General features: G+C 41.8%; 2 protein-coding genes across 2 annotated transcripts; one reads left to right on the forward strand and one right to left on the reverse strand.

Moving 5' to 3' along the window:
- Positions 1-3235: 3235 nt before the first annotated feature.
- Positions 3236-45715, reverse strand: OVA6 (Class II aaRS and biotin synthetases superfamily protein). The gene is made up of 11 exons (XM_087378572.1): positions 45167-45715; positions 44997-45053; positions 44788-44898; positions 34820-34906; positions 34627-34740; positions 32587-32793; positions 19355-19492; positions 18937-19098; positions 18506-18705; positions 18278-18361; positions 3236-3612 (listed from the first exon to the last, which is right to left on the reverse strand). The coding sequence occupies exons 1-11, from the start codon at positions 45536-45538 to the stop codon at positions 3471-3473; spliced, it is 1674 nt and encodes a 557-aa protein (XP_087234698.1). The 5' UTR covers positions 45539-45715; the 3' UTR covers positions 3236-3470.
- Positions 45716-66313: 20598 nt separating this feature from the next.
- On the forward strand, positions 66314-67332 carry LOC147899110 (uncharacterized). Its single transcript, XM_087378696.1, has 3 exons — positions 66314-66483; positions 66597-66950; positions 67042-67332. Exons 1-3 carry the CDS (start codon positions 66397-66399, stop codon positions 67108-67110), a joined length of 510 nt encoding a protein of 169 aa, XP_087234822.1. The 5' UTR covers positions 66314-66396; the 3' UTR covers positions 67111-67332.
- Positions 67333-144179: the final 76847 nt, after the last annotated feature.

A 144179-nucleotide genomic window follows, 5' to 3' on the forward strand; every position in this document is an offset into this window, starting at 1 on the left:
AGCAAATGTACTTTCATGGTAGAAGAGGTTGAAAATTTGGGGAACATTATGTGTAGAGATGGTTTTTATGTAGATCTTGCAAAAGGTGAAATTCAAAAGGGAATGCTATAGCCACAAAATCCCACCCAGCTGAGAGGTTTTTTGGATCTTGCCTCCTTCTACAAGAGATTTATTCAAAAATTTGCCAAAAGGGCAGCTCTTCTCACTGACCTTTCGAAGAAGGATGCCTTTCTATGGTCAAAAGAAGTACAACACAGTTTTCAAGACCTAAAATTTGACTTGAGTCATGCTCAGCCCTCCCCTCTCTACCTCACTCCCCCCCCCCGCCCCCTCATATACCTACTGAGAGCGACGGCGACAAAAGTTCTCAAATCAACGCTTCTGGACATCACATAAATGTTTGCAGGCTTAAGTTAATCGCGCAAATTTTATTGCTTGCATGCTTAGGTTAATCCCCCCCCCCCCCAAAGATATTATTTCATAGCCAGTTTTATATTGCTGGGGGGGCCTATTTGGGTGGTTGTGGTGCAACAACAGAATTTACCTAGTGCCAGACTCACAATATAAGGGGCCGGTCTTGCAAGAAATGCATTCCTCTCCTATGTTTGGACATAGAGATGTCACCAAGACTTATGAGAGAGTCAGACAGAGCTTCTTTTGGGAAGGCATGTGGCAAGATGTTTTCCAATTGTTGCTAAATGTTTGCCTTGCCAATAGAATAAAGCACACAACAAACTACCACCTAGTCTTTTGCAATCATTACCCATTCCGAAGGGCAAATGGGCACATATAGCAATGGATTTCATCACAGGCTTGCCTTCTATAGAGAGGGCGTGGCACAGCATTTATGTCATGATGGACAGATTAACAAAACAAGCCCAAATGCCATGAATGTTCATCCTCTGGAAGTCCTTTCCATCTGATGAGGTACTCAATGTATACCCTATTGTAGAGTACTTTATCTTTAAAACCCACAATGTGCTCGGAGACATGAATGATATGGCCCTCATCAATAGGTGGTAGCTTTGAGAGTATGTGCACATGCTAGCCTACATGTGGTTTCAGCAAAGACACATGAGACACATTGTGAATCTTGGAGGTGCTTGGTAGCTCAAGCTTGTAGATGATTCTAAAAGGGCCATAATACTGATGAGCAATCTTTGTGTTGGTATTACCTCTCAATGAAGCATAACAATTTTTGTGTAGACGTAAATGTATGTAATCCCCTTCCTTGAAAACCAAGTATCTCCTACGTTCATCTGCACATTTCTTATGCTTGACTTGGGCATCTTGCATATTCTTATTAGCCAATTGTGGAAGAGCTTCCATTGTCTCCAAGACATTTTGGGCTTGTTGATTTTTCATAGCCAAGTCTGCAACCGAGGAAGGCATTCCCACTGTGCAACCATACATTGCCTCAAATGGGCTCATGCCAATAGAGAGATGCTTAGTGTTGTAGCAAAATTGAGTACAAGCCACTTATCCCACGACCTTTGGGTGTCATGACAAAAGTGCCTTAAGCATTCCTCCACCCATTTGTTCGCCCATTCAAACTAACCATCAATCTCAGGATGGTATGTAGTGCTAGGTGTAAGTAAAGTACGCACTGCTGTAAATAGTTCTTGCCAAAAGTGACCCATAAATTTTTCATCCTTGTCGCTAACAATTTCATGGGGAAGGCCATGGTGCTTAAACACATGATCAATAGACTGCCAAGCAACCCTATGATGTTGAATATCAGGTCTTAATGGGTATGAAATCCAGGATTACTATTATCAAAGTTTGCTTCAACATTGTCTCTTACAAGTTCTTCCATATGAAAAGAAATACAATTGATAGCATTTGATAATTACAAATTCAAACTGCAAAGCCTGATTGATAGAACCACATGCCTCAAATTTACTTGCATGAGAAAGAACCTAGTTAAAATTCTTTGTTCCTATAAATAGCGCACTTTCTAAATAATACATGTATTTGATTGAGGGTTTAGTAACTTCTAAGAACCCTTTCCATTCTTGTTGCATACATTAGAGCCTCAACCAAGATGTGGCCTTTTCCTTTGAATGTAATTTGTTTTGAAAGTATAGCATACATGTCTTTGGTTTTTTTTCTTTTTTTTGGGTGTATCCTTTACTTTCTATAATATTTGTATTTGTGGGAGCTTTTAGTAACTTTAAAGATCCTGCTTTTGTTTTCCAAATAAGAAAGAAAAGTTGCATCTCTTATGAGGGATAAAGATCAATGACGTGATGGAATTCCTCTTCGAACGTTGTTAATTGTTTTTTGTATGAACTTTACAAGGCTTCATAGCAATTTTTTGGTGAAAGGTGAAAGAGAGAAAGCCTCACATATCCTAGCCTAGGTCATGATGCTTATAGCTATAGCCTAGGTCATGATGCTTAAGCGTGTGAAAACTTTGGAGGCCATAAATACTTTTGGGTTCATGCTCTCATATGTGAGTCAATGAAGTAGATGGGAGTAGAGCTTCCTTGCACTTCCAATTCGGCCAAGTTTAACATTGTTGCTGTGTGAGATTTAGAAGATCTATTTACTAGCCTTTTGGTTTGATTTGATTTCAAAGTGGCTTGTGTATGAATATTCCATTTATGTGTGCACGCTACTTGCATTATGTTGGAACACAAAATCTAATTTATTGTCTCTTTCCATCAACACCCTACATGTACAGTCAAACAATGACACTGAATGATTTGGGACCCCTCGCATAATCTCAACATAGGGTCCTTATATTTACATGTAAATCTATACTTGAAGAAAAGGGATAGGGGGAAGATCAAAGAAGGGCTAGAAGTGCAGAAGGGAGAGAGAGTGAGGGGGAGAAGGAAGGAGAGGTAGGTGAGGGAGAGAAAGAGATGGGAAGGAAGGAGAGAGAAGGAGAGAGAGAGAGAGAGTAGGTTGCAAGTAGTAGGAAGGAGGGAAAGTAGATAGGATTGGATGTCACATCAAAAGTTTACAATGAGTGATGGATGGTTACGTATATAGTCCCTCCACATTTCCTACTAACTCTAACTAAATGAATACTTAAGTAGCCCTTTTCCCCTCTTTACATCCATCCCTTTCCATAGAATTTCGCCCTCAAAATTACATGTTTCGGTTTTCACACCAATGTGGTGAGATAGCAAAGTGATGTTGATCAGCCTAACAATACAAGCTCATAAAATCTTTGTGATGAAGATCTAGGCAACACGATGCCAGACTTCCGACCAATTCCAATTAAAAGGGCTGTCACAAATGAAGTGGTCCATTTTTTTGCTCATTACATTTATGTTCGCCGAGAAAAAAGGGGACAACTCACATCTCTGATGCACATTATTCTTTTAATCTGAAACTCGTAAGTAAAGAATCGTTATTCATCTTCATAGTTCAATCACTACACATAGACATAGACAAACAATACATTGGTCATCATACATTGGTCATCGGATTCAATAAAGTTAGTTACCAAACTTAATCTAATAGGACTTTGCAAAGATTGCAACCTCTGCAGCTTCTTTCCCAGTCATAAAGCATTTTCCACAGTGGCTTGGTTGCTCAAATGGAAAGCACCTGATTGTTGCTCCAGTCTCTTCCTTTACTTTCCCTTCATCAAGATCACTAGGAAAACAGCACAAAGACGGCTGAGTATTCACAAGCATGATATCTACTAGCATTAAATGTTTTCAAAAATACCCAACATGATTCTGACGCTTGTTAAGTATACACCATACTAACCCAAACTTGATTGCAAGCCTAAAATCCTTATTAAGCAATGTCTACATTTGAGAATATTTTGTATCCTTGTATTTTGTTAATAACTATACCTGTTTATACCATATAGCCAGAAGCAAACACTCTTTTGTACACCGATAACTAAAGCGAGGACGAACTGTCTCCTTTCGATGGGCCACTTTGCCAAGTCGGATTAACCATGTCATCGAGTTTTATTTATGATTGAGCTTTTGCTTATGCTAGTGTAAATTTGTGCCACTTCAAGCTTTCTTTACAGTCCATTTAAATTTGAGCTGATTCAAGGGAGACTTTCACATTGCATTTAGGTATTGCAGCTCTCCCCTTCAGGTGCACATCAACACTATGCGTGCGTGCGTGCGTGCGTGCGTGTGTGTGTGTGTGTGTGTGTGAAGCTGGTTGGCACCCTGCGAGCTCCCTATGAAGTTCAATCTTTACGGAGACCATTGCCTGTGGATTTCAACAGAGGGCTTCATTGATACACCTGGATATAGACGGATCCACCTCTCCCACTCCTTGAGGATTTATATTGGGTAGTTTTGTGTTTCATCATATCAAATTCGCATTGAGAGTGGATGGGCGGAGGGCATACCCAAAGAGGGTTGCATCTGCACCCATGTCATCATCAAGAGATTGAGTCAGAGGAGCATTTCGCTTCAGACGCCCTATCTACTATGGGATCATAGGTCGCTATCAAAGATGGTTTCGAACCCCTTCTAGTTTCCTATCCTACCCAAATCAAAGATGCCTAGAGGCTTTCCTCCATGAGACCGCCCGACACAGGGAGCATTTGCTCAGGGCACATAGGCGAGATCAGGACGTACATGCAGATTCCACTCAGAGCATGATCACTGAGTTTTTCTAGCTAGACAGCACTGACCAGCAGGGCTCAGGGAGACGCCGGATCCGAGGACTAGAGCAAGAGACACACAAACTCGCCAACGGGTTTAGGCACAGATAAGACTAGAGGACCTTCCCTCCATGCTTACCAGCTCGGAGGCACGGCTAAGTGGCAATTGTCCATCTCGCACGCCCATAACTACGAGACCACAACGAGCATCAACACCCATGACAAATACCAAAAAACCATACTCATAGCGATACCAATAGATAGAGAGAAAGGCAACACCCCTTAGCTCATTGTATCAGGTTTCTCTCTCTCTCTCTCCTCAACCCAAAACTAGCTAAAAATCCCCACAATCCACCTCAAAAGAAGGTTCATGAAGGGGAAAATGGAAGGGGCTTTTCAAAATCCCCTTCTGCATTCAGGATGCAGTGGAACCCACAACAGAAATGTCCCCAGGGGCGGCAACATCTTTGGCGGAATTCTGTTGATGGAACCTGATGGAATCAAAAGATGGAAGCTGTGGATTTCTGTACACAATCAATGATGATCCTCCGTCAATAAAACGAGATAAATGCATAGTTTCATCTTCTAGGCAGTTGGTTGTTTGGATTCTGAACTGAAGGGGTAGGTCCCGAAGATGATGAAGTGGATACAGTGGATGTGTCCTCATCGGACCCGCTCTTAATGATTACTCTATCCGATCCTCTTCCTACGTTAACCGCATCTGTACGGTTTGTGCCCTTGAGCTGGGCTGTAACCATTTTGTTCCTCTGGGCCTGCATGCAGAATTTTTTGCTTAAAGCTCTAGCCTGGGACCTGGTTATTACGTTTAGGGATACCAAAAAAACTTGCCCCTTTTCGACTCAGCAGATTGATAGAATCTGTGGCCGTTGTAGGGGTCCAACGCATTGGGCAATCACAACAACGTTATACATTGCAAGCATAACTCAAGGCATTACTAGTCAAATGGGGCACAAATAGCAAAGCCATAGTGACACTCCTAGCCAATGGCATAACTCCGTGGTTGTGTAACAAGCCTCCTTATCCTGTACTTCAACTTCAAGCCCGTAGTTCTTTCGGGTTGGATTCGGAGGATCAATACTTACTTGGCACATGAGTCAATGGGCGAAGATGAACTTCGTGACTGACTCTCTTGATGGTTCAGCCATTCTTTGGCTGCAAGCCAGCAAGTGCACAAAGGAATAAAAACATGGGAAGAGTGCAAATAACAAATCCATAATCAGTTTCTTCAGCATAATCTCAAACGTGTATGCTCATCAATTGGGACATGTTGCACCAAATGATTGAAGAATAGTGTCAGATATACACATCAGCATCAGGCAACCTTGCTCAAGACTTCCTATTAGAAGTCACCTCGCAATGAACTAAAGCTGGAGGCCACAAGATAGACCACTGGGCGTTCTGGCAAAGGTCATGATGGACTAGAGGTCCATTAAGAAAAGAGGTTTCAATCCACAAGTCCTAGTGCAGAAGACCTATATATTTATGCACTACATTTATAGATTATTCACGGATACTTCATTTCCATTTATTTGGTTTTCTATGCACATTAACAGTTTGCACAATGGGCTATTGTGGTACAGTGGTAGAATATTTTTGGTTGAGGATTCTGTTTATAAGCTGTTGGTACTGCAGGAGTTGCACTCATCTCCTATGGCTGGTCATATAGGATTATTCAAGACATGAAAGGCAAGCAAAGCTTTTATTGGAAGGGTCTTTGGAGGGATGTTTATGCTTATGTGCAAGGTTGCAAGCCTTGTCAACAGAACAGGGAGTTGAATCTAAGCCCTGCTGGGCTTTTACAACCATTACCCATCCCTGAAGGAAAGTGGACCCATATAACTATGGATTTTATTACTGGTTTGCCAGTAACTTCCAAGGGTTGGAGCAGCATATTAGTGGTGGTTGACAGGTTGACTAAGGCAGACCATTTTATACCCACAAAGACTTAATACTCTGCTTCTATGGTGGCTCAACAGTTGGTGGAAAATGTGTTCAAGCTGCATGGTTTGCCTCAAGAAATTGTAAGTGATCGTGATGCCAAGACCATGGGCTATTTTTGGCAGGAATAATTCAGCTCCATGGGTACACACCTTGCTCCCAGCACAGCAGACCATCCACAAACTGATGGGCAGACTGAGAGAGTTAATAGGTGGCTGGAGGAATACTTAAGGCATTTTGTTTTGACACACAGTCTACATGGGACAAGTGGCTTCATTTGGCAGAGTTTTGCTATTATACTACAAAGCACACTACCATTGGCATGAGTCCTTACGAGGCTATGTTTGGTTGCAAAGCCCATGTATCATCCACCATTAATGACAAGTCCTTTACCAACCAGCAAGCTAAAGATGACCTGAACCCATGACTGTCCGTTACAGCAGTGTTAAGGACAACATGATGAAGGCTCAAGCCAGGATCAAGGAGAATGTTGACCATCATAGGAGGGATACCCATTCTGAGGAGGGGGACTTTGTTTTCCTTAGACTCCACAAATCTCGTATGCATCTCTGAAAGGGAATACTAATGTCAAGCTTGCTCATAGATACTATGGTCCCTACAGGGTGCTGAAGAAAATTGGTGAAGTGGCTTATCAATTGGAGCTTCCACCTTCTACTCGAATGCATAATATTTTCCATGTATCTTTACTCAAGAAATATCAGAGCAAGTTTTAGAGGAGTTACCTCCCATGGATGAGTCTGGATTCATTGAGTATATTCCTGAAAGGATCCTTGGTTTCAGGGATCATGAGCTCAAGAACAAAGTCATATGTGGAGTATTACATCAAGTGGAAGGGCCTCCCTGATGAAGAAAATCCTTGGCAGCCAGCATCTATTGTTGAGCAGTACCCTTATCTCCTCAGTTGATACAGACATTGATTTACTTTTTGGGCTTGGAAATAACCGGTGCCATCTATTCTTGTCACTATCTTCTTTCCTTGTTTCAGTTCATCTTGCAAATTTGAGGAAATTTTTATTTTAGGAGAGAAGGACTGTAATAAAGGCAGTTTCCTGAGTTAGCTACTGGTTTAGTTAGCCTCTTTAATGGCTTGTCAATAAAAATTTATTTTAATAAGGGGAGCCATAAGTTGCCACGTGGCATCATAGGCTGGCCATCCCATAAGCAGACTTGTAATTGATGCCAGGTCCACACCTATAAAAGGGGGCTCTGCTGTACTTGACCATTCATGATCTTTGGAATAAACAATTGCTTTGCTGTTCAAATAGCTGAGCTACTCGATGTGCATAACCAAACAAGGAATGTTCCTGTCCTGTCCCTGTACAGCCCACTACAGGCTCCTGTGTAAGTCCAGCCCATGACTTACCACTCCTACTCTTCCCCTAACTCATAAGGTACTACCCTGGCAGATCATCCAAGCAACCTTCAAAGACAAGTCACTAAGCTTCTCGAAGGGATTGGTTGGTATTTATTTCTCTCCAACCTCAAGGAGGGAAGGATTACAATTTCATCACAAGTATACCATAAAACTCGAGACAAATGATTAAAGGTTTGGCTTCTTTTGAAAGCTCTTGATTTGGCAAATCTACCAAAATTAGCCATGACTCAACGATCTAACATTCATGTCAGGGTAATTGAAACAGGTTCCAATGGTGGTCCAAGAACTTGCACGCACAAATATGCACCAGTAGGCTATCCCCATGTTTTATGATCTTGCAAAGAGGAAGCAGTTTTTAATGTTTCTACTCAATCTGTGCAGGTGATGAAGGTGGGTGAGGAGGGAGAAAGTTTTTGTAGGAAATGGCTCGTAGATTAGCAAGGGTATGGGTTGTGAAATGTGTGGAAAATAAGTCTCGTTCACGAATGTAAGACATGATACCTTTGGAGTCAGACCTGTTCGTCAAGAAACAATACATAAATGCTTTGTCAGAGGGAACCGAGGACCAGGAATTGGAATGCCACGTCTTACATCACATGTCGTCGTATGACATAAAACTATATATACCTAGATGAGTCCAAGAACATGCCCAAACTCATCCTCTAAAAACACAATATAGTGCAGTTTCAATCTCATGATAGTGACTCATAAGGTTGAAAACCATAAACTGCATCACGCATGGTAGGAACTAGCTACTATGACATCTCCACTGACGTCATCAGCGCCCAACAATGGGTGTAGACGATAGTATAAACACATGCTCTCACACATACAAATACACACACCCACACATACTTGAGCATCCATTTATACAAAGTCTTTGTACTGAGTTTCTGTCGGCTCTCCCGAGGTGAAGGGAAGACTTAGCCATGATGAAGGCTAGCACTAAAGGAGAATGCTAATCAAAAGGTAGTGCAAAATCTCCTCATTCAAGCTGCTTGTGAAGACTAAATGATTTCATTTTAGTCTCTCCCAGACAGCATCTAAATCTAGCTGATAGGGCAACACACCACTTAAGATAGGGCAACGCACCACTTAAGATAGAAAGAATGACCGCAACACCACAAGACCGCAACATGCATGAGAACTTCACAAGGTGAAGTTTGCAAGTCCGCTATGATGGCAAAAGCATATACCTAGATGAGTCCAGGAACATGCCCAAACTCATCCTCTAAAAACACAATATAGTGCAGTTTCAATCTCATGATAGTCACTCATAAGGTTAAAAACCATAAACTCCATCACGTATAGCAAGGACTAGCTACTATGACATCCCCACTCACGTCATCAGCGCCCAACAGTGGGTGTGGACCACAGTATAAACATATGCTCTCACACATACAAATCCACACACCAAAGGAGAAGGCTAATTAAAAGGTAGTCCAAAATCTCTTCATTCAAGCTACAACTACTTGTGAAGACTAAATTATTTCATTTTAGTCTCTCCGAGACGAGCATCTAAATCTAGCTGAAAGGGCAACGCACCACTTAAGATAGAAAGAATTATCGCAAACCAGCATGGACGAAAACTTCATGCCGCTAATACGGCAAAAGCATATACCTAGATGAGTCCAAGAACATACCCAAACATATCCTCTAAAAACACATATAGTGTAGTTTCAATCTCATGATAGTCACTCATAAGTTTGAAAACCATAAATTCCATCACGCATAGCAGGGACTAGCTACTATGACATCCCCACTCACATCATCAGCGCCCAACGGTGGGTGTAGACTGCCATAGTATAAACATATGCTCTCACACATACTTGAGAATCCATTTATACAAAGGCTTTGTACTGAGTTTATGTCAGCACTCTGGAGGTGAAGGGCAGACTCAGCCATGACGAAGGCTAGCACTAAAGGAGAAGGCTAATCAAAAGGTAGTCCAAAATCTCTTCATTCAAGCTAAAACTGCTTGTAAAGACTAAATGATTTCATTTTAGTCTATCCCAAACGAGCATCTAAATCTAGCTAATAGAACAACGCACCACTTAAGATAGTAAGAATTATCGCAAAACTAGCACACCGCAACTGGACGAAGACTTCACAAGGTGAAGTTTGCATGTCCGCTAATATGGTAGAAGCATATACCTAGATGAGTCCAAGGACATGCCCAAACACATCCTCTAAAAACACAATATAGTGCAGTTTCAATCTCATGATAGTCACTCATAAGGTTGAAAACCATAAACTCCATCACGCATAGCAGGGACAAGCTACTATGACGTCCCCACTCACGTCATCAGTGCCCAACAGTGGGTATAGACCATAGTATAAACATATGCTCTCACACATACAAATCCACACACCAACACATACTTCAGAATCCATTTATACAAAGGCTTTGAACTCAGTTTCTGTCGGCACTCCGGAGATGAAGGGCAGACTCAGCCATGACGAAGGCTAGCACTAAAGAAGAAGGCTAATCAAAAGGCAATCCAAAATCTCTTCATTCAAGCTAAAACTGCTTGTTAAGACTGAATGATTTCGTTTTAGTCCTATCCTAGACGAGCATCTAAATCTAGCTGATAGGGCAACGCACCACTTAAGATAGAAAGAATTATCGCTAAACCAACAGGCCCCAACATGGACGAAAAAGCTGAAGTTTGCATGTCCGCTAATATGGCAGTAGTATATACCTAGATGAGTCCAAGAACATGCCCAAACTCATCCTCTTAAAACACAATATAGTGCAGTTTCAATCTCATGATAGTCACTCATAAGGTTGAAGACCATAAACTCCATCATGCATAGCAGGGACTAGCTACTATGACATCCCTACTCACGTCATCAACGCCCAACAGTGGGTGTAGACCATAGTATAAACATATGCTCTCACACATACAAATCCACAAATCCACACATACTTGAGCATCCATTTATACAAAGTCTTCGTACTGAGTTTATGTCGGCACTCCGAATGTGAAGGGCAGACTCATCCATGACGAAGGCTAGCACTAAAGGAGATGGCTAATCAAAAGGTAGTCCAAAATCTATTCATTCAAGCTACAACTGCTTGTGAAGACTCCCAGACAACATCTAAATCTAGCTGATAGGGCAACGCACCACTTAAGATAGAAAGAATTATCGCAAAACCAGGAGACCGCAACATGGACGAAACCTTCACAAGGTGAAGTTTGCATGTTCGCTAATACGGCAAAAGCATATACCTAGATGAGTCTAGGAACATGCCCAAACTCATCCTCTAAAAACACAATATAGTGCAGTTTCAATCTCATGATAATCACTCATAAGGTTGAAAACCATAAACTCCATCACGCATAGCAGGGACTAGCTACTATGACATCCCCACTCACGTCATCAGCGCCCAACGGTGGGTGTAGACGATAGTATAAACCTATGCTCTCACACATACAAATCCACACACCCACACATACTTGAGCATCCATTTATACAAAGTCTTCGTACTGTGTTTTTATCGGCACTTCGGAGGTGAAGGAAAGACTCAACCATGAAGAAGGCTAGCACAAAAGGAGAAGGCTAATCAAAAGGTAGTCCAAAATCTCCTCATTCAAGCTACAACTGCTTGTTAAGACTAAATGATTTCATTTTAGTCTCTCCCAGACGAGCATATAAATCTAGCTGATAGGGCAACGCACCACTTAAGGTAGAAAGAATTATCACAAAACCAGTAGGCTGCAACATAGATGAAAACTTCACAAGGTGAAGTTTGCATGTCCGCTAATACGGCAAAAGCATATACCTAGATGAATCCAAGAACATGCCCAAACTCATCCTCTAAAAAGACAATATAGTGCAGTTTCAATCTCATGATAGTCACTCATAAGGTTGAAAACCATAAACTCCATCACGCATAGCAGGGACTAGCTAGTATGACATCCCCACTCACGTCATCAACGCCCAACAATGGGTGTAGACCATAGTATAAAATATGCTCTCACACATACAAATCCACACACCCACACATACTTGAGCATCCATTTTTACAAAGTCTTCGTGCTGAGTTTCTGTCGGCACTCTGGAGGTGAAGGGAAGACTCGGCCATGATGAAGGCTAGCACTAAAGGAGAAGGCTAATCAAAAGGTAGTCCAAAATCTCTTCATTCAAGCTACAACTACTTGTGAAGACTAAATGATTTCATTTTAGTCTCTCCCAGACGAGCATCTAAATCTAGCTGATACGGCAACACACCACTTAAGATAGAAAGAATTATCGCAAAACCAACAGGCCGCAACATGGACGAAAACTTCACAAGGTGAAGTTTGCATGGCTGCTAATACGGCAGAAGCATATACCTAGACATAAAACTATGCTAGTGAGAGGGAAAGAATGAGGGAGAAGTACAACGGGGAGAGAGTGAGAGAGAGGGGTGACACAAAAGATGTGGGTGTGAAGTGATGAGCCACACCACAAACTCATAGGTTTTATTAGGATTAGGTTGTTTCACCCTATGACTGTCTTAAGACAGTCATAGGTGTCATATCTTTAATAAAGGGGTGGTAATGTGCCTTTACCCCAACAACCTCCCACCTAAAGGCCAATGTGCCTAAAGGGGAGAAAAGAATAAAAAAAATTACAGCAATATACAGTTACTGTATACAAGACCATAAAATAAGAATGGTCTCATCCTAATCCCATGATGTGGCGGCAATGTGCAAACCGCTCTGTAGGCAAGCTCTTAGTGAGCAAATCTGCAGGATTATCATCAGTATGCACCTTCACAAGCTCAAGTCGCTTGTCTTCCAGTACCTCCCTGATGAAATGATATTTCACATCTATGTGCTTGGTCTTCTGATGAAAGACCGGATTCTTTGCCAACATGATAGCACTCTGACTATCACAATGCAAAACTGGCATATCTCCTGTAATGCCCAAATCTCCCACTAGCCGAGTAAGCCATATTGCTTCCTTGCAAGCCTCAGTGGCTGCAACATATTCAGCTTCAGTGGTTGACAGTGCAATGCATTTCTGCAACCGAGACACCCATGATATAGCACCTCCTGCAAAAGTGAAAATATAACCGGTAGTAGATTTCCGGTTATCTGCATTCCCTGCATAGTCTGAATCTGTAAAACCATGCACCAATGCATCCTGCCTACCACCAATGCATCATGCCTACCACCAATGCATCCTGCCTACCATAGCATATGCACAAGTCTTTGGTACCCTTGAGATACCTCAAGACACCTTTCACTGCTTCCCAGTGCCGCTTGCCTAGATTTGCCATATACCTGCTGATGACTCCCACCGCAAAAGCAATATCCGGACGAGTGGCAACCATGGCATACATCAAAGAACCAACTGCAGATGCATACGGAACCTTGGCCATTTCAGCCTTATCATCATCTGATCTGGGGCTGTCCTTACTGCTGAGTTTTAAATGTGGAGGCAACGGGGTACTAATAGACTTCCCCCCCTCCATTTTAAACCTCTGCAGTACTTTGTCAATGTACTCCTTCTGTGACAGAAACAAAAGTCCCTTGGACCTGTCACGAGTAATCCGCATGCCAAGAATATGGTTTGCATTACCCAAGTCTTTCATGTCAAAAGACTTATGCAGTTGTTTCTTCAAAGCACTAATCTCCTGCTGAGATTTACTGGCAATTAGCATGTCATCCACATATAGAATGAGTAGCATCAAACTGCCATCCTTTGCCCGTTTGGTGTACAAGCAATGATCGGTCTCACACCTATGATACCCTTGGGACTGCATGAAGGCATCAAACTTCTTGTACCATTCTCTTGGCGCCTGCTTGAGTCCATACAAGCTCCTCTTGAGCTTACACACAAGCTGCTCTTTCCCTTTAACAGCATATCCCTCTGGCTGACTCATGTAGATCTCATCATGGAGATCTCCGTGAAGAAAAGCAGTCTTCACATCCATCTGACATAAATCGCAGCATAAGACAACATACATCGAACCTTCTCCTGAATAGTTCGATTCATCCGCTCACTCACACCATTTTGAGATGCATTATGAGGAGCTGTGAGTTCCTGTTTAATGCCCTTAGCTTCGCAAAACTGTACAAAAGCATGTGACACATACTCACCCCCATTATCGGATCTAAGGCATTTCAGCCTGCGACCTGTCCGATTCTCAACCTGAGCGACAAACTTCTTGAAAGCATCTAAGGCATCGCTCTTATGCTTCAAGAAATTGACCCACACTTTGCGTGTGGCATCATCAATAAAAGTAATGAAATACTTTGCACCCCCTAGTGATAGCTGTGGCATTTCACACAAATCAGTGTGCACTAGATCAAGCGGTGCTCTATTTTGGGGAGTTCTCCTCTTATGAGGAGTCATAGAATGCTTGCCAAATATGCAATGATCACAAGTAGGCAAATTTGAAAATGAAAGAGACGGCAGATAACCCAATCGTGACAGTTCTTGCATTCCTTTAACGGACATGTGTCCCAACCGGCTATGCCACAATGAAACCTTTGGCAGCTCGGTTATGGCAACAACATGATTACCTACACTGGAAACATAAAGAGGGTACAAGGTATCACTCTTATAACCCTCAGCCACTATAACCTGGCCATCAGTAATCACCCATTTGGAATCCCCAAATGTGGTGTGGTAACCACTCTCATCCAACAAGCCAGTGCTAATCAGATTTTTCTTGATTTGCGGCACATGGCGAACACCATCAAGCATAAATATGCGTCCATCAGGGAATACTATCTGTATACTGCCAATCCCTGCAATCTGACATGCATAGTTGTTCCCAAGGTGAACAACTCCATGAGTACCTGTGTAGGAAGTAAACCACTCCCTATGAGGAGTAACATGAAAAGAAGCACCTGAATCCAAGAGCCAGGTGTGCATGTCATGGCCACCAATAACCAAAGTATGTGCAATTACAGCAGAAGAGCATAAAACATCATGCCTGTCACTTTCACTGTCTTCTGCTGCAACATTCACTGCATCCAAGTCATCTGCCTTGGCCTTGCCTTTGCCTTTGCTTCCAATGCCTGCATCCTTTGCCTCAGCCTTCTTGGCTTTCTGATCCCGTATAAACTTGAAGCACTTAGACTTCACATGTCCCTTCTTGCCACAATAAAAGCATTCAATATCCTTTTTGCCACGGGACTGACTGCGGGATTTGGACTTACTAGCAGATCTCCCCTTCTGCTGAGTCCTGCCTCTTTCCTGTACCTGCAAAGCATTTGAAGACTTGCTGCCCGCATTATTCTTCCTGCTCATCTCCTCCATAAGGAGAGAGCTCTCTACATCAGCATATATAAGAGTGACATTTGAATTAGACAGGGTGGTCTTGAAAGTGTCCCAACTCTCAGGGAGGGTACACAACAAGAAAGTAGCCTTGAACTCCTCATCAAGGTTCAACCCCTGTGCAATCAGCTGTGTAAAGATGGCATTGAACTCACTCAAGTGTGAGGTCATAGCTGTACCTTCCTTCATGCGAAGATCAACCAGCTTCTTCAACCAATAAACCTTACTGGCTGAACTCTTTTGGGCATACAACTCTGTTAGCCTCTGCCATAGGCCATAAGAGGTCTTTTCAGCCTGAACATTGAACACAAGAGAATCACTGAGAGTAAGCATGATAGCAGCCCTCGCGGACAAATCTAGCTCCTCCCACTCATCATCTGACATCCCAGATGGCTTGACACCCTTCACCCTTATGGGCTTAGAAATCTTCTTCAGCAGAAGTACATTCAAACACTGTTCTGCCCATAATGCATAATTGTGTGCCCCTTCCAATTTCTTTATGTTCAGAATTAATGATTCACTTCCCCCTGATGCCATATCAGATAAGGAAAGTACCTGACTCCCTGTAAGTCAAAAAATAACTGAATAAAATTCTGATTTCTCAGAAAAACCTGCTCTATCAAGAGCCAGGAGCACTCACAATAGTGCTGTTTTTACTGTCAAAAAATCTGCAGCAAAACAGAAAATTTCCCTCCAGTTACTGTACCTTCTGACACACTGTACCGTGCTCAAATAGGCATAAAACAGTAATTTCAGAATGCTGCAGCTGTTCCACAAGTGCTTTATCAGTGCATCATCAGCTGACGAAGCACAAAACACTGCTATCCTGGACACTTCTCCCACCTCAGATGAGGTATTGCACTGATTTTATATGCATAAACCACTTGTCATACACTGTTTTGTTCACTGAAAAGAGGCTCCAGACACTTCAGCTTGTCACAAACCTGCAACAGAAAATGGGACAAATCCCAAGCAATCACCCTTCTGCCAAGGGGATAAAAGGCATCTGAAGGTCTCAAACAGTAACTTAAGTGCTCTCAAGCAAAATCTGGGCAAAAGCCCCTTGATTTGACACCTGTACCAAGTGAAAAACACCTCAACACTGAGGTAGCATACAAAAATACAGCGCTCTCCTGGCACTTTCACCTGACAATGCAATGCATAAACAGCCCTGTGTACACAATAACAACACAGATCCCAACGTACAAACACTGAAGAGAAAATCTTTTGAGCACTGTCAACGATGGACAGTTAGGGACCGAGTAAACTCGATGCGCCCTGGCCAAACGTGGCTCAACTGAGATTTTCAAGGTGTCGTACACAAAATGTGACCTGCAAAAAATGTCACTGAATACACTGCGGAAACAAGACCAATGTGGGCTCCCTGGCTCCACACTGCCTCAAGGCATACACTGCATAAACTTCCAGGCAAAAGCCCTTAGAGAATGTCACCCAAAAGCTGAGATTTGCACTCAGCAAAAGCATAAAAGCCCTCTGCAAAATCAAGGCATTTGACCTTCCCGAAAACAAGATAACTGTGCAACCACCACACACTGTGGTACTAGTCACCTCAAGCACGAGGGACACGAGGGTACTTGCTGTACCTTCAACACACAGTTGTGAGAACTGAACAACCGAGAATGTGGAGCAGAGTGCTCTCTTTTTCTTCTTCCCCCAAAAAAAAAAATGCCTGCTGTACCTACTGTACCTGCGCAGGGTACGAAATCCCAGAACAGAGAAAAAAAAAATTCGCAAGGTACCTGTACGGCTTCCGTACGGACAGTACGGATTCCGTACGTCCGGTACGGATGGCTGTACGGGACGCTCCCGTACGGCTGCCCCGTGTGCTGCCTGGGTGCGCGCCGGTGCTGCGCACTGGCTGCGCCCGCTTGGTGGCGGGTAGCAGCTAGCAGCAGCTAGCTGCTGCTGTTGCAGCTGCTGGCGCTGCTCCGTGCCGCCCTGCTCTGCCCGCACGCGCGCTGCCCCGCGCTGCTGCCCGCGCTACCCCGCGCTGCTGCGCGTTTCCCTGCTGCTGCCCGCACGCTGCCTGCGCGCTGCCCTGCTCAATGCCGAGCTCGCTGCTGAGGCTGCTGAGGGCACAAGGCCCGAGGGGGAAAGAGGGAGGGGTAGAGGGAGGGGTAGAGGAAGAGGCTCTGATACCAGTTGAGAGGGAAAGAATGAGGGAGAAGTACAACGGGGAGAGAGTGAGAGAGAGGGGTGACACAAAAGATGTGGGTGTGAAGTGATGAGCCACACCACAAACTCATAGGTTTTATTAGGATTAGGTTGTTTCACCCTATGACTGTCTTAAGACAGTCATAGATGTCATATCTTTAATAAAGGGGTGGCAATGTGCCTTTACCCCAACAGCTAGAAAATGGAAGAAACTAACATTTTACAGCTTTAAACTTTCTATATAAGCTCTAAAATACCCATTTGAAACTTTCAAAGAGCCTTTCTTTTTTGGGACTTCTAGGGCACGTTTCAGTTCCGCTTTGCTTCCCCGAACGGCATTCAGACGTTCCGGATGTCTGAATGCCGTTCCGTAGTAACTATTCCCAAGCAAAGCAATGGAGGTTACAAACACTACTGGATTCCGAGGGAGGCGGGGACATATCAAAGGCATTTCAAGGTGGAAGGGGCACCGGGATCCCAAGGGATGCAAGAATCTGTAAATCTGGCCCACAAGGGGGAGAGAAAATGAGCAGCACGTGCTCCTACAGTGTCAAGCCTATGCACAATGGAACAACCAGCAAAAAAGCTTGGGGGCTACCTAAAAAAAGTTTTCGGACACCGCAACCCAGTCCTTGGGCTAGCACACCATTTAGCTAGGCAAATACTCAATCATAGCAAGCTTTGTAAAGATATTTGGATATAAAAAACCACTAATAGTAAGTCACATAGAGGGTCTCAAGCGGGCTTTGATACAATCATATATCATATCATGTCATATCATCTCTCTCTCTCTCTCTCTCTCTCTCTCTCCCCGCATACAAAAGGTATGCCAAAAACAAGGATTTTAAATAGTCTCAAGCATTGGGTCCTACCTGCCAGCCCAAGGGCCTCTCACCCATTTTCCTCTGCTTATGGCCTCTTTCAGCTGTTGATATGATCCAACATCCACAATATTGCTGCCAAAAAAACAAGAAATTTGGCAGCACATAAAGCCAAGAGAGAGGTACCGTTGTGTAGGCTCTTATTTGCAACAAAGATAATCTCAAGCATCGATCATAACAAACAAAACAAGTAGAAAGTAGTGAACAAAAAAGACTAACCTATCTCGAAAAGTGATTGCTATCTTTAAAAGGTTATCCTGGACCACTTGTAGCTTTTCCTTTACAAAAGCTTCCAGTGCAGGGGGTTCCATGGAAATACCGAACATCTTTCCACCCTTGCCAGGAACATCTCTTCTTGAAATCACAACAGTGTTGTTGGCAACATCACGAGGACCAATTTCAATTCTCAGGGGCACTCCCTGCAAATGCAGAAGCAAACATGTCTCAAGTGATGGCATCGTTAACTCCAAATATGATGAGGGACTGACTCACCGTTGATTTGAGAATATAAGAAATAAGAACCACAAATGGCCTGTGCTTTGTCTAACTGTGTTGAAGCAGGAGCATGTTTAAGAAAGAAACATCCTGTCTTCACAGAAACCAACCAAGCAGATGACCTCAAAATCCACAACAAGCACTGAATATAGCACCTTCATTTCCCAGAAGTTGAACTTCCAGCCAGGAGTCCTCTGTTCAGATGCATCCAACTTGACACGAACACCTGCACTCTTCAGATTCTTTTCTAAAGCATTGGCTGCTGATAGAACCAAGCTCTTCTCTTCATCATTTTTCCAGATGGGAATTATCACTACCTGCAGACGATTCCCAGAGAGCATACCAAAATGTCATCTCCTCAAATCAATGAATTTTCAGTAACATCCAATTCTCTTACTGACAGTCCAGGCAAGAACACCAAGCCTCTAATTCCTACAAAAATCAAAACCATATAAATGGTTTGAATATAGCAGAATACCAATTCTCTTTTGGACAGTTTACCACAAAAACAAGCCTCTTAACTCCTGCAAAACAAACATATCGTCTAATGATATAAATTAATAGCTACAATACCTGTACAGGAGCAAGCCTGGGAGGAAGCATCAAGCCCATATCATCACCATGTGTCATAATCACCCCACCAACCATGCGCGTGCTTATTGCCCAAGAAGTCTGCCAGATGTACTTTTGCTCCCCTTGACTGTCCAGGAACTGCATGAACCTCCTGATTCCCCTGTTACTCTCTCTCTCTCTCTCTCTCTCTCTCTCTCTCTCTCTCTCTCTCTCTCTCTCTGTGTATGCGTGAATGTGTGTGTCCCCCAAGCAGCTCATATGATAAAGAATTCCAGAATTGATGACAAGACGCTACAGTTGGACCGCAGGGTAATATCCTTCCCACTGGAAGGTATGGTATGCAACTAAGCAGAAAAAGAATGAAAGCAAATTTGTAGATATAAACGGACTATATCTAGTCGTATATGTACTGCCAAGAAGTAAAAATACCTCTAAGCTTACACTTTTGGAGAGTAGCTGTTCAGCATGGACAACCAGCTATCATGGCTACTGAGAGAAACAGCTCATACATGCTTCACAAAAACCAATGGAAGGAGCAGAGGACTGCCATCCAACAGCTACTTTGACGAAGAATGCAGAGCAGCCAAAGAAGCCTTGAAAACAGCAGCAGAGGCAGAAAAAAACAGTAAGAAAAAGCTTCTACAAAAACGAAAATATGTTAAGGAGAAACAACTAAAATGATTCAAGAAGATAAAAAAGAGTCCCAGCGCATTGTTCAAGAAACATACAGAAAAGCAAGCAATGAATGCATCAAAATAGCAGACATTGAGAAGGGTTTGAAGAGCTGAGAAACAGCAACGCAGTGACATTGAGAAGGATTTAAAAAGCTAGAAAAACATCAAAGCACCGGATTTAATAGGGCTAGTGACAGAAATTCTTAAATGGGGAGGGAGAAATACAAAAGGAAGCCTCAAATGCCTAAAATTATGGCTACAGAGCTCCTTTCTTGCTGAGCTGCGACCTGCCCCCCCTTGCTTGCTCCCGCCCCCCTCGCGCCGATCATAGCGCATCTGAGCTCAAAGAGTGGCTTTTCCTCCCTTTTTGAGGCCGCATTGTGCCTTATGGTTGGCTGTTCGTTTTGCAGCTGGCCTTTGTAGTCTCAAGAAGGTCCTTTCAGCCTGTTTGCGGCCCTTCTTTCAGAGGGCTCGTTGGCAGCCAAAGCCTCTCCTTCAAGCTCCCCTTCCTTTCTGTTTCCCCTCTCCTTTTACTTCCTTTTCAGCAGAACGAAGTTCTTGTGCATATTTCCAGAGGTTTAGTTCTTGGTGGAGACCCTTGGACTGGCAAGAGGGGCTCAAACGGCGGAAGACAAACAACAGTGCAAATAGCCATTACGTCTCTTCAGGACAAAGCCTTGGTAGGCCGCTCATGCCCACCACGGAGCCACGTGCGGGATTGGATCCAAGCAACATTCAGGAGATTTCCCTCTACAAGAGGGGAATCTTCCTTCTACAGCTGAGCTCTCCCGACACCGCACGCACCCGGATCGAGCAGAGTCTCGTTTTCCTCAGCCCACACTTCGTTTACTCTATTCCTTGGTACCATGGTTTCATGGTTGATGACATGGATTCGACACATCACATGCAACGCTTCCCAGTGATGCTCTACTTCTCGGGGCTACTGAGAGTGTACCGCTTCATCCTCCCCTCCATTGGGAGATGATTTTGCACAGTGTTAATCTTGCTGAACTCAATAGCTTTGGTGGTGGCAAACGATGGCATCCCTCATCTCAGGGTCATTGTGGAGCCCCCAGAGACTCTGCCGAAGGAGATCCTCCTAGAGACACTTGATTAGGGAGCCCTTCGATAGAGGGTGGAGGTTTCTAGTCCGAGGGGGTAGGATCATGTCCCCCCACCTCCTTCGGCTCGTCAGGGACAGTAGAGGGTTCCTCATTAGGACAGCGCACAACATCCTTCCAAGCAGTGGCAAAGAGTAACCCCCTGCCTTGATTCGTCAAAGAGGGCGAGGACTAGGGTGGAGAGGAAGAAGCCTAGCACAAAGACCATGAAGAACCGTAGGCAACTAGCCAGACTTTGATAGTGGGCAGTGGTAGAGAGGGCATCAGCCAATCCACCTCATAGGTAGGAGATAGATGGACCCCACTCGGGACGTCCCCAAAATCCTGAGGGCGTGGAGTTCCTCGCTCCGTCAGCGAACCTCCCAACAGACCCACCATCGACGAAGGCTCAACGCTCACAACCTTCAACACCTCAATAGGCCTCAGTTTCAATTCCCCCTAAACCTCTGGATCCTCTTCTTCCTTGCTCCCCCCCCCCCAAATTTCCTTCCTCTTCTTCCTCGCACCCTCCCCCCCTCACACTGTAGTCACTCTTACCACCACTACCCTCTTCGCCTCCCCCCCTTCCCCAACAACCAAAGTCTCACCTTCCTCCTTCACCTTAACCCTCGAGCAAAGGCCTCCTCTTCTCAACCCCTCGCCTCTTCTTTGCATCCCCAGCTTGTCCCTCTCTCAGCACAGGACACAACACTTCCAGAGCAGCCAGAGAAAGTTGATACCTTTTCTCAGCTTCCAAGTCCAAGGCCTTGTCCAAGGCAGCCCCTCCCGCAAGAGTTCTAGAGGCTTGGAACCTGGAGCTACATCGATGTTCAAGATGATTATCCCCATGCATTGGAGATGACGGTTCTAATCCTCCAACCCTCAAAGGGGGCTCCATCGGGGTCATTGGTTCTACCACATCCTTTCTGAGGCTTCAACTACACCACCACTAGGGAGTAGTGAATCCCGCTACTGTTTGATCTTATGACGAGGAAGCAGATGTTCCATATGATGGAGTGGTTGGGTCCCTAGGGTAGAGAGTTGTGGGTCACCCATGGGGACACGGCGGCCTCTCAGTTGGGATTCACCTACACATAGGCGCGGACTAGGCCTAGCCTCTAGGAGTAGCGGTGCTCGTCCAACTCTCCAACAGGTCCAACATTAGACACTTCAGCAGTGCGCTAGTTGACGGATGCCAAAGTTTCCTTCATGCTGCATTGGTCTTTGAAAGTTGGCACTGTGCCAGTCATGCCCCTAATGCGCCACCGTACAAACGAGGATTACTCTCCTTCCAAACCCCCCTCGAAGTCACAACAATCTATGATCGTTGTTTAGGATCCCACTCACAAGAAGGCATACTCCTCCCCATGAGTTGGACTACTAGAATGTGCACTAGCTCCAAGATCGTGTGCACAGCGGGAACCATAGCACGTGATACTTCATCAAGAGTTACAGCAGGCTATGGAGGGACAGACAGTCGACTTCCTCTTGATTCAAGAGCATATGTTTTTCGCATCAAATCTCAGACGCTGCCACCGCCTTTTTCAAGGGAGGGGCCCCGAGGTGGGGTCTCCCCTATTGGCAGAAGTGGAGGGGTTTGCATTTCCAAGCAATGTCTCAAATGTGCTTAATCAAGGTGAGCTTATCATTGGATGGGTGGTGTGGATGGGATTTCGGTTGGGTGATTTTAGGCTCCGGGGCCTGAATGTGTAAGCCCCGGCCTGTAGACAACAATGCTCTGCTTTCTAGAGGCGGCTCACTGAGTGCCTCCCAGACATCCACTCCTCTGTTGTTGGAGGTGACGTCAATAACCTAGAGTTTAGTAGGGAGGAGGTCCTTTCTCCGTATGCCTGCGATAAAGAGAAGCACGTGGGAGCAATTCATCTTTGCGATCCATGGAGAAAGGCAAAGTTCTCTTGTGTTCCAAGCAGTCTACACTTCTCTTTCGCTCAATGAAGGCACAACAAACTTCTAGAGCACCTTGACCGATTTTACATGGGGATTACGTAGTACTTAAAAGGGAAGCCACAAGCATTTTGGCAAGTACGACGATGTCGAATCACTCCCCGATTGTACTCCAGCTAGAGCAGCGCTGCCGTGGACTCCTCGAAAGGGGGTTGGGATCCCCAATGCTTTACTCCAGAAGGAGGAGGTACAAGAGGCAGCATGTGAGATCTGGCAATTATCCCAGAAAGTCCCCCCACAGGTGGATTTTTTCAGAGGCCCCCTTCACAAGGAAGGGCTCCCCCCTCATGAGGAGCCTTTATAGGGTTTGACAACAACTATCTGGGGGACTTAAGGGCCAGACCCACCTACTTGGGGGAGCTTGAGAGGCAACCGTTCATGTCAGGATGACAAGGCCTTGGATGGACTGGAGTGGTAAAGGGTCAAGATAGTGGGCCATTTGGGGCAGGATTGTCCATGGTGGCACCTTTGGTTGTAGAAGAGCAAGTCTAGTTGAGACGTTCAGTGGGACCCAAGTGAGGGTCTTTGGCCTACTTGTGTAGGACACACATAGGATTGAGGAGGTGCCCTTTTTTTCTCAACAAGCCTACGCATTCAGCTAGAGGCAGCAGCTTGGACTCCATCGAGGACGCGACATTGGGTTGTGAAGCAAGTTCTCCCAGAGGTTATCTCACGCTTTTGGTTGTGTCTCTGGACCAGCCTTAAACCTTGGACAATCTCTTACTTCTTCAAGATGGTGGCGCATGGAACCTTGCCCATCAGCCCTTGATTGCAGGAATTTACGTGTGCAGCAAGGGATTCCAGGTGCTAGACTGACCACCGATTCCAGGTGCATGGAATCGGACATACTGCCTTGCAAATGCATCTAATGCAATTGTGTCCACCTATTGAAACCGGCCTCTAATCACTCAGAGGGCAGCGGAACTAAACCTTTAATCACTTCAACACTTATTTACAGCTCACAAAGCATATATCACAACCATTAACCATTGCATGATCACCATTTGGCATTTACCCATTTGTTCACAAACAAAACCACTGAAAAAGGGATGGAAACTAGAATGCCCCTGCTCAACAAACAAAGACAAGTGCACCCAATTGGCCCCAAACACCATGGCGCACCTTTCGGTATTTCTTTATATTTCACAGTGAAATGATTACAAGTTGCATTTGGGAGACCTTCCCTGCAACTGAGCACGTAGCCCCAATTCACTAAGCCTTCGCAAGGCTTTCAAGCATAGAACACCATCACATAAGTGCACTTAACCCATAGGCTCAATCCAAAGACATTCTCTTTTCCGAGTGCAATTCCATTGGCTGTCCAGATGTAATCACACTGCACCCCAGCTGCACTCTCTTTGAGTGGTTTCCAGATGGCATTCACAAAGCTTTTCAAAGCTCCAAAATAAAATCAGCAAAGTACCCAACCAAAGAATGACTCATGTAGCACTGCCTAGGCACCTGTGAGCCAAGAAAGAGACGGCACACGAAGCCAACCAATAGCTTATGGCAAAAAGAAATTGGAGCAGGTGCTAGACTGACCACCGATTCCAGGTGCATGGAATCGGACATACTGCCTTGCAAATGCATCTAATGCAATTGTGTCCACCTATTGAAACCGGCCTCTAATCACTCAGAGGGCAGCGGAACTAAACCTTTAATCACTTCAACACTTATTTACAGCTCACAAAGCATATATCACAACCATTAACCATTGCCTGATCACCATTTGGCATTTACCCATTTGTTCACAAACAAAACCACTGAAAAAGGGATGGAGGCTAGAATGCCCCTGCTCAACAAACAAAGACAAGTGCACCCAATTGGCCCCAAACACAAGGTACCTGGCCCTCTAGGGGGCCCATTAAAAATGCCACATCATCATTTCCCAACAACCACTCTTTTAATTCCTTGGAATGCCTTTGGGCCTAGGGATTAATTACGCTTATGTGCTAGGCACCATGCCGCATTTAATTACACATTATTAAGCCCATGCTTGGACTTTTAAAACCAAAGTTGTCACAGTCTTGTAGTACATTAAAGTTTTTAGAATTTCACGCCCCCGTGACATACCCCTCTCTTGAAACAGCAAACCACAGTTTGCTACCCAAAAACACAAGAGTGAGCATGAAATATAGCAGTATACGAGAAAGCCGCAGCTATAGTATACAGAGACAATGAAAATATGGCTAGGAGAGGCATGCATCCATCCATATACACTGCTCAAAATCTATGTGATCCTCGGCGATCAATAGTCAAGATGCATCAATATCATGGAGTCTCACAGTAGAAATATTGTCAGCTCAGTATCTCGAATGAAACATACAGTGTCATCAAGCGACCTCATGAAATCAAAGTAAGCCCGTCTGTACTGAGGGAGTGGAGGTGCTACCCCCCTCTCGAACACCAGGTAATGCTCCAGACGCTCGCTCTGCTGAGCTACCTGTAGGAGCCCGGACCGCAGTCGGCTCTAATTGGAAAGCATCAAGATAAAGCTGCAATATCCCAGGTGAATTTGCCAGTTCACCTTCCTCCATCCATTTCGCATCAAGTGATGGGTAATTTTGAAAATTTACCAAGTAGCGACGGATAACTTTACCCTTGAGCTTTCTTTCTCTGTGTGCCAGAATCTGCTCTGGGACCAGAAGTTCACCCTATTCTTCCACTTCATGCTGCACCTCATCAGGTAAATCCTCGGGAATATCTCCATGATATTGCTTTGACAAGCTCACATGAAAGGCATTATGTATCTTCAAATGCGGAGGTAACTTCAGCCTGTAAGCTATCTCGTTTATCTTTTCAGAAACCTGGAAAGGACCATAGTAACGCATGTTCAGCTTTGTGTACAACCTTTCCTTGCCTTTCTTATTTTTCAGCCTTGCCTTCTGAAAACGCAGCAAAACCCAATCACCTTCTGTGAATACCAATTCCTTGCGGTGCTTATCTGCTGCTCTTTTCTGCTTGTCCTGACTTCTTTGCAAGGCATATTTGATCTTCTTGTAAGCCTCTTCAAGGCTTTCCACAAAATGATCAGCTTCGAAGATTTTCTCTTTTGTATGCAAAATGGGAGGTATCTTCCTGGCACCTTCCACTATTTCAAAAGGTGCTTTACCTGTGGATGTGTGCACCATATTATTGTAAGCATATTCCAACAAAGGAAAATAATGCCCCCTTTTGTGGTCTGAGACATAGCATTTAAACATATCCAAGATGGTAGAGTTTTCCTGCTCCGATTGTCCATCACACTGAGGTGAAAAGATGACGAAAAATTCAGCGTAGTGCCCATATTTTCAAACAACCCTCTCCAAAAGAGACTGGTCATACTCGGATCTCTATCACTAATTATGGATTCAAGCATCCCATGATACTTGAAGACATGCTGTAGAAACAATTTGGCCATTTGATCTGCTGTAATTTTCTTTCTTACTGGCACAAAGTGGGCTTGTTTGCTAAACCTGCAAATTATTGTCCACAGTTCCCACATGCATCACAAGTTACAGCAAAGGGTTTTGCAAGATCTGGCAAGATAATAACGGGTTCAGAACACAACTTTTGCTTCAAGTCTTCAAAAGAAGCATTTTCCCTTGGTCCCCACCAAAACGGTACAGCTTTCTTTTGTAAAGCATGCAAGGGAGAAGCAATTTCTGCAAAGTACTTTATAAACCTCCGATAGTATGAACACAACCCAAGAAAGCTTCTGACTTCATGCAGATTTTTCAAAATTGGCCAACTCCTTATGGCCTCAACTTTTGGAGGATCCATCTTGACTCCATCCTTTGACACTATATGACCGAGAAAATGAATCTCATGCATAAAGAACTCACTTTTCTTGGTGTTTATTAATAGCTTGTGTCTTTTCAACTCTTGAAACACAATAGTGAGGTGTTTCCTGTGCTCCTGCTCATTTTTAGAGAACACAATGATGTCATCGAAGAAAGTGCCCACAAACTTTCTGTGCGCTCTAAAAATTATGTCCATCATTCTATTGAAAGTGGCAGGTGCATTAGTCAAACCAAAAGGCATCACAAGGAACTCATATAAGCCAAATGAAGTGCGGAAGGCAGTCTTGTAGACATCTTCAGGCCGTATCCTAATCTGATGGTATCCACTTTTAAGGTCAATACGACTGAACATTGAGGAACCTTCCAACCGATCCAATATATCATCAATGCGTGGAATTGGAAAACGGTTCTTAATTGTGACTTTATTCAAAGCCCTATAATCAATACACATTCTCCAACTGCCATCCTTCTTTTACACAAGCAACACAGGGGAACAGTAAGGAGAATTACTTGGCTGTATTAATTCCTTTTTCAAGAGTTCCTTCACTTGTGACATTATCTCTTCATGTCGTGCCTTACTGACACGATAGGGAGGTATATTAGGCAATGAGCTTCCTGGAATTATATCAATTTGATGATCCTCGGGCCTCTTGGGAGGTAATTCTTGAGGAAGTGCATCTGAGAAACAATCCTGAAAATCTGAAATAAAAGCAGCTCTTTCTCTATCTAAAGCAGAAAGAGTAGAGCCTTCCTGAACTGGTTGGCTGTCCTCTTTGACAAAAATCAAGTACGCTGAAATATGACGCTTTATTACATTGCTACAGGGATGGACCCCCCTTTCAACTTTACATCAAGTACATGATTTTTGCCTCTATGAGTTTAAGAAATATTCTTATTTCTCATCTGCACATCAGCCCCCACCCTGTACATCCAAGGCATCCCAAGCAAAGCATCACACTCTAGCAAAGGCATAATGTAGAAGTCCTCTGCATCACGATATCCTTGGATATGCATCCTCAACATGCCAATGATAGGAGTGACAGGTGTGTTGAGTTTAGGGTTGGCCATATCACACATGCCGGATGGCCCCATTTCCTCAGGCTTGATGCCAAGCCTTCCTGCCATATCACGAGTTATGAAATTCGCCTTTGCCCCAGAATCAAAGAAAAACAAACAATTCTGATTTCTGATTTTTCCCCATGCTCTGCACATCTCAATCTTTTTCGTTTCCTCTTCATCATGTGCATGTGGCAAACTCCCAATCACATCTGGAAGAAGTCCTGCGGAAGGTTTAGACGTTTTGCCCTTCCGATTAGCCTGTTTATCACCATTCTTATCATCGTCTGACCTGTCTCTTTTCTTGGATGGGCAATCATAAGAGCGGTGTCCCTCTCCTTTGCATATAAAACATTTGTTTTGCTCCATGAGTGACTTTTTCTCTTCATCAGATAACTTGGTACGGGGCTGTTTATTAGGCTGTCCACGCCTTTGACCAGCTTTGAATTGGGCTTTTCCTCCCTTTTGAAACGGTCGTTTGCCATAATTTTTATTTTCAGATTCGATGTCCTTATCCTGGTGTTTGGCAGCCCGTTTGTTGTCTTCTTTCTTACTGTCCATAAAGCCCAAATTCTTCTCCTGCATCCATGCATATGCTGTCCTTGTATTCTCAATTAATTGAGTCATAGAACCCACCTTGGTTTTGATGCAATAATCACAAAGCTCACTAGGCAATCCACAACAATACCTCTCTATTTGCTCTTTCAAAGAAACATGCCTGTAAGAGCTCAATGGCAGCAAAACATCCCAAAACCTCTGGGTGTAATCATCAAGATTCTTGCAAAGTTTGTATGACAAGTCATGCCAGTGTGAAAGTACTTCAACTTCAAAAGTTGGAGTAAGCCAAGCAGAAGAGAACACTTGCTTAAATTCCAGCCAAGTAGCAGGTGCATCTCCATGAACCATAAGGTTAGTGTACCACTTAAGTGCGTTGCCTTTCAAAAATGTGGCGACCTTCCTCATCTTGGATGCTTCTGTAAACAAACCCCCAAGAAATGCAGCATCAAACTGTTGAAGGAATGTGAGGGCTTTGTACCTGTCCTGTACTCCATTATATGTATCAAACTAGACATGAGAACCACCATCCTTAAATTCTTTATATACATTTGATATTGGCTGTCCCAAAGATGGCTGTATATTTGCAGCATTCCCTTCACTAGGGAAAGCCATGCTTGGCTGAACATTAGGCATGGGAGCATATGATGTGGCTTGCATGCCTGGCTGCATTCCCACATTGTCATACATGGCTTGCTTTCTATGCCCAATTGGCGGTGAAATCAACATAGCATCAAAGATAGAATCTGTACCAAAATATTCAGGTTGCTGCCTCAAATATGACTGAGGTGGTTGAGCCAGATTTATAGACTGCACATTATTATTTTGAGGAGTAGAAGTACCCAAACCAAGGCCTTGTGCTGGCTGCTCATACTGTTGCACTTGCTGTACTTATTGTACCTCTTTCTCAAGTGCTCTTTTGGGTGATCCCTCTCTCTTGGAAGTCACTTTCTGAGTCATTTTTGATGGCTGTCCCTCATGGGAAACTGATGCATGAGTGTGCAGTCCGCCATGAGAAGCTGATGCATGTGTGTACTCACTCTTTCAGTGCTTGTGCTTTCTTGATTTCTTCTTCTTCTTGGCATTTGTTTGCACAATTTGAGCCAAATTTTGAGCCAGCTGAGTCAAAGCAGTCACTGCACTTGCAAGCTGTGCATTCAACATAGTAGCATCATCTGACTCACTGCTAGAACTAGTATCACCGTTGAGCTCAGTTGTAGCTTCATGTGTGGCCTGCTCAAAAGGCATTTGTTGTGCTCCCTGCAGCTGTACACTAGCTGGATCATTAAGGATTTCCTGCCTTCTCCTTTGAGGAGTTGTGGAGCTCTCTTGCTCATGGGTACTCACCATGTTTATGGTTGTAATATTCAGCTGTCAAAAAGTGCAGCAAAGATATCCTTCCACCAAACTACCAAGGCCCACCTCTTGAGAAAGAGTGTGTGGTATCCCGGTTATGGAACCAATGAAACCGGCCTCTAATCACTTAGAGGGCAGTGGAACCAAACCTTTAATCACTTCAGCACTTATTTACAGCTCACAAAGCATATATCACAACCATTAACCATTGCATGATCACCATTTGGCATTTACCCATTTCTTCACAAACAAAACCACTGAAAAAGGGATGGAGGCTAGAATACCCCTTCTCAACAAACATAGACAAGTGCACCCGATTGGCCCCAAACACCGTGGCGCCCCTTTCAATGTTTCTTTATATTTCACAATGAAATGATTACAAGTTGCATCTAGAAGACCTTCCCTGCAACTGAGCACGCAGCCCCAATTCACTAAGCCTTCGCAAGGCTTTCAAGCATAGAACACCATCACATAAGTGCACTTAACCCATAGGCTCAATCCATAGGCTGTCCAGATGCAATCACACTGCACCTCAGCTGCACTCTCTTTGAGTGGTTTCCAGATGGCATTCACAAAGCTTTTCAAAGCTCCAAAATAAAATCAGCAAAGTACCCAACCAAAGAATGACTCATGTAGCACTGCCTAGGCACCTGTGAGCCAAGAAAGAGGCGGCACACGAAGCCAACCAATAGCTTATGGCAAAAAGAAATTGGAGCAGCAAAATCACAACTCACCAAGCCCTGAAAACTCGAACCAAGTCCTCAATCGCCAAGAGGACATAGTAGCCAATGCCCAATTGCATTCTCAGCCAAAGAGGAGTACAAAAGCATGAAGAAAGAGCATTTACAAGAGCCGACCAGCAAGAATTCCACTGAAAAATGCGAAAAGAAGCACTTCTGTCGCGAAGAAATGGGAGTTCTTGGGCTCAAAAGAAGCGTGCTTCAGAGAGGAATGCATTGAGAAGGTTTTGGAGAAGTTTCATCGCCGGAAAGTCCTCCAAAACTGAGAAAAACCAGTCAACCAGCGCCTGGGACCACTCGAAATTCAACAGAAAGCTGTAGCTTTGCAAGAGGAGAGGCCCAGGAGGCGGTAGAAGCAAAAAGGTCCAGAAAAAGCCACTTTTGCAAATTCGACCAGGAAAAGAAGTGCTCAGCTCTGCCCGTTCTACCAAACGCACGAAGGGAAAAGCATATCACTACGAAGGGGAGGCAGAGGGAAAGCCATCGGGCCAAACGGAAGTAAGGAATCCAAACGGGTGAGGAGTTATGAAGAAAAACGGAATTCAGCTTAAGGAGGCCGAAAAACCAGTCCAAAATATCAACAAAGGGAGAAGATGAGAGACAAAACCACACATGTGAAGTTTACAAGGTCCAGGAATGGCAAAGGAGCATGTAGAAGGCACTAGAGCCACTTGGAACTCTAGGGGGGCCATTGAAGGTACCTGGCCCTCTAGGGGGCCCATTAAAAATGCCACATCATCATTTCCCAACAACCACTCTTTTAATTCCTTGGAATGCCTTTGGGCCTAGGGATTAATTACGCTTATGTGCTAGGTACCATGCCGCGTTTAATTACACATTATTAAGCTCATGCTTAGACTTTTAAAACCAAAGTTGTCACGGTCTTGTAGTACATTAAAGTACTTAGAATTTCACGCCCCCGTGACACCTACACTGACCAGAAATGATACCGTTGGACGATAGTTCAAAATGTCTACCACATATGGTTGGCACGATGCTGGTAAGGGGCTGGTATCCCTCATTCTCCGTATCTATCTAGCCTTGCTGCTGTATGCCAACTTAGATTGGAATTGACCATCTTGACCACTCATACCAAACCAAGCACTTTTTATTGTTATACTCTCCACGATCTCTCCTACTCTCCTAAAGGCCCATCTTGGTTCAAATGTGCAGAAAGTTGTCACACACAAGCTAGATGTAGCTTGCTTCCAGCGATTCAAATGTCAATATATATTGCATGTATGTATGTATGTATATCTACGCATGCATGAATGCACGCATGTGCGTGTCTGGTGTATTTGTGAATGTACACATATTTAAAATACCTACACATACATACACACATGTGCACACACAATTTGCACACAGATATATCTATATGTTTGTCTGTGTGTGTGTGCTGATTTTCTTTAAGCGTTCTCTGCAGCAATCTTTCTTTGATTGCTTGCAACCTCGCCAGATAGATTAGGATGTATATTTGGCGATTAGGATGTATATTTGGCTTAAACTGAGATCTTCAGTTGATGTATTTTCTAGCGCCTCTTTTCTGAGGTGACTATTCTTGTAACATAATCAATCAAAGCTTTCACTATTAAAAAAAAGTGTGTGGGTGTTGATAGATAGATAGATAGATAGAGAGAGAGGAGAGAGAGAGACACACACACACACACAAAATGCTTTTTGTAATGTAAGCTATTCGCCACAGTGCGGCCACATGCTTATTGGTGTCGTGGACTCGCCTACACATGCAGCTAAGGCTTAAGCAATCAATAAGTCTCTCTCTCTCTCTCTCAAACACAAACACATTCCAACCCACCACACCAAAAAAAAAACTGTCACCTCTAGGTGCAGTCCTTTTTGGTGCAGAATAATACAAATACCGCATTGTTACATCCCTTTACATGGGACAGTTTCAAATTTGACACAAGAGCAGCATCAGAAAAGAATAATAGTTATTATCACAATCTAACATCTGATTTTGGAGTTTGGTATACCAGACGTCACCTGTGTTTCAAAGGCACGAGAAAAATTTTGGCCAAGATTATGGCTTGTGCCTGCTTGTAAAGCCTTACGATCACCCATCATCGCTTCAATAGTATAAGTGCGAATTGCCCCAGCAAAGGTCTCCAACCGCGATTTCCTGCCAACAACAACTGGAATTGCGGCTTCTTCGAATGCAAACTTGCGATATATTTCAATCATCTGCAGTGCCTGAAAGTATTGCAGAGCAGAGCATTTTAGCACATATACATCTTTATATATTTACTAATTTTCATGCTTATTGTTCTCTCAATGCAAGACTGTTGCGAACCTAGAACAAAGAAGGAGGAGCTGCAGCTTGAAAGACCGATGAACAAGGACGTCTCTGACTTGTTCCAGGGAGATTCTCCATGGGAGCTAATGGAGCATCTGCATCGACATGTAGGTATTGGCCCATAGTGGGTTGTTGTGAGGCCGTGTTGGAGTTATCTAGGACACCTCCCCACCTGTGAGTGCCCAGATGAGGAGAGCATGGGGGAGGTGTACCAACTAGATTTCAGAGAGGCCATGGGGCAATACTGAAGGTAGATGCAGGGCTGCCACATGGGCAGTATGTTAACTGCCATGTGGGCAGCAAGGAGTGTCAGAAGTCTGTGATTATGTCAGTACCAGCCTGAAGCAGAAGAGACAGTGCTTGGACAGTCAACACAATGTCAGGGGCAAACTAGAAGCTGCAAGCAGGTCTGCAGAAATGTGCAGCAGACTGGAGCATCCAGGAGTTGTTTGGAGCTGATCTGCAGGGCAGGGCAAGGCTGGAACAGTCAGCCGACAGGCACGGCATGGAAGGCTGCCACATGGCAGAAGATTGCAGAGATTTGGCACGTCTGTGTCTGCAATATAAAGTCGGTCCAGTCTGTAGATGCACAGACTGGGTCGGGTATGTTTGGAGGGTTTCCAGCCCTGTAAAAGGCCCCCCAGCCCTGGGGTCAATCTATTCTATCAAGCTCTATCCTGGGCTGTTTACCAGGGCAGTAGGGAGGATGAGGATCATTCAATAGCTGAGCAGGACAGTATACAGATTACCTACAGGGTGACCCTGTACTTAGGATTTACAGTGCTACAGTTTCAGAGCAGCAAACAGATCTGAGGGTTGTGGAGCACTTGTCTACCGGTCTTCATCAAGAAGAGCAATAGCAAGGAGTGTCCACGGGGAACCACTATGCAGCCCGCTGAAGCTCAAGGAGAACACGCAGGCTAACAGTGTTTTGAAGGTGCCACGAAGAGGTCAGAGAACAGTTTTGGAAGTCACAGGGGTCCATATCTAGGCAGCACCCTGCTGCTAGATAGTGGCACAATGTGCATACATTTTGTATAAGGTTTTTCTCAATCATTGGGACAATATATATTACTGTTCCTACTCTCTCTCTCTTGAGGACAGTTCATTTACTCTCTACACATCTCCCTCTCTTTAAACTTGTGCACAATAGGAAGAAGTTGGTTTGAATTTAGCATTGTGTGATTTCTGGGCTACTCTGTTTTTATCTTCCGCTTCGGGGAGCATTGGCTGTAGCCAGCAACCTCCATCTCTGTTTTCTAACACAGAGGATATGGCAATGCGCTCTCAAGATTGTGGCCAGAATGCAAAGGCTGTAGAGCACACACATTTTTTTTGGGGTGAAATCCATTTAAGATTATATTACAAGAGACAGTCCCAAAAGCAGGGACAGCCAGTTGCAACCATCAGAAGATATCATTATATGACTAGAAAGCAGGATAATCTAGATCCCACATATGTAGACAATCATAGAATGATCATCGTAGAGATGACTGATACTTAGCAACAGAGTGATCACCAAAGACCCAATGGTCGCGGTCCTCTCTCTCCACAGACACACTTTTTTTTCCTTTGTAAGCGCACACACACACATTTCATGACAGAACGATGGACACACATATGCAAACATGCATGAAGGTATGATGGATAGCAATCAGCAGCCACATGAAAGAAGAAATGAGAAGGAGAAGTAAATCTGAGAAGACCATAAATCACTTATGGGGTCGTACCTCTTCCTCTGCTTCCTCTTCACTCATATGAGCTGTATGACCTTCTTGCCAGAGAAATTCAAGAGTCCGTACAAAAGGCTTTGTTCGCATCTCCCACCTAGTAACATTCACCCACTGCAAGACAAAAAATCAATAGAGATCTGTTCTATTACACAAATAATTAATCAAAGAGAAAATTGCATGAGTGTTCTACCTGATTGATCATGAGAGGCAGATCCCGATAGCTCTTTATCCATTGAGTGAACATATGATTGACGATTGTTTCACTCGTTGGTCGCACCTAACCCCACCCTCCATTCGAAGCAAACAGAAATGTTAATCAGCTTCTTAACATCCTTTTCTGAGCATATTACTGGTATCAAATGTTAGAAAATCAAAATAATCAGATGATCTAGTCTATATTATATTAAGGAGCCTTCTCGGCCACATACGAAGCCCACAATGAGACATAGCGCTGCCATCCACCCTGTCACGTTATGTCAGCATGGATTCCAATTTCTATACCTGGACTCTTTACAATGTTGTTAACATGTCCAGCCTATATGAGATACCCAGACTGAGGAGCTTCCCTCCCAGGACAATGTCATGAAACCAAAGAATCAGCCTACTTGAAAGTGCATGTATAGGGGGCTTGGCAAGTGACTTTCGTCAGCATTGTGACCCAGTGTTCAAAGCATACTCATCTTGTTCATGCTAGGAGCTCAGTGTATTGTATAACAGATTGAAGTCGCCCTCTTAACTATTTGCATATTCAATGTTCCCTCTGACCAACCATACAAGCCTCTTTACTTATCTGCAATCTCTATACCCTCTCTTGTTGCCCATGTCACCTCAAGAATGAATTGTCAATGCCCACCAAGCGTTTGGCTCTACCCAAAGAAAAAAAAAATTCACTTCCCTTCCAGTCAAGCTATCCCTGTGAAATAGCAAGTTTGATATTTTATTAAATACTTGTTTTCCTTAGTTCCCACGAGAAGTTTGCTTGCAAATGAAAACTAGTGTTAATATCTCAATCATTTTTACAGCAAGAAATCAACAAGCTAAAATGCAGCAGACATGCCTCCAAGACATGTGAAATGATCCTAATTTCCTATACAAAAGGCTCCCTACTAGCACCAATAGATTCTCTCCGCTTATGCCAAGTTGCCTTATGATTCTTGATTTACTGAACCCATGGCTGAAACAACAATCACCAGCACTTGGAAAGAAACTGGGAGCCCTGAATGCTAAAATGTTATATCGACATAGATTTGTGGCAACAGCTGTATCGGGTAAGGTGCTCGGGCTAATTGTGTCCTTTCCACCCGCTGGCCAGTTTGTCTTACCCATATATGAGAGAGAGAGAGAGAGAGAGAGAGAGAGAGAGAGATTGTGGCCATGAATAAAGACATCATGGATGCTCGGGGTTATGCTAACTACTATCTTTACTCTTTAGGTTGGGGCCCGGCAATCATCCCCTTATACAACTGCTATTGGTTCCCACTGAAGGGCTCGGCTGAGGCTATGAAGCTGTCCATGGCTGAGGCTATGTTGGCTGCTCTGGGTTTAAGGCTATGTTGGCTGCTCTGGGTCTGAGGCTAACTGTAGGGGATTGTGTCCATGAGAGGACAGTACATGTAGAAGCTAGGGCTGCTGTAGAACTACTGCTGGCTGTACAGGCTACTGCTGTTGCAGTACTGGCTGTTGGGGCTGCTGCCGATCCTGCTGAGGGTATATGGCTGGTTCTGCTACTAGAGCTGATGGTCCTGGATATGGTCCTGAATGAGGGGAAAAGCCTCCTTCTATAGCCTTGAAGGCTCCATAACTGCCATCTCAGAGACTGGTTTGAAACTGCTATTCAGACAGGTCTGTAACTGCCATTTCCACAGACTGGACTATAACTGCCATTTTCACAGAATGGTCTGTGTAATGAAGGGGGAAAGAGGGACTAATGTAGTGGTACCCTAGTGAAAGTTAGAGGGGATGGAGGATAGACGAGTCTCATATGCACAGAGGATAGATAGCCAAGGGCATGAAACGGAAGCAACGAAACAGTACCGTTGAAACGGCAAAATTCCATTTCAAAAACTTGCGTTTTCTAAAAAACCCTGGAAGGGTTGGGTTTTTAACCTCGATGGTTTTTCCTAACACTGATATGTCACATGGTTCCATGAATCAGGATAATAGTAGATACTAGGGATGCTTTTAACTTGTGCAGCTGCAAAATTGGAATCCGCTTCAGATTGTTGTTGTTGATTCTTGAATCATCATTCATGAATGATAGATCATCGAAGCATAGATATTGAAGCATGTTTTCAGGAGCAAGCTCGTGCCATTCGGGACCAGGCTGATCTCATTTAGGGACTCAGATAGGATATCTCACAGCTCCGGAGGGAGGTCACCGCCATACACACAGTCCCAGGGAGAACTCCAGTTGTTGAGGCACAAATTGCGAGCATGCAATCTATAATTGAGGAGACTTCCATATGGGTTGGCATGGCCAAACGGGGAACCTGCAAGGCCAACCGTTTCGGCTACCCTCATGGAGCAACAGTAGAGAGCTAGTAAGACTCAACATCACAGTTCGTGGGATCCCGCGCACTGAGGCTACACCAATGACAGATGTGACGGCCTTGGTGGCCACTACACTGGGTGTAGCTGAGCACAGGATCGATAGGGCGTGGTGGGTGGGGAGAGACCCCAACCGAGAGCAGCCCTTGATCATACGGTTCCATGACGCTTAGGCACGACTTTCGGCTTTATGGCGCAGGTCAGTCCTGTGAGATCAACCAACAATCTCCATGGATGAGGATCTCACCCCTCTACAGGTTGAGGAGAGGCGCTTCCTGTTGCAGTAGCGGGATCAAGCTCGTAAGGATGGAAAGTGGGCAATAGTACGAGATGGACGACTTCTTACAAGCCCCCGTCGGGCATCAGCCCCCCCTCCCACATAGGGAGGCGAGGTCTATGGGACTTAGATCTCCGAGACCCTATCCTGCACCATTTGGAACTATAATGGTACCTTATGGTCAGAACCAAGGAACTTCTCGGAATCCTATACAGGTCGCAATATAGTCTTCTACACAGAGACATCAGAGTCCAGAGCGCCCACTACCAGTAGTCAGCGGATACACATGGGAGTCAATCTACAGAGATGAGACTAGGGACACAAGGGGAGTACGAGGGTCAGGAGGAGTAGCAGTTCTTTACAGATCCACCCTTGGGGACCATTTCAGTAGAGCAAAGAGATGCACATTCCAGGTTTCTTTGGATCCGGATCCAACACATTGATAGCCGGGATCTATTTATTTCATTATGCTACTTCCCTCTTGAGACCTCCCACTTTGCTAGAGATATTCGAGATGAGGCTGAGACATCTCCATTTGCAACTCTTTATTAGTCCATTGATGACTTCTCGAGCCGCGGAGAAGTCCTCCTAGTTGGGGACTTCAACGCAAGGATAGGCGCCCGACAAGTACCACTCCTCGACTTCAGTAATGATTCCATTCTACTGCCGGACATTGACCTTGAGGGATCAGGTATGCTACTGGTTTCGGATGACAGACGAGGTCCGATCACATCTTATGGGCAAGCCCTATTGGATCTCGGTAGGATGCATGATCTTATTATTTACAATGGTCTTGATAGATGGCCCGCCTCAAGTGGTCTCACATGCTTTCCACATGGGGGAGGCTCTAGCGTTGTTGATTACATCATGGGATTCCTTGCCTTCACATCTCGCATCACTCATTTTACCGTGGCACCTCTTCCCCCAAGAGCTGATCATACCTACTTATTCTTCAATATTTCCACTTCCCGTCGCACAACACCTTCCACCCCACTGATTTCTTACTCCACCTATCATGACATACGCTTCGACCGCGATCACTCACCTATTTACTTGGGCTGTCTGTACATACTTCTCGCTTCTATTAACTTCATACCCCTATTAGAGGACCGCACTGACCTGATCACCCGCTCACTACACGAGGCTGCTTTTCCCTCACACCATTCGCTCCACCCGGGGCCATACCTTGTAATAGCTGGTACGATGATGAGTGCAAGGCTTTACGTCGTCAGCTTACATTCGAAACCAAAAACAATCTTCCGAACGAACCAGAGACGCTACGCGAGTATCGTCGTGACTGATACGTAGAAAGAAACTAATATACACCTAGATGAATCCAAGAACATTCCCAAACTCATCCTCTAAAAACACAACATAGTGCAGTTTCAATCTCACGATAGTCACTCATAAGATTGAAAACCATAAACTTCATCACGCATAGCAGGGACTAGCTACTATGACATCCCCACTCACGTCATCAACACCCAACAGTGGGTGTAGACCATAGTATAAAAATATGCTCTTACACATACAAATCCACACACCCACATACTTGAGCATCCATTTATACAAAGTCTTCGTACTGAGTTTCTGTCAGCACTCTGAAGGTGAAGGGCAAACTCAGCCATGACGAAGGCTAGCACTAAAGGAGAAGGCTAATCAAAAAATAGTCCAAAATCTCATCATTCAAGCTACAACTGCTTGTGAAGTCTAAACAATTTCATTTTAGTCTCTCCCAAACGAGCATCTAAATCTAGCTGATAGGGCGACGCACCATTTAAGATAGATAGAATTATCACAATACTAGCCGGCCGTAACTTGGACGAAAACTTCACAAGGTGAAATTTGCATGTCCGCTAATACGGCAGAAGCATATACCTAGATGAATCCAGGAGCATTCCCAAACTCATCCTCTAAAAACACAACATAGTGCAATTTCAATCTCATGATAGTCACTCATAAAATTGAAAACCATAAACTTCATCATGCATAGCAGGGACTAAATTTCGTTCACCGGAATGAGGAGGAACTACTGAACATTTTGTTTAGTAACAAGTTTAAAGGAATTTTGGCGGAGATTTCTAGAGGGACAGTCCCCCTTACCACTTACTGACACTCAAGTCTAGCATAACTATGCACGCACGCTATATGGCATCCCAAATCAGCCAGTCCCTGACATCTCACATATGCCATGCCCCACATCCTACACCCTCTTCACTGAGGGGGGATGAAGGATGTCGTAATGAAACTCTATAATGGTCGAGCGAAGGATCATGAGGGGCTATGCACTGAGTTCATTGCATATGGGATTAACGTCCTAGCCCCGATCTTAGCAAAGTTATTTAATGAAGCTATTTGTTTGCGGTTTCCATGCACCTGGACCATTAACACTATTTCACCCATTCACAAAGCAAGGGATCCCATGAGCCCGAAGAATTATAGGACCATTATCATTGGAAACGTCATGTCGAAGATTTATGCATTAGTGCTTGATTCTGAGGTGAGTCAATTTGCAGAGTGTCAAGGACTTAGACCAGTAGAATAGGCTGGATTCCAACGGGATCATGGAACCATGGATCACATTCTCACGCTCAGGTGTATCATTGAGGAGGCGAGGGCACAGAAGCAGAGGGTTTATTGTTGCTTTGTGGATTTCCGCAAAGCATTTGATACAGTCCCAAGAGCCCGCCTCCTCCAACACCTACAAGATTTGGGTTATTACCAGGAGATTGGGCTGTCATGGCACTTTACGAGAGTCTCAGACAGGGTCTGGGTGGACAGACGAGATCATGAGCACTATTGGGGTCAAACGAAGGTGTCCTTTATCACCTACATTGTTTGGCCTCTACATTGACAAGCTCGAGACAGTGATGCAGACACAAGGGGGGATGGATGCTCTCTTGCTGGCACTCTGATCCAGATATATGCAGATGACGTGGCACTTTTGTCTTCCTCAGCAGAGTGGCTCCAGAGACACCTTGACGCACTACAATTTTTTTATGAGTCTCATGATTTGAAGGTCAACCTTGGTAAAACCAAGGTTATGATCTTCAATACATCTCGAGCCGTCATGCACCAAGAGCAGTTCACGTTTGATGGGTCACTTGTTGAGATAGTTTCGTCACACGTATCTTGGGGTTGTCTTCTCCGGACCCCCATCTTCACTATGAGACCCGCGATGTAGGCCCGCCTGGGCAAGGGATACGCTTCATTGACCAGACTAGAGAGGCAGTGTTTCCGCTCGCACTTTCAGGATCCACGAACCAAGGGCCTGCTTTTTGACTTCTTGGTTCACCCAACGAGGATGTATGGCAGCCCTTGCTGGGGGCCAGACTTGTCGTATATAGAGTGGACTCATGTGGAGCAACTACAGGTTCTCATGCTATCGCGGATGATTTGCGGCGGTAAGCCGTCCGATCCTCACCAGATCAATCAGGCTGAGTTTGGGTCATCCCCATTACAGCTAGATGCTGCATTTCAGGTCATCACCGAGTCAAGGAGTACAGGGATTACAGTTCTGAGCGCAGCAAACTACCTTGGCTGGCATTGTCCTCCTCTATGGCACTTTCGGCAGGGAGGGACCAAAGATGCTAGTATGCACGCACAGAGAGATGGTTTGAGCGACTAGAGCTCCACATGGATAGGCTCCCTCCCTTCCAGTACAATATGGACGCTCCGTTTTCTCCCCTCCTGTCACACAAGGTCAACCAGGTAATCCGTGAAGATCTCTTACAGGTACACACATTTCGCACCTGGTTGGGACCGAGCAAACTCCCAATGAAGCTCAGCTTCTACACAGATCACTGCTTGCACATCACAAAGGAGGGTTTCATTGACCCACCAAGATACACGCAGATCCACTTACCCCACTCACTGAGGATCTCTATTGGGCAGTTCCGGGTCTCTTCACATAGACTTCGTTTCGAGAACGGCAGAGTAGAGGGCCTATGCACATTATGTGGCATACAGGAGGTTGAGACGTAGGAGCACTTCATCTTCAGGTGCCCTATTTTCTATGAGATCTGAGGGCGCCTCTTCAGAGATAGCTCTGGGGTTTTGTCCCGTTTCCTCTCCCACCAGACCAGAGATGTTTGGCGGGCTTCATCCATGAGGTAGTCAGGCACCGCGAGAGGATACTTTGATCACGGAGACGAGCAGACTTCTTCCTCGGCAGATCCCTCTCAGAGCTCTATTACGGAGTTCTTCTTGCCAGATCACAAGGACCCCCACGAGACGAGACCTCGACATGATTGTGACCCAGAGCCACTGACTCGACAGCTCAGACAAAGGATTGACGTGCAGATTACACTTGGGGATATCCCCTCTCTGTTTAGAGTCGGAGCCTGGCCGACAGGGGTTATTGGGGTTATGGTGGCCCTTGTTAGGCACAAAGCTATGACTAGGAGACGTCAGGACCGCACCTGTGAGCAATTGACAGCACTCATATCAGGCATCGACGAAGGGAGGAAGGGAGGACCATGAGCTAAAGGTATCGATGGACCAAAGCACTCGTTGCAGAGACAAATGCAAAGACAATGAACAGCTCTCAAAGGGCATCCAAAGTAAGGCGCACTAAATTAAGGTGGGAGGCTCTTTGTTTTTGCAAATTGTCCCAACTTTGGGCCAACAGATTGCAACCAAAAAGCCACTCCCACCTCTTACTCCATCCCACATTTGGCCAGCTTTCGTCTTCACGGATCAAGCTTTTTCCTTCAAAGGAAAATGCAAGGCTACGATACTAAATGTTGGGTTTGGGGATGACATGCAAACACCAAAATGTGGAGTTGTATTGAGAATGCAATAGTTGTGTTACAAAGAATAGCCAAAATGAGGAACCTCTACAAACGAAACTGACCCTAGCGATAAAAATCTCCTAACTTCAGCAAAAAATGCCCCAGGGGTGTGTTCACACCATGCTACTCATAACCTAATATACCTAGATGAATCTAGGAACATTCCCAAACTCATTCTCTGAAAACACAACATAGTGCAGTTTCAATCTCACGATAGTCACTCATAAGATTGAAAACCATAAACTCCATCACGCATAGCAGGGACTAGCTACTATGACAATATTATTATAATTTTAACTTTCAGTGTGAATATAAGTAAGCAATCTATGTGTTACCGTATACAATGTGCATGTTCTTTAAAAACCGGTTAGTGCAATTCTTGAGCTCCATTTCTACCCTCCTCACCAAGTGGTATTGAAGGACAAGGGTGCATCCCTCCATATCTGTTGTGTGCAGCATCACATATCGTGGCCTCAAATTGGCCACTCCTTGCTGCCATGATGAGCATCGAGAAGACAAACCTGGCCACACATAGCATCTAGATGAATCCAAGAACATTCCCAAACTCATCCTTTAAAACACAACATAGTGCAGTTTCAATCTCACGATAGTCACTCATAAGATTGAAAGCCATAAACTCCATCACGCATAGCAGGGACGTCATCAGCGCCCAACAGTTGTTGTAGACCATAGTATAAAAATATGCTCTCACATACAAATCCACACACCCACACATACTCGTCTTCATACTGAGTTTCTGTGGGCACTCAATTATACACATAGCATCTATCTCTAGAGTTATCCCATTGTTACCACTGGTCCTATCCAACGCAAATCATGATGCAGAGCATGTAATTGCTCCAAGACAATTAACATGCAGGCAAATCAAGTCTTGGAAGGCTGTGGTAACTGCAACTTTTAGTACCACTGAAAAATAGACAATGCCTTAGATTTTTTCTTGACCATCACCACAAAGTATTGACCTCCCTCATCAGGGTTTATACCAAATCAAGCTTCCCTATCAATGAGTCAAGGCCATGTGAAGCGCCAAGCGCCTAAATGATGAATGGAAACTACTCGTCTACCATCCCTCCCATCCTAAATGAGTCAAGGCCATGTGAAGCGCCAAGTGCCTAAATGATGAATGGAAACTACTCCTCTACTATCCCTCCCATCCTATTGTGATTGGACACATTTTGTCACAACTTGTCACACATTCTTTGGGCCCACCTTCAACAATGTCTACACAAATGTGTGTAGATAAACCCCCTTGTCATCTTGCTGCTTATTCTTCCATCATAACAATTTATAGCTCATAAGAACTGTGTCTTGGGTAAAAGAAGACAAGCATATTCAGAATGTTCATCTTCTTGACATCACTCGAGCTATCAGAAGGTATGCCCCATCTATACTTCTTCCATCCATCCTTGATAGGCTTAAGTGCACCTACAATAACTCTTCCAATCTATTCATCAAGCATAGAATTGTGCATCTTCATCTATGCCAATCCATCGAATCCATGCTAGCTCGACATTTAACACTCAAAATTATTCTCCATTGACATGTCATTAATACCCGTTGCTTTATCGATCTCAAACTCCACTATGTGTGGCCTCTCTTTTTGCCAGCTCCCACTAAAAAGTGTCCCATGCAAGTCCTCGATGATGTATTTGGCCCATCTCCTTCCTATATCAACATGATGAGAGCTCCATTGGCAATGGAAATTGTCAGGATTCTCCATCTCCTCAACATCATACTGCCACGAGGAGAAACTGGTAGCTCATACAAATGTCCTCAACAACATTATTGCCAACTCAAAAGTTTTCACTTTCCCCCACCTTCCACAATATCTACAAAACTCATATTTGTCAAAAGGCATCTCTATTGACTATAAAAGACCATCACAATAAAGGCATTGTGCTTTATTAACTTGGCAATTTGGCAATGCTTAGACATGCCGACTCATACGTAGCAAAAAGCATAAGTGTTCTAAATACTATCGTGAGATTCATAGAGAGTTTGACACCGTTTTTTTTCTTACTTGGGACACCCTTTAAGCTTAGAGTAATTAATTACCTTCAATGGTTTACTTTTTCCATGGAATCCTTGATCAATTTTAGACACCTCGTCAACACTGAAGTACAAACCCTGATATTAGGTGTTTCAATTTCCAACATTAGGTACCACCCCACAAGACCTAAAACAAGCAATACACGACACTCTTCAAAATAACCAGGAAGGAACTGCACAAAAAAAGGTGCTAGAGTGTGACATTGTAGTAGCACAGACGTAATGCTCCAAACCCTGCATATACAAATTCATGTGTGCGCATCAACGTGTGTTCGTTTCATTTTTCTGCATATATGTCATTGGCTAAGAATCTCCCATGAACATATTAGCAGTTTACATTTCAGTTGGCTGTAGATATAACACCCCTATCTAGGCATGAATGCAATCATACATCACCACGGCCCTTGACATAAAGCACAAAATCGGTCCTACCTCGTGATAATTTTTACAAGGAGAAGGAATCAAGCTTACCACCAATTTCTCTTCCAACTCTTTGCCGCCACCAATAGTGACTAAGGCAAGTTCAGGACTAAAGCCTTCAACGTGACTAGCTTCTTTTTCAATAAATGAATAAGGAATGAACTGCAAAAAAAATGAGGAACAGAACATGATATGCTTTTCTCGACACATTAACTCGAACTAATGTCTCCCAATATTAAGCTTGATTAAAGTACAGTTACCTGCGGAAAATACATGTTTGAATGCCCAGTCTCCTTAAATTTCGCGTCTAGATAAGACTGCAATAACACGAATTCCCCAACAAAGTAATTAACCTCCGGTCCTGCTGCTCCAACGAGATGGAAAAAGACAGACGGTGTCCAGATTCATGACTAAAGCATAACCCGTTTACCTGGATAGATTCCCATATTGCATAGCCATAAGGACGAATCACCATGGTACCTCGAACAGGCCCATAATCAGCAAGCTCAGCGGCTGCAATCACATCTAAGTACCACATATTAAAATCCTCGCTTCGAGGAGTAACACCTTCTTGATGACTTTTTTTCTGGTTCTTTGAAGCATTTTCATGCTGCTGCTTTTTATTCGCTGTGTGCTCCTGCTTAAGAGTGACAGCATCACTCGGAACGGATGCGCATTGGGGAGCCAAGTGGGCACTACGGCGGCAACCCAGGAGGTTTGAGGGGAATCTGATGCGAGCAGAGTGGGAAGCAGCCAGTGCAAGAGGGCCCATGCCGTGAAGGCGAAGGGCACCAGCTGCCATGGCTGTTGAATAGTGCCGCAAGCAATTCTAAGTTCGGAAAGACAGAATCTGACGGCATATAACGAACCCCTCTTACTCTCTCTCTCTCTCTCTCACAAACACTTATGGTGATTGCTTCCTAACGTTCTTTCTGCTCTTCACTGAAAGTCAGCTACTTAGACATATATCTTTATCCACACAACTGGGTTCACACCACCTGGCCGGTTCATTGGAAGATGGCTTCCGAGCGTGTGGTGGTTCACACCACCTACCTTGTGAATTGGAGGATCGCTTCCCGATGTCTGATTAGTGTAGCAGCTCAAGGACATCGAATGGACCAATCATGTAGCACTTGGAGGAGTTGGCCATCGCATCGGCGGCCTTCTTGGACCAAACACACATTTTTTGTATCAGCCTCTGTGCCTCCCCCCTCCTCCTATTGGACCAACTAGGACTGTAGCCCTTCACACCACCTTTCGGAGGATGGCGGACAAGTGGTGCGAACCCAACCTTTAGCAATACCAATTAGGGAGCACTAGTTAAGGCTCCTAACGAATGACCGCCAAAGGTGGTTGAGCGGGTGAGTGAGTGTGGGGCCCAGGGGTGTGTCCAATCACCAACTGGGGACCTCTGCCCATCGGTCCTGTCCTTCCAAGATGTTTTTTTTGTTTAGTGTGTTATGGACGCGGTTCTTAGGACGCACTAGTTAAGGCTTAATGGAGTGTTAACATACGGGTGGTTAAACACCAAGTGCTCAAAGTTGGGCACGTGGCAGGACACCAACTAGTAGAAAATGATTGGATCCTTAAAAAGGGGGTGGACAAAAGCTTGGGTAGCCAAACTCCACCACCCAAGCTTTAAACCATGGACACCACCGGATGGAGGCAAGAGTTCAACCAATAAGGTAAAGCCTACCTACTGACAAACATGGGACTCCTGACATTTTCTTTCATGCTTACCACACTAAGTGTGCTTTCCCATGTAGTTAACTTAAATCTTTAAAGGCTTGTAAAAAATGCTTGTAAATTTAACACTCCCCCCCCTCTCCCCCAAATAGATACGTTAAGGAGTCGTGTGAAGAGGGTGTGAAGAGGAAGAAGTTGGTATGCATAAATTTGATGGCTAAGCTAAGAGTGAAAGGTCAGAGTACCACTTTAAGTAAGATCTTTTTAAGATAAATTTTCAAGATCAACTCTGAACTTGTACACCATGAGTACTCATTTAAAAGGTCTTTAAAAAGAAGATTCCATTGTGACCTTAACTTTAAAGAACAAACTTTGGATTTGTGAAATAAACCATTTTGTACCAAAAGAGCCCCAAAAGTTTTAGTCAAGGCCACTTTGTGCATAACATAGTGGGTTCCAATGGGAATGTTATTCCCTTGTTAAGGTTATCTTTAACTTAATGGAATCAGTTATGTTAAGCTCATAAGCTAACTATAGATGGGAAAGGGAGTTAATTAAGCCATAATTGGACAAATGTAGAGTTTTGACCCTCGTAAGGGTCCAGATTTATGGTACATTCAACCCTTTTTCCCTCAAAGTCAAGGATCATTGTTTCCTATTGTTAACGATTGGAATATTCACACTAGCGAGGGCTTTAGCAGCTTGCCACCTTGTTTTCTTGTTGGAGAGTTGGAGGAGGGTGTGAGTGGGCAAGGCAGGGTGCTCTGCTTGCTGCTTTACCATAGTGGTTGTGATGTCATTACTCATCAAGGATGTAGTTATGCAAAAAGGAAACTTTCTTGCAGCTTAGGTACCTAAGGCAAGCCAACTTTAAATCTATGCCCGGTAACCCATAATAGAAAGAGGGTAGCACAGCATTGGTCAAGGTAAACAATGATCCAGGAACCCTTGGTCAAGCAAGCAACAATATCAACTTGAAGTTCATAGTACTTGGAGCATCTAATTCATTCCTGCCCCCTATCTCTGCATCATGCATAGCGCGCATCACCTTAAACCTCTGTGATGCCATGTTGAATCAATCTTGTGACCTACCTTAGTTTAGAATCAATGGAATGATGTTGGGAGGTGACCCATGGCTATTTGTGCTATATGTGAGGTGTGGATTTGTAGGAACTCCGATGGTTGAATGAAACCATTCTCAAACAAGTGAAGGAAGTGAATAGCATGCTATTTGGTGGTAAGTCTTTGTGCCAAGGAGATTCACATCTCTAATGGGGGCATAGCATGCTTTGACATAGACATCCATAATGAAGGGTCTTCATTAGTACACACAAGTCCCTTTACAACACTTTTTACTAATACTTTTTAACACATTGATGGGCGTCAATATAATTGTCAAAATAGAGGTTGGAACAAGTGTCATTATAAGCATTGATAATTGGAGGAAGATGGAGATCACGATATTGGGGAAGAAGATAGGGATCTGTATCACCTGATATTATTGAAGAAGATGAATTAGAGGATTAAGTCTTAGGTAGGCGATGATGATATAGGTAATCAATTGACTATATAGTTAGAGATAGACTTATTTGGCTGCATTGGCTCAAGATGAAGCTGTTGATGTAAATCGTATTGATTGATTCTTTCACCATTGATAAGGCTTTTTATCTTTGCCCCTTTCACTTTTATAGTGGTATACATACTCTTATATTTTTTGTCTTTCAAATGATAAAACTGGTAGTAAAAAAATATTTCGGGTTCTTTTGCAAACAATGTCCTATAATTCTATTAGTATGGAAAATTTTTACTAGTGTTGGTAATACCAACACTGGTAAAAGGACTTCTGTTAGTGTTGGTACATACCGACACTGTCTCAATGTCGGTATATACAGATACTCTTTAGTGTCTGTATATACCGAATTTGTCTTAATGTCGATATATACCCACACTCTTTAGTGTTGGTATATACCGATACTAGTACTAACATAAAACAAAGGAAAAACAAAAAAGAAAGGAGAAAAGGGGCAAAAAAAGAGAAAAACCACGGATTATGCATCAGATTGTTACTTGTTTGTTATTTTTCTTCAGTAAAAGATTTTGTATAAGAGAAAAGATGTGTTTTTTCATGGATTTAAATTTATTTAAATTATTAACAAAGTTAAAATTTTTAAGGGAATCCAATAAAAATTTACACTAGGATTTTTCAAATATAGAGTTTTAGATTGGTGCATCAAAATGATATGATAAGAGGGTACTTCTAAACTATTAGCAATATAAACCTAAACATCTTCTAAATTGAACTCTCTTGCAAATTTGTAAAATTTTCCATGCCTCAATTTGATATAATACATTGTGAGTTCTCATAGTTTATTACATGGAAATTGTGTGTAAAATCTTTAGCAACAAACAAGAAGCTAGATTTAAACCATAATATAATCCATGAATGCATCAACTCTTAAAAGATGAGATAGCATAACGTCTGGTTGCACACTTAGTTATGCGAATCATTAGATGAATCTTTTGCATGATCTCTTAAGATTCCTTTCATAAGCATTGACACCATCATGCTCATAATGTGCTACTCTTCGATGTCCTCTATATGAAAGGCGATCTAGGTTTGGGTAATGACCCAAAGAGCTTAAAATTTAAAAACCTTGTGGAGGTAGTATAGCCACCAGCTCATAACGTAGGGGAGGAGCATTAGAAGTACTTGCACCATGTCATCTACTCTGACACTTTGCATCTTTTACTCAATGCCTTCATCTTTAGAGGACACGTTGCTTCCTTGATACAAATTGGATCACATACCACCATTTTGCATCCAATCGGAGAAATAACTTGAGATCAACTTATGTTATTAAGTGAATCAACAATCGTAAAATGTGCAGTTCTTTTGTGATTTTTGCATCCCAAAATCGGGATTTGCCATTGAAGTACATTCATTTTACATTTCTAAATATCTAGAGGATATTGTAGGCATATATCATCAAAGGAGATTGCAAAGTCATCAATCAAGCCAATGAGAATTTTGGGCATTGAGGGATCAAGTACCCATAAAATCTATTTATTGCCAAGCAAATGCGAAAGTGAATGCCTCCAAGATGCAATTACTTATGTCAAATTAGGCCCACCAAATGAAGCATGGATGCAGTAGGGATGGTCCATATAAAGATACTTTTGATGGTTTTAATACACCATTTTTCTAAGATGCACATAGTGACAACCCTCCAAACTATCCCCACAAAATGGGGAAACCATCAAATACTCTCAGTTTTAGACTTGCACATTAATGTAACGCAAGATAGTCATGCATGGTCCACAATAAAATCCCCCAAAACATTAGGTCGCTTTTGTTGATGGGTCATGAGGTATCATACACCTGAGTGGTGGGCCGCAAAGCTTGAAACTCATCCATGTGTGGTCAACCATGTTCTTTACTAAGGCTTGCATGGAATTATTAAGACTAGCATGAGATCTCCCTTCTTTGTAGGAAGCCACAAAGGAATATTATAGTTTACAACTATCACTAACCGTGTAGACCAAGATGTGAATTGGCATCCGTAACACCATCGTAAATGGCGAGGCTCATCTTGTTTTCTCTTCAGTTATGATTCTCAATATGCATTTATTGAGCAATTTAGCAAGCCAACCCACAAGTTGGGCCAATTAAGTGCAACCAAATTTGTGTTTTAGCCTTGGTATAATAGGCATGTGTCGCATCACTTTCTTTGGTATCTTATGCCCTTGTGTATCTTGCTTATATTGTAATGCTCCACATTTTTGACAAAACTATGGTAATGGTAGGAAATGTTATTTACAATATTCATGTGCTTAGTCACATGGGCTCTTATAATCACATTTCATTAATCATCTTTAATCATTATTATGTGTTTTTTGATGTTTTTTGCACCCAAAGGACCTATAATTTTCCTATAAGTTATGGACATAAAGTGGGCTACCAAATTGAGTGAAGACATGGAAAGTCCAATCTTTATTAGTAAATATACGCAAGGCCCCATTATTATCCAAAACCATTAACAAACTTATGAATCATTAGTCTATGGTTCCATGTGATGTTTATCACTTTATTTAGATAAGTTTTCCATAGGATACGCGTATAAGTGGGCTCAGAAGTTCCGCATAGGCTACTTTCTGCATAAATAAATGCCACATACAAACTGTGGTGTATGGTTGGGAAGCATATATCCACTCGAGTAGGTTGGCTTGTCCTTCAATGTCATGATAGTTTAGCAATGCACCATTGAGATATTCTTGTACACACACACACACACACACACACACACACACATGAATGCATGCATGCATGCACACATAGGCACTCGCGCATGCACACACACACACACAAATCATTTTAGGGTAGAATAGGTCTTTAAAGCCGTTATTTGCCCTTTTTATAGATTTCCAATGTTGATATAATCATCAAAAAGGTATTCGCTTATCAAATAATAGTATCGGTATAACTATCAGTGTACATATAAATAATTGATATATCGACATCTATATTGAATTGTCATAATGACAATTTTCTCAATAGTTCCATATTGACACTTATATCAGCATTTTCACTCTTTTTAAAAAATATATATGTAGTTTTTGTTAAAATAATTGTTGCAAATGATGCAAATGGTTGTATTGCTTCTCATACAAATCCACCTATGACAATAATGTATGCCTATGATTGTGGCCATAATAAGACTACTAATAACCTCCCAATTCCTTCACATTCCCATCTACGTTGGTCTCTGCGTTGTGTGAGGACATTCATGTGTACCCATGTAACATGGATAGGCCCCTCCTAAGGACCATTTGCATCTCCACTTAGACTAGGTACTTCCCTAGGATGTTCTCTACAAAGTTTTGTTCAAAAATCAATGATCAAAGTACGATCATCTCACACGCTACATACACACAAGGGGACTTTGATTCTAGATTATGACTCTCTTATCTCTATATAGTACCCATTTTGCTAGGGTTCTAGTCTTCATGACGTTTTGTGTGGCCTTCCTTTTTTCGCAGTAGGTAGAATTGTGGCCCTCTTTTTTAACATAGTCTATCTTAGATGGATGATAGTAGGTGGATCTTCACACCAACCATCTATTGATTCCCTCCTACCCTTTTGTGGCTCCTATACTGAAAGAGTAGGCTAGCTTCAAGATTACTTTTTGGAGGGCTCCCCCTTCCACTTCGGAAGAGATTGATAAACAAACTATCATGTGGGATGATAGTTTACTTGATGATCATGGCAGACCACTTGGTACTTCTCACTATTTGTAGAGGTTTAGATGTGAGAGAGGTCCACTATCATGTGCGATGATAGTATACTTGATGATCATGGTAGACCACTCAGTACTTCTCACTATTTGTAGAGGTTTAGATGTGAGAGAGGTCCACTTCTTTGAATTTGATAATCAATGATTTGTCCTTTGCTCCATCGTTCCCCATCTTACATGCCATTCTTCTTTGAACCCCATGATCAAAATTTTCTTCCTTGTGCCATTCTTCCCCATCCTACACGCATTTCAATTTGTGAGATTTCTAGCTATATCTACAAGGCTAGGCACATCCACGATGATCACAAGTTTAATGTTGAAATCCTCGTCCCTTCTTCAACTCTTTGCTCAAAATTATAGATTACATGAGAGTTGCTTATCACTATAGACTATGATTTTGTTTCCTTACAATGGGACGTTTCGATAACTAACTTACCATGTCCTCACAAGGAAAAGGCTTTATAAATGGAATTGAATTGCAACATAGTAGGAAACCCATGAAACATATGCAGTAAAATACTACTCATGGCACTTGACGTGGGGTCCAAACATGAGGAACCCATCCTAAGGGGACTTTATTTACTTTGCCAAGGATACATCCACTCAGATCCCTTGATCAACCATCAAGGCACCATTTATCCTTATCATTTCTAGCAAGTCACCCATGAATTCTTCATAATCTTGCATGATTGCTAATTCCATCTCCATGTCTCATGCTTCTTGCAATCCAAGGAGGGAAATAATTTCCACAACTTTTAGATGCTCATCTAGAACTCAAGGTATTTTCAACATGCAAGAACATGAAAATTGCATGGAAAACCTTCTTATTCATTATCTTGGTCTTCCCACCTCTAAATAGAGAGGAAAAGGATCTCAACACAAATATTTGCAAGAGAGCCCATTCCTTTATCAAGCTCTTCATCACATCAAAGCTTGCAACACTCAATGCAAGAAAACACATAACAAACCCTTGCATTCTGATGAAGACACCATTCAAGAGTTATGTTGAAACATGTTGAAGGCATCAAAAGGGTGGAGACAGATATTAAGAATAGGGGAGAAATTGAGGAAGGATCTCTCCTTGACTGCTAGGCACTTGCTAAGCTCTAAAAGTGAAGGCTCATGTGGTGAAAGAAGGGAACAAGATCTTGTGGAGGACACATGTGCTTGTGAAAGTTGCATGGAAAGCATTCTCATTCATTATCTTGGTCTTCCCACCTCTAAACTGAGAGGAAAAGGATCTCAACACAAATATTTGCAAGAGAGCTCATTCCTTTATCAAGCTCTTCAATCACATCAAAGCTTGCAACACTCAATGCAAGAAAACACATAACAAACCCTTGCATTCTGATGAAGACACCATTCAAGAGTTATGTTAAAACATGCCGAAGGCATAGAAAGGGCAGAGACAAATATCAAGAAGAGGGGAGAAATTGAGGAAGGATCTCTCCTTGATTGCTAGGCACTTGCTAAGCTCTAAAAGAACCTACACCATGAAGGCTCATGTGAAAGAAGGAACAAGATCTTATGGAGGACACATGTGCTTGTGATGACTCATAGAAATGCGATAGGGAGCGATGGTCCAAGCATAAAAGATGAGAAAATTTAGAGTTTTCCTTTCTAGAAACATGTTGTGCAATAGCATGGGTGGAGTGTCCTCTTAGTCAATGGGGATCTTTGTAGTTGGTTGGTGGCACTTGGTTTTGGTGCCCATGGTTTGGGAAACATGGTTTTGGGGTAAGCAAATGGGCTTTATTACATCCTACCTAGTAGTTAGCCTTGTCTAGTTACATCCTAGCTTGTAGTTAGCCTTACTGATTGGATGACTCATTAGTTAGCATATCAATTATGCTAACTACTTAGTTCATCTTGTCTAGTTAGCACACAAGCTCAAAGAACACAAGTTGGTGGTCAAAACCATTACTCCCATGGTTGTGAGAGAAGAAGTCGTGGTTTGATGAGTCATGGTTTGGGTGATATATTTTTTGCAATCCATGGTTTTACATGCAATCCAAGTAGATAGACTTAGTTCGAATGTAACCATACTAGACGGATTTAGTTCATGTAGTCAAACTAGATGGATTTAGTTTCCATCCAAATGAACAAGATGAACGTAGTTCCCATCCAACAAACTAGCTACACTTAGTTCCATTCTAACCAAACTATTGAAACTTTGCTCCTAAGGTCTAGTTTTCCCCAATTTAAGGGTCTAGTCTTCAATTCATAAAATAAGGGTTTTTCCTCAAGCTTTCCCTCAACTTACCCTTTGTTATCTATTCACATAAAAAAGAAAGTTTTTACATTCTTCTTATCTTGGCACCTTTTGTTATGACTTTATTTGGATTGTACAACTCTTGGATTATGCAAAAAAACTTATTGAAGACAAACTTCATGTTTCTTTTAGTCATTTAACCAATTAAAAAGAGGATTTGTCTCATAGTCAAAACAAAAAAAACATCCCTTATAATTTTGTGTATTGCCTTTATAACTATGAAGAGAGAATGTTGCCAATTCCTATTATCTTGTGCGAGGTATTATTCCCCAACAAAATGTTGAAAACCATTATCAATTGCTGGTCTCTTTGAAGCATTAGGTTGTTGATAACCCCCTCAATTGGAGTTACCTTTGTTTCTAGGATTCCATGTCCCCTTTCTATAGGAAGGAATATGCTAATTTTGGAAGATGGAGCTACTTGATAATTCTAAGAATGTCTCCCAAGACTGTGTGTATAAATATTTCCAACTTATGATTGGGTTTGCTTGCCTTTAGTAGAGAATGTCTCGTCTTCTTGTTAGTTCATTATTACTTTTAGTCTAATCTCCAACAAGTGTAGTCAAATGCTCTTGGATTGAGACAATCCATTTCACCTAGCCTCGCATGCCAACTTTTAAGTTGTTTAGAATGGACTTGGTGATAGTCTTTGAATAAGAGACCTCATGTCTAGCATGGTCTTGGTGATAGATAGTCTTTGAATAAGAGATCTCATGTCTAGTATGGTCTTGGTGATAGTCTAGAACTCATGTCCATGTAGCCGTTTAGCATGGTCTTGGTGATAGTCTTTGAATAAGAGACCTCATGTCCATGTAGTTGCTCTACTACTACCTCCATTTTATAGTACTCTATGATTCCTTCGGTATCCAAAAAGGAATGTCTTATTTCCTTCAATGCCCTAAACTTCTTCTAGCAAGCTTGTAGTCCTAACTCCACGATTGTTGTTGCTAGCTGGCGCATAGGGAAATTTCTTAAAGGGTCATATTTCTCTCATTTATGCTATGAGAAACCAGCTTATAAATTGCTCTTGGGATGGCAAGAACCTTCTCAATCATGAATTTGTCAATGTAGAGTTTCTTATCTTAATAGAAAATGTATCCCTCCTTCCAATTAATCTCCAATTAATTGTTATTCGAGCTTGTGTAAGGTGGGTAATGCAGAGATTAGTGGATGCATGAGATGCCAAGATTTGAACACTATTAAAGGATCGAGATACGAGGAACAAAAGTAGCAAGGAGTAGGCCCAAGACAATTGAATCCAAGGGTTGCAAGAAAAAAGATTGAGCTGCAAGGGCTTGTAGGGAGTAAGAGGTTATATGAGAGGCCTGATGATTTGGAGACTACACATGTAGTAGTCACTAGCACATTGGGACTCTATGAGCAATTCAAAAGCTCTTTTCTACATGCAATCCATCTTACACTCTCATACTATAGCTCAATCCCATTTTCTTCTAGTCTCCATCCCTACTCTTCCAAGTTCTTGTTGTGTAACTTACGTAAAAGTTTAAACCCTGGCACACATATATATGCTATAGGCTTAGCTCCTTCACTTTTATTCTATTGTTTCAAGCCCATACCTCTTCTTCTTGTGCTTAAATGTATGTTGCAGACACATGTCCTCACTTTGTGTTCTATTTCTTTATGCCCATCCCTCTTGTTCTTATTCCTCAAATCATGGCCTGCTTGATCTCTATAATATCCACAAGTATTCATTAGGCCATGGCTTTGCATTGCCACAATGTGTGTATGTCTATGATCCTATACTACCTAATCATAGGGTTCTTTTTCATGAAACCTGATCGTGTTGCATATATATAAATTGAACATTCATAACATATATTTGTCAGTCTTGTGTGGATTTGCTACCAATGTGGATGAAGTGATGAGTTATGGTGGAGTTCCTTATAGTTGGCTATAAACAATACTTCTAAGAAAATGGCCCTTGAATCCTTGTGCCTAGCCTTTTTGAATGAATTGGTTCTCTTCTCATACTAGCTACCTTTGTTCTATTATATTAGGCTTGTTCTGTTTTTACATTTGCAAATAAATATAAATGTATACATTGGGCTTTCCCCCTTTTAATATATCAATAATTTTAAAATCTTTGTGGGCATGAATCCTACTACTATCACTATAATTGATGACAACATCTTCATCATTAGAATCTTTGAGGTTAAATAAAAAGGCTATTAAATAATTTATTTTTATATGTATACATCTATTATTACACTAATCTATTAAGCACACAAAATGATAATGACCACTTTGTGAATAAAGGCCATTAGATTACATATCTTCCATTAGATTACATATCTTCCATTAGATTACATATCTGCATGCTAGACTATTGGATGACAATCAATTTTAGTTTGATTGATCTTGCACTATGATAATTATTAATTGCATCCTTGCAAATATCAAAGCGATCGAGGAAGGTCAACAAGTCAAGAATTATGTTCACTATGCTTTGCAAAAGGATTTGCATGATTCAAGTTAGAGAGGCAAAAGGTGGTAAGAATATATATATATATTATAATAGGAAGATCCTTCCCACATTCTTGTGGCTTTTGGTTCCTTTTTCCTTGACTCTAGCTGAAGGCCACTTTTGTGGGAACCGAATGGGATTCATAGCTTGCACCTAATGTGTATATGTATGTATGTATAGATAGATAGATATATAGATAGTAAGAGAGGTAGATCAATGATAGATAAATATATAGATAGAGAGATAGATGAATATATATATATAGATAGATAGAGAGAGAGAGAGAGAGAGAGAGAGAGAGAGAGAGAGAGAGAGAGAGTTCTTGAAGGTGGTCCCCATGGGGGGCTCTAATGCTCTAAGGTTGTGATGATATATCTCATTGGCTGGGGGAGAAACTCCAATGTGAGCATGAAGTCTAGCATATGGGTGACTCTTGGCTCCTACAAGCTCAAAGGGTTGATGGTATGCATCTTCTTTTCCTAGTTGCAGCTTGCATGCTACAATCTTCACAAATGAGAGTTCCCTAGAGGGTCATGGGTATCACACAACTAGCTTGACTTGCAGTAGAGGGTATCAGATGATGAGAGTTGGTTAGAGGGTCATGGGTATCCCACAACTAGCTTGACTTGCAGTAGGAAAGTCCTGAGAGAGTCACTTTTAGAGTCTTTTATATGTATAATCTACAACACGGTTGTAGGCATGAGCAGAGGGTCTTTTGTCTATATTGCGTGACAAATCCTTGGTCCATATAGAGTCGTTTTTTATCCACTATAGTGTTGCATCTGCTCTTCTATCATTTGAGATTATGTGTGATTTAAGTCATTGAATTTGAATGAGTCAAAATTAAAGATCAAGATTGGGCACTTTAGAGGTCAAACATGGTGTTCCAATTGATTCTGCTAGCAAGCAATTGTTTGTGGGGATCTTGGCTCTTAGTTGGTAGATCTATTTCAAATGTTGGGTTGGGTGTAAGCTCAATTTTTTGATTATTTGATAGTATTGGTTGTTGTTTGAAGTTGACATTGATCAATTCTCTCCCCATTCAGTTTAGGGTGGGATTGTTGGAAGGTCTCCCTCATGGGGGGGCTCTAATGCTCTAAGGTTCGTGATGACATCTCATTGGTTTGTGGAGTGGTCCATTTGACTACAAGGTTGTTGATTGTTTGATTGTGATCATGACTGGCGACTGGCTTATGCATGCCTTGCACTTGGCAACTATGTTTGTAGGGTTCTAGCATATGGATGTGAGTCTTGGCTCCTATAAGTTCGGAGGGTTGACAATGTGCATCTTCTTCTCTAGTTGCATGTCAACCACACCACAATGATCAAAACTGTGATGGGCTATAACCGACCAACTAAATCTAGACACCTCAACCCACATGCAAAAGATTATTTGTAGCTCAAGGAATCCTAAAGCTTGAGTGCTACACTACATTAGGTTAAGACTTAGTAGACCTTTAATCGATAGCAATGAAATAGGCACTTAAATTCAATAAAGATTTCAATCAACCTTACAAGCACGTCCAATAGCGCGTCTATTTGTGCATCTATTAGCGTGTCTATTAGCACATCTATACTGTGAGAGGCGTCGGGCCAGGGGTAGTCGTAGGGGTAGGCCCCTGAGGTGTCGCCTGAGTGGAATCAAAGTCATACTTTGAAAGGGTGCTTAGAGGCCATTTTAAAGACCAAAATTCATGACAAGTTTGTAGATATTAGCACATTTGTATTACAAAAAGGTGTGCTTGATATGAGCTACTGGACCTTTCTTTTAGTTGACAAAAAAGCTCCGCTCAACTGTTGAGCTACTCCACTTTTCTTCTAATTAGAATTATGACCATCAATCAAGTGATTGATGTCACAAAGGCTTCCATAAGATGACTTCTGTAGCCTGATCAACCTTGGCATGTGGCCCATATAGAATATACAATGAACTCCCTCAATGTTGGACTCATACGTGTAGTTGGCCTGGTTTGAATTGGGTAGATTGCCCATCCATGAAAGGTCTAGCAACATTTTGCATAATCTACGATCATGCGAGATAGCTCACATCGCTTTGGTGATAGTAGCTAGGATGAATAACAAAATAAGCAAGAGGTGAGACATAGCACTTGGTGGATCCATAGGTTGGAGACAAGGGTGTAACATGAGGTACAACAAGAGGGTGGAGCAGGAGATGCGAGGGTGGTGGAGACGAGGGTGGAGCAGGAGATGATGGTGGAGTAGGAGGGTAAAGCAAGAGAGGAGTATGGTGGAGCAGAAGATGAGAGTGGTGGGAGACGAGGGTGGAGCAATGTGAAGTCTATGGGCACTTTGTTGGTTGCATGGCACTTTAAATAGCCATTTTCCACCAGGCCACCGTTAATGAGTATGGTGGATCAAGAGGGTGGAGTAGGAGATGAGAGTGGTGGGAGACAAGGGTGGAGCAATGTGAAGTCAATGAGCACTTTGTTGGTTGCATGGCACTTTAAATAGCCACTGTCTACTAGGCCACCATGCTAGAAGTTGACAAGCAGTTATTGAACAACCTAGAATTTCCTTTTGAAGGATCATATGGATTTTAAAGGGCACTACAAGGAATTTTTTCCAATGTGAAACTTCTCTGAAAGGGGAGGGAAGGGACAAACCGCCTTGAAGGGTGGTATAGCCTTCAAATTTTGGGGCTAGGTTATAATAATATGGGGGTGGTAGTGAAATTAATGTGAGATCCCAATGGATCAAATGGTCTTAGTTATTATCGTAAATGCCAACCAAGCAGCAGTCAATCTTTGTGTTGTCAGAATTCAATAATTGTAAAGATGGAATTCAATCACTAGACATGACATGGGTAGTGCTCGTCGCCTCGAGCATCAAATCTCTTGTACAAAAACTCATTGAGTGTAAATGTTCTTGTGAACATAGAACGATAATGTAAAATTACAAGCTTAGCTATTGCTATTCTTTAAAATGCGAGATCCTTTCGTGTTACTTCTATATTTAAAGTTTTTTAAGTTGTGTGTATTTTAAGTATCATTTTTCTGTATATCGAAGCTTAAATTCAAAGAGGTGGAGAAACAAAAGGATAAAAGATTTTTAAAAAGGAATAATGAAAGGAGGAGAGAGAAAAAAGGAAAACGATGGCAGATTATGCATGCAATTATTACTTTTTTGTCATTTTATTTTAAATAAACAAGTGATTGTTTTTTTGTGGATCCTAATTATTTTAGTTTATTTTGATTTATTATTACATTTAGGAAATCATACCTTTTATATTTCCTATGTTTTCCATTATTAGTGCAAAATTATATGTGAGTAAATAAACTTTTAATGTGGAAAGGACCATGCCACAAACTGGACTTTTGACTTGGGAACAATGTTTTCAAAAAGTAAACTTTTCATTTGGGAAGGATTTTTGAGCGAATTCCAAATAGGAAAAAATAGTACAAAGTTAATGAAGTGCATGTTGAATGACCTTTTTATGCATGATGTAGGTCTTCAGACAAAAGACTATCATGCTTGTCCTATTTGTGGTGAGCATTTGGAGGCACGACACTCCAAATCTTTGAAGAAAATCGCTTATGAATTTCATACTCAATAGCTTCCACATGATCATTCTATGCATGAAGGGATCATTGGTCCTAAACCAATGGCCTTGAAGGCAAATGATTGGCACAATGCTTGAATAGTGAGTGGAGAACATCCTCCATGAGGTATGAAGAGGCATTCAATCTTTCATGAGCTTTCTTATTGGGGTCAGTTACATATCAATCAACTCTTCTTGGATCCCATGCATATCTTCAAGAATGTGAGGGCTTCTATTTGGGCACATTTGGTTGGTGACAAAGACATAAGGAAAGCACAAGAAGTCTTAAAAAAATGAATAGGATGCCTGAGTTGTGGCCCCAAATGCGGGGTCATAAAGTTGTTCTCCTGAAAGCACCATGTATATTTTCTAGGAGAGAGGAGGCAATGGTCACAAGACCTTTCTTTTCTCCCCAAAGACATGTCACATGATTGGCTATGACAAGCTCTTCATAAAGCTGAAGATGATGGAGAGATAATAACCATGCGAGAGTGGCAGTTTACATGAGGACGTGATCTGCATGTAAGTTTCTTACTTTTTGATTTGCATATGTTAATCATGGTCACAGTTGCTATAAAATGCATCCTCATTATTTTGATGATTTTTTTAAGTACAAAAAGTACAGTGCATTATGGTCATATGGACAACATTTTCATGTAGAACACATCGATTCGAAGAGAGACACATTTGATTGTGGAGTCATGTCTAACTTCATACAAGGTAGCTGAGCGAGTTCCTTTGATACCAATCTCCTTTCCTCAGAATTAGATTATTGTGGGACCATATGCAAAGTCTTAGAACTTAGATTTTAGACTATTTTAGTAATTTTATTCTTTATGTAAAATGGTTTAGAACTATCTACAATGCTACAATTAATAGAGATAATAGTGGTTTTTAATCATAGATCACTCCACTAAACTCTGGACCAATGAAAGTGATACTTTTATTCCTTCCAAAAAATGTGAATAGGTACGTACTAATGAATTAAGCTAATGTCTTGATTTTTAACCAAGTGTAAGATGTTAATACTTAAGCATATCTTAATATAATTAGTGGTATTTTCATCTTGGACATAGGTGGTATTTCATTCGGATCGTTTTGATCCAAGATGGTGGTATATGGTTCGTATTTCTTCTAAAAGTTTGAAGATAGGGATGTGAATACAGAGACAGATGAAGATCACAATATGGGCCAAGCAGAAGGTGGAAATAATGACATCATAATAGAGGAAGGTGGAGATCATGACATTGGGGAAGAAGATGGGGATCATGTATCATCTGATATTATTGTAGAGGGTGAATTATGGGATCAAGTCTTAGGTAGTGTAGACCTTGATCATATAGGTGAATTGGGGATATAACTTATTTGGCATGATGTGGCTTGGCTAAAGACACAAACTTTGATGTAAATTCTACTAATTGATTCTTTTACCATTGAGACTTGGATGAAGGCTTCTTATGCTTGGCCCTATCACTTTATACTTACATTATGTCAATTTGTATCTTAAGTTCATGAGTGTTTTGATCTCAACTTGGTGTATAAACTCTCATATTTTTAATCTTTGAAATGATTAAACTTGCAGGTCAAAATAGATTTGGTTCCTATTGCAAAATAATTTTTGTAATTCCATCGGGGAATGCCAAAGTTGGTATGTCTGTTAGTATTTGGAATGTCTGAGTCGGTATGGCTGTTGATAAGAGTGTCGGTATGGGTGTTGGTCTCGATGCAAATACCGAATCACAATATAGACACCCATATTGATGTATTTCCTGCTCGTAGATCCCACCAAAGGATTCCACACCCATGATGCAAATAATATTCTGAGGCCTGCAAAGCATCAGGAGATAAGGGTAAAAAATAGACTGGTGTGTAGTAGTGAAAGCAAAACTAAATTAGTACAAAGTAGATCACCAATGATGGAACAAAAAGGACATAAAAATGATGATCATGGATCATATTTAAGGATAAACTTGCATAACATATGTTGGTAAAAGACACTATCACCATGATAGGAAATTTGGGTCCCATTTTTATATGGGCCTTGTAGATGTTTCAAAAGCATCAATAATTAGTAATGCTTTTACTTATTAAAATGGCATTTGAATAGCCATCTGACAAAATTTTCTATGGTACTCTAGGGTGATGCAAGGATGATGGATAGTAAACCATAATTAATTAAAATGGAGTTAGCTATAGGTTGTAGAACATTCATTTATGTCCCACTTATCTGTTATATTTATGTGGGGTGCACCAAAAAAATGTAGTGAGAGTTCTAAACAGAGGGTATTACAACGAGAATTTTGAAGACCCAGGTATTTTAATCTACAATTTCACAATTTGTGTATGTCCCTGAGGATTCTTGATAAATTATACTCTATGAGTAAGCCCTAATTTCATATAGGATGAAAGGAAAATATATGTAAGTAGATACACATTTTTAAATGGAGGCCCTCAACTTGGCTCATAAATAGTGATCATCTCTGGTGACGGTTGCATGGTAATAATTTGAAACATGACCCCAACAATCCTTAGAAATCATTATGCTATTGCATTAACTTAAGGTGACATAAAGTGTTATGTTGCTTTGGTTTGGTGACACTTGGTACTTCTTCAAAGAAATAAGTTTCTTGTTTGGAGGTTTGTAAAGAGATCATCATAGTGGATCAAAATTTGATTGATTAAAAATGTGTCTTTCTTGAAAAGTCCTAGGTACCCTTTGTCTTGTCTTCCTATTTTATGAAAGTGTCAAAATAGTATTGTTTGAATTTTGAATCTTACACTCTCATCGTATCTCATTAAAAACACATATTTTCATGATTGAGAAAATTTATGCACCCTTTTTTATAAAATTTTGTACTAGCATGTATTGTTTGAACTTTTAAGTTTCAAACTCTCATTTTATTTGATTAAAATGCATATTTTCATGATCAAAACTTTTGGAAGCCTAGACTCTTATTGTTGAGGCTAGACCATTCAAAATAAACATTTTCACTCTATACCAAAGATGCAAAAGAATATTTCTTTGTTGAAGTTTTGATCTAGTTACAAGGCATCAAATTTGATTACTTGTTTCTAAAACTTGAAGGAAAGACTTTTATTTTATATTGCATGAATTTTCTACTTACGCGCAAAAAAGTCATTCATGTAGTTTAGCTTGCTTTTGGTCATTAAAAAGATTCACTATGGTGCGCTACATATATTTATGGAATGAACGTCCCAAGATGAGTTTCTATCCTTCTTTAGTGTACATGCTTTTGTGTAGAAAAACGAAGAGGATGGTAAGAAAAGTTGTACATGATCAGTTTGATTCTTACAAGTCTTATCAATGTAGTATAGGTCTTATCTCATCATTGATACTTTTAATAGGTTCATGTCCCTATCATAAGATATCAATGAGATTTTATACCAAAAGCTTCATGTTAAAAGTGACGCCACTTATGGAAGATCAAGTTGAGATTGTGACATCATGCTAATACTTGGATACAATTGTGATTAGATCTAAGGAAGAATCTATGAATGAAAAGGCATTAACAATACAATTTAAAACTTCAAATATATTAATATTCATTAGACTTGTCATCTTACTTTCTTGATTATGGAAATGAAAACAATAATTGGTTAAGTGGCACATAAGATAACCTAGAGCTAATATCATAACAAAGGGTTATTCTTATTATAACCACAAAGACATATAAAATGAAAGAATTCAATGGCCATGATGATGCAATTGATATAAAGATTTATATCTCCTCTTGGGCCTTACAGCTATGTATAAACACTATTAAAAGATTATTATACAAGTTTATATTATGCATACCTAAGAAAATTGTGCTACACTTTTACATTTCAAACAAATACATCAAGGTAGGGGAGGGAATCTTTTGAAGGAAATCAAAACCACAAAAAGAAGAGTTGCATAATCTATAAACAACAATTCAATGTTTTTTTAATAATATATTTTGAGAAGGAGAATGAATATGTGTCGAGTACCTTTCTAGTAAGGGCTACATATGCATAAAGTCAATGAATATAAGCTATGCAATTTTTATTATAGGGACCTAGCACAAACGACCTATTATGGTATGCTCAGTGTATTGGGAAAATGTGAAAATTCTATGTGTATGATGCAAGTAAGCTAAGTGGATGAGTTAGGAGTTCTAATCTATGATTGCACTTCTTATTAATCATTTGATGCATGGGGAGAAGAGGGGATCACTTAAACTATGAGCGATTGGTTTCTAGCATGTCAAGTGGACTAGTTGCATTTTGAATGCTAGGGGGTTGCTGCCTCAGATTTTGTGGAAAGAGCCATGTTTCAACACTTAATAGGTAAGCCAACATGCCTTGCAATTTGTATATGATTTAAAGGCTTCTCTTAGGGCCTCCATACGGTAAAAGCATATTATGCCTTAACATGGATTGAGCCTAATAACATCCATTTCTACAGATTGTATCATGATCAACGATGCAACCTTACCTTTCCTCTTTCAAGGTGTCATTGACTTGAAAACGGTGCACCATAGAGTGCCAATATCAAAGTCGAGTGTGTGTACTAAGCTATTGTATAGCTAAATTCCAACCTTCATGCATCTTGTAGGTACAACATTTTGTATGGCAATCCTCTACCCTCATTGAATCATAGTCTTATGAGGCGGCTGAGACTTGATTGGAAATTTTAGATGATGGACAAAATCTAGGCTCCGGTGACAAGTAACTCACATGTACAAGTGATCCCTGTGCATGAGTTGCAAGGGGAGGGGTACACCATACTTCTCAACCATATATGTGATCCTCGGGTCATAGGGGCAGTTACACATCAGGCGCTTTCCCACCTTCTAAGACAAAAGTACATGAGTGAGGTGCAACATGCCAAGCAATAATTGATCCCCCCATCACGTTACTGGGACAAGTATGGGCGGGCAAGACCTACTGCCCAAGCATATGGGTGGGCAATTCCTTCTCGATGAACATCTAATGTCAACATGACTAGTGGGGCTTAAACCTGGAGCTTCTTGACACGTGGATAAGAAGAGCCTTGCCATTGGGCTATGGCGAAGTCCTACCCACCAAAAGGCAATTATTGTGGCTTGGGCGGGTGGGGCCTGCTGGGTAACCGCCCTAAATCACAACCTAAGAGCACATTCTTGCGATGCAATGAACAAAATGAATGAATGTTTCGTGGGAACGTCTTTGCATCTTTGGCGTGGTAGCTTTGGTACATTTCCCAAGTTTTAGGCTTTGTTGCAATTGACCCCAATAGACTCCAATCTGCTTGAGATTCTTTCCCTCCCTATTTTCATGCCTAACTTCACTCAAATCCCCAATTTTAACGGGAGCTTTTCCAAAGCTTTGAAAATAGCTATTCTTTGCCTCTTTGCCAAATCAATGGCGGCCATGTTGGCGAAAGCCCCTTTTCAAAATTGGGTAGGCGATGGTGTGTAACTGCCCTGAGAGCATACAATCCCCTACCTGGGAATGCCCTCTAAGGGCCTTAGCACATGGATGGGGTTAGCATGGGTTTAGGATGGGAATCTTTTTGACATCATTACTCCCATCCTACACCAAGTGGTCTAGGATGGATTTAGAATGGGAGTAGCCACTTTTTCTCCCATGCTCGACCATGGCCTCTACACCTTGGCAGCCAGAATGGGTTCCCCTTTTTTAGGGATTAAAAAACATGGAAGGATGACATGTGTCCTTGTCTCCACGTGGTCCCCACCTCCTAAACACATGAAATGATGCCATGAAACCCATCCGTAGTTCGTTTTTTGTTAGTACATGGTGGGATGGGAATAGGATAGAAATATGCATGGGACCAGCTTCGACCACCTTTTCCCATTCTTATCCTATTTCTTCCAAGCCCCTAAGGCTAATAATAGTATGATTGACGTTAATCTTGGATGATTCTGAGGAGACTCTGATTGAGTTTGACTTGATATAGTGCTGCTCTTGGTTTCCCACCTTGCTGAGTCGTTGCCGCTAGCGTGGAATGCCCTCTCATACACGCTACAGCCTACCATACCACCCAATAAAAGCATCGCTATTCTCCAGCTCCAATGTCCACGCGGGTTTTTCTCAGAGTCGTTGCCGCTTCTCATACACGCTACAGCATCGCTATTCTCCAGCTCCAATGTCCACGCGGGTTTTTCTCACAATCTTGCCATTGCTGCAATCTGCGCGTCGCTTTAAATCACCTACCATTGATGCCAGCAATGCCAGCATCGAGAGACACGCACCCAAAAGTCTTCCCTTCACCGTTGATCCCCCCTTCATCACCTGAAAAATTGGGACTCTTTGCGTGTCATGACGTCCACTCACCCCTTCATAAGCTCCTCTTATCTTCCTATGCGTGTCCTTGATTTTGTGAAATGGCTATCCAGAAAGGCAGATTGCTAACAAGCCGACTCGGCGACAAGCTTCATATCGAGGATACGGAATGCGATATCGTAGCAAAGGTAACCGTTGTTCCTCCATTCATGCAAATAGAAACGGATGTTGAAATCGAGGACTCGTACAGAGTGCAGCATTGACGCGGCCTCTAAGCACGTTTTGGTTGTTGCAACTGCAGGACCCATGGGATGAAACGGTTTCAACCGAACAACTCGCTAAGGAGACACTGCAAAATGATGTTGGGGACATGCTCGACGGTATAACTAAAGTGGACACTAAAGGATGCAATTCTGCGCTCAGAGCTGAGAACTTCCCGTTAGAGCTTGATTCTCCCTCAATCCGGAAACTGGGATCCTGTGGAATACATATCTGCTCCCACAAACGAAGCGTTACCGCGTTATTGGTGATAAAAAAGAGAGCCATGTTTCTATCAAGAATCATGTCGACCTTTCAAGAGAACAGCTTGGAAATCCTGGAATTGACTTCGAGCGCAATCTCTGATCAATATGTCCTGATTTCAATTCACGCAAAGGTGACTTTGATCGCTGGGATACGTCAAGAACTACTGCATTACTAGATTCCGTAACTTAGACGTGTACTAACGACTTTTTCTGGTGTTCCAGTTTGAAGCTGATGCTGAGGGCCTCTCATGTGAAACATTACGTGATAGGCTTGTCGAGATTGGAAGTTGAGGATTGTGCAGAATGGCAAGTATTGCGAGAAATTAATTTCAATACAATCTGCTCATTGTCGCGCGACGTATTTTGGATCATTGTACTTACACACTGATTTCTCATTCTCAATAATGAAATTGCTCTGCTGTGTATAAGTACTCAGAGCACCAAGATTGCCGTCAATGTCATGTTTTAATTAATGTGCGGAAGCACGAGACGTCTATTCTTGCTGTAGTTTTGAAGCCCTTACATGAGAATTGAACAAGAGATCGGGTTTAGATTGTAACTCCGACTCCCGAGCAGTTGCAGATAACTGATCGCAATGATAAGTTACGTTTTCGTCGTTCTGTGAGATTTCAGTTTAATGCGCGTGTGTACGTCCGTGGCACCTGTGAAGTCGATAACTTTAACTATTTGCATTCCAATGTGGTTAACTAATACTCAATAATAACGAATGCATGAGGGGGTGCATGAGTAATGAAAATAAACTTCCACATGGAGGGAGAAAAAAAAAATTCAACGATATTTTTAAAATAAAAAGATAACACAACGCTTAATCTAGAATAAAGGCATTAATTTTCCATTTTCTTTCTCTCTCTTTAGATTGGATATCCTCATGAGCATCCAACTCTGTGGTCTCTACCAATATAGTATTATTTTGAGAGTTTGTGCACTCAGTTTTATAGACAATTACACTCAATTCCCCACTCGACCTTTTTTATAGACAATTACACTCAATTCCCCACTCAATCTTTCAGCATGTCATTCCCCAACAGGATCACCAAATGTTGATGGTCTTTTCTCACCCCTTGGTTTGACTAATAACCCTGTGCCCAACTCGGTGTAAGTGAGTGCTTGGCTCAATAGGAAGATGCCTCTCTTGCAATCCTAATGTTGCTTTGCCAAGTTTCCTACTTTGCTTGGGGTGCGCCAACAATAGGTTGGAGCAAGGTAAGGTGTCCAAAATAGTTGTGTCTCGGACATGCGTTATGAAAGAACAAAAAGCACAAAAGCAAAGGATATCTGTTACGTGCAACCAGAACGTGGACATCTACTTTAACTGCAAACTGTGTCGACGGGACCCACCCAATCTTTTCTCTGTTCTCTCACGGTGTTTCTGTTTGTCTCACAATTTCAATCTACTACAATCTTACATCTTATCTCTCTTGTTGTCTCTCTGAACCTCGACATTAGTCTTCTATGCTTCTTATCTCCACATCCTCTTCTCTGCCTAAGCACAATATGGAGCCACCCGTCAATCTTCCCTGCAGCCATGGCCCCATTGACGAGGTATGCATAGCTTACAATGGAAGATTTTATGGTATCTTCCCCTCTCTCCCAGTCTTCTACATCTATTCTTGCCTGTGCATTTGTAACTCACACGGTTTATGGAAGTTGGCAACGTTCTAACGTACACTATTCATTGCAATCAGAGCCAAGTTGTCGAAGATATCTCACTAGAATCATAGATCATATGAAAATATGAAGCTGATATGAGATGGGAGTGAAGGAAAAGAAAACTAGCAGCACAAACCAATGACCTTTCAATGGACATTGAAGCAAAGAAGAAAGAGACTACAGGCGACATAGTCATTAGAATTTTGTAGTTGTCACTTGCTTTTGGTAGGAGAGATGAATGACGAACGCATTCTAAAATGTCTTGGTGACCAACATGTCGATAATTTCACAGTTCTATTAGCATTAAAGAGGTCCTTACAAGAACTGAAGAATCCCAAATAAGACACAGAACTGTTTGTGAAGTGAAGCATACAAACCATGGTAGTGGCATCATTAAATGAGGATGAAATTTCTATTCCAAGAGCTTCAAGAGTGGTGAACATAAACCCTAGGAGTTTATACTCACCACTTAATAGGTTTTCAAATAATGAGGATGGAAGAAAGTTGTCTTTCGATCTTTGCAAATGAAAATCCCATAATGATGTGTTGAGCTTTGAAGTAAGGGAGCTCGTCGTCAAATTTTGGACAGAACAAACAAGGGCACCTGACACCAAACAAGAAGGACATTTGTAGTCATCAAATTCCAAAAAATGAATATGAGAAGCACCCAATTCATTTCCTTGATGATTCCTATAGTAAGATAAGTTTTTATACATATTGTTTGCTGTGAGTTGTCACTGTGTTCTCTATAGCAGTTTTTAATATGCTTCTTAAAAAGAAATGATGCATTAATGTGTTATATGGATAGCATGTATATAGGTCTGCTACATAGCAATAAAATGGGTTGTAAATAAACACTTCATAGCATGCACAATCTGCCACATAGAATGCATAGTGTGTTGTTTAGCATACTAGGGCACTATACAATCAGTGTACTATTCATGAATAGCACAGACAACGTGAGGCACATAGCATACATGGTGTGCTATATGCCAAACATTATCCTGTATGGTATACTTGGTGAGCTAAATAGCATAAACCATGTGCTATGTAGCATACATAGTGTGCCCCATCTATGTATACTCAAAGAGTGTGCTATATAAAAGATTCAGTGGGCTAAAGAGTAAAAATGGTGTGCTTGGTAGCATATTCAACAGCTTGAATAGCACAAACAGTGTGCTATATAACAGACACATTCTGCTATGTCTATGTGTAATGAAATTGTCTATTTTATAGCTGATTTTGTTGTAAAAATAGCACAAATAATGCGCTATATAGCATACATAGTTCCACATCTATGTGTACACTCAAATTGTGTGCTACATAGCATATTTTGTGGGGGTATAGCACACACAATGTGCTATATAGAAGACATGGTGTATCACGACTATGTATACTACTAAAACTGTGTGCTATATAGCTAATTCTATGGTTTGAATAGCTCATTGTTTGAGCTATATAGCATGAAAAGCTCCACAGCTTTGTCTGTGCGCTACATAGCATATTCTGTGGGTTGTATAGAACACACAATTTGCTATATAGCATAGCTGGTGTTCCATGACTATGTATACTCAACCTATGTGCCATATAGCTGCTATTGTGGTTTGAATAGCACAAACAGTGAGCTATATAGCATGCAAAGTTCCACATCTTTGTCCATGTGCTACATAGCATATTTTGTGGGCTGTATAGCACACACAATGTGCTATATAGCAGACCTAGTGTGCCACGACTATGTATACTATTAAAACTGTGTGCTACATAGCTAATTCTGTAGTTTGAATAGCTCACTGTTTGAGCTATATGACATGAAAAGTTCCACAGCTTTGTTTATGTGCTACAAAGCATATTCTGTGGGTTGTATAGCACACACAATTTGCTATATAGCATACCTGGTGTGCCACAACTATGTATACTCAAACTATGTGCCATATAGTTGCTACTGTGGTTTGAATAGCACAAACAATGAGCTATATAGCATGCAAAGTTCCACATCTTTGTCTATGTGCTACATAGCATATTTTGTGGGCTATATAGCACACACAATCTGCTATAAGTATACTTGGGGTGCCACAACTTGGTATACTCAAACTATGTGCTATATAGCTGATTCTGTTGTTTGAATAGAAGAAATAGTGAGCTATATAGCATGCAAAGCTCCGCATCTTTGTCTATGTGCTACATAGCACATTCTGTGGGTTGTATAGCACACAATGTGCTATATAGTATACCTCGTGTGCCACGACTATGTATACTCAAACTATCTACTATATAGCTACATATCACATTCTGTGGGGTGTATAGCACACACAATGTTCTATATATCATTCATGGTGTGCCACGACTATATATACAGAAACTAAGAGCTATATAGATGATCCCATGCTTGGAATAGCACAAATAGTGAGCTATATAGCATGCATAGTTTCACATCTATGTTTGTGTGCTACATAGCATATTCCATTGGTTGTACAACACACACAATGTGCTATATAGCATTCATGGTGTGCCACGACTATATATACTCAAAATGTGTGCTATATAGTTGATCCCATGCTTGGAAGAGCGTAAATAGTGAGCTATATAGCATGCATAGTTCCACATCTATGTCTATGTGCTACATAGCATATTTTGTTGGTTGTACAGCACACACAATGTGCTATATAGCATTCATGGTGTGCCACGACTATATATAGTGAAACTGTGTGCTATATAGTTGATTTCGTGCTTGGAATAGCACAAACAATGAGCTACATAGCATGCATAGTTCCACATTTTGGTCTTTGTGCTACATAGCATATTCCATTACCCACCACTGTCCTAAAGTCTTTGTCTCCTCTTCACTATGTTGGGCATCTTCATCTTTGTCTCCTCATTTGCCCTGTTGTCTAGAGTCCCAATCCTCATGGCACATGAAAAGAAACCCCCAATCTAGCCACAATGGCAAATTTCATGTGTTGTGTGCTAGCCTTTTATGAAATTGTAGATCTTTCCAAGTACACTTCAGCAACCAGTGGAGCAAGATGAAGAGGCAGAGAGGATTACAAAGAATATTACTATCTCCGAAGTGTATGGGAGATATCTATAATTTCATGGAAGGTTATATAGTGGGTTTCCTTTCATGTGCTGAAGATGTGGACTGTCATATCCTACTTAATGCTAGTTAGGACATGAAGTATGATGCTAGCGACTTGCTTTTGAAGTCCTTGAAAACAATCATCATATTAAAAGGCTTTTTGCCCAAGTACTACTGTCTCCAAGTTAATTATATGTACATCATTCAAAGTCACAACTAGGAAAGGCTTTTCTATTAGCTTTAGCTTTACTAAGCAATTGATAGTGGGAACAATGAAAGCTAAAGCCTTGCAAGGTAGGACTTGTGGGCTGAATAGCACAAATAGTGTGCTATATAGCATACATGTTGTGCCATATCTATGTGTATTGAAATTGTCTGCTATATAGGTTTGAGTAGCACAAACATTGACATATGTAGTATACCTAGCTCCGTGTCCATACATGTGTGCACTCAAACTGTGTGCTATGTAGCAGATTTTGTGGGCTGTATACTTGGTGTATAGCCTTATATAGCACAAATAATGTTGTATAGTGCATACATGTTGTGCCCCATCTCTATGTATTGAAATCGTCTGCTATGTTGATGTAGTGTGCCACATAACATACGTAGTTTTCTCTCAAATGATATACTTGAAGGAAGCTCTTAACCGTTTTTCATGGTTGCATTTGGTTTACATGGAGTGTCATGTTCTTGTCTTTGCAGTATATGCCTTTCATCAGCAAGAGTAGGCAAATGTGGTGCAAAGGAGCATGCCTTTAGTGGGGTCACACAATTGTGGGAATCTTGTGTTTGTGCTAAAGGCAAAGACTCAACATTCCATAATTATGAGTGCCTCATGGGAGAATATGAAAGGTGTGGTGTACAAAAACTTCCAATCTTCCCAAATGAAGTAGCACATGAGCGAAAAAACGTGATGGTTTAGGTGTTTGAGGACGTCAATGCTGGGATGAACAAAAAAGGGGGAAAAAAAAAGCACAAAGTTTTATCGATCAAGGAGATGCCAGTCAATGTCATGTTCTTCATGTTAAAGAAACACAACCACTTTTATTAGACACAACTTCATATACAAATGGTAGGCGGACCAATTTAGGGAGTGTTTGAAGAATTTCCCTTCAAATGTCATTGTGTCTATTATAGATTTTGCAGAGAATTACTTGTTCAAAGTCCAAAATGAAATTCAATCCATGCCTGTGCCGGTGCAGATGAATCATCAATTGGAGGTCAAGGCGTAAAGATACGAACGAATTTGTGCGAAACAAGGCCCGTACGGGGCACGAACGAGCGAGTGCTAGGGATGCCAAAATGGTGTGGAATGGAGAAATGCCCCATAGCGTGGTGTTTTCGTGTGTGAAATTTTGGTTCAAACGGGGTTCAGTTTGGGTCCCAAATGGGCATGATACGAAGTGTTGAAGTAGGGGTAAAATTGGCCTTTTGGGGGGGGGGGCTTGGTCTTAAGGTTGGTGTGAATGGACTTTAAGTCCAACTAAGGCATTTGAACCAATTGAATTCTAGTTAGTCTAACTAGCTTATAACCCTAACTGTGGGTTAAAGCTGAGGACAGTTAGATAAACTAACCACAATTAGTTGACCTAACCTAACTGTCCAATTAGGCTAACTAACTAGAAGTTAAACTAACCTTACTACTCTAAATAACCTATAGTTAAACTAACTAGATTGGTTTAATCTAACCTAAGTTAGAGCTAACTTAACCTAGGTATAAACTAACCTAGCTAGGGTTAGTCCTAGGGTCAAGTTAGGTTAGGTTTTTTTTTGAAATTAATAATTAATAATTAATTAAAATTTTAAAAAAATGTGGGGGGGGGGGTCTTCGCACTACGGTCGATGGGAGGGGGGGAGGGGCATGGGGAGGGAGGTGTGGAGGGGAGGGGAGGGGAGGGGGGTTGGTGAGGCGAGGCAGGCGGTGAGGAGTGGAGGGGCGGTGTGGAGTGGAGGGGAGGGAGGTGGAGAAGGCGGGTAGCCAGGCGAGGCGGGCGGTGAGGGGCGGGGTGAGGCTAGCGTGGAAGCGAGGCAGGCCCTTGAGAGTTAGAAAGGGCCCTAGGCCCTTAGACTAGGGAGAGGAGTGTGAGTAGAGGATAGAGAGAGAGAGGGAGAGAGATAGAGAGAGAGAAGAGGGAGGGGAGAGAAGAGAGAGAGAGAGAGAGAGAGAGAGAGAGAGAGAGAGAGAGAGAGAGAGAGAGAGAGAGAGAGAGAAGGAGGGAAGTATGATGGAAATTTATATCTTAATGCAATAATGCAAAAAGACTTAGAATATTTTGAAATAACATGTGAGTGTTTTTTGCAGGTGCCGAAAGAGTCACATTCAATTTTGAAATGGTTTTTTGACCAAACCGATATCCCAAGTGTGATCAAAGGTCATAACAATGGTGAGCTACTTGAAGTTGAGGGCTATGGATCCTACCGTGTAGAATGGCATCTAGCTGCTGACCTCAAGACTATTAAATGTATGTTTAATGTGGCACATGGAGCAAATACAAGCCATTCTTGTCCACTGTGCATGCAAACGAGAGTACCTGCAAAGGGTGGTAAAAAGAATCAAAAGCAATGGGCCTCTGAACTTGTAGAGATAGATCAAACTAAGGCACTAGATAGGGATGCTCCAGGGAAAGATCCATCATGGAGCCCAATTCTTGAAATTCCTCTTGAGCGAGTACACATTCGTGCGTTTCATGCTATTGTGAGAATAATTGAAAAGTTGGTGCATCTATACATCATTAATGCATATAACTTGAAGACCCAACAAGAGAGTGGGAGGATTGTACAACATTGCCTTTTGCTTCACCGCAACAAGTGGCTTGAAGGACATCAAAGCACGTGGGAAATGGTCGCCTAGGTTGGGAGAACAGGCTTAAGGAAAATTAGGAAAGAAGGTAGAAGAAAACATGAAGAAGGAGAGAGATGGGGAAGATGATGACATGGCACTGAATGTAAGGCTCAAGGAGGACATGGTGGCTCTGATACCACATGTTGGAACTTGGGAAAGAATAGATGCATTGTGGCAAGACTCAGTGAGAACACATAAGATATAGAAATGACTGTTCTATTGATTTGAGAGGGAAGTCCCTCTTTTATAGAAATGGAGCTAAAGGGTGTCCTAAATTAATGGCACCTCTCCTATATCAATGGAGGTAGCTCCTAAATCATAGGAACTCCACAATCATAGGCACCACCCCATGTGGGGACCTTTGCATTACATCATCACTTGTGTCATGGTCTATGGCACTAAGTGTGCCTCTCCTACACACACACACACACACACACACACACACACACACACACACACAACCATATGATTGCTAGTGGATGCACACATGCACCTAGCAAGCCCTTGATCACACATATCCCAACAAGAGAGAGAGGTTGAGAGTGCAATAAGCAACACAAATAATGCACCTGGCCATGAAACAGAGTTAGATATATATATATATATATATATATATAGAGAGAGAGAGAGAGAGAGAGAGAGAGAGAGAGAGAGACCAATTAGGGACACAAAGGGAGGGAAAGAGACAGAGGGAGGGGGAGGGAAAGATGGAGATGGAGATGGGGACAGAAAGAGGGAGATGGAGAGAGAGAGAGAGAGAGAAAGAGAGAGAGAGAGAGAGAGAGAGAGAGAGAGGTAGAGAATGGGAGCGAGAGAGTTAGGATTGCATTTATTCATTTGCACCTCTAAGTTGAGAAAGAGAAAATAGGAAAGTTAATTAAGGTCTTCAAGAGACTATGAGATTGAACAAAAACCCAGATACAATTGATCCAAAGGGTGGAGCCGCTAACAAAATACAAAAAGTGTATATGTAAAATCAATATCCATGACATAGATAGCTAAGGGCAACAAGGCAACAAGATGATCATCAGGTGTCATAGGAAAGCGAGTGAGAGAGGGGGAGCACGAGAGACAGAGAGAGAGAGAGAGAGAGAGAGAAATGAGGGACACAAATGGAGGGGAAGAAAGAAAGATATATTAACGTCCTCGGAAGACCTTGCTGGACTATGAGAGAGAGAGAGAAAGGGAGGGAGATAGCTAAGGGCAATGAGAGAGAGAGAGAGTCTCCAAAGTAAAAACAATAAATATAAAAATATTGTAATTAAGAGAATTTTTAAGGGCAATGCCCATTTTATAAAGTACACTTCTAAGATCATTTTCACATTTTTTCAATTTCCCACTCTTGAGTAACCTTGCATTCCATAGCCTCCTCTTTCATCTTCCTGAGCATCCTCTTGCACTCATGGCTTCCCATAGAGAGGCTTTTGACTAGTGGATTTCATCCACTAATTCCCATGCCTCTGTAGATCAGGTTTATCCTATCTTTTGCAAGGCATTCCATCTTTAGTCTCACTTGAGAGCTCTCCTTCCTGCTGATAATCCCTCTCTTCAATTTTTTGATAGACTTATCCATGGGCAATCTGTCGCAATTGCTAACTCCCCTCACCAATAGGTTTCATTGGATATTTTGAGCTCTTTTGATCAGAGTGCTTACTTCAAGAAGACACTAGGTAGGGCCATGGATAATGTCCCTATCTCTCTACGTGAGTACACTATTCCCATCGAGGATGATTCATCTTCCCCAATTCATTTGATCGAGAGAGATGCAGCCTTACCATTCTCCTTACAACTAGCAAGTTTGATGAGGATGTCGGCGAGCAGCCCGAGGGTCTTTCTGCATCCAGAAATGGTGGAGCATGTCCATCAACAAGTGTAGAGGAGATGATATAAACGTAGACTAGAGTTAAAGGATAATACTATTAACCTAGCTGAGGAGAAAGTTGAAAGCGAGGTCATCTTATCATCATATCCGACTCGTGCATATCCATCCTCCACCTATAATCCAGATGAGGTAGCAACCAAGCCACACCTCACTTCGGTTGATCCAATCAGAATTGAGGATGAGGAATACCTTACCCTATTGAAAGTGATGGAAGAAACCGGTCTACGAGAGGATGAGGTGCTATGTTGGCTCTCGAATGACACCTTTAATGATGTCATTACCTTCGATACTCCAGTCCAACAATCGACGAGATTGCATGCTTCTATGACTCGAGCCTCACCAATCTAGCAATCCTGATGGGATATCTCAAGGTGTATGCCCCAGGCACACCTTGGGTTCTATGTGTGTGTGCTAGAGGCACAGTTAGGTGCCCATAAGCACTGTTAGGTGGTGGTAGATGCCACATAGGATGATTGAGAGATTCTAGGAGCTGATTGAGGAGATGATTGTGGAGCTTAGTGGCTCATGTAGAGGTGCCTACATATGGACCTCACCCTTCTTCATTCTAATGCAATTCTCCCATTTCATGTTCAGCTTCATGCTTTCCTTTCACTTCTTCTTCAACATGGTATCAGAGCACTATGATCCTCCTTGAGCCCATTTATGCCATGTCATCATCTTCTTCATCTTCATCTTCTTCTTCTTCATCTTCACCATTTCTTCCCCAAACTTGTGAGAGCTTGTTCTCCCTCATCGTTTGACCATTCTCCAAGTCCTTCTGGCTAGAGAGACCCTTCGTATCGGCGAACTTCCACCTACAAAGAATGATTGTTGCTACTGGTCGCCATTCCCCGAATTTTGTCAAAGCTCTCTGTTGTGTATTCTCCTTCTCTGCTCCACCTCTTTCTAATTCCTTTTAGGGAAAGCTTCTCCATACTTTGGACTCTCTTGTGTTCAAGTTTGAGCAGTAATGGCTATATATTCAAGGAGAACAGAGCCCATAACCAGTCGACTTTGACGACGTTCCAGCTAGCAACATCGCGCGACATTTCGTTTGACCTCTGCACTAGAAATTTGCCTATATGTGAGCTTTCATTTAAGCCAGAAAGCCGTACAGTTTTCTTTGCTCTGAAGAAGGAGATACAAGCCCTCCAAGATCAGGCCTCTGTTTTGGATAGTTTTGACATTGTTGTGAGTTTGATGTGACATTAGATGCTACTTTAGATTTCTGATGTTTTAAAGTGTTGAATAGCATTAGTACAATTGTGGCTACAAATTTCCTTTAGGTTGCTATACCTGGATTTGCTTGGAATACTTTCAGCCACCTCTATGAAGCATGCAAATTGAAGCATCATTTCCATTATGATTTGTAGTATGGATTTTGGTTACAAGTCTTTGCTACACTAAATGCTTGTACTTTGAAGCTTTTCAACTCTTTCTAGCCTTGTAAGAGAGTAGACACTGCCCATTTTGGGTTAGACCCTCTCATGGCTACCTTCTTGAATATGGATAAGTTCAATGGTAAAGGCTTTCACACATGGCAGATGAAAGTTAAGTTTGCATTGATGAGGGAAAACCTCTGGGGGCTTGTCAAACCTACTTCAACTTCTTCTTCAATAGCCTCTAATGCTGGAGAATCCTCAGCTCCTACACGCCCAACACCAGATCCTACTAGAGATATCGAGCTCCACTCGCGATATGCTAGGGTGACCGTTGTGTATTTATGTCACCGACTTGTTAGCTAGAGATGCGGTTGGTACACCGCCCACGAATAATAGCTGGATGATAGCTATCCTTATCTACTCTAGTTTGTGGCTCAGTTAGTATGCCACCTTAGTTAGTTGAGTTTGGTTTGAGACCCACATATAGGGTTCTTCTATTTCTTTGTACTAGAGCTCTTTTTGGCTTTCACAACTAAGAAGAGGAAAACTGTTTTCAGCCTCCACCTTTGTGTGTATTCCCCCATTGTGCATGTGAGAAAGCCGCAAGTGAGACTCCTTCCCTCTCTCCCACTATCTTCACATGGTATCAGAGCCTTGTTCATGGTAAGGAGCTCAAGAAAGCAAGCCAAGTTCGTGGTGTCTTGGTAAGAGGACTAGTGTTGCTTTCCTATTTTGAGTTTGGGAGCAAATCTCTACAGGTAGCACAACCAGAAGTGCAAGAGTGCACTGTCTCAGATTGAGATGCCCTTCGCAGTGTGGCGAGAGCGCAGTATATGCTGTGGGAGCGGGCAAAGCCCTTGGTGACTTTATTTTTCTGATTCGAGGCCATTTCGGGGCCCGTTTTGAAGGCGGAAGTTCTTCGCAGGCACTCAGAAAAAGGCCCTGTTTTGGCTGTGCGACCACTGCGTGGCTAGTCGGTGAAAAGTTGCCGCAGAAATTGCATCGTATGCCTGTGTGCAGAGACATTGGGAGTTGCAGAATCATGCTTGTTGCCTGTTGATGCAAAATCGTCACTAGGAAGTGACTGTGTTGTGAATTACCACTTTCGTCAGTTTTGCAGATCTGCCCGTGTGAGGCAAAAGCTGTGTTTTTTGCAGTGACATAATATTTTGCAGTGTTCTGTAATGGCATCTGATTCTCTTTCACAGATTGTCACTGAAAAGCTTGACAAGAACAACTTCCAGGCATGGAAGTTTAGAATGACGAATTTCCTTATGGGAAAAGGCTATTGGGAGTTCATTACACGAAATGAAGAAGAACCTGTTCTTCCTAATGTTCCCAATCAACAGGAAATGCAGGCATTCAAAGGATGGCATGAGAGAGCCAGGAAAGTTATGTACTGGCTGTCTATCAGTATTTCAGACTCCATGATTGTGCATATTCAGGATGCAAGTACGCCAAAGGAGGCATGGGATACTTTGGCAAAAATGTACAGTACAAATACGCAAGCCAGGAAAATGCAACTCAAACAGGAGTTGCACAATGTGCAGAGAGAAAATTTGAGCATAAATGACTACCACATGAAGGTGAAGAAAATTGCAGATGCACTTGCTTCCATTGGGTCGCCAGTGGAAGATGATGATCTAGTTTCTGTGACCTTGAATGGTCTAGGAAAGGATTATGCACAGTTCCGGACATCCATTGCCGTCCGTGAAAAATTTCCTCATTTTGAAGAGTTGTTTGCTCTTCTAATTTCTGAAGAGCAGAGAAATGGGGGTGCATCTTCTTCAGCAGGAACTTCAAAAGAAACTATCTTCTACTCAAATGCTGGCAGAGGTAGAGGCAAAGGTAGAGGAGGCCGATCTGCAGGCCGTGGTAGAAATCAGACTATGCAGCAAACTCAAGAAAACCAGTCCTATGCAGGAGGACGTGGTAACTCTAGAGGCAGGGGGAGCCAAAGAGGCCGTGGTGGATGGCAGAGAGGCCAAAATGCAAATAGCAATATTGAATGCTACTATTGTGGCAAAATGGGTCATATGGCTAAGGACTGCTATAAAAAGCAGAATGACATTATGAATGGAAAATTGCAGCAAGGCAATTATGCATCTTCTAGTAGGCAGGGTGATGACAGAAATGAGCATCTATTTATGGTGCAGCATATGACCAATTCTGTGACAAGTGTAGAAGAACGAAATGATGTGTGGTATGTTGACTCAGGTGCGTCAAATCACATGATAGGTCATGCAGAATGGTTGCAAGATGCAAGGAAAATGGAAAAGCCAGGATTTGTGGAGACTGGTGATGATACTGCACATCCTATTGTGCAGATTGGTAAAATTCCTTTGTCTATGCAGGATGGGAAAAAGAAATACCTGTCCGATGTATTTCATGTCCCGAACATCACCAAGATTCTGGTTTCTGTTGGTCAAATGGTTGAGCAGGGCTTGCAGGTTAGATTTAATCCTCATGGATGCTTTGTTGAGGATATGAAAAATACCGGTCGCTTGATAGCAAAAGGAAAGAAGAAGGGTGGGATGTTTATGTTGGATGCGGACATGCCTGAATTGAGTGCAGTAATGTTTGCACATGGGACCGGTGTAGTTGTAGATATTGATATATGGCACAAACGCATTGGTCATGTTAATATACAGCGACTTAAATCAATGCAAGCCCAAAATATTGTTGCAGGATTGCCTAAATTTAAGGTTGCAGAAATGCACAAGGTTTGTGAAGCCTGTCAATTTGGGAAACAGGCAAGGAAACCTTTTCCTAGGCATGTTCAAGAGAGTAAAAAGCCATTGGAATTAATCCACTCTGATGTGTGGACTACTAAAGCTACATCTATTGGAGGCTGTCACTATTTTGTCACATTTATTGATGACTTCAGTAGAAAACTTTGGGTGTATTTTATGAAAAAGAAAAGTGAAGTATTTGGACACTTCAAAGCTTTCAAAGCTATGGTTGAAAAAGAAACAGGCCTGCAAATAAAATGCCTAAGGTCAGATGGAGGGGGAGAGTACCTCTCAAATGAGTTTGCAAGGTTCTTGCAGGAGCATGGTATAAAGCAGCAATATTCATGCAGTCATACCCCACAGCAAAATGGAATTGCAGAAAGGAAAAATAGGCATATTGGAGAGGTATCTCGGGCTATGCTAAATGAAAAAGATCTACCAGATTATTATTGGGCTTTATTATTGGGCTGAAGCAGTTGCTACAGCAATTTATATAATGAACAGGACTCCCACTGCAGCAATACATGGCATGACGAGAGAGGAGATGTATACTGGTAGGAAACCAGATATTTCTCATTTGAAATTTTTTGGTTGCATTGCCTATGTCCATGTGCCAGATGAGTTGAGGTCCAAGTTGGATCCAAAAGCTGAGAAGTGCGTCTTCATTGGTTATTCTCTGCAGCAGAAAGGGTATAGATACTATAACCCTTCTACACAAAAGTTCACAGTGAGCAGAGATGTTGTTTTTGATGAGATGAGTAGCTGGTTGATACATGGGAGAAGATTGTGAAAGAGAAAGTGATTGAGAAACCCATTCAAGAAACCCAATAAACCAGTAAATGTAATGATTGATGTAGATGCACAAAATGGTAATGCTGCACAGAATTACCATGGGAGAAGATTGACCAGAGATAGGCGAGCTAGTTGATACATGGGAGAAGATTGTGAAAGAGAAAGTGATTGAGAAACCCATACAAGAAACCCAATAAACCAGTAAATGTAATGATTGATGTAGATGCACAAAATGGTAATGCTGCACAGAATTCATAGCAGCAATCACAAAATATTAGTGGACCTGGAGTGTCCTCTAGCAGTGGTTCACATACTTCGCCATGGACAGGCAGATTGAGATCAGGAGAATCTCCTCAAAGCAATGCAGAGAGTGGTATGCAGGTATCACAAAAAGGAAAAGAGAAGGTAGATCAGCCCATGTTTGATGTGAATGCAGGTCACTCTTATGTGGATGGAGAATCTAGTGGCTCAGAACAAAGCATTGATGATGAGTTGGGTATTCCTTCTGTTGTTACACCTGGAGTAAGGAAGACCAGGGATGTTTTGAGAGCACTTGGAAGTGAGCCTATTTTGCGCAGGTCTACCAGGGTTAGGTATCCTGTGGATAGGCTGAAATATGATGGATTTACAGCCATTCACTATGCCTATATGGTCAAAGTGATACAGGAACCAGAACCCACTTCTTTTGAGCAAGCCATGGGAAATGAAAAATGGGAGTAAGGCATGGATGAAGAAATGGATGCCTTGGAAGCAAATGCTACATGGGAATTGATACCTTTGCCTAAAGACAAGAATGCAATTGGCTGTAAGTGGGTTTATAAGATCAAGCACAATGCAAATGGTTCTGTGAATAGATACAAGGCAAGATTAGTTGTCAAGGGGTATGCACAGACATATGGCATTGATTATGAAGAAACTTTCAGTCCGGTTGCAAGGATGGCAACCGTAAGAGCAGCCATTGCTATGGCTGCATCAAAGGGATGGTCTTTACATCAGATGGATGTAAAGAATGCCTTCTTGCATGGTGATTTGCAAGAAGAGGTCTTTATGGAGCAGCCAGCAGGTTATGTTCATGCTATTCATCCTGAGTTTGTTTGCAGGTTGAAGAAAGCCTTTTATGGCTTGAAGCAAGCACCTAGAGCATGGTCTGACATAGGACAGTATCTTGTCACTATTGGCTTTCAGATTTCCAAGGCAGATTTCTCACTCTATGTGAGAAAAACAGAGAAAGGGATTATGCTGCTGGTCATTTATGTTGATGATTTGATCATCCCAGGTGATAGTGATGAAGATATCCTTCATGTGAAAATGCTATTGAGGCAGAAGTTTGAGATGAAGGATTTGGGAGAGCTGCGTTATTTCTTGGGCATTGAGGTGATTAGATCACCAAGTGGGATACAGCTCTTGCAGAGGCAGTATGGATTGGACATGCTGTCCAAATATGGGATGACAGGCTGTAAGCCTATTTAAGTTCCTTTGGAGCAGAATGTGAAGCTGAGCACAGATGCAGGTGAGCTTTTGGAAGACCCTACTATGTACAGACGCATAGTAGGAAGTTTGATTTATATGACTATTACCAGGCCAGATTTAAGCTATGCTGTTGGATTGGTAAGTCAGTTTATGCAGGCCCCAAGGAAACCGCATTTGGATGCGGCTAGATGCATACTCAGGTATGTGAAGTCCACATTGCAGTATGGACTATTTTATGAGGCTGGGGTTCAGATACAGTTGCATGGATACACGATGCTGATTGGGCTGGTAGCATTTCTGATAGACGATCTACTAGTGGATATGTGTTCTCTTTTGGGAGTGCTGCAGTCACTTGGAGCAGCAAGAAATAGCCTACAGTTGCTTTGTCGAGCACAGAGGCTGAGTACAGGGGTGCAGCAATGGCTGCATGTGAGGTAGCTTGGTTGCATAAGCTACTTTATGATATGCATTAGTCTACAGATGGGCCAGTTTTCATTTATTGTGACAACATGAGTAGTATACACTTGGCAAAGAACCCAGTCTTTCATGCTAGAACAAAGGACATTGAGGTGCATTATCACTATGTGCGGGAGAAGGTTTTACTAGGTCTTATTGATCTAGTTTATGTCAGCACAGAGGATCAGGTAGCTGACATATTCACGAAAGCATTGGGCGCAGAGAAGCTGCGCAAGTTCAGAGACCTGCTTGGTGTGCAGGAATTGGGATTGAGCTCGAGGGGGAGTGTTGAGATTTCGAGCTCCACTCGCGATATGCCAGGGTGACCGTTGTGTATTTATGTCACCGACTTGTTAGGTGGAGATGCGGTTGGTACACCGCCCACGAATAATAGCTGGATGATAGCTATCCTTATCTACTCTAGTTTGTGGCTCAGTTAGTATGCCACCTTAGTTAGTTGAGTTTGGTTTGAGACCCACATATAGGGTTCTTCTATTTCTTTGTACTAGAGTTCTTTTTGGCTTTCACAACTAAGAAGAGGAAAACTGTTTTCAGCCTCCACCTTTGTGTGTATTCCCCCATTGTGCATGTGAGAAAGCCGCAAGTGAGACTCCTTCCCTCTCTCCCACTGTCTTCACAGTGCCTCCACGAGATGAGGCCTCCTATGATGATTATGCTTTTTGAACCATCTCCATATATGCTCCAGATCTCTCTTTTATGTTGAGTCAAGGTAATCTACTTGGATAGTCCTCTAAAATGAATGGAATAAACTATTGTGTTCTTTGTAAACACATCTGGTCACCATATGATGTAGGCCATGTGTATGTGTTTTGCTCCATGGTACCTCCTGTAGACATTGTATGCATGTACATGCAAGGGAGATAACCATTGGAAGGTCTTATGTATCCCTTTGTTTACTTCACAACCTTGGGAACCCTTGCTAGCATGAGATTCTAGCCATAGATTTATCCTTGACCACCATGAGATGGCATGAGAAACTATGAGACTAGATGTATCCTTGACATAGCCTGAGGCATTCCCTTGAGGGTGGGTTTGATGGGATATCTCAAGGTGTATGCCCCAGGCACACCTTGGGTTCTATGTGTGTGTGCTAGAGGCACAGTTAGTGCCCATAAGCACTGTTAGGTGGTGGTAGATGCCACATAGGATGATTGAGAGATTCTAGGAGTTGATTGAGGAGATGATTGTGGAGCTTGGTGGCTCATGTAGAGGTGCCTACATATGGACTTCACCCTTCTTCATTCTAATGCAATTCTCCCATTTCATGTTCAGCTTCATGCTTTCCTTTCACTTCTTCAACAAATCCAATGAACACAGAAGGCAATCGAGGATGCCGCACCAGAGTACGACATGTCCGATGAGCAGTTCATGAATTTGCAGAAAGGCCCAAACATTGGGTCTCTTTCAAGTAGCGAAAGACACACCTCAGTACTTTCCAATGCTGAGTATTTGGATTGTTCTGAGAGAGAGAGATATGAAGAAGCTAGCACCTCAAGCCAACATGAAGTTCAAGACCAACCACAAAAGGGAGTCTAGTTGGACACTGTAGCTGACGCAGTCCGCAATGAGGCAAAAAAGTTATGTAGCTTTGCCAACTTCATCATGTGATTCCAAATCATTAGTATAATTCTAGGTTCCATTTTAGCAACAAAAATCATTGCTTTGTCTTCAACTGGTAGGGAATAAAAAATAGGGTTTAGGGTACAAAACCCAACCAAATTTTATAATTTTAAACTCAGGACATCCTGCCACCACTTCCATTTGCCCTTGCCACTCCATTTATGGAAAAAATTAGGATTATGATTTTGTAACATAGGGAAAATAACAAGTTTATGGTTTTTATTCAGGTCATAGGGAATACAATTAGTTTTAGGGTCTTCTCACACAGATGAAAAATAATATGTTTAAAAAATCATATTTGGGAGGCCACTAAGACATCTGCAACCACGTGCATGATTTGTATGCAAAAAACCCCCCTACAAACCCTAAATTCAACATCGTGCGACCAGAGCCCAGTTCCTATAACCGAAATCATGCGACCAGAGCCTGGTTCCACAAGAACTAGGCTCTGGTCGCACGATGTCATATTTAGGGTTTGCGGGGGGTTTTTTTGCATACAAATCATGCACATGTTGTTGATGTCTCAATGGCCTCCCAAATATTATTTAGGGAATAAAAAATAGGGTTTAGGGTTTAGGGTACAAAACCCAACCAAATTTTATGATTTTAAACCTAGGACATCCTACCACTACCACTTGCCCATGTCACTCCATTTGTGGAAAAAATTAGGGTTATGGTTTTGTAACATAGGGAAAATAACATGTTTATGGTTTTATTCAGGTCATAGGGAATACAATTAGTTTTAGGGTTTTTTCACATATGAAAAATAATATGTTTAAAAAATTAGAAACTGGGCTTTGGTCGCACGATGTCAGATTTAGGGTTTGCAGGGTTTTTTTTGCATACAAATCATGCACATGGTTGTTGATGTCTTAGTGGCCTCCCAAATATGATTTAGGGAATAAAAAATAGGGTTTAGGGTACAAAACCCAACCAAATTTTATGATTTTAAACCCAGGACTGCCACTGCCACTTGCCCTTACCACTCCATTTGTGGGAAAAATTAGGGTTATGGTTTTGAAACATAGGGAAAATAACAGGTTTATGGTTTTTATTCAGGCCATAGGGGATACAATTAGTTTTAAGGTTTTTCACAGATGGAAAATAAGGAGGCCACTATTACATCAGCAACCATGTGCATGATTTGTATGACAAGAAACCCCCTGCAAACCCTAAATCCAACATTGTGCAACTAGAGCCCAGTTTCTTTAACCCCCTGCTAGCCCTAAATCCAACATCATGCGACCAGAGCCCAGTTTCTGCAGAAAGTGACCAGAGCCCAGTTTCTATAGAAATTGGACTCTGGCTGCATGATGTCGGATTTAGGGTTTGCAGGGGGTTTTTTCTCATACAAATCATGCACATGGTTTAGTGGCCTCCCAAATATGATTTTTTAAACATATTATTTTTCATCTGTAAAAAACCCTTATTCTTATTAATTCTTGAAAAAGGATGTTTTATTAATTTATATAAACTATGGGTTTTGATATGATATATTGGTTGCAGGATATCTTATGGGTTGATGAATACACCGGACACAAGGGTGGAACCAGAGGGTCTTCTGGTGGGGGGATGGCTTTAATCGGCCACTACATCAATAGAGTGGCACAACACATTTTTGTATTCCATCGACAATTATCGCTGGATGGAAAGTTGAATATCATGGAGTTCAGGGTCCTCACATTAGGGGAGAATTGGGGTCTCCAAAGGGCTGCCAATTAGTGTTTCCTAATTTCAAGGGATTAGTGAGGTATTTGAGGTGTACCAATGGGAGTGCTCCTTTTTGTGGGGCAATGCCATGTTGAGGTGGAGGGTGGGTAGACCTACAAATAGCCCCTATTGGCTACTCCTCTTACACCGAGGACAACTCAAACCATCCCCCCCATCAACCCATGCTTGACCCTTCTCCCATATACACTTCCCCCAAACAAACCTACAAGTCATTCAAGAGGCGGTGGGCCCTTCTGGGTGAATTTTCCCCCCCTCTCAACTTGTTACAGGCTTGCCCCCTCCTCTTCTCTGGTCTAGCTCCATTCTCGCTCCATTTTTCAAATGTGGGAATGCATTTGGCATCTTCTCTGCCCCCTCCTGCTCTGGTCCATTGTGTTTCTCCCTCTCCAACACCTCCTGTAGTAGCTGCTCATTCTCTCTCCACTCCTAGCTATAGCACCTCCTACAGCAGTAGTTGCTCATCCCCCTCTGCTCTTTCTTCCTCCATTCCTAGCTACAGTACCTCTTGTAGTGGCTGCTCATCCCCCTTTGCTCTTTCTCCCTCCATTCCTAGCTACAATAGCTCTTGGGGCAGCTGCTCATCTCCCTCTACTCTTTCTCCCTCCATTCCTAGCTACAGCACCTCTTGGAGCTTCTCTCAAGCTTCAGTTGCACCCTCTATACCTTCTCCCTCTATCTCCCTCTATCGGAGCTGCTCTCTCCCTCCAAGCTGCACTTTCTAGTCCACTATTGCTGTTGTGACCTGAGGAGACCATACATGTACTCTGTGTCCCACAAGAGCAAAAATGCACTGGGTGAATGGGTGCCTTGCACCTATAGCTTGAATGATTGGATAGTCATGAGAGGATCTGCCAAGGGTCCACATAAGCTTCCCAAGAGCAAAAGAGGTGATCTTTTGCATGAATGGAAGGGCCACATCATGAAATTCAAGCTTGGGAAGAAAGGATTGCTTGCAAAGGTGCAACACATCTACATGGGGAAGGACACGCGCCTTCCTTCGTCAAGCAATCAATCGACAATACCATCGCATTGTAAGTCTGCATTTTGTGTAAGATTTTGAAGTGTAATGAGTCAACTTGAAATTGTATTTTGATATAAAAACAATGTAATGAGTCAGTTTGAAATTGTATTTTGAAATAGCACTTGTGCATAGCAGATGTATTTCCTTTAGACTTTGAGGAGTGGGAACTAATCGAGTGCTTCTTAGGTAAGCTTACTACCATTCATGAGGAATTACGAAGGCAAATGCATGCTGAAGAGAAGTCCTCTGCTTTGAAATAGAGAAATATCTATTGGTATAATGCCAATTACATTACTTTAAGGACGGCATCATGCTATGGTCATCTTCAATGCATTGCAACACCACAACTTGAAGACATGGATTGCAGCATGGTGGACACAAGAACAATGCAATCATACAAGGAAAAGATTGCAAAGGATGTGGGCATGGCCATGAAGTTTACATTTGGCTCTAAATGGGTAAGGTTGTCTTGGTTTATGCCTCTGCACATTTTTGCTTCTTGTTTTCATAATATCCAAATGCACAAAACAAAAACCATGTGGTCATGCAAGTGTTATTGAGATATCAAGCTCCACTCGTGATATGCCAGGGTGACCGTTGTGCATTTATGTCACCGACTTGTTAGCTGCAGATGCAGTTGCTACACCGCCCATGAATAATAGCTAGATGACAGCTATCCTTATGTACTCTAGTTCGTGGCTCAGTTAATATGCCACCTTAGTTAGCTGAGTTTGGTTTGAGACCCACATATAGGGTTCTTCTATCTCTTTGTACTAGAGTTCTTTTGGCTTTCACAACTAAGAAGAGGAAAACTGTTTTCAGCCTCTACCTTTGTGTGTATTCTCCCATTGTGTATGTGAGAAAGCCACAAGTGAGACTCCTTCCTTCTCTCCCACTATCTTCACATGGTATCAGAGCCTGGTTTGTGGTAAGGAGCTCAAGAAAGCAAACCAAGTTCACGGTGTCCTGGTAAGAGGACCAGTGTTCTTTCCTTTTTTGAGTTTGGGAGCAAATCTCTGCAGGTAGCACAGCCGGAAAGTGCAAGAGTGCATTGTCTCAGATTGAGACGCCCTTCATGGTGTGGCGAGAGGGCAATATATGCTGCAGGTAAGGGCAAAGCCCTTGGTGACTTTATTTTTTTGATTCGAGGCCATTTCAGGGCCCGTTTTGGTGGCGGAAGATTTCCGTAGGCACTGAGAAAAAGGCCTTGTTTTTGCTATGCGATCACTACTCTGCAGGTCGGTGAAAAGTTGCCACAGAAATTGCATCGTATGCCTGTGCGCAGAGATACTGGGAGTTACAGAATCATCCTTTTTGCCTGTTGATGCAAAATCGTCACTAGGAAGTGACTGTGCGGTCAAATACCACTTTCGTCAGTTTTGCAGATTTGCCCGTGTGAGGCAGAAGCTGTGTTTTTTGCAGTGAGAGAATATTTTGCAGTGTTCTGTAATGGCGTCTGATTCTCTTTCACAGATTGTCACTAAAAAGCTTGACAAGAACAACTTTCAAGCATGGAAGTTTAGAATGACAAATTTCCTTATGGGAAAAGGTTATTGGGACTTCATTATAGCAAATGAAGAAGAACCAGCTCATCCTAATGTTCCTAATCAACAAGAAATGCAGGCATCTAAAGGATGGCATGAGAGAGCCAGAGAAGTTATGTACTGGTGGTCTATCAGTATTTCAGATTCTATGATTGTGCATATTCAGGATGCAAGTACGCCAAAGGAGGCATGGGATACTTTGGCAAAAATGTACAGCACAAATATGCAAGCCAGGAAAATGCAGCTCAAGCAAGAGTTGCACAATGTGCACAGAGAAAATATGAGCATCAATGACTACCACATGAAGGTGAAGAAAATTGCAGATGCACTTGCTTCCATTGGGTCGCTAGTGGAAGATGTTGATCTACTTTCTGTGACCTTGAATGGTCTAGGAAAGGATTATGCACAGTTTTAGACATCCATTGCCGTCCTGAAAAATTTCCTGATTTTGAGGAGTTGTTTGCTCTTCTAATTTCTGAAGAGCAGAGAAATGGTGGTGCATCTTCTTCAGGAGGAACTTCAAAAGAAACTGTCTTCTACTCAAATGCTGGAAGAGGTAGAGGCAGAGGTAGAGGAGGCTAATCTGGAGGTCGTGGTAGAAATCAGAATATGCAGCAAACTCAAGAAAGCTATTCCTTTGGAGGAGGACGTAGTAACTCTAGAGGCAGGGGGAGCCAAAGAGGTCATGGTGGATGGCAGAGAGGCCAAAATGCAAATAGGAATGTTGAATGCTACTATTGTGGTAAAATGGGTCATATGGCTAAAGTCTGCTACAAAAAGCAAAATGACATCATGAATGGAAAATTGTAGCAAGGCAATTATGCATCCTCTAGTAGACAGGGTGATGACAGAAATGAGCATTTGTTTATGGTGCAGCACATGACCAATTCTGTGATAAGTGTAGAAGAAAGTAATGATGTGTGGTATGTTGACTCATGTGCATCAAACCACATGACAGGTCATGCAGAATGGATGCAGGATGTAAGGAAAATAGAAAGACCAAGATTTGTGGAGACTGGTGATGATACTGCACATCCTATTATGCTGATTGGTAAAATCCCTTTGTCTATGCAGGATGGGAAAAAGAAATATCTGTCTGATGTATTTCATGTCTCGAATATCACCAAGAACCTAGTTTCTATTGGTCAAATGGTTGAGCAGGGCTTGCAGGTCAGATTTAATCCTCATGGATGCTTTGTTGAGGATATGAAAAATAACGGTCCCTTGATAGTAAAAGGAAAGAAGAAGGGCAGGATGTTTAAGTTGGATGCGGACATGCCTGAATTGAGTGCAGCAATGTTTGCACATGGGACCGGTGTAGTTGCAAATATTGATATCTGGCATAAACACATTGGTCATGTTAATGTACCTCGACTTAAATCAATGTAGGCCCAAAACATTGTTGCAGGATTGCTTAAATTCAAGGTTGCAGAAATGCATAAGGTATGTGAAGCCTGTCAATTTGGAAAACAGGCAAGGAAACCATTTTCGAGACATGTTCAAGAGAGTAAGAAGCCATTGGAATTAATCCACTCTGATGTGTGGACTACTAAAGCTACATCTATTGGAGGCTGACTTTATTTTGTCACTTTCATTGATGACTACAGCAGAAAAGTTTGGGTGCATTTTATGAAAAAGAAAAGTGAAGTGTTTGGACATTTCAAAGCTTTTAAAGCTATGGTTGAAAAAGAAACAAACCTGCAAATAAAATGCCTAAGGTTAGATGGAGGGGGAGAGTACCTCTCAAATGAGTTTGCAAGGTTCCAGCAAGAGCATGGCATAAAGCAGCAATATTCATGCAGTCATACCCCACAGCAAAATGGACTTGCAGAAAGGAAAAACAAGCATATTGGAGAGGTATCTCGGGCCATGCTAAATGAAAAAGACCTACCAGATTATTATTGGGCTGAAGCAATTGCTACATCAGTTTACATAATGAATAGGACTCCCACTACAACAATACATGGCATGACGCCAGAGGAGATGTATACTGGTAGGAAACCATATATTTCTCATTTGAAAATTTTTGGTTGCATTGCCTATGTTCATGTGCCAAATGAGTTGAGGTCCAAGTTGGATCCAAAAGCTGAGAAGTTCATCTTTATTGGTTATTCTTTGCAGCAGAAAGGGTATAGATGCTATAACCCTTCTACTGGTAAGTTTATAGTGAGTAGAGATGTTGTTTCTGATGAGATGAGTAGCTGGTATAAACCAGTAAATGTGATTGATTATGTAGATGCACAAAATGGTAATGCTGCACAGAATGCACAGCAGCAAACACAAAATATTAGTGGACCTGCAGTGTCCTTTAGCAGTGGCTCACATACTTCGCCATGGACAGGCAGATTGAGATCAGGAGAATCTCCTCAAAGCAATGCAGATAGTGGTATGCAGGTATCACAAAAAGGAAAAGAGAAGGTAGATCAGCCCATGTTTGATGTGAATGCAGGTCACTCTTATGTGGATGGAGAATCTAGTGGCTCAGAACATAGCATTGATGATGAGTTGGGTATTCCTTCTATTGTTAAACCTGGAGTAAGGAAGACCAGGGATGTTTTGAGAGCACCTGGTAGTGAGCCTATTTTGCGCAGGTCTACTAGAGCTAGGTATCCTATGGATAGGCTGAAATATGATGGATTTATAGCCATTCACTATGCCTATATGGTCAAAGTGATATAGGAACCAGAACCCACTTCTTTTGAGCAAGCCATGGGAAAAGAAAAATGGGAGAAAGCCATGGATGAAGAAATGGATGCCTTGGAAGCAAATGCTACATGGGAATTGGTGCCTTTGGCTAAAGACAAGAATGCAATTGGCTGTAAGTGGGTTTATAAGGTGAAGCACAATGCAGATGGTTCTCTAGCACATTGGTTTGTTTCTTGACGTGCAAGCCTTATAGACCACGGTGTTGGCAATGGCATTGTAGATATCTTATACTTTTCCTACATAGCATACTTGAAAATTTTAAAAACAGAGCTTCATGACTTACACTAGCAGCATCACAAGCTCCAAGCACCTCCTTTGCTTGGACGAGGCCCTTGAAATCCTTCATTACCTCTCTAACAACTTGTTTACGTAGCCCTTTTTGTCTAGGGTCCTTCAACAATTCCATGACATCACTTGGCTTTATTAAACTTCTTAGAACATATGAAGGATCACTATCATCCATTTCCATTGTTCCCATCACATCCTCCATGAAATTCCTAAAGTACAGTACAAATGAGTCTTAGTGGAAAGAATGCAACACCACAAATATTTTGGGGTAAGAAATTTCATTGAAAATTTGGGGAACTAACCTTGCAACCCATATTCTCCTCTTTCGGGCACCACTATTGGTTGACAATGCATCCATAGATTGCAATTGTCTTTTCCTCTCCTTCAGTCCCAAAGGTGTTCCCTTCAACTTTTGTACTCGTTCTATTGACTTCTCTCGTTCCTTCTCCACAGCACATTGAACTTGGCCATAGATAGACGTTTCCAAATCTTGTTTGCTTTCAGCAAGCTTTTGGATTGATTCTTCCAATTTATGTTGCTCCAAGTCTAGTGCATGTGCTTTGTCACTGAGTTCCTTGTTTTGCAATTGGAGATCCTGCATACTATTATGCATTGCCACAATAGTAATATTTCCCAAATGTGCAAGTTCTTTTTCTTGGGCTCTCTGCACCTCGCTTGCTTGCATAGCCAATGTCTGAGAATGGCTCAATCGATTGCAATAATTGAGCAATCCAGCATGTCCCTGGCCAACAAACCGAACAACATCATGCATTGTATGAAAAGGAGGACTCTTTTGGGTGGCAGGGTCTAGAGGATACAAGTTTCCATCCACCCAAAGGTCAAGATACTTCTTCCCTTGCAATCGAAGACTGTGGAGCACACTTTGAGGAGTTCCACTATATCCCAAAGAACGTGTGCTTGCATATTCTGCCTCCAGTTGTTGTTGAGATATTGAGCTCCACTCATGATATGCTAGGGTGACCATTGTGCATTTATTTCACCGACTTGTTAGCTACAAATGCGGTTGGTACACCGCCCATGAATAATAGCTAGATGACAGCTATCCTTATGTACTCTAGTTCATGGCTCAGTCAGTATGCCACCTTAGTTAGCTGAGTTTGGTTTGAGACCCACATATAGGGTTCTTCTATTTCTTTGTACTAGAGTTCTTTTGGCTTTCACAACTAAGAAGAGGAAAACTATTTTCAGCCTCCACCTTTGTGTGTATTCCCCCATTGTGTACATGAGAAAGCCGCAAGTGAGACTCCTTCCTTCTCTCCCACTATCTTCACATGGTATTAGAGCCTGGTTCATGGTAAGGAGCTCAAGAAAGCAAACCAAGTTCGTGGTGTCCTGGTAAGAGGACCAATGTTGCTTTCCTTTTTCGAGTTTGGGAGCAAATCTCTGCAGGTAGCACAACCGGAAAGTGCAAGAGTGCATTGTCTCAGATTGAGATGCCCTTCGCGGTGTGGCGAGAGGGCAGTATATGCTGCGGGCGTGGGCAAAGCCCTTGGTGACTTTATTTTTCTGATTCGAGGCCATTTCGAGGCCCATTTTGGAGGCAGAAGTTCTCCGCAAGCACTGAGAAAAAGGCCCTATTTTTACTATGCGACCACTGCTTTGCAGGTTAGTGAAAAGTTGCCACAGAAATTGCATCGTATGCCTATGCACAGAGATATTGGGAGTTACAGAATCATCCTTATTGCCTGTTCATGCAAAAATGTCACTAGGAAGTGACTGTGTGGTCAAATACCACTTTCGTCAATTTTGCAGACTTGCCCTTGTGAGGCAGAAGCTATGTTTTTTGTAGTGACAGAATATTTTGCAGTGTTCTGTAATGGCATCTGATTCTCTTTCATAGATTGTCACTAAAAAGCTTGACAAGAATAACTTCCAAGCATGGAAGTTTAGAATGACGAATTTCCTTATGGGAAAAGGCTATTGGGACTTCATTACAGGAAATGAAGAAGAACCAGTTCTTCCTAATGTTCCCAATCAATAGGAAATGCAAGCATTTAAAGGATGGCATGAGAGAGCCAGAAAAGTTATGTACTGGCTGTCTATCAGTATTTTAGATTCTATGATTGTGCATATTCAGGATGCAAGTATGCCAAAGGAGGCATGGGATACTTTGGCAAAATTGTACAGCACAAATACGCAAGCTAGGAAAATGTAGCTCAAGCAGGAGTTGGACAATGTGCAGAGAGAAAATATGAGCATCAATTACTACCACATGAAGGTGAAGAAAATTGAAGATGCACTTGCTTCCATTGGGTCGCCAGTGGAAGATGATGATCTAGTTTCTATGACCTTGAATGGTTCAGGAAAGGATTATGCATAGTTTCAGACATCCATTGCCGTCCATGAAAAATTTCCTGATTTTGAGGAGTTGTTTGCTCTTCTAATTTCTGAAGAGCAGAGAAATGGTGGTGCATCTTCTTTAGGAGGAACTTCTAAAGAAACTGCCTTCTACTCAAATGCTGAAAGAGGTAGAGGCAGAGGTAGAGCAGGCCAATCTAGAGGCCGTGGTAGAAATCAGATTATGCAACAAACTCAAGAAAACCAGTCCTATGGAGGAGGACATGGTAACACTAGAAGCAGGGGGAGCCAAAGAGATCGTGGTGGATGGCAGAGAGGCCAAAATGCAAATAGCAATGTTGAATGCTACTGCTGTGGTAGAATGGGTCATATGGCTAAAGATTGCTATAAAAAGCAGAATGACATCATGAATGGAAAATTGCAGGAAGGGAATTATGCATCTTCTAGTAGACAGGGTGATGACAGAAATGAGCATCTGTTTATGGTGCAGCACATGACTAATTCTGTGACAAGTGCAGAAGAAAGCAATGATGTGTGGTATGTTGACTCAAGTGCATCAAACCACATGACAGGTCATGCAGAGTGGATTCAGGACGCAAGGAAAATGGAAAGACCTGGATTTGTGGAGACTGGTGATGATACTACACATCCTATTGTGCAGATTGGTAAAATTCCTTTGTCTATGCAGGATGGGAAAAAGAAATACCTATCTGATGTATTTCATGTCCCGAAATCACCAAGAACTTGGTTTCTATTGGTCAAATGGTTGAACAGGGCTTTCAGGTCAGATTTAATCCTCATGGATGCTTTGTTGAGGATATGAAAAATAACGGTCACTTGATAGCAAAACGAAAGAAGGGCAAGATGTTTACGTTGGATGCAGACATGCCTGAATTGAGTGCAGCAATGTTTGCATGTGGGACCGGTGTAGTTGCAGATATTGATATATGGCATAAACGCATTGGTCATGTTAATGTACAACGACTTAAATCAATGCAGGCCCAAAATATTATTGCAGGATTGCCTAAATTCAAGGTTGCAGAAATACATAAGATATGTGAAGCCTGTCAATTTGGAAAACAGGCAAGGAAACCATTTCCTAGACATGTTCAAGAGAGTAAGAAGCCATTGGAATTAATCCACTCTGATGTGTGGACTACTAAAGCTGCATCTATTGAAGGTTGTCATTATTTTGTCACTTTTATTGATGACTAGAGTAGAAAAGTTTGGGTGTATTTTATGAAAAAGAAAAGTGAAGTGTTTGGGCATTTCAAAGCTTTTAAAGCTATGGTTGAAAAAGAAACAGGCCTGCAAATAAATTGCCTAAGGTCAAATGGAGGGGGAGAGTACCTCTCAAATGAGTTTGCAATTTCTAATGAGCAGAGATGTTGTTTTTGATGAGATGAGTAGCTGGTATAAACCACTAAATGTGATTGATGATGTAGATGCACAAAATGGTAATGCTGCACAGAATTCACAGCAGTAATCACAAAATATTAGTGGACCTGCAGTGTCCTCTAGCAGCGGTTCACATACTTCACCATGGACAGGCAGATTGAGATCAGGAGAATCTCCTCAAAGCAATGAAGATAGTGGTATGCAGGTATCATAAAAAGGAAAAGAGAAGGTAGATCAGCCCATGTTTGATGTGAATGCAGGTCACTCTTATGTGGATGGTGAATCTAGTGGCTCAGAACAGACTATTGGTGATGAGTTGGGTATTCCTTCTATTGTTACACCTAGAGTAAGGAAGACCAGGGATGTTTTGAGAGCACCTGGAAGTGAGCCTATTTTGCATAGGTCTACTAGAGCTAGGTATCTTGTGGATAGGTTGAAATATGATGGATTTACAGCAATTCACTATTCCTATATGGTCAAAGTGATACAGGAACCAGAATCCACTTCTTTTGAGCAAGCCATGGGAAAAAAAATGGGAGAAAGCCATGGATGAAGAAATGGATGCCTTGGAAGCAAATGCTACATGGGAATTGGTGCCTTTGCCCAAAGACAAGAATGCAATTGGCTGTAAGTGGGTTTATAAGGTGAAGCACAATGTAGATGGTTCTATGAATAGATACAAGGCAAGATTAGTTGTCAAGGGGTATGCACAGACATATGGCATTGATTATGAAGAAACATTCAGTCCGGTTGCAAGGACGGCAACCATAAGAGTAGTCATTACTATGGCTGCATCAAAGGGATGGTCTCTACATCAGATGGATGCAAAGAATGCCTTCTTGCATGGTGATTTGCAAGAAGAGGTCTTTATGGAGCAGCCACCAGGTTATGTTCATGCTGTTCATCCTGAGTTTGTTTGCAGGTTGAAGAAGGCCTTGTATGGCTTGAAGCAAGCACCTAGAGCATGGTCTGACAAGATAGGACAGTATCTTGTCACTATTGGCTTTCAGATTTCCAAGGTAGATTTCTCACTTTATGTGAGAAAAATAGAGAAAGGTATTATGCTGCTTGTCATTTATGTTAATGATTTGATCATCACAGGTGATAGTGATGAAGATATCCTTCATGTGAAAATGCTATTGAAGCAAAAGTTTGAGATGAAGGATTTGGGAGAGCTGCATTATTTCTTGGGCATTGAGGTGATTAAATCACCAAGTGGGATACGGCTATTGCAGAGGCAGTATGGATTGGACATGCTATCCAAATATGGGATGATAGGCTATAAGCCTATTTCAGTTCCTTTGGAGCAGAATGTAAAGCTAATCGTAGATGCAGGTGAGCTTCTGGAAGACCCTACTATGTACAGACGCATAGTAGGAAGTTTGATTTATATGACTATTTGAGCTATCCTGTTGGATTGGTAAGTCAGTTTATGCAGGCTCTAAGGAAACCGGAGTTGGATGCAGCTAGATGCATACTTAGGTATGTGAAGTCCACATTGCAGTATGGACTATTTTATGAGACTGGGGTTCAGATACAGTTGCATGGATACAATGATGCTGACTGGGCTGGTAGTATTTCTGATAGATGATCTACTAGTGGATATGTGTTCTCTTTTGGGAGTGCTGCAGTCACTTAGAGCAGCAAGAAACAACCTATTGTTGCCTTGTCGAGCATAGAGGCTGAGTACAGGGGTGTAGCAATGGCTGCATGTGAGGTAGCTTGGTTGCATAAGCTACTTTATGATATGCATCGGTCTACATATGGGCCAGTTGTCATTTATTGTGACAACATGAGTAGTATACACTTGGCAAATAACCCAGTCTATCATGCTAGAACAAAGCACATTGAGGTGCATTATCACTATGTGCAGGAGAAGATTTTACTAGGTCTTATTGATCTAGTTTATGTCAGCATAGAGGATCAGGTAGCTGACATATTCATGAAGGCATTGGGCGCAGAGAAGCTGCGCAAGTTCAGAGACCTACTTGGTGTGCAAGAGTTGGGATTGAGCTCGAGGGAGAGTGTTGAGATATCGAGCTCCACTTGTGATATGCCAGGGTGACCATTGTGCATTTACATCATTGACTTGTTAGCTGCAGATGCGGTTGGTACACTGCCCATGAAAAATAGCTGGATGACAGCTATCCTTATGTACTCTAGTTCATGGCTCAGTTGGTATGCCACCTTAATTAGCTGAGTTTGGTTTGAGACCCACATATAGGGTTCTTCTATTTCTTTGTACTAGAGTTCTTTTGGCTTTCACAACTAAGAAGAGGAAAACTATTTTCAGCCTCCACCTTTGTGTGTATTCCCCCATTGTGTATGTGAGAAAGCTGCAAGTGAGACTCCTTCCTTCTCTCCCACTATCTTCACAATTGTAGGTTCACATGGTACTTGTTGGATATGTCCTCTAATGGTGCCATGAGTACTTAAAGAGAGGTATCAGTGATGCAGGCTAAAATGTAGGGGAGAGCTGGCAAAGATGGAGCAGTGAGAGGGAGAGAGTAGCAAGGAAGAGGGAGAAGGAGAAGCAGATTAGGGCAAGAGGAAGAGGAGGAGAAGAGTAGGGTGACAAGTGTAGAAGGGAGGGAAGGAGCTACTATAGAAGGGAGGAGGAGGGGAGAGATGCTACAAGAGGGAGGAGGAGGGGAGAGATTCTGCATGAGGGAGGAGTAGAGGAGAGGGATCCTGGGCGGCTGGAGATGGAGGGGAGAGGAAGGAGGGAGGAGGAGCCAAAAGGAGGAGGAGTAGGTGTGGAGGAGGAAGGAGGGAGGAGGGAGGAGCAGGAGGGAGGGGGGAGGAGGAACAGAAGTGGAGGAGGGAGGGGGAGGGCAGGATGAGTAGGCATGGGGGAGGGATGGAGGGGGAGGGTAGAAGGAGCACGCGTGGAGGAGGGAGGGAGGGAGGGAGAGGAGGAGGAAGGGGGAGAAGGGAGTGAGGAGGGGGAGGGGAGGAGAGGGGAGGGGGAGGAGGGAGGGAGGGAGGGGGAGAAGGGAGTAAGGAGGGGGACTGAGGGAGGGGGAGGGAGGAGGGGGAGGGAGGGAGGGAGGAGAGAGGAGGGAGGGAATTCAAAATTTGAATTTTGAATTTTTTGGTTCCAACCTAGGCGTAAGAGTTGTGTAAGAGGTGTAAGAGGTGGGGTCACTTGTGGGCTTAACCCACCTAGGTGAGGGTTGGTTAGGACTTTTTGGGACCTACCTTGGCCCTTTCATTAGGACTAATCCATTTCTTAATCCATTACTTATGAGGCCCTTTTGAGACCCCGATTCTCCCCTAATGGTCGGATGGTGAAGATGAGGCGCATCCGTCCTACTACAAATCGTGTTGTTTTGGCTAGGCATAGTGTAGCTTTATTTTTGTTCTTGGACACACGATCTGGTCCTCTCCATAGTATCATAGCTATTGCAGGGCTAGCTAGCGTTACAAATCCCTAGGCTATAGAGAATGAAATTGTGCAACCCTCTCTACTTCAGCAACAAAAAAAGGGATCTGAGCCAAGCAAGAAGAAGTGTAGACTAGAGCAGCTTGTGCGTTCAAGTGGGTGCTCTTTGCAATACTACTCTATGTCAATAAAGAATATCATTTTCAAATTATTTTCTCTTCCCGCTATGGAACACTCTTTCCTTTTCCATGTTAAGTAAAATTGAGTATTATTTCCTTTTGCAGGTTTTATTGAGATTTGATGTTTATTATTTCATTTTGTTGTTGTATACATCATCAAAAAGTATTTCGTAAGTAAATTGAGATTGCATGTAAGTACATTAATAGATTGCAAATACAATGAAAAGAAATTTGAGATTGCACATAAAAAGACAAGACTGATGCCCATAGGCAAAGTACATGAACTCTAACTATCACCCAAGGCAGAGCATACAACATCCCTAAGTGCCCTTGGGCTTCCTAAGACGAACAATAAATTGCATGTCCTTAGCGGTCACCACCGTGACCCTTTTCCTATGGATGGCAGCTAGCTAGGTGTCATCCATGAGGTCTACTAGGTAGGCCTCAGCTGCATGCTACATGGCAAGCAAGGCATCTCTAGAAATACACCAGGGAGCCTCCATAACTCTACGCCTGTAAAACCGAGACATTGAGCTATTGTTGAGGTCTTGTAGGACCTTGTGTACCATCCTTGCGAGGCTCGCCATTGGGATGAGTAGATCAATGGAATTTTAAATCTCTCGAAGTGCCACCGTCCTCGGCTTGAATCTATATCACCTTACTGGAGGCAGGCATCTTTGCCCTGGACATGGAGGGCCTCTTCCTGGATGTTGAGGGCCTATTTGCCTTGGACCTAGAGCTTAGTGTCCTCTCCCCCATTAGCGTGGACCCTGATTCTTTGCTCTTGACTTAGTCCTCTACTCTGTCCTTGGATGTTCCTCTTCCTCGTGCTCCTCCTCTGTGCTCTTTGAGTCATGGGCCTCTGCATAATGATCCTCTTGTGCCTTCCTCTGTCCCTTTGTCTACTGGCCTGCTCCTCGCTCCCTGTCTGGCCTTTGGAATGGCATTTTCTCCCTTTGACAGGGATCATCAGGGGGAAAGGGGGCGAGACTATCAATCTCTATCTCTGAGTCTGGAGGTGGGTCTTGATGTGCCAGTCTCCGTGGTGCCTTGATCTTGGGCCTGGCCATGGGGGATGGAGAGAGTGTGCAAGAGAAAGGGTGAGGGTGCAAGAGATAGGGTGGAAATGTCAAGGGCAAGTGGGAGGTGATGTGGGATGTGAAGATAGTGGGAGAGAAGGAAGGAGTCTCACTTGCGGCTTTCTCACATACACAATGGGGGAATACACACAAAGGTGGAACTGAAAACAGTTTTCCTCTTCTTAGTTGTGAAAGCCAAAAGAACTCTAGTACAAAGAAATAGAAGAACCCTATATGTGGGTCTCAAACCAAACTCAGCTAACTAAGGTGGCATACTAACTGAGCCACAAACTAGAGTACATAAGGATAGCTGTCATCCAGCTATTATTCATGGGCGGTGTACCAACCGCATCTTCAGCTAACAAGTCAGTGACATAAATGCACAACGGTCACCCTAGCATATCACGAGTGGAGCTTGATATCTCAACACTCCCCCTTGAGCTCAATCCCAATTCTTGCACACCAAGCAGGTCTCTGAACTTGCGCAGCTTCTCTGCACCCAATGCCTTCGTGAATATGTCAGCTACTTGATCCTCTGTGCTGACATAAACTAGATCAATAAGACCTAGTAAAACCTTCTCCCACACATAGTGATAATGCATCTCAATGTGCTTTGTTCTAGCATGATAGACTGGGTTATTTGCTTATTGTATACTGCTCATGTTGTCACAATAAATGACAACTGGTCCATCTGTAGACTGATGCATATCATAAAGTAGCTTATGCAACCAAGCTACCTCACATGCAGCCATTACTGCACCCCTGTACTCAGCCTCTGTGCTCGAAAGGCAACTGTAGGCTGTTTCTTGCTGCTCCAAGTGACTGCAACACTCCCAAAAGAGAACACATATCGACTGGTAGATCATCTAGTATCAGAAATACTACCGGCCCAATCAGCATCAATGTATCCATGCAATTGTATCTGAACGCTAGCCTCATAAAATAGTCCATACTGCAATGTGGACTTCACATACCTCAGTATGCGTCTAGCCGCATCCAAATGCAGTTTCCTTGGAGCCTACATAAACTAACTTACCAATCCAATAGCATAGCTCAAATCTGGCCTCGTAATAGTCATATAAATCAAACTTCCTACTATGCGTTTGTACATAGTAGGGTCTTCAAGAAGCTCACCTGCATCTGCGCTGAGCTTCACATTCTGCTCCAAAGGAACTGAAATAGGCTTACAGCCTGTCATCCCATATTTGGACAGCATGTCCAATCCATACTGCCTCTGTAATAGCCGTATCCCACTTGGTGATCTAATCACCTCAATGCCCAAGAAATAATGCAGCTCTCCCAAATCCTTCATCTCAAACTTCTGCTTCAATAGCATTTTCACATGAAGGATATCTTCATCACTATCACCTGTGATGATCAAATCATCAACATAAATGACAAGCAGCATAATACCTTTCTCTGTTTTTCTCACATAAAGTGAGAAATCTGCCTTGGAAATCTGAAAGCCAATAGTGACAAGATACTGTCCTATCTTGTCAGACCATGCTCTAGGTGCTTGCTTCAAGCCATACAAGGCTTTCTTCAACCTGCAAACAAACTCAAGATGAATAGCATGAACATAACCTGGTGGCTGCTCCATAAAGACCTCTTCTTGCAAATCACCATGCAAGAAGGCATTCTTTAAATCCATCTGATGTAAAGACCATCCCTTTGATGTAGCCATAGCAATGACTGCTCTTACGGTTGCCATCCTTGCAACCGGACTGAATGTTCCTTCATAATCCATGCCATATGTTTGTGCATACCCCTTGACAACTAATCTTGCCTTGTATCTATTCACAGAACCATCTACATTGTGCTTCACTTTATAAACCCACTTACAGCCAATTGCATTCTTGTCTTTAGGCAAAGGCACCAATTCCCATGTAGCATTTGCTTCCAAGGCATCCATTTCTTCATCCATGGCTTTCTCCCATTTTTCTTTTCCCATGGCTTGCTCAAAAGAAGTGGGTTCTGGTTCCTGTATCACTTTGACCATATAGGCATAGTGAATGGCTGTAAATCCATCATATTTCAGCCTATCCACAGGATACCTAGCTCTGGTAGACCTACGCAAAATAGGCTCACTTCTAGGTGCTCTCAAAACATCCCTGGTCTTCCTTACTCCAGGTGTAACAATAGAAGTAATACCCAACTCATCATCGATGCTCTGTTCTGAGCCACTGGATTCACCATCCACGTAAGAGTGACTTGCATTCACATCAAACATGGGCTGATCTACCTTCTCTTTTTGTTTTCGTGATACCTGCATACCAATATCTGCATTGCTTTGAGGAGATTCTCCTAATCTCAATCTACCTGTCCATGGCGAAGTATGTGAACCACTGCTAGAGGACACTGTAGGTCCACTAATATTTTGTGATTGCTGCTATGAATTCTGTGCAACATTACCATTTTGTGCATCTACATCATCAATCACATTTATTGGTTTATACCAGCTACTCATCTCATCAAAAACAATCTCTGCTCACTGTAAACTTATGAGTAGAAGGGTTATAGCATCTATACCCTTTCTGCTGCAGAGAATAAGCTATAAAGATGCACTTCTCAGCTTTTGGATCCAACTTGGACCTCAACTCATCTGGCACATGAACATAGGCAATGCAACCAAAAATTTTCAAATGAGAAATATTTGGTTTCCTACCAGTATACATCTCCTCTAACGTCATGCCATGTATTGCTACAATGGGAGTCCTGTTCATTATGTAAACTCCTATAGCAACTGCTTCAGCCCAATAATAATCTGGTAGGTCTTTTTCATTTAGCATGGCTCGAGATACCTCTCCAATATGCCTGTTTTTCCTTTCTGCAAGTCCATTTTGCTATGGGGTATGACTGCATGAATATTGTTGCTTTATGCCATGCTCCTGCAGGAACCTTGCAAACTCATTTGAGAGGTACTCTCCCCCTCCATCTGACCTTAGGCATTTTAATTGCAGGCCTATTTCTTTTTCAACTATAGCTTTAAAAGCTTTGAAATGCCCAAACACTTCACTTTTCTTTTACATAAAATACTCCCAAACTTTTCTGCTGTAGTCATCAATAAAAGTGACAAAATAATGACAGCCTCCAATAGATGCAGCTTTAGTAGTCCATACATCACAGTGGATTAATTCCAATGGCTTCTTACTCTCTTGAACATGTCTAGGAAATGGTTTCCTTGCTTGTTTTCCAAATTGATAGGCTTCACATACCTTATGAATTTCTGCAACCTTGAATTTAGGCAATCTTGCAACAATATTTTGGGCCTACATTGATTTAAGTCGCTGTACATTAACATGACCAATGCGTTTATGCGAAATATGAATATCTGCAACTACACCGGTCCCATGTGCAAACATTGCTGCACTCAATTCAGGCATGTCTGCATCCAACGTAAACATCCTGAACTTCTACTTTCCTTTTGCTATCAAGCGACCATTATTTTTCATATCCTGAACAAAGCATCCATGAGGATTAAATCTTACCTGCAAGCCTTGCTCAACCATTTGACCAACCGAAACCAGGTTCTTGGTGATATTCGGGACATGAAATACATCAGACATGTATTTCTTTTTCCCATCCTGCATAGACAAAGGAATTTTACCAATCTGCACAATAGGATGTGCAGTATCATCACCAGTCTCCACAAATCCTAGTCTTTCCATTTTCCTTGCATCCTGCATCCATTCTGCATGACCTGTCATGTGGTTTGATGCACCTGAGTCAACATACCACACATCATTGCTTTCTTCTACACTTGTCATAGAATTGGTCATGTGCTGCACCATAAATAAATGCTCATTTCTATCATCACCTTGTCTATTAGAGGATGCATAATTGCCTTGCTGCAATTTTCCATTCATAAGGTCATTCTGCTTTTTGTAGCAGTCTTTAGCAATATGATCCATTTTACCACAATAGTAGCATTCAACATTGATGTTTGCATTTTGGCCTCTCTGCCATCCACCACGACCTCTTTGGCTCCCCCTGCCTCTAGAGTTACCACGTCCTCCTCCATAGGACTGGTTTTCTTGAGTTTGCTGCATATTCTGATTTCTACCATGGCCTCAAGATCGGCCTCCTCTACCTCTGCCTCTACCTCTTCCAGCATTTGAGTAGAAGATAGTTTCTTTTGAAGTTCCTCCTGAAGAAGATGCACCACCATTTCTCTGCTCTTCAGAAATTAGAAGAGCAAACAACTCCTCAAAATCAGGAAATTTTTCACGGACGGCAATGGATGTCCAGAACTGTGCATTATCCTTTCCTAGACCATTCAAGGTCACAGAAACTAAATCATCATCTTCCACTGGTGACCCAATGGAAGCAAGTGCATCTGCAATTTTCTTCACCTTCATGTGGTAGTCATTGATGCTCATATTTTCTCTCTGCACATTGTGCAACTCCTGCTTGAGCTGCATTATCCTGGCTTGTGTATTTGTGCTGTACATTTTTGCCAAAGTATCCCATTCCTCCTTTGGCGTACTTGCATCCTGAATATGCACAATCATAAAATCTGAAATACTGATAGACAGCCAGTACATAACTTTTTTGGCTCTCTCATGCCAACCTTTAAAGGCCTGCATTTCTTGTTGATTGGGAATATTAGGAAGAACTGGTTCTTCTTCATTTCCTGTAATGAACTCCCAATAGCCTTTTCCCATAAGGAAATTCGTCATTCTAAACTTCCATGCTTGGAAGTTATTCTTGTCAAGCTTTTCAGTGACAATCTGTGAAAGAGAATCAGACGCCATTACAGAACACTGCAAAATATTCTGTCACTGCAAAAAACACAGCTTCTGCCTCACAAGGGCAAATCTACAAAACTGACGAAAGTGGTATTTGACCACATAGTCACTTCCTAGTGATGATTTTTCATGAACGGGCAAAGAGAATGATTCTATAACTCCCAATATCTCTGCGCATAGGCATGCGATGCAATTTCTACGGCAACCTTTCATTGACCTGCAGAACAGTGGTCGTACAGTGAAAACAGGGCCTTTTTCTGAGTGCTTGCAGAGAACTTCCACCTCCATAACAGGCCCCGAAATGGCCTCGAATCAAATAAATAAAGTCACTGAGGCCTTCGCCCTATCCGGTAGCATATACTGCCCTCTTGCCACACCGCAAAGGGCGTCTCAATCTGAAACAATGCACTCTTGCACTTTCCAGCTGTGCTACCTGTAGAGATCTGCTCCCAAACTCGAAAAAGGAAAGCAACACTGGTCCTCTTACCAGGACACTGCAAACTTGGTTTGCTTTCTTGAGCTCCTTACCACAAACCAGGCTCCAATACCATGTGAAGATAGTGGGAGAGAAGGAAGGATTCTCACTTGCAGCTTTCTCACATACACAATGGGGGAATACACACAAAGGTGGAGGTTGAAAATAGTTTTCCTCTTCTTAGTTGTGAAAGCCAAAAGAACTCTAGTACAAAGAAATAGAAGAACCCTATATGTGGGTCTCAAACCAAACTCAGCTCACTAAGGTGGCATACTAACTGAGCCACGAACTAGAGTACATAAGGATAGCTGTCATCTAGCTATTATTCATGGGCGGTGTACCAACCGCATCTACACGGTGACATAAATGCACAACGGTCACCCTGGCATATCACAAGTGGAGCTCGATATCTCAACATGGGAGTGGAGAGCTCTTTAAACAATGAAAGGAAAATGAGGGCCCATTCTTTATATAGAGCCCAAAACCCTAATTTTTTAAAATACTTGTTTTAATAAAAACTCTAAAAAAAGTAAAATTGGTGCAACCTTGAGATAAATACTTATAACTAACATCCAATAACTCAAAATTTCTCATTTGTACTGTAACTCATGGCCCTTATACATTGGCTTTACAACGAATCACATAACTACAATTACAAAGAAATTCTGAAACTTATGCATGGGCATCCACATTGGAAGAGTCTACACCATCATTTTCATTTGTCTCCATTCATATGTGAAGATAATGGGAGAGAGGGAAGGAGTCTCACTTGCGGCTTTCTCACATACACAATGGGGGAATACACACACAGGTGGAGGCTAAAAAAAGTTTTCCTCTTCTTAGTTGTGAAAGCCAAAAGAACTCTAGTACAAAGAAATAGAAGAACCCTATATGTGGGTCTCAAACCAAACTCAACTAACTAAGGTGGCATACTAACTGAGCCACGAACTAGAGTAGATAAAGATAGCTATCATCTAGCTATTATTCGTGGGCGGTGTACCAACCGCATCTGCAGCTAACAAGTCGGTGACATAAATGCACAACGGTCACCCAGTCATATCACGAGTGGAGCTCGATATCTCAACACTCCCCCTCGAGCTCAATCCCAATTCCTGCACACCAAGCAGGTCTCTGAACTTGCACAGCTTCTCTGCACCCAATGCCTTCGTGAATATGTCAGCTACCTGATCCTCTGTGCTGACATAAACTAGATCAATAAGACCTAGTAAAACCTTCTCTCGCACATAGTGATAATGCACCTCAATGTGCTTTGTTCTAGCATGATAGATTGGGTTATTTGCCAAGTGTATACTGCTCATGTTGTCACAATAAATGACAACTGGCCCATCTATAGACTGATGCATATCATAAAGTAGCTTATGCAACCAAGCTACCTCACATGAAGCCATTGCTACACCCCTATACTCAGCCTCTGTGCTCGACAAGGAAACTGTAGGCTGTTTCTTGCTACTCCAGGTGGCTGCAGCACTCCCAAAAGAGAACACATATCCACTGGTAGATCCTCTATCAGAAATACTACCAGCCCAATCAACATCAGTGTATCCATGCAATTGTATCTGAATCCCAGCCTCATAAAATAGTCCATACTGTAATGTGGACTTCACATACCTTAGTATGCGTCTAGCCGCATCCAAATGTGGTTTCCTTGGAGCCTGCATAAATTGACTTACCAATCCAATAGCATAGCTTAAATCTGGCTTGGTAATAGTCATATAAATCAAACTTCCTACTATGCATCTGTACATAGTAGGGTCTTCCAGAAGCTCACTTGCATCTGTGCTCAGCTTCACATTCTGCTCCAAAGGAACTGAAATATGCTTACAGCCTGTCATCCCATATTTGGACAACATGTCCAATCCATATTGCCTTTGCAAGAGCTGTATCCCACTTGGTGATCTAATCACCTCAATGCCCAAGAAATAACGCAGCTCTCCCAAATCCTTCATCTCAAACTTCTGCTTCAATAGCATTTTCACATGAAGGATATCTTCATCACTATCACCTGTGATGATCAAATCATCAACATAAACGACAAGCAGCATAATACCTTTCTCTATTTTTCTCACATAGAGTGAGAAATCTGCCTTGGAAATCTGAAAGCCAATAGTGACAAGATAGTATCCTATCTTGTCAGACCATGCTCTAGGTGCTTGCTTCAAGCCATACAAGGCTTTCTTCAACCTGCAAACAAACTCAGGATGAATAGCATGAACATAACTTGGTGGCTACTCCATAAAGACCTCTTCTTGCAAATCACCATGCAAGAAGGCATTCTTTACATCCATCTGATGTAAAGACCATCGCTTTGATGTAGCCATAGCAATCACTACTCTTACAGTTGCCATCCTTGCAACCAGACTGAATGTTTCTTCATAATCAATGCCATATGTCTGTGCATACCCCTTGACAACTAATCTTGCCTTGTATCTATTCACAGAACCATCTGCATTGTGCTTGATCTTATAAACCCACTTACAACCAATTGCATTCTTGTCTTTAGGCAAAGGCACCAATTCCCATGTAGCATTTGCTTCCAAGGCATCCATTTCTTCATCCATGGCTTTCTCCCATTTTTCTTTTCCCATGGCTTGCTCAAAAGAAGTGGGTTCTGGTTCCTGTATCACTTTGACCATATAGGCATAGTGAATGGCTGTAAATCTATCATATTTCAGCCTATCCACAGGATACCTAGCTCTAGTAGACTTGTGCAAAATAGGCTCACTTCCAGGTGCTCTCAAAACATCCCAAGTCTTCCTTACTCCAGGTGTAACAACAGAAGGAATACCCAACTCATCATCGATGCTCTGTTCTGAACCACTGGATTCACCATCCACATAAGAGTGACCTGCATTCACATCAAACATGGGTTGATCTACCTTCTCTTTTCCTTTTCTTGATACTTGCATACCGCTATCTGGATTGCTTTGAGGAGATTCTCCTGATCTCAATCTGCCTATCCATGTTAAAGTATGTGAACCACTGCTAGAGGACACTACAAGTCCACTGATATTTTGTGATTGCTGCTATGAATTCTGTGCAACATTACCATTTTGTGCAGCTACATCAATCATCACATTTACTGGTTTATACCAGCTACTCATCTCATAAAAAACAACATCTCTGCTCACTGTAAACTTATGAGTAGAAGGGTTATATCATCTATACCCTTTCTATTATAGAGAATAACCAATAAAGACACACAAGTTTCTCAGCTTTTGGATCCAACTTGGACCTCAACTCATCTGGCACATGAACATAGGCAATGCAACAAAAAATTTTCAAATGATAAATATCTGGTTTCCTAGCAGTATACATCTCCTCTAGCGTCATGCCATGTATTGCTGTAGTGGGAGTCCTATTCATTATGTAAACTGCTGTAGCAACTGCTTCAGCCCAATAATAATCTGCTAGATCTTTTTCATTTAGCATGGCCCGAGATACCTCTCCAATATGCCTGTTTTTCCTTTCTGCAAGTCCATTTTGCTGTGGGGTATGACTGCATGAAGATTGATGCTTTATGCCATGCTCCTGCAGGAACCTTGCAAACTCATTTGAGAGGTACTCTCCCCCTCCATCTGACCTTAGGCATTTTATTTGCAGGCCTGTTTCTTTTTCAACCATAGCTTTAAAAGCTTTGAAGTGCCCAAACACTTCACTTTTCTTTTTCATAAAATACACCCAAACTTTTCTGCTGTAGTCATCAATAAAAGTGATAAAATAATGACAGCCTCCAATAGATGCAGCTTTAGTAGTCCACACATCAGAGTGGATTAATTCCAATGGCTTCTTGTTCTCTTGAACATGCCCAAGAAATGGTTTCCTTGCCTGTTTTCCAAATTGACAGGCTTCACATACCTTATGCATTTCTACAACTTTGAATTTAGGCAATCCTGCAACAATATTTTGGGCTTGCATTGATTTAAGTCGCTGTATATTAACATGACCAATGCGTTTTTGCCAGATATCAATATCTGCAACTACACCGGTCCCATGTGCAAACATTGCTACACTCAATTCAGGCATATCCGCATCCAACGTAAACATCCTGCCCTTCTTCTTTCCTTTTGCTATCAAGCGACCGTTATTTTTCATATCTTGAACAAAGCATCCAGGAGGATTAAATCTGACCTGCAAGCCCTGCTCACCAACAGAAACCAGGTTCTTGGTGATGTTCAGGACATGAAATACATCAGACAGGTATTTCTTTTTCCCATCCTGCATATATAAAGGAATTTTACCAATCCAATCTGCACAATAGGATGTGCAGTATCATCACGAGTCTCCACAAATCCTAGTTTTTCCATTTTCCTTGCATCCTGCATCCATTCTGCATGACCTGTCATGTGGTTTGACGCACCTGAGTCAACATACCACACATCATTTCATTCTTCTGCACTTGTCATAGAATTGGTCATGTGCTGCACCATAAATAGATGCTCATTTTTGTCATCACCCTGTCTACTAGAAGATGCATAATTGCCTTGCTGCAATTTTCCATTCATAATGTCATTCTGCTTTTTGTAGCAGTCCTTAGCCATATGACCCATTTTACCACAGTAGTAGCATTCAACATTGCTGTTTGCATTTTAGCCTCTCTGCCATCCACCACGGCCTCTTTGGCTCCCCTTGGCTCTAGAGTTACCACGTCCTCCTCCATAGGATTGGTTTTCTTGAGTTTGCTACATATTTTGATTTCTACCATGGCCTCTAGATCGGCCTCCTCTATCTCTGCCTCTACCTCTTCCAGCATTTGACTAGAAGATAGTTTCTTTTGAAGTTCCTCCTGAAGAAGATGCACCCCCATTTCTCTGCTCTTCAGAAATTAGAAGAGCAAACAACTCTTGAAAATCAGGAATTTTTTCACGGACGGCAATGGATGTCCGGAACTGTGCATAATCTTTCCTAGACCATTCAAGGTCACAAAAACTAGATCATCATCTTCCACTGGTGACCCAATGGAAGCAAGTGCATCTGCAATTTTCTTCACCTTCATGTGGTAGTCATTGATTCTCATATTTTCTCTCTGCACATTGTGCAACTCCTGCTTGAGCTGCATTTTCTTGGCTTGCGTATTTGTGCTGTACATTTTTGCCAAGGTATCCCATGCCTCCTTTGGCGTACTTGCATCCTGAATATGCACAATCATAGAATCCGAAATATTGATAGACAGCCAGTACATAACTTTTCTGGATCTCTCATGCCATCCTTTAAATGCCTGCATTTCCTGTTGATTGAGAACATTAGGAAGAACTGGTTCTTCTTTATTTCCTGTAATGAACTCCCAATAGCCTTTTCCCATAAGGAAATTCGTCATTCTAAACTTCCATGCCTGGAAGTTGTTCTTGTCAAGCTTTTCAGTGAAAATCTGTGAAAGAGAATCAGACGCCATTACAAAACACTGCAAAATATTCTATCACTACAAAAAACATAGCTTTTGCCTCACACGGGCAGATCTGCAAAACTGACGAAAGTGGTATTTGACCACACAGTCACTTCCTAGTGACGATTTTGCATCAAGAGGCAACAAGCATGATTCTGCAACTCCCAATATCTCTGCACACAGGCATACGATGAAATTCATGTAGCAACTTTTCACTGACCAATAGAGCAGTGGTTGCACAGCAAAAAACAGGGCCTTTTTCTGAGTCCCTGCGAAGAACTTCCGCCTTCAAAACGGGCCCCGAAATGGCCTCGAATCAGAAAAATAAAGTGACCAAGGGCTTCGCTTGGTCCCACGGCATATATTGCCCTCTCGCCACAGTGCAAAGGGTGTCTCAATCTGAAACAGTGCACTCTTGTACTTCCGGTTGTGCTACCTGCAGAGATTTGCTCCCAAACTCGAAAAAGGAAAGCAACACTGGTCCTCATACTAGGACACCACGAACTTGGTTTGCTTTCTTGAGCTCCTTACCACGAACAAGGCTCTGATACCATGTGAAGATAGTGGGAGAGAGGGAAGGAGTCTCACTTGCGGCTTTCTCACATACACAATGGGGGAATACACACATAGGTGGAGGCTGAAAACAGTTTTCCTCTTCTTAGTTGTGAAAGCCAAAAGAACTATAGAAGAACCCTATATGCGGGTCTCAAACCAAACTCAACTAGCTAAGGTGGCATACTAACTGAGCCACGAACTAGAGTAGATAAGGATAGCTATCATCCAGCTATTATTCGTGGGTGGTGTACCAATCGCATCTGTAGCTAACAAGTCGGTGACATAAATGCACAACGGTCACCCTGGCATATCGCGAGTGGAGCTCGATATCTCAACACCATATGCACCCTTGTCTATGACGGGTTGCACTCTACCTTGAATGATTATGTCTTTCATTTGATGAGTTGTATATTCTTCTTTGACATTCCGTGTTAACATCTTGCACTGCATGGGACAGTAATGACTCTTTGAATGCTAGTGTTGCAGTTGCTCTTATTTCATATGCCTGTACCACCATTGAACCAATTGAACCATTGGGCTTTACTTAGTTCTACCACCCCATGTTGGGTCACTCTATTATATGCACAAAGTGCTTGCCAATGCGATCTTTCCATGCCCTGATTGGACCACACTCCAATGCTTCCATAATTCCATGCCATGTATGGTGCATGAGCATATAAAATGTGCTGCCAAATAAAAAACAAATTAGTAAATATCGGACCATTCAATATTCACATCTCAATGTCCAAGTTAGAGATTACCATGTACTGTGTGAAATGATTCTTTCCCCAAGCTATCTCCATATTCCGGCTAAAGTCATTCATAGCATTGATGAAACAATGTGCATCATCATCTTCGAATCTTTTCTTTTGTAGTAAAGGTACCAAGCTATCAAGAGCTAACCACACTCGCGCCTTTTCCAATATTTTTTGTCCCTTCCCCCCTTGTTCACAACAGGCATTGTGTAACAACCTCCATACATCAAACTCATTAGCACATTTGAGCTTGTCATTCTTCTTCTTTGTAGAAAGGAATTTTAAAGCCTTGACACCACCAAAGCTTGGCTTACAATAAACATTGCATGTTTTTCCAAATCTTTTCTCATCTTTTGTAATCTTTACTTGCTAAGAGTGTAGTCCCATATCTAAAAGAACCTTTTCAATTCTTGCAATCATCCTCTCACTCTCTTGTTGGGGCTTCAAGTTATATGCATCAATGATGTACAGATGCACCAACTTTTCAATTATTCTCACAATAGCATGATGCACAAAAATGTGTACTCGCTCAAAAGGAATTTCAAGTATTGGGCTCCATGATGGGATCTTTTCCTAGAGCATCCCTATCCAGTGCCTTAGTTTGATCTATCTTTGCAAGTTCAGAGGCCCATTGCTTTTTATTCTTTTTACCACCCTTTGCAGGTACTCTCATTTGCATGCAGAGTGGACAAGGATGACTTGTATTTGCTCCATGTGCCACATTAAACATATATTTGATAGTCTTGAGTTTAGCAGCTAGATGACATTCTACACGATAGGATCCATAGCCCTCAACTTCAAGTAGCTCACCATTGTTATGACCTTTGATCACACTTGGGATATCGGTTTGGTTAGAAAACCACCTCAAAATTGAATGAGACTCTCTTGGCACCTACCAAAAAAACTCATATGTTATTTCAATATATTCTCAGTCTTTTTACATTATTGCATTAAAATTCAAATTTCCATCATACCTCAAAGGCAGCCAACCACCAAATCTCTTGTTCTGATTGCACACTGAATTGTCTTGCATCATCAAGCTCAACTTCAAGGTCTAGTATTCTATTCATCATTGTCAAACTAACTCTTTCTAATTTTTGGCCTTTGACCATCAAGCTTTAGTACAATCTTTAGAGTACCATTGCATTCCTCCATAGGCATATCATAAAACTTCACCATGGCTTGTAGAACTCTTTGAAGTTCGAACATCCATCGCAAAGTTATTGTTGATGTCAATTCCAATTCTTTAGACTCTCCAGCCTTTGTTTTTAAACTTAGTGTACTACATACATGCTGGGGCTCACTGACTAAATCAAGCACGCCCAAATTGAGTGCATGCATGGCCTTATCAACATCAGTCGGTTTAGGAAGCGGGGCTTTAACTTTTTCTCCCTTAGAAAGACATGTTGTTTTTAAGCTCTTAAATATGAGCCACTATGCCCTTGTACTTATTCGTGCAGTATCACAAACTCTGGGTGCACTAATTGCATTGAAATGCTCCACAACTTTGTTCATCAACTCAGATGTTATCTCTTATTATAGACTTTGAATTTTGGATGTTGTATAACAGACTCCAACATTTTTTTTAAAAACACTTCACCCATAGCACCATAGTGTTCATTATGGATAGACATGAGTTCTGAAACACTCCTACAAGCTCTCACTCGACGCTTCCAGTGACCACTTTTCTTGGATATTTCATCCATTGGATGAAATTTCCCCTTACGTAGTCTTGGACCCATTGGAGTATCCTTCATGAATGATAATGTTTTTTCTAACTTTTTGATCTCATCCTTCAGAGTTGTGCTTTGCATCTGTTAAGTGAATTGCATTTATAGTGCTCTCTCCCAATTGGCATCTAATGTTTGAACCTTTACCTATAATTCTTGATTTTTCTTCTCTATGCCATCATATGTAGACATTTGAACACTTGTAGCTTGCATAGATGATACCAAAAGTTGATTCCAAGCCTCCAACATTGCGATCCTTTTGTCTCTTTCATGAAGCAAAGATTGATATTGGATGTGAAGGCTACTTGCTCCATGACCAATCAACCTTCAAAAATATCCTAACAAACCATTCCTACCCTTACATAGGAGCTTTATTAAGCTGGTCAATCCATGGAATTGAGGAGTCTGACAAATTTGTGGATCTATTGGATATATTTTCCCTTCTAACCACAAATCCATATGTGTTTTTCCTTAATTTCGAAGAGCTACTAAATCACTTTCACTTGCTAAGGAGGATTCATTCCTCTTTAAAAATGGTGCATTCTCTACATCTATTTGAAAATGGACATCCACCTTTTTTTTATTTCGAGTGGCTTGCATGATTTCATGCATTTCCACCTAACATAATATAACATTGACATCAGCAAACAATATACAAACAAGACATGCTTCAGAAAAGTATCAAACCAAGCAACAATGAAAACCCCAATTGCATGCAAAATGCCAAAATCTAACGATTGGAATCTACAAATTCATAAAAACATTTACTTATCATCAAACACTATTAAACTATGTGAATGAACAATACCTCACAAGGATCTTTGAAGGAAAAACATGATCAAACTTGTCCTCCTCAATGGTCCCTCTTGTAATCTAGGATGCTGAAGTTGATGGAATTTTCTCCAAAACTAATTATATACTTCCAAACAACTCCAAATCTATTTCAAACCATCTTTTGTAAAAAACCTCAACAATAAGAGTGTATCTTTTAAAATAAACAAATCTTTCTTGCTCTTCAAATCATGTATTAAAAGAAAACAACACAATTACCAAAACAAACTAAAATCAATTGCTTCTTCAAAGTTGCATCATAAAATCTCATTATTTTTATTGTCTTGCATTGTTCTAAAGGTTTTCTCACCTGAATCTCCATGCAAGTTGCTCTGATAGACCCTAATTTGAGTTGAAAACTAAAAACATTCTAAAACTACATGAATGAACAATACCTAATTCTTGGAGCAAGATTCTTTGAAAGAAAAATGTGATCAAACTTGTCCCTCCTAGTGGTCCCAAATGTGTTTCAAGAATGATGAAGTTGATGTTTCTTACTTCAAAACAAATTATATGCTCCCAAACATCTCGAAATCTATTTCAAGAAATATTCTATAGAAAACTATTGATAGTAAGAGTGGAAAAGACTCATTTCTCATGAAATTTCTTATAAAATAAACAAATCTTTCAACGTTTTCAAACCATGTAATAAAACAAAACAACACAACTACACAAAATGAACTACAAACTAACTGTTTCTTCAAAGCTACATCATTAACAAACAAATCTCATCATAATCACTTTGTTGCATTGTTCCAAAGATTATCTCACCTAAACATCCATGCAAGCTGTCTAGATGGACCCCAAACCCCAAACCTTCACAAATGGTTCAAAATCATGCACCTTAGAGATTGCAGTAGGGAAAGTGACTAGTATTGAGAGATGGGCAAAAGAAAGATTGATTTTCATGCATCAACAACTGCAATGCCTGAAAGTCAACCTTCTTTGATCCTTTCTCAAAGAATCTCATCCAATAGCTCCTTCTAGGCTCCAAACACCCTGCATCATTCATGGCTCACTCAAAACATTGATTGCTTTGTCTTCCTGAATGAAATGATTTCAGTTCGTGGGAAAATCTCAAATGAGAGAGGAAGTGGCGAGATTTGAAGGGGAAGTGCCCAAAATAGAGAAACGAGAAGGTAGGTTGAATCTCATTCAAAAATCTTGAAAGTTTTGAAAGAATGAGAGTGAAATGGGAGGGAAATGTAGGTAGAGAAGAGAAGTGACAAGATTTTGGCATGAGAGTCCATCCCATGAGAGGGAGAATAGAGAAAGAAGCTTTCCACTCAAGAGCCAGCAGGAAATTTGAAAAGAGGGCTGGAGCAAATAAAAATTCAAAATTGTGCTCAGAAGTGAGTGGGAAGGAAGAGGAATGAGAGAGAATGAAAGGAGTGTGGTAGTTGGATGGGAGGATTTGGTTTCAAGTCAAATGGTACAAGTTTGGTTGAGAAACTAGGTTTCTCAGTTTGCTTACAATTAAAAAACGTGATGGGAGAGTTGAGGTACCAAGTGGGTGCTCCACATCATTGTTTGGGTCATTGAATAAGGAAATAAAGAAGTCAGGCCACTTCTAATATTCTATTGCCCTCCACCAGCCAATATTCTATTGGGTTTTATTCACCTTATTCTTCCATGTCACGAGCCCAAGGCTCCCTTACAAGGGCCCTTTTTTAGTCCAAATTTTTCGTAATGCCTAGTACCTGCAATGCTAGATAAATACTACATGAAAATCTTAGCTATTTTTGACTCCTCATACACTAGATTGCCCTCATCATACTTTTGTCTCTAACCGTTCTAAAGAAGAATGCCGATAGTGTGTCACCTTCTTAAGCCACTTTGAACCTTAGCTGCACCCAGCCTAGTGTGCTTTATAGTTCTCAAGAAAAGCTCAACCAAGGAAAGCAATGAAAGAAAAAGAGGATCCAATGGATTCTCAGCAATAGTCAACAACAATTACAAACTCACACAAACCGTCGCCTTCTCCTATCTCCTCATTCTTCCTACTCTCTCTCTCTCAAAATCTTTAGCAATCTTAGTATCCATTTCAATACAGGCACTCCATTTACTGAAAGGTCTCAAATGGCATACTTCCTCCTCCTTCCAAGCACAATGAACATGCTATATCAATGCTATCAATTCAAGAAATGATGTGTTAAACTTGAACGAAATCGAGCCTCATTTAGTCTATGCCAACATCTGCAAGTCAAACTTCAATAAGTAGAAAATGTTTCCATCAAGACTTTACCCTCTAGTTTGGGCATGTTTGAGTCCTCACTATGGGGAAATTGAAGTCACGAGTTGGACGATAGCGCAATAGCACAAACAACAAATATGAAGCTCTTCAATTGGAATCTAAGAGCTAGTTACCCAAAACGTCTCATCCATCTTTCAATTACTTAGTAGTGGTACACATAATCATGCAACAAGCTCTCTATTTTTTATTGAAAAATATAACAACTTTGTTTTTTATTCATCTAAGTACTATGTATTTTGCTATATTTTCATGCTATATAGTGGAAAAATCATCCCACATTACCTTTCTTTCACCCAATAAAATACTAGAAGTTAGGGTTTGTGCCGTGCAGGTAAACTGTATGAGGATGAGTGAATGAACACTCAAGTGGTATACAAGTAGTGCGCAGAGTGTAGAAAGTAACAATCCAAATATGCAAAATGCACTTTTATTAATTGAAATGTTAGTCTGTATTACAAATGGATCATAGACACAAAACCAATTTTGCTTTCCTTGGCCTAAGACACAAGGTTCCATGAGCAACAGTAGCTCAACTCTGATTCAATCCTACCAACCTCTACATAATAAGACTAGACTTATCACACGAAAGACAATTCACATTCAATTCCCATATACTAGACTCTGAACTCAAATCGAGTGGTGAAGAGAAACTACCTTCTAAACTCAATCTTGTGAATCAAGTACATTGCTTATGTTGATTGGCCTGCCGAGTCTCCATTTCACCATTTCAAGAAGCTTGAGGGTGCACCACTTGCCCATTGGCATGGATGTTTTTATCAAAGGTGCATTTATATATTAATATAAAATCTTGGCAAAAGTTTATCGAGCTAGTTTTTGTAGCTTCACAATATTGATAGAATATAGTACACTTTTGTATATTTTCTTTTGAATTTTGAAGTAAAACATGTAAATCCTGGTGAAACTTTAAATTTTTTCACATCAGAGTTTCAAATCTTGGCAAATGTTTCAAACATTTATTTTTATGAGGGCATACAAATTTTGACATCAATATTAAGGTTTTTCTTCTTAACAAAACTAACATTAAAAAATCATCCTTGCCCATTGGTGTTGGCCAAATCCTGCTCCAATTTGCATGCATGGTCTCTACCCAAGATGGCCTCTTTCGAGTCACAGTGACCTAATTGAGTCACTTGTTAACCAAGGGTTAACAACATAAAGCTATTGCTTTTGTACCTAAAAAGAGTAAAGAGATGAAGGTTTTGTTGGGATAAGTATGGTCAAGGGTTTGCTCTAAGGTGCATGTGTGCATTTAGGGGAGTCACATGTGTGTGTGTGTGTGTGTGTTGTAGAAGCACATCTAGTGCTATCATATGTCTAGTTTATGACCTAAGTGATGATGTAAGCCAAAGGCCCCCACATGGGAGGTTCCTTTAATTTAGGCTAGTCCCACTGATGTAGGGGCTGATTGCCACTGATATAGGGGAGGTGCCTACACCATCCTCTCTTTTTATAAAATGGAGGTCATTCCTTCATTCTAATACATGGATTTTGCCTCACTTGTGCTCTCACTCTTTTGTGCCATGATGCATCTCTTCTACCCCACACTCTTCTACATTTGGTATCAGAGCTGGTAGGCTTTGGAGTGACCAAACATGTGTGCCTCAAGATCTATGGAGCACTCTAAGGTGGATGGAACCTATGTGGAGACATGATGAAGAGAGTGCTCATGACATGTACCTTAAGTCAATTAGGTTCCAAGATAGATTAGCTTGGACTCATAGAGAGAATCTTGAGATAGTGCAAAGTGCTTGATTTATATTACTTCAAATGAACCTCCCTTTTATAGGTGAGGGTACTTACATCCATTTGCTTGCTCACATGTGGGATATCTCCTCCATGCCATGTGGCAGCTTGCCCTTTACTCATACCTTCGCTCTACAAGTGCTCATGGCACCACAACTCTCAATATCTCCCCTTGGTGCCATGATCCTTTGGTTACTGCAAGGTGGTCAGATGTGAGTTACAAAACCATCACCTCCCCTTAGTGCTTGCATTGCTACTTAAGGTGGTCAAGTGTGGTTTTTATAAGTCAATACCTCCCCTGGGTGCTGTCATAGCTACTCTCAGGTGGCCAGGTTTGATTTACAAAACATAGGCAAGGTTGGCAAGGTTTTTGTTTCTCAATACATTCCATTGATGTCACCTTTTGGCTCATGGCTTGATGACGATGGTGTTTGCTTCTTTGCTTGGTGTAGCTTCATGCATGATGCTTTGTTATTCCATGTGCCTTGATGCTTTATGTGTGGATGCCATGTTCTATGCTATGGTCATCTCATGCACTTGCGCTTTTGGCATGCTTATGACAATGATGTGTGCATTCATGCTTTGATTTGTCATTTGTTGCAAAGGTCTTACCATGAGCTTTATTTTTCTTCAATGGCACTGTCTAATTGCTAACAATGATTATGATCTAATAGGCATGTAGAGCTCAAAAAGACGATCACTTTTCCTTTTTGGAGCGCGTGGAAATGAGGTGGATTGCAAGTTATGGCTTGTCAAAGTTTCTGTGAAGAAGAGGGGGTCTTGATGATGTGGCACAGGGATTCACATGCTGAATTCCAAACCAGACTGAGTTAACTCAAGGTAATCAAACTTAACTATGGTCCAAGCATTGAACCTAACCCCACTAACTTTACCACCCCTAACCATGGCTTAGTGTGGGTTGACTTGACTAGTCCTATCTGTGATGTGTCACTCAATGGTGATTGCCACATGGCCTAAGGTTCAACCTTAGAGCTATCTAGCTATGTTGACTTTGCACGATGGCATTCGGGCGGGTGACTTGCAGAGGAGCGTGGCATCATCTCATGAGCTCGCGATGCAGGAGAGGCTTTAGCTGTGTAGCGTTGAGCTAGCTATGGATCGATGAGGTGATGATTTTGCAAAGAGTCATAGGCAGTGGCTGGGTCTGTTAAGGAGCAGACAAGCTGAAGCATTTTGTAGGCCGCTTGGAGTCGAAAGTCATCATGAGCTTGGGTGATGAAGCTTTAGCTAGAAGCAGGTTGTTGATCGCGGCTACTATTAGTTACTGGCACCATGTGGACTCGTCATTGATGGAGGAGATCGTGGAAGCTTAGAAGGAGCCGCCGGTTGAATGGTGGATGCAGTGGTTGGAGAAGCTCAAAGGCGCAGCTATTTGAAGAAGTCTTGGCTTGTTGGAGCAATTGTTTGAGCTATTCAATTGTAGCTAGCAGTAGCTCGTGGTCAGTGAAACATTGCACCCCCTGTTAAAATCCCATGGAGAATGATTTGACGCCCAAATCAGTCCATGAAACTTGCAGAGACAATCTTTGCTACCAGTCTTGCCCACCCAATGATTATAGTGGAGTATAGAGAAACATTTGCTCCAAACCCAATCATCTGGAACAACACCGGGGCATAGAAGGTGATGATGTTTATGAGCGTAGGGTGATGGAGCGTGGGTTGCTTCCATGCCACATTCTTTGGAAGTGTGGCTATTAGCCAGGAGCACTGAACAGAGGGTTGCCCAAAGTTCTGAAGCTACTGATGGCGAGGTGGCTGTTGGCATTTGAAGCTACTGATCGAGTTTGGCTTGGCTAAAGAGTTCCCTTGAACTAGAACTAGTGAAGCAGAATGCAACCGTGAGAGAACAAATCTCTCTCTCAAGGAATGAAAACTAGAGCTCCAAATGGCAAAATCGGAAGCTTTCTGAACCCAATCAATCGAAGAGGAGAATGAGCTCTACGATGAGAGCTAGAGATAGAACAAAAATGCCTAACGGATATTTCTCTAGGTAGAAGAAAACTCTTAATCTAAAACTAAAAACTAATCTTGGAGAAAACATGATCTCCTAAGGCATGTCTACAACTAATCTGGGAGACTATAACTAAGCTCTGATACCATGACAAAACTATGTGCCTCAGGATCTATGGAGCACTCTAAGGTGGATGGAACCTATGTGGAGACATGATGAAGAGAGTGCTCATGACATGTACCTCAAGTCAATTAGATTCCAAGATAGATTAGCTTGGACTCATAGAGAGAATCTTGAGATAGTGCAAAGTGCTTGATTTATATTACTTCAAATGGACCTCCCTTTTATAGGTGAGGGTACTTACATCCATTTGCTTGCTCACATGTGGGATATCTCCTCCATGCCATGTGGCAGCTTGCCCTTTACTCATACCTTTGCTCTACAAATGCTCATGGCACCATAACTCTCAACATGGAGAACCCATTTTGGTAGTGCCACCTCATCATCTTCTCCACCACCTCCTTTTGGGCTTTCTTCTTCCTTTCTCCTCAGAAATGGCTTAGCTCTGTTCTCCTCATCCCTTGCATCTTTTGCCAAGCCCTCCCAGCTAAATATTCTACACTATAGGGTGCTCCTCTGGCCCATAGCATTTCCTCAGAGATGGAGTAAAACACCCGCACTGATCCAAGCAAACTCTGATGTCAAATCACACAATTTTGCCTATCTACTCAACCATTGCTAGAGCCCTTCTAGCACAAGTTTGTCCATGCCTAGAGCCTTTTGCTGGTGAGTTTTCAAGGCCAATGCTTGCCAGAGCAAGGAGAAATCAAAGAAAAGATAGTCAAAGAAGGCGCAGCTCTCCCATACAAGAAGGCACACTATTTTGTCTATGCTTTGTGATGAACTTACTTTGATATTCAAGCTTTAGTCTTGGGCAAAAATCCCTTTCAAACTCTTATTGAGTTGTGTGCATTATGCCCTCCAAGTTGAGCTAGTCTACTACAAAGCATTTTTGACAGTTTTGGACATTTAATGCTAGAGTAAATGCTAGAGTGATGTTTGAGGAGTGAAGTAATGCTAAAGTACATATCAGAGAATGCATTTTCAGTTTGAAATTCAGTTGGGACTGATCTCTTGTCAAAATGCCAAGCTCTGAAGGTTCTTCTAATACTAAGCACTTGAAGAAGACTACAAGAAGGACAAAGTTCAAAGTGGAGAAGACCCCAGCCAAGAAACTTTGGGAGAAGCCAACTAGGTATGAATATGCTAAACATTTAGGATTCTCTGAATTTATCTCTAGCAATCTACATTTGTATGGTGAGGGAGATTTCTTTATTCAACAAGATTAGTCATTTTGTAAGAGAGTAGAAACTACCTGACAAAGGTAAGACCCTCTCATGGCTACTTGTAAAATTGACAAGTTCAATGGCCAAGGCTTCCATACTTGGCAAATGAAGATAAATTATATGCTTATGAAAGAAAATCTATGGGACTTAGTCAAGGAAGGAACTCAATCCTCTCATGAAGGTGAATCAACTACAACCAAAGGTAAAGGAAAGGCCATTGACTCTACTTCTACATCTGCAGATGCAAAAAGGATAGAGAAAGCCTATGCCATCGTTGCATTAGGTTTGGGTGATGATTATGTACACTACATTTTAGATTTGGAATCCTTTTTTAAAGCATGGCATAAGTTAGACATATTGTTTGGTGCAAGCTCTCATACTTCCAAATTAAATCTGAAAATTAAGTTCTTTGAACTTAAAATGGAGGGAGATAATGTTGCTGCTCATGTCAACACTATGAGGAGTATTATGACACAACTAGCTTCAATTAATTCTCCTGTCACTGAGGATGATGCTATGGCAATGCTTTTTAATAACATGCCTCAGGATTTTGACTATGTGGTTACTACTTTAAAGAATCTTCCTCAACCCTCATTAGAAGGCATCGTTAGTGCCTTACAAGAAGAGGAAAGAAAGAACACTTCAAGAATGGGCAAAATGCATATAGAGGCACTTGTAGTGAAGTTTTCAAAGAGCAGGTACAATGCTTGTAAACAATGTGGGAAAAGCAATCATCTTGAGAAGGATTGTTATAGAATCAACCCTTGTTCATATTGTGGCAAGAATAATCACTTTAAAAAGTTTTACAATGAGAAAAAGAGGACTATACAAATATGGTTAAAGCGAGAACTCCATCAGCAAATGAAGCATCCAACTTTGTGGTAGATGACAAGGACTTTGCCTTTTGAGCAACCTGTCTTTGAATTTTCGTTTATCATCACTTGGTCAAATTTTGAGGTCCTTTGCCTGGAGTAGTACTTCAAAAAGAATGCTATGTGTTTTGTCTTTGTAAATCAACTTTGGTCACCATATGATGTAGGCCATGTGATATGTGTTTGGTCTATCCCATTTTTGTAAACCTTGACCCTTGGGAACCTTTGCTAGCATGAGATCCTAGACATAGATTTATCCTTAACCACCATGAGATGGCCATGTGTGACCACCATGAGATGGCATGAGAAACTATGAGACTAGATGTATCCTTGACATTGCAAGAGGAAAACCCTTGAGGGGGGGTATGTTGGGATAAGTATGGTCAAGGGCTTGCTCTAAGGTGCATGTGTGCATATGGGGGAGTCACATGTGTGTGTGTGTGTTGTAGAAGCACATCTAGTGCTATGATGTGTCTAGTGTGTGACCTAAGTGATGATGTAAGCCAAAGGCCCCCGCATGGGAGGTTCCTTTGATTTAGGCCAGTCCCACTGATGTAGGGGCTGATTGCCACTGATATAGGGGAGGTGCCTACACCATTCCCTCTTTCTATAAAATGGAGGTCATTCCTTCATTCTAATACATGGATTTTTCCTCACTTGTGCTCTCACTCTTTGTGCCATGATGCATCTCTTCTACCCCACACTCTTTTATAGGTTTCTCTAGCATACCAATCACCCATAAAAGGGCATGTCTTGAAGCTCTGGCAATGCAAGGTGGTGTGAGAAAAATGACACAGCACTGAGTGTTCTCTTCTGTGACTTTGCAAATCTGGTAGGTCTTTAGTATTAAATCACGTAGGATTTCTTTATTTGCATCGAATTGTACAAGGGCTATTTCTTCAGGCTATATAAATGATGATTGCTTGTGTGCTTCAAGTGATTTGATTGTGACATGAGAGCTTATTATATGTATGGTAGAGGGAGAGGCTCAATTTTTGAACGAGTCGATGGATACAGACATTGGAAATTTTATTAAAGCTCATCATTTGGTCTAGACTTGATTTCGTCTTGAAATTTGCTTCCAAATTCATCTTTCTATACTTTAAATATGTCAATCCTTTGCTCTTTGTATTTAATTCGCTATTATGAATGCAATTCAATCCAAAAGTTTATGTTAATTGCCACGGTTAATAATCTATGCAAGTGGCTGGATATTTTGCAAGATAGCACAGAGAAGAAAGAGAGGATGAGAGGAAGACAATAAGAAATCCACCTTGAAGCTGTATGGACCCAAGTGCTTGTAAAAATGAGAGAGAGAGAGAGAGAGAGAGAGAGAGAGAGAGAGAGAGAGAGAGAGAGAGAATAGGGTTGGCCCTCCCTTCAAAAGGTGGGCTGTATAAATAGCCAAAGGTTTGCCATTTGGTCTTCATTATTTTATGGACATGTTTAGAATACAAGCTCTCTCTTTCTCTCCAATAGTGTTTGAGTATTCTCTTGTTTCCTTTGTAGTGCCTTTATGTTTGCCACTCCATCCCCCTTCATTTATCTCTTCTCTAGCCACCTCCCCTTGTCTTGTTCCATCTCCTCTTCCCCTTTCCCTCTCATGGAAACACATTGCAACAATTTGGTAGTCTCAAGAGTGACACTTCAGGACTTGCATTGCTCCCACAAGGAGTAGCTAGGAGGAGAGGTTTCCTCATCATTCCTTCAAGATCCTTACAACAATTGATTCAATGTTGGACTCACATTTTTTATGCCACTACCACGGAGTTCAAAGTATGACTTTGCAATGCATAAGCTTTCTCTTGTTATCACCCATTGCTCAATGTTTCTCTCTTAACTAGAAGCTTTGATTCTAGAGTATAGGAGAAGTGTGAGTTAAAAAGTGAGAGAGTTGAGTATGGAAAAGAAGAAGCAATCTTTTTCTATTTTAAAGGCATTTTGACTGATTGAAGGTTGTTTTTTGTTGTTTTTTGGGCATGAATCATAGAAAATGGTAGTAGAGATGATTGCTAAGGTGTGTATGTAGTCAAATCTCATAGAAAACACTAAGAAATGAATCCATTAGCAAATTTTAAAGTCTTTTAAAGGGTGATAAATAGTCACTTTTTTGAAAACATCTCATTTTACACCTTAAAATTGTTGGTGGTTGTTATTTTTTGCTTTGAGTACATAGAATACGTAGTTTAGCATAACCTATAGCTTCCAAACCCTACACTAAAACTCAAAAATCTGAGAAAATCATCAAAATCCAATCAATGATAGGGCATGTTTGTGTGTCGCTGTGTTAAGCTTAATGCAATGAGTTTCAAAGTCATTGTGTCATTAGACCTGCAGCTTTAAATGATGACATTTGCCTACCACTGACACCTCACCTACCCTCTGCCATGCTTCATTGAATGAACTGACAAGTGGCATATCAAAAGTAAACTCATAGCTTTAAGGTTAACACAACGGCTACCAAGTTGTTGCTATAACAGTTGTTGCTATATCTGACCTACTGCTTTAACAATCCTACCACATTAACAACTTCGGTGCTATAATGAGGTCGTTTCTTTATGGACAATGCTGTAACTTCCAAGGCCCTAAATAAGTCACTTCTGCTTTATGGTGTTGCTACTTTAAATGCCCCATTGCTTTATCGTTAACGTAGCACAATGACCAAATATAACATAGCGACCTCCAAGCCAATGCTTTAAGGCTAATGTAGTGACTTGTTGCTTTAAGGCCAGGGTTGCACAATGACTAAAACTAATTGTAGTAGCCTGTTAGGGTGACGAACACCTGCTCTTGAGGTTTGGTAGAGTACTATTATCCCACTAGGATTTGAACCAGAGCCGGAGGATAGTGCTTCCAATAACATTATACCTGGCCTAGCAACCTCTTTAGTGTCAATTCCCTCTGGGATCTTGACTTTAAATTCAGACTCAGTCCATGGCTCCACATGCACAGACACCTCAAGCTTGGAGGATGCAATGATCTTCGATGTGGGCGAAAACCCGAATCTTGGGGCCTTTATGGCTCCTAAGTGATACCCCATTCCCTCTACCACCAACCATAGCCTCACAACTTAGGGAATCAATCTCCAATTTTATGGGGAGGTTTTGTCTATTTGATTTGACCTATTGAACCCCTTTGCAAGGCAAACTAGAGTGCCTAAGGAGCCACAAGGCTTCCACCAATAGGTCTGCATCAAGAATCATGTAGAGTATCCCAATTCCCAACTCAACGATGAATCTAACAGGGTCCCATGAACCAATTATATGAGGTAACGCAAAAAGACATTTATTATTTGCGGGATTATATTACTAGAATCAAACATTCAAACTCCTGCTGCTGTGAGTCTCACAAGAGAATGAGTGATGAGTAGTTATCGCCACGCTTCCTCATTGGACTATGGGATTCAAAGCTTCATGACCATATTTTTACCCTAAATCCCAAGTCATTTGAGTTTGTGCAACAAGGCTACTATGCTCTTAGATGACAACATGAAAGATAAGGCCCACGTTGAAAATCCACACGTGGTCCCATTCGATGTGTCCCATATGAGTAAATCCATTAGTGCGAGTGGAGACAAGGAAGCAATTCCACTCACCCATGGCAAAAATATGGATGAGTTGGCCACCAACCTTTTGAATCAGGTGGGCCTACAACTTAAGGGAGGATTAACAAGGGAAGGCCCAAGTGATCCTCACATGTTTCCTAGAAGAGATAACCTATGGGGTGGTATCTGCATGGGTGACCATTAAACTAATGAGTGCCCCCGCCTTAGGGCTAGGATGGCACTCTACTTTGCCTATTGTGCTTGATGGGGAAACCATGAGATACCTTAGTGTTTCTACCCTGATGTCATCCCCCATCCAATGTACCAATAGAGGCAACAACCCTTGACCTTGCCCACAGCACCAAATCCATCCAATCAGGGATAGTTGACCATTCATGGAGCCCCTCTTGCCAACCAAGGGTAACATAGGTCTTCAAACCTCCCATTGCCTCCACCTATTCTAGGACCTCAACCCCCACCACCTCAGATTACCCCTATGAACTAGGTTATCATTGAGGATCCACCTAGTGAGTGAGAGGAAGTCAATTATGCCCCTTCAGCAAGTGACTCCTCGCAATACGAGAGTACACCGTATCAGTCCCTAGCTATGTGAGCCATTACATTATGTAGGACAAACAATAAATCTTGGTGTATCAAAGACTTTTACCACTAAAAGCTCTTAATATATGAATACCATTGACATGTAGGCTAGCTCTACATTGTTATGTATATCAAGGACCACACCGAGCCAATGAGTGTCACTATAAGATGCCAGCCAACCAATCAGTGGCTCGCTTTGAAATTCCAAGGAGGGCCTCACTTCTTAAGGGACTACCCTTACAAGAATGATCAACCCCTACTCGCAACAATTGCCACTAACATGAATGCTCCATTGTGTTCTGGCTATGGGGTGGTGGACCATCTCTACAAGAATTTTCCAACCCCTAGAACGGCCATAGATCCTAAGACTAGCATTAATTTACTAAGTATTGAGAGAGTCCAATTTGCTTCAATGTCCCTAAAGGTTATAACTAGGGTGCAGGCAAGGAACTCTATAAGCAGGCATGAAGGATAAAATGGCTATGGGCCAACCTAGGGCTATGAACCACACAGGTGCTATTAAAGTAGAAAGAGGATCAGATATTGTGATTATTCAAAGTGGATTTGATGAGGGCACAACTACTATGTCCTCTTCCTCATCTTGAGGGCACACCATGTCCAATCCAAATCCAACCCAACCCATTGCCTAAGGGACAAGACAATACAAGGGTATCACCTACTTACAAGTAAAACCTAACCCCTAAGGGTCAAGGTGAATACTTGGATCTTGCTAATCAAAAAACAACGCCTCGTTGAGGCACAATAGCTGGAATGAGATTGTGAAGAGAGATTTGAGCAATTGCTCAAGGCTAGCAAGGGCATGGATATGATCCATCCAAACCAGCAAGCCCTTAATAGAGACTCTAAAGCCTCTCCCATCTTGGAAAAGGTGGATCAGGAAGGATCGGGTATCTCTTCTTTGGAATGTTCTCTCTTAAGGCACAAAATGCTCAAAGAGGACCCCACATGGCATCAGGCTGTAGAAGAGGAACATATGTCCTTTCATGGATTCAAAGAGACACAATTAGTAGGCCGAGACTCAATTACCTAGCCTCAAAATGTTTCCATCCTAGCCGCATTCATATCCACAGAAGTAAAAATACCTATTGCAACCTTGCTAATAGGAAATCCCGTCGTTTGGAGAGATCTCTCTGACTCAATGAATGGACTAATGGTCACCTCCAAGCAAGTGCCCACCGAGGTAGTAGAAGCCCCAATGGAGGATCCAAACATTCTCAAGATACCACTCAATAAGTTAGGCCAGTAATTTGAAAGTGATGACACCAATGTTGCACTCCCAATCACCTACTAGGACAAGGGTGCACCACAATCTTGGATGGAGGTGCTGGTGTAAGCCTAGTCACTAAACAGTGCTAGGCCAAGTGGGGATGGCATGAGATGAAAAGTACCAATCTGGTAGTCAAGCTGGCTTATGGAGCAATAGCCCAACCGGTGGGAGTGCAGAGGGACATTAATTTAAGACCTTTGGACTCACCATGTATGGTTTGTTGTTATGGATTTCCATGACCAAATAGATGGTTATGATGTTATACTAGGAAGGTCCTTTATACACACAATTGGACTAGTCCTCTAACCAAATCTATTTGTGCAAAGATGAGAAAATCAAGAGGGTCGGATCTTCAGATTTAGTAGGCCCACCCTATGACTGGTAACCTATTTGTAGCTGAGTCTAATACCACACAACAGATGACCTCCATAAATGTGTTCCAAGCCTACAATGAGAAGGATGAAGGACCTCGAGGACCAGGACAAACACTGGTATGCTAGGCTGCCAAACCCAACTTCTCCCATAATTGGATGCACGTGCTTGAGACCATAAGCACAATCAAAAATACAAGAACATAGATGGTAGGATATGATCCTAAGGTGCCCGAGGCTATAGTTCCACTAAAAATGATTAATGTTAAATCCCTTGAAGATGGAAAGGGGACAAGGAAGGTCAAGATTGACCTTTGTTGGCTGAGGTACATCGGTGCTATCATGGCACACCACAAATTCTCTTCTAACTAGGGAGCTCGATTGGATAGGATAAAGGCCCCCTTAGGGTCCCTAAAGGTTGAGGAATCCCCTCTACCAAAGGCTAAGGCTCCCCCAAAAACTAAATCCTAGCTTGAGGATAAGGCCCCAAGGGCCCAAAACAAGAAGACTTCTCCTAAGGAGAAGAAACCTAAACGGAAAGGCTTGGAGGACAACAAAGAAGAAGAGACTGACCTACACTAGGTCCTCGAGCACTTTAAAGCTTACATGGTCGAAGACCACAAGATAATTCTCAAGCAAGAGAAGAGGATTGTCAAGGAGGTAAACTACTATGGTTATGATGGTCCAGCTAAATTCAAGGACTTAGAGCTTGCATCAGAGGATGAAGACCCTAAACTAGTCTATATAGCCGATGACCTCACAGTCAAGCAAGAAGAGGCCTTGATTGCCCTCCTACAAGAATACAAGGATTGCTTCACTTGGAAGTATACAGACATGAAGGGCATGCCTCCCAAGGTTTTGCAACATACCATCCCAATGATGGATGACATTAGATGGGTTAGGCAAAGGTCCTATCCCATGAATCCCAAATACACAATGATTGTGAGGGAGGAAATACAAAAAATTATCAAGTTACATGGGATTCATATATGAGATTGAGCATATAGATTGGATATCTCCCTTCATCATTGTGCTAAATAAGAATGGAAAAATTTGAGTACGTGTCAATCTAAAAAAGATCAATCTGAGTACGTGTCGATCTAAAAAAGGTCAATGCTACCACGTGCAAAGACCATTACTACCCTTCACAGAGCATGTGTTGGAGACAGTTGCAAGGAAGTAAGCTTATAGGTTTCTGGATGGATTCTCTAGGTACAACCAAGTATCCATAGTAGCACGAGTGGCAGATCAACATAAAATAGCATTCTCCATGGAATGGTGGGGAGTATATCCTTATAGGGTGGTGCTCTTTGGGCTCACCAATGCTCCTACCACATTCCAATGGTTGATGATCACAACCTTCAAGAAGTACCTGAGAGTTTTTATAAAGGTGCTCTTGGACAACAATCTATGAGTATGTTCCCCATGGGATGATGACCTTGAATACCTCAAACTTGTTTTTGAGAGGTGGCACCTCTATAGGATCTCCCTAAATCCTCTTAAGTATCAATTCTATGTTAAAAACATGGTGATCTTAGGCCATGTTTTATCCAAAAACAAGATTTCTACAAATTACAACAAGATCAAGCTCATCTTAGACCTACTACCACCTACCAATGCAAAGGATGTGTAGTGATTTATCAAGCATATGGGCTACTATCATTGATTCACTTAAAGCTATACCAAGATAGATCTCATTCAACTGGTCGGAGGCTTGCCAAACCTCCCATGGGACTCTTAAACTCTTCCTGGCTTTTGTCCCTATCTTGTAAGCACCAAATTGGAACTTAATATTCCATGTGCATATTGATGTGTCCAAGTTTGCAATAGGGTGTGTGTTAGCACAACCAAGAGAGTATAACATGGACTATCCTATAAGCTTTGCAAGTCGCCTAGCTAAATGATGTAGACAGTGAATTACATGACTAGAGAGAGGGAAGGATGAGCACAATGGTCTACACTATTAAGAAGTTTTGTCACAGTTACTTAATGGAAAACAAGTTTGTGTTCTTTGTGGACCATTAGACATTCATTTACCTAGTAAAAAATCCCTACATGACTAGATGCATCACCCAATGGATGCTCATCCTATTAGAATTCAATGTCACCATGGTAGTCCGCAAGGGATGCACACATTTCATGGCAGACCATACGTCCAAGATCCCAAATGGAGATCTTGCAACTGGGGTCGATCATGATCTTCCAAATGGGGGTCTTGTAATTGGGGTCAATGATGATCTCCCAGATGCCCTGTTATTCCTTGTAGACCTAATACTAGAACGGGCTGAAGAGGTTGGTCATTTCTTGGCCAAGGGGTTTTCATAGTAAAGATAAGGCATAAAAACTCATTAAGGGTGCAACACCTTACCAGTTAATAATCAGCCAACTATACCGAATGGGTAAGGATGGCATAATGCACCACTGCATTTGCAAGGAAGAGTTCATAGAGGTGTTGGAAGAATCCCATTTGAGCATTGGAGGAGGACACTTTGCAAGAGAGCTCATGGCCTGTAAACTGCTACAAGTAGTACTATGGTGGCCCACTCTTTTTATGGATGCAACCAAATTTGCCAAGTGCTACAACCCTTGCCAAAGAACTTCCATACCTCATAAGCAAGACTATATGCCTCTTACAAGATTTTATCCTCTGATCCACATCTCTCCTTGTGGATATCCTTGATCCACATCTCCACATTATGTAGTCCACATCCTAGGGTGGCTACTTTAATTCTTTCCTATACCATACCTTAGCCTCTAATATGTGCTCATGGCACCATAACTCAACACCTCCCCTTGGTGCCATGATCCATTGGCTACTGCAAGGTGGTCAAATGTGAGTTACAAGATCAAATCCTCCCCTGGGTGCTTACATGGCTACTTTGAGGTGGTTAGGTTTGATTTACAAATGTGTAGGCTGAAGGTGGCAAGGATTTTGCTTCTCAATACATGTTGTTCTTATCATTTTGCTCAGGCTTGATAATGACTCCACGTAGTTGATCTATTAGTTCTTCAATCTGCAATCTTCTTCCTTGTGTCCCAGCTTCTTGCAATGGTGACACTTTGGTTTGTTCTTTAGTCTTCAGTCACTTTGGTAATGACCCATCCTCCCGCAATGGTAACACTTTGTTGATGTTTTACTAAACAATGCTTGTTCTTCATTATTGTTGCTACGTGTTGATGTAGAAGTCAATGTCGATGCCTTCAACTCTCTTTCTTTTTCAAGAAGAGAGGATACACATTCCTCAAACTTTGGATCTGGGAGATTCTTCAAAGTGGTTGTCAGTGCGCTATACTCTGCAGGCATGATTTTAAGGAGAAATGCAAGTGCATCTTTTTCCCCTACTTTTGCATTTATGCCTTCTAGTTGGGTCATAATGCTTTTGATTTTATTGACAAATTGTGCCATCGATTCATTGAAGCTCATGTGCAAACAAACCATAGAATTCAATCTTAAGATGAATTTCTTGGTTTTTGGCTTTTGCACCAAACACTGTGTTCAACTCATCCCATGCATCCTTGGCATGATCGTTGGAGTCTATATGATGAATTATGTTTGGACCCAAGTGCAAACCAATGAGTGCTATTGAGTCGCCTAGAGTCAAACCTCCAAGATTACATAATAGTGGGAGATCTTGGAAGAAAGCAAAAGGTGGGAATCAATGCAAAGCCAAGATTGAGCATTACAATGAGTTTGAAAGACTGCAAGAAAGGATTGTGGAGTTGTACCTCACAAATGACTACCACTAGCAACTGAGCATTCTAAACTTGAATGGGACCCAAAAGATCTTGAAGGAGCATGCAAAACAGATGAACCATTACTTGGGAATACTTTGTGAGTGGAAAAGTTACCTTAGAATTTCCAATGTAAAAGGTTTCGGATATTCAAACCACATGTGAGGATGAAGAGTGATCATGACACTATATCAAAAGAAATAGCCCAAGATACTAAGAGGGTTGATGTTGATAATAAGGCCCCTAGTGATGATATCAGGTGTTCAACTAGCTCAAAATAGCCAGAGGTGGATATTTGTGAAGTACTAGATTACTTCAAGAACTATGCAAGTGGTAGTGCCCACATAGCAATGCCAAGACCACTAAGGGAGTCAAAAGTACAAGAATGTGATAGCATTGTGACTCCAGTATATGAGGGCCCAGACAAAACTAGAAAAATCAACCTCACCCTTGAAGGAAAGGAAGAAAAATTAGTGTTCATTAGGAAACAACTCACCCAAGAAGAAGAAACAAAACTCAAGGCCCTCCTAATGGAATATTGAGATTGCCTAGCATGGCCATACAAAGAGATGAAAGGAGTTTTACCAAAAATGGCTGTACACACCATACCTATTTGGGGAGGTGCTTGCCCTAATAGATGGTAGGTGTAGACCCATCGACATACTCCTATTTGTCTTGATGTACAAGAATGGTCTCCATTCGGTATTTCCAGGTGTCATAGTTTGAGTTGTTGAACTTAGCGGATACCTCCAAATTGAGGTTGCTAGTGGTAGACATGGTGCAAAATAGTACTTGAAGTGTCTATGAAAAACACTATTTGAATCAGCTGCAATCTAAACTGTCAGTAAAGATAGAAGTGCAATATATAACCAACAGAATTTACAAGGCTTCAAATAAAGTGCAAAATTCTAAAAAAAATAGCCAATAGGCTTTACAATGGTGGCATGTGAGTGTAAAGTCAAATGATATGCAATTTGCCCTCTGATTCAATCGACCAATGCCTCTGAAAACTCTGAATTCTACTCACTAAACTAATGGTGTCAAGTTTCAAGAAATTTGATGATGTGAAACCACATGTGAGCATAGGGACTGACTCAGAGTAGGAACTATTTGGGAATTTTTAGGCATGGCTTTGATTGGCTACTTTGGAGTTCTCTCCTCTAAGGGTTATCTAATCTACTCTGATCTAGATCTAGAACAACCTTTGAGCGATGAAAAAGTAGCAAATAATTCCTTTTGTTTTAGGTGCTAGGTCAGATGTGTCAATGTAGAGGCTTATGTGCGTTCAAGAATTGGATTTGATGTTGAGAGTGAAATGTGTGTAATACTTTCATCAAAATGTGTACATGTTGTGACAAGCACACAGAGCATGAAAAATCGAGCGTTTTTTCTGTTTGAAGCACCCTCAATTTTTCTTGGATCAAGAGATATGGGTTGATCTAGGTGGAGGGGCAAAAAGGGTGAAAAATGATGATGTGGCCACCCACTATGTTCACATGGGAACCTGTGCTTGTGAAGGGATATGCCTATGGAGCACTATGCTTAGGTGGTAGACTGATTCACATGCAATGCTTGTGGAGAGGCAAGTCTGCCTAATAGGAGGTTGAGTGCCACACGGAATTGATGATGTGGACATTTGACTGGTCAACGAATGATGTGGCAATTTGACTTGTCAATATTGACGTGGGTAATGACGTGGTAGGTGGTTGTCACATGTGTTGGTAAACTGAAAGGAAAGGAAAGAGTGGACACAAACTCAGAATACTTGTATTACTTGCTTGTAGAATGAAGAAGAGTGAGGTCCTTAAGTAGGCACCTCATACATGCTCACTGACATCACTGATGACTTCAGAGCTCCACAATCATCTCCTCAATCTGCTCCTAGATTCTCTCAATCATCCTATGTGGCTCTCCACCACCTAACTGTGCTTGTGGGCACCTAACTGTGCCTCTAGCACTCACACATAGAAACATAAGGTGTGCCTGAGGCATACACCTTGAGATATCCCAACAAACCCCCCCTCAAGGGAATGCGTCAGGCTATGTCAAGAATACATCTAGTCTCATAGTTTCTCATGCCATCTCATGATGGTCAAGGATTAATCTATGGCTAGGTTCTCATGCTAGCAAGGGTTCCCTTGGGTGTAAGGTAAACAAAAAGGGATACAAAAAGACCTTCCAATGGTTATCTCCCCTGCATGTACATGCACACAATGTCTGCAGGAGGTACCATGGAGCAAAACATACACATGGCCTACATCATAAGGTGACTAGAGGTGTTTACAAAACCTCTACAAAACACACAAAACACAATAGTTTATTTCATTCATTTTGGAGGACTATCCAGGCTGAGTACCTTGACATAAAAAGAGAGATCTAGAGCATACATAGAGATGTTTTAAAATGCATAATCTTCATGGGATGCCTCATCTTGTGGAGGCAAAATATCCATGTCAAGGCAAGGTCTTACCACATGGGTAGTGTCTAGTGCCTTATAAGATGGTACTATGATAGAACAAGTGGATCTGAAAATCATATCCTTCAAGAGAACAATTATCTTGTCATCTCCATAGTTGTGTAGAGAAGCATATCTTAGGTATCTGACCTTCATCTTTTTCTTGTACTTGGAGTCAAATAAAAGTGCCATGAGAGGGTAGATCTCTGGCTTTGTAGTTGCTTCCTTTTTGGCAACCATTGTTTTGGCAATCTTCAACAAGGAAGTCAGGTTGACATTTTCATCCTTTGTAGCATAACAAGACATTGCTTTATGTTTTGGCTTTTCACATATTTTGCATAAGCAAGCCATGAGAGGGTCTAACCCAGGTATTGGGCAGTGTCTTCTCTCTTACAGGGCTTAGAATAACAATTGAAATGCTTCAAAATATAAGCATTTAAGGTAGCAAAGTCTTGTGACCAAATTTCAAACAATGATGCTTCTTCTTACATGCTTCATAGAAGTGACTAAAATGAATACTTTCCAATCAAAACCAGGTCTAGCAATTCAAAACAAAACTGAAGCCACACTTGTACTAAAGTTATTGAAAGTTTAAAAAAAAACCAGAAATGCTAGAGTAGCATTTTATGCAGCATCATCTTCAAAAACTTGTCCAAAACTGTCAAAACTAAAAGGCTGAACTTGGAGGGCTTGTAGCTCACTCTTCAAAGCAAGGAAAAGAGGGCTTTCTAAAGCAAAAGAAAGCTCATATACCAGAGAGGGTCCAGCACAAAAGTTGGACAAAATGGTGTGCACTTTTGCCCGGGAGAGTTGCTATAGGCTGAACCTGAGTTTTGATGATTTCTCCCTCGTTACTGAACCAAATGACCTGAAAAATGGCTCAAAATCTTTGTCTTGAGGTCGCCCATCTACTCCTAAGAGGGCTCAGGCAATGGCGGAGCAAGCAGGGAGTATTGAGCAGTAGAAGAAATGGCAAAAAATGCGCTGTTTGGGGAATGGCAGCCACCACAGACGTTTTTTCTCCAATTGCTTGCAGGTGGAAGTTCGCCCATACTAGAGGAGTTTCCAGCTCAGAGAGTTTGGGCAATGGTCTTTTGTAGGTGGAGAACCAAGCTCTCAAAGATTTTGGGAAGAAAGAGGAAAATGCAGAAGAAGAAGATGAAGAAGAAGAAGATGATGTGGCAGAAATGGGCTCAAGGGGGATCAAAGGGCTCTGATACCATGTTGGTAAACTGAAAGGAAAGGAAAGAGTGGACACAAACTCAGAATACTTGCATTACTTGCTTGTAGAATGAAGAAGAGTGAGGTCCTTAAGTAGGCACCTCATACATGCTCACTGACATCACTGATGACTTCAGAGCTCCACAATCATCTCCTCAATCTGCTCCTAGATTCTCTCAATCATCCTATGTGGCTCTCCACCACCTAACTGTGCTTGTGGGCACCTAACTGTGCCTCTAGCACTCACACATAGAAACATAAGGTGTGCCTGAGGCATACACCTTGAGATATCCCAACAACATGGAAGATAAGATGACCTTTATGAGGTGGCACTAGCCACATGTCAGATGATGTGGTAGACAGGTGAGCATGGTGATGTGGTAGTGCTGACATGGCATCGATGCTTATGTGGTAGGAATGCTTACCTGGTAGATAGGGTATACATTGATGATGCGGCACTATTGAACCACCTTAGTCATTGGCCTAGATGGCTTAGGTGCATGCTCGTTGGAGGCTCTGAAGTGGTTGCAACTCGCTATAACCGGCATCGCTATTATCAAAGGCAGTCATTGTAGGTATCTTAGAAGGTGCCAAGGAAAGGGTAGTTCTTAGAGACTATTCCTTTCAAGAGATATCTCCCTCTCAAGAGCAAGTGACCTCCGAACAAAATTCTTTGTACATTGAATTTCAATCTCTCTCTCTCTCTCTCTCTCTCTCTCTCAATTAAGAGATCTCCCAAATACACAAGAATAGTCACTCAGCTCCCTCTTTCACTCTCAATGGAAACACTCAATGAAAATGAATCAAGAATGAATATAAATCTCTCTCTTGAAAGAATGATGAAAATCTCTAAGAAATGAACAACAATTTTCTCTCATGGAAGAGCACACTCAAGAACTCTCAATGCTCAATCTCTCATGCTCTTATATGAATCTCAATGCCTCAGTGGAAGGTAAGGCAGTTCTAATACCATGAACAAATATGGAGGGAGGAGAGGAGAAGAGTGGAGATGAGGAGTGAGGGCACAGCTAGAGAGTATACCACAAATGACTAAATGTACACTAGTATTAGTTGAAAAATGATGAATATATACAAGCCCCTTTAGGAATAGGGTTAGGGTTGGGGTTTCCTACCCTTTCCTTTTTAGCACTAATCCAACCTACCCTTTCCTTTTTAGCACTCTTTTGGATTAGTGCTATGCACATATCGAGCAGGATGTTGAGATGAATCCTCAACATGGTTTACTATACTTAGGACAGATGCTATCCTAGCATATGTATGACTCATGGGCAATCCTCCTCTCAAGGTCATTGGTGGTTTATTGCCATTGCCACAAAAGCCATTAGTCTTATATGACATGTCCAACATCCCACCCTTGCAACTGCTATTGATCCCATCTCAACAAGTGTTGGAGGATGACATGGCCTATCTCAAATCTAATTTTCCATATCTAACCACTCTCTATGCCAACCTCATAACCTCACTTTCCCTTGTTGCTACCACCCTCTTAACCTTCCCCAAGCTCTAGCCAAATATCTATTCCCTTCATTTTCTCTTTGCTCATGCCTCTCACCACTTCCAACTCACCCAATAGTCGCAAACTCCCTCACTCCTAGCTTCTTCCCTACCCTTGCTAATCCTACCCATCAGGATAACTAAGTTTCTCAATCCATTTTCCCAATTCTCCCCCCCTTTCCTCAGATACCCCTCCCACAAATAGCACTCTTCCATATTATTCCCTCATGTCCCTAGATTCTCTCCATGCATTGCCATCATCTTTGACACTACTTGGGATGCCATTAGCAGCAATGGATGTGATCTTTGATTTTGAATATCAAGATCTAGATAATATGAATCATACTCCAATGCCAGATTCCAATGATGGGTATGATTTTGATGTAATACCACTTCCAAGTAACCCCATCAAAGACTTCTGGAATAAATATCTAGATATGAAAACTCGAGGTGGATGGACCGTGAACGACTTCCTAGTCAACCTTCATTAGCATTTAATTATTGAAGCTTGGATCTACAAGTTGTATCCTCAACCTGATGTTAGAAGCAACAATTCAAGATGTAGAATGCACAAAATACACAACATAGAAAGCACATAGAATGGAAGATACAAAGAGATATCGATATACATAGTTCACCCAGTGTGGGCTATGTCCATGGAGAAACAACCAGTCCTATGTCTTTCTTATCTAGAAAGTGAGAAGATACAAGATATGAGCAATACATCGACTGCTTTCTTGCTATGTGAGCCACACACTTATCTTACAATTTTGACCACACAACTCATAAGCAACTCATAAGATGCCCTCGAACCCCCACTAAGGGGGACCTAATGCATGTCGTTAGCCCCCCTTGGAACCCCCTGGCGATGTCATAGGGAGGGCATCCCCAACCCCCTTTCATGGAATGGGTATAAGCATGCATGGGTCCATAGCACAACCAAAAACAATCTCTGAAAAAAGGTCAAGCTCCACATACAACAATATCCCACTTGGAGACTGATCATAGTAACTCCACTGTTACAATACTCGCTGAAATTCTTTGGATCTAGCTGTCCCTCATATTGTTCCTCATTTTTGAAGATCAATTGAAATTGAGCAAGAGCTCACTTCTCCCTAGTTACCACCTTAGTCAACATGTCTGTAGGATTTAGGCTAGTGTGCATCTTTTCCAACTTCAACTGTCATCCTCTAAAAATAGATCGAATGAAATGATATATGAGCTATATATGTTTGGTTCTTGAGTGGAAGGCTGAATTCTTTGCAAGATGAATAGCATTATGGCTATCACTATAGAAGATGCAATTTTCACTACTACACACGGATCCTATTGCGATGTTTACATACCGACGTTTAGCATGCATGGGGCGCTAATCATCGGTATGAAAAGCGCGTCCCGTAAAGCATCGCTATATAGTGACGTTAGGCAAATGTCGCTATATAGAGACTATTTCAAAAGTCGCTATATAGCAACTTTTAAGTGTCGCCTTATAGCGACACTGATATACTATTTTATAGCAACGTTTTCCAGAGAGGTTTTTTACTCATATAGGCCTTAAAAGTTAGTTTTTTCCAATGACAAAATTTTTTAAATTTTCATACGTGTTTGATCTCATAGAGAATAAAAATATGAGAGCATGTACATCAAGCCTTTGAAGCTCATATATTCATGTCCAAGTTTGAGATGAAAAAAGTCAATTAAGAGCATTTACATCAACTGTTTCATCTTGAGCCAAGTCTAAGGCGCCAAATAAGTCTATCTCCAACTCTATACCAAGTTGATCTCCTATATCATCATCGTACTCATCATCGTACTCTAGCATCGTATGTTCATCTAAAAGTACTTGATCATCTTCTTCAATAAAGTGTGGTGATTCTTGATGATAGTTGTCTTCTTCCTTAATATCGTGATCTCCATCTTCCTCATGTGCAATGTCATTATGCGCAACTTCCTCTTGGCTCATATTGTGATCTTGATCTTCTTTGCTAGATTCATCGGGATCAATTGGATCCAGCATTGGTAGTGGCATCTCCATATCCACATCTCTATCTTCAAAAATTTGCTTACTTCGTGGTGCAACTTGGATCACGTACCACCATCTTGGATCAGAACGATCCGGATGAAAAACCACCTATATTGAAGATGGGTGCCAAATGTCGTCAATTATATATATATAATTATGCTCAAGTACATGTATCAATGGATCTTTAAAAACAAAAGCTTTGATTAATTAAATCAATAGTATGCACCTGCTCACAGTGCTCGAGAAGAAAAAAAGTATCACTTTCATCAGTCCAATGTTTGGTGGAGTCTATTGCAAAGAAACCGCTACTATCTTTTCTCACTGTCGCATGGGGACCGTTGTACATAGTTCTAAACCATTTTACATCAAGAATGAAAATACTAAATCGTCTGAAATCAACTTCATAGATTTCACGTATGGTTCCACAATAATCCAACTGTGAGGAGAGAAGATTGGTATCCGAAGCACTTGCTCGGCTATCTTGTGTGAAGTTAGCCATGACTCCACAATCATACGTGACTCTCTTTGAATCGATGCGTTCCACGCAAAAATGTTATCCATATGACCATAATGCACTGTACTTTTTGTACTATAAAAGAGCATCATTAAAACAATGAAGATGCATCTATTTTATAGTGTATATTGCCACAAATAATTACTTAATTACATCAAGAGGTAAGAAACTTACATGCACCATACATCCAGATCATAACTCTCGCTCACGCTCGTTTATTGTCTCTCCATTGCGTTCGGCTTTACATAGAGCCAGTTGTAGCCAATCAAGTGACATGTGAGTGGGGAGAAGAGCCAGATCCTGTGGATATGGTTACGATTTCCTGTACATTACTTTGAATCTCGTCCTTGCATTTATTCTTTCTGCTTTGTCCACTTCATATCTCTCAATCCACTTTTGCATCTCAGGGCTATTGAGATACAAAACTTATTGAATTTCTCCATTTGCTCTTCGCTCATCTTTCTTTCAATCCCTTTTCCTTGGGGAACCTCGCCAACGATGTGATCATCGTCCTTGTTATGCGAAGCTTGCAACATATAGGGATCCGTGGATGCAAGAAACTCTGTGATATATACTAATGACTCTTGCACAAGCCATCCCTCTGCCATGCTTGCTTCTGGTCTTGCTCTTTGTCTTACAAATCCCTTCAAAGTTTTCATAAGCTGCTTGAGAAAAAACATCCATCGACTATGAATGGTACCTGCAATAGCCACCTCATCAACTATGTGCACAAGCAAGTGGACTTGAGTTGTCATAATGCTCGAGGAAAAGTGCTTCTCAAGCAATCATACAGCTTCGATGGATTCCACCCTAGCCTTCTCAATGCTCGATATGGAGATCTCTTTTTGAGATATCCACCTATTTCACATGTCCATGTAAGATATTTTCATAATCAGTCTACAGATTAATTAGCTTAAATTGAAGAAAATGCAATCAATGCGATTTGATAGTAAGCATACCTCACAATACTAACATCTTCTTGTAAGCACCCTTTTATTGTAATTGGGAGGATGAACTATCAAAGCAATAAAGAAGTCATGTCAACAATATAACATAATCACAATTACGCTAACGCATTATGATTATCGGTACACTAATTCTACTTAGAATACCTGTAAGACCTTGTGCCAATCATGGGACTTGAGCCCACTAAGCTTATTGTCCTTTGAAAATGCTCCTTTCAAGCAATGCATGTACCCTGTCGGTGTTTGAAAAGAGGCAATGTCCGCCTTGACTGCTGCCTCCTCCCTCATAGAGAGGATCCATGTTGCTTTTGGGAGGACAACTTTTCCCGAAGCATGCACTTGGGGCCACAAACGAGACATCCTATTCATAGCACGCAAGTCTTCTCGCACTCCTCTCAAGTCTTTGGAACCAACCAAGTGTGCCCAAATAGTAGCCCCCACATTCTTGAAGATATGCATGGGATCCAAGAGATGATTGATTTGTAACTGACCCCAATAAGGAAGCTCGTGAAAGATCGATAGCTTCTTCATACCAGGAGGAGGTTCCTCTCCATTTGCCTCCAAGCTTGAATCCAGTCACTTGCCTTCAAATATGATGGTGGTGGATCAAGCTGACATCCACGTGCGAGATGGTCGAGCGGAAGGTATCGAGCGTGACCTTCATAAACATTTTTCCTCATATGTTTGGAGTAGCGTGCAAGCGATTTCAAACCCGATCCACAAACAAGACAAGCATGTTACCCACTTGTAACAAGTCCTGCACATGTGCATGAATGTGTTAGTATAAGACATGCATGTGAAAGAGAGTCATAAAAGCATAATCCTATATTATACATGTAGAGACACAACCATGTACTTGCACACTCTCCATATCCTGGGTAGTCATGCATGGTCCACATCAAGATACCCCTGACCAAAATATCATTGGTATGTCTAAGAGCTCTAGAAATATCAAAGACCCGCACTCCTCTCCATAATATTTGTAACTCCTCTATCAAAGGTGCCATGTACACGTCCATATTTTTTGCCTTGTACTTTCCTGGCACAAGTAGTGCAAGCATGAGGTGTCCCTTTTTTATTGTTAGCCATGGTGGGATATTGTAATTCACCACGACTATGGGCCATGTTGACCAAGATGTCGAGCGTAACCCGAAAGGATTCATCCGTCCATGGCGAGCCCAAGATGTAAGTTGCGTGGCTCCCTTGCAAAGTCCGGCCACTAATTGTCTATGTGCTTCCATGCTGCACAATCTGCTGGAATCCTCAATGTGTCATCAGTGGACCGATGAGATGCACGCCATGTCATCAACTCCGCTATGGATTTGCATCACAACATGTATTGTATTCTTGCAATGATGGGAAAGTGTCTCAAGACCTTTACCGGTATCCGCTTACCCTACAAGTCATCTCTATATCATTGTTCCCCGTAGCCAAATCTCCATGCTCATGACAAAAGAGAATACAATCATTACGGCAAGCATGGATGGTATCATAATCCATACCCACCGTTGTTAGCATCTTTTTTGCTTCATCTCTTGATGCGAGCATGGAATTTGGTGCAGCCAACATCTTCTGGAGCAACCTATCACAATTCAAACATACATAGGCTTCGAACAATGATGATTCGGCATACACTAATCCATACATGATGATTCTCAAAACAAACAATATCCAAATAATGAGTCAAATTAATGCAAGAGCTAACCTTATTAAGGCCGAGACACTTGTATCCGACCACCCATACTTTACTTACAGATTCAAGATTGAGAGACAAGCACGTAGTTTAGACATCCTAGCACCCTCGTACAATTGTGTTGATTGCAACTCTCGCATTTTGACCTCAGACTCTGACATCACGTGTACATGGGATGTAGTGCCCCTAAAAATAGAATCCATCATGTTGACCATACCCTCGTCATTATCCGAGAGTCTATAGTCTTGCTTAAAGTGTGAAGGTATATGTGTACCCTCGTCAGCCTCCTCATCCTGATTTAAGATTTCCTGTAAATATAAGATCCTGTATTTCTTGGTATCCAATATTAACCGCAAACTTAAATAGCTTTGACTTACCGACTCCCCATACATCCGCAAGTGGCACATGATAATGCAACGTTGATGTCGTACTTCTCACTTGCAATGAGTGTAATGATAGTATAACCTCTCCGTAAGCCACTTTGTGCTCCCAGGCGTTGGCGCATCATCGGACGAGCTTCCACTCGTCCCTTCCATCTACACTTATAAAATCACAACATAAGTTGCAAGAAAATATATTAACAGTTATAAAATTGCATTAAGAACATAAAGTGTCTTAAAGTGTCGCTATATAGCGACATTTTGCTCTGTTCTGTCACTATATAGCGATGCTTTTAATTTAAAAAGTCCCTATATAGTGACGAAAAAGCATCGCTATATAGTGACGCTATGGGTTAAAACTGAAACCCGATGCGATGCATGGCGCTTTCTTTAGCACCTCTAATCTTTCAAGTAAGCAAGGCAATCTCTCCTCCCACCTATTTCCGATGACCTCCCACTCTATTCTCCACTCCTCATCCCTCTCCTAGCTCTTGTGCTCCCTCTCCACTCTTCTCTCTCTTTGGTTTCTTGAAAGGAAGTTTTTCAAGAGGTGAGTCTCTTTCAACAATGTAGGTAGGTTTTTTGTTAGATTTTGTGTTGTGAGTGCTTCTCCTTGTATTGCTAAGCCTCTACACTAGTTTTCATGCTTGATTTCAAAGGATTGAAACAAAAAACGAGATTTCAAAAAGAAGACTCACCTCTTCTAGTCTTTTTTGTATTTATCTTCCTTCTCTTTCTCCTTGTCTCCTCAATCTCCTCTTT

The sequence above is a fragment of the Dipteris shenzhenensis genome, chromosome 8, assembly GCF_047967505.1.
Source record: "Dipteris shenzhenensis isolate YYH24624 ecotype China chromosome 8, Dip_SZ_1.0, whole genome shotgun sequence".
In the NCBI taxonomy this organism is placed as follows: domain Eukaryota; kingdom Viridiplantae; phylum Streptophyta; class Polypodiopsida; order Gleicheniales; family Dipteridaceae; genus Dipteris; species Dipteris shenzhenensis.

What these genes read in the sequence shown, in the direction of transcription:
- OVA6 (XM_087378572.1), bottom strand. Translation starts at nt 45,538, where the DNA reads ATGGCAGCTGGTGCCCTTCGCCTTCACGGCATGGGCCCTCTTGCACTG. An exon ending in TGCCTCTCATGATCAATCAG is followed by an intron (nt 34,741 to 34,819) that starts GTAGAACACTCA and finishes TTTGTCTTGCAG; the next exon opens with TGGGTGAATGTTACTAGGTG. An exon ending in AGAGGCCCTTGGGCTGGCAG is followed by an intron (nt 3,613 to 18,277) that starts GTAGGACCCAAT and finishes CTGTTTTCCTAG; the next exon opens with TGATCTTGATGAAGGGAAAG.
- LOC147899110 (XM_087378696.1), top strand. Translation starts at nt 66,397, where the DNA reads ATGGCTATCCAGAAAGGCAGATTGCTAACAAGCCGACTCGGCGACAAG. An exon ending in AATGCGATATCGTAGCAAAG is followed by an intron (nt 66,484 to 66,596) that starts GTAACCGTTGTT and finishes TTGCAACTGCAG; the next exon opens with GACCCATGGGATGAAACGGT. An exon ending in TGATTTCAATTCACGCAAAG is followed by an intron (nt 66,951 to 67,041) that starts GTGACTTTGATC and finishes CTGGTGTTCCAG; the next exon opens with TTTGAAGCTGATGCTGAGGG.